This window comes from Lepisosteus oculatus, chromosome 5, assembly GCF_040954835.1.
Source record: "Lepisosteus oculatus isolate fLepOcu1 chromosome 5, fLepOcu1.hap2, whole genome shotgun sequence".
Classification (NCBI taxonomy): domain Eukaryota; kingdom Metazoa; phylum Chordata; class Actinopteri; order Semionotiformes; family Lepisosteidae; genus Lepisosteus; species Lepisosteus oculatus.
In genome coordinates, this window is record NC_090700.1 from 15,693,127 (window position 1) to 15,837,305 (window position 144,179).

Below are 144,179 nucleotides of genomic sequence, written 5' to 3' on the forward strand. Positions count from 1 at the left end.
CTTCAGAAATTCACACAATGTGCACAATGTGTCTCCCCTGAGATTAAAACCCAGGGACCACAAAGCTCAGGCTTTCCATAGCCAAGCATTTATTTTATTCTCCTCTTTCTGTACACACTGATTTGATCAGGGATAGCGGCACTTCTACTTTAGTGCTGCCATCAGTGACAAATGGGAGAATTGCTCTGTAATACCAGAGTTCTAAATAAATATTCTTCTTTTATTCAGGCCAGGACATGAGTCCCTTTCTGAAAGAAGAATGTAGTAAAATAATAGTTTTATTTTTAGCGTGTGACAAAGCATACGGTACTTAAAAAATAAACCTTATTTGGTACAGTAAATAGATAACTTTCTTCAGTACACCCTTGAAGGCCTAGATTCTCAGATTTTTATTCCAAGTCATACCCTTTCGAAGGCTGAAAGATTACACTAATCTAGAGCCAAAGTGGAAAAAAAACAGTGCATTTGTAATATTCCTTTCACTTCTGTGAAGTCAGGGTATTAGATTTCTATAGAAAATGACAGAATGTTACATTGGTGTACATCAAATACAATCCATGCCACCCTCATTGTCTAAATATTGACTAAATAAATGTGTGACATTTATTATATAGGCAAATATCCTTCAGGACGTATTAACACCAAATCCCTATGAGGGTCAAAAAAGTTTCATTTTGTAAAATGTCATCCTTCAGACCTTTCACCTCTGTTATTTACTGCTTGGGAATTAGCATTTATGCTAGGTAGAAATATTCAAAATCAAAACATCCTTTGACAAGGGCCATTCATATTTAATTGGATCGAAGGCCCCAGAGTGCCTTATATCATAAATGGCAGTGAATGCCATTTGCAATATTATCTGTTGGCCTATCTGACAATGCTCTTATTTAAGACATTGCTAATATTAAACAGTTGTGTAGTCTATGGCATTTTTAGGAGAAACTGCATGCTGTAAATCAAGGAACACATGTGATCCATTGCCTTTAAACACATGTGAGTTTCTTAAAGCATTACCCCTTCAGCAGAAAGTGTAGATCTATGCAACAGTGCAATACAAACAATACCACCGCAAAGGCATTGTTTAATCCAACAGGTAATCAGGATATAACTGAAATTCAGATTTTCAAACTCATAATGTCAATTAGATTTAACTACACAAGTACAGTAAATATTAAGAAATTTGGAGAAAAACATTTAGAAAGGCTGTTTTTAAAAACCCCTTTACAGAATTACAATATAAAAGAACAGAATACTAACAGCTAATTGCAAAATCCAATAATGCCAATAAATACATGCTGGTGTTTCATGAAATTTTTTTTCTGCTTTTATTTCTCCAAGTATAACCATCAAAACAATGTAGAATGCACCCTGCTTCTATAAATCCATGCCACCTTAAAACTGAACAGACACAGGAACCTTGATGCTACTCCCCTTACTGAAGGGATATGAGGAGAACCCAGATTCATACAGAACGTCAAAAACAATCTGGCTTGTTGTGTGAGATGTATGTGATGCTTCGGGTTTGTTTGAGCCTTGAGTGGAGCAGGGCTTCAGGCAATTTCATTTCCTTCTGCTTTCCTGACCTCAGATGAATTAGGCCTATTAGCAACAGCCTCATAGGAAACATCTTATTGATTGTTATCCCGAAGCTGCGGTAGAATAAAACACGCCCTCTGTCAGGCTGGTGCATGCATACCAGACATTTCATTAGAGGATTCATTTTCCAAGGTAAATATGCGTCAGGATGCCTGTCAGGGAGATACAGAGCGATGAATTCTCTTGCCTTCCACTTTTGTCCAAATTAATAAAGCTTCTGATGAGATTTATATAACTTAATTTTTTCATCTCGATTAGGTCTGACCACCTGCACCACAACAGATATAATACGATAAAACATCAGATTTATTTAGCTCATATACAGGTAGAATGTTTCATAGCTCATATACTGTAAGTAATGAGATAAAGAAAAACAAACGTGATAAGTTCAAAATGGATTTGTTCAGGGAACGTGGCATTTAGTTGGATTATGAAATAATACAATATCTGTTTGTAATGTGACTTTTTTTTTCGAATGTCCTCATTGATCCGATTTAAGATTAATAATGACAAAATCCCAGGAGCTCATAGACATCGATGATCAAAAGTGAAACTTTTCATTATATCTTTATTGTTGATTAGTCTCCAAGGTCATGGAGCAGAAATAGATTAGAATCATGTTTAAACTGTATAGTTTGTCACAAATAGATACAGTGGTCATTACTTAAGATTTAATCATTTAATAACTGTGACTGTTTTGATATCAGTGTTAGTAGCAGGAGCTAGTGCTTTAGATCTTTGGTCCTGTGTTAAAACCCAACTGGGGACTCCTTGTGTGGAGTTTGCATGTTTTTTTGCGTCTACATTGCTTTTTTCCCCAGCTTCTCCTGTTCCTTGCCACAGTCCAGAGATATGCTAACGAGGCCAATTGCTGTCTCTATGTTTGGGTACCCTGTGTTGGACTGGCTTCTCACCCAAGATGTAGTCCATCCTTGTGGCCAGTGCCTACAGGGTTACAGTCCACCATGACCCTCTAAGGATAAAGCAGGTTCTGGGAATGACATTTTTATTAATTTGTGTAATTAATGTGTAAAACATTTTTGGGTCAAACCATCTTTGTACCACTTTCCTGTTTTACCCTTGGCAACTGTTCAGGTATGAAGTAGTGATAAGTTTTGTTAATTGGTGAGTGTAACCATCTGGAATGCTGGCAGGATGCGACCGTTCAAGAACTTAGTCTGAAAAGAGTAGGGGTGTAACCCCAGCGTCCTGGCCAAATTTTCCATTGGCCCTTACCCATCATGGCCTCCTAATAATCCTCATCTATGAATTGGCTTCATTACTCTGCTCTCCCCCCCCACTGATAGCTGCACATTGGTGGAGGGGAGTCCCCATTACCTGTAAAGTGCTTTCAGGGGAGTGTCCAGATGTTTTTTATTATTCCCAATAATAAAAAGTAAGCACTTTTTATTATTATTATATTGAGTGCGAAGCTTAAAATGGGGAATGAATGAAATGAATGTTGACTGTATACTTGAAAGGTAGTGGCAAAGCAACTTGCAGTACTGCTTTTGCACTCCTAGCCTTGTCTTATGTGGGTTCTGACAGGTCACATTTAGCATAATTTACTATGCCAGTTAGAAATCCTTTAACATTTAAATCAGCACTATCATGGATATCAGATTTGATCACTAGTTAACTCAGAAACAGAATTTTGCGTGAAGCATCAAAGGTTTCTAACCAGAGTTTAGAAACATTACAATCCTTACCAATGCGAAATATTTTAGATCACTTTAAGTGTATTTTTCGTCAACTGTTGATTTTATTGAAAGAGAATAGGGGAGAAAACAGCAAGCAAATGCAATTAGATATACAAGAGCTCATAAATACGGGAAAGGAATCAAAAAAAAATACTATTAACTGTTAACTCAGGCTTGACCAGGAAAGCAGAGCTCAGGTCCCGGGGGAACCCACACCATTTATTCGAGTCATGTGTCCATTTCTGGTTCAATCCCGAGTTTAAGGATAAGTTTCTTTATAAATTTATAAATGCCAATTGTAATTGTAAACCTGCCAATAACATTTTACATCTTTACAGAAACAATCAACATCTTTAAAAAATCCCATAGTTCAGGTGTCACCTGCATTCCAGGGAAAGGATTTCCTGAATAGTTTATCCTATAGAAATTAAGTAAATTATACTTAATTATAAATTATAAGTGAACTTTACATCTGTATTTTTATTTTCAAAAATCATGACAGATCTCTCCAGATACAAACAAAAGCCCAAATCATGACAGGAGACAAACGAATAAATACACATGGCTGAATTCCTAACAGAACCATTGGATTGGGGCTCTGCGTACCGATTCTTGCTGAACAATAATAAAAATCAGTCAGTGTCAGTTCTGCTTTGTGAACTTTGTCCAAATGAAATAGGGAAAGAAGCAAGCGACTTTTTCCACTCTGTGTACTTTTCAATTCCAGGAAAATTAAATACTACCATGCAATATTCTATGCATGCCTCCCTTAACCTTGCTATTTGGCACAAATAAATTAATAAAGGCTTGCTGGAATTTTAAACAGCTCATATCATCTAATAAAATCATTCAGTAAAATGCCTTAGAATACATGCCGTTATTTTAACTCTCATCCTCAGAAGTATGGATATTCATACAATTTTGTGCTGGTGGGCCTTTTTGCAAACCGCTTCCCATAAAACAAATTATTAAATACACATTTATATTTTTAATTTGTTACGTTTTGGTGGGAGCTTCAGTAATAGAGATTGCTATTTTAGGAAATGTTTCTCTAGACTCTCGAGCCTGAGTATTTTTTTCAGTTCTCTGTGCTTCCTCAGGGTCTGCATCTCCTTGTTGTTTTCCATACTGGTCAGATACTTGACCAGTGCCCACTGTCTTGGGGGCACAGTAGCCTTCCAGTTTGTGCATGTTCACCAGCGGGTTAGGTAGGGTTTTATCTGGATGGCTACAACACGTGATAATTTCCCCATAACCACCCTTCACTGACTTACCCTCATTCAGTCTGTGAAGATGGCAATCAAAAAGAATAATAATATAATAATAATAATAAACGTTATTTTATATAGCGCCTTTAAAGGTGGCTTCTCAAAGCGCTTTACAGGATGACAATAACAATAAATAAGAAGACTACAACAATAAATAAGAAAATTTCACAAGACAGGACACAATTATAATTACAACAATAACAATAGAGGAGACCGTGGAAGATGGTATTAAGAAGAGCAGAGGGGTGAAGAATGGAACCAGTTAAGTAAAGGCTTTTCTGAAAAGGAGGGTTTTGAGTCTGGATTTGAAGGAGTTTAGAGAAGGTGACTCTCTAATATCCTTGGGCAAGGAGTTCCAGAGCTTGGGGGCATAGCAGGAGAAGGCCCTGTCGCCCATACAATGTAGACGGGCTTGGGGGACAGTAAGGAGGGCAGAATTTGAAGAGAATCAAGAAATATTAGGGACATGGTACACTAGATGGTAAAAGCAGAATTTAAAACGACCACTTTAGAGTTGTAAAGAAGTGACAATGTATTTTTTCATTATGGAGGAAATTTGTCACTTCAAACCATGACTTGCATGCAGAGAAACAGCTTCTGTGGAAGGCCAGCCAGTATTCATTATACCTTCTACTGGTAGGATGACTTGTAAATGACATACTTTGGCAGACACGGATTGCTGTCTTTGCACTCTCTCATCTGCATTCAGCAAGCACTGCCAAACAAGAAAACCGAATAGGATTCAGTATATCAATAATTCATGTCAGCCACATTCCAGTGCCATATTTTCCCGCCTGAGTAAAAGCCCAACAAGATACAGCACTCACTCATTCATACATAAAGAGAGGAAAAAAATCCCTGGAGTCATAGGCATTTGGTATTCCACAGACCTTCAACACAGCCCCTCATGTGGAAAGAAGCATAACCTTATTCATGAAAAGATGTGGGGCTTGTGTCTGGGGATCACACATTTTAAATACTTCATGAATTAGGAAATTTAAAAACAAATGTCCAGGTTACATTTTACACTGGTTTAATTTTTTAACAAAATCATACATACAGAGACACTGATGCCAACACACCTGAAATAAAAGGGGAAGAAATACAGTGGGGAAACAGATCGATAACATTGCATTTGCTACCAGTGTTCAGTCTATATTATATAGGGTCTGTAAAAGTAACTTCTCAAAGCACATTACAGCAAGAAAAAAAAGATTACATGGAGCAAAATCAAAGTAGAAGAATTAAAAACATGAGTTAAGGATGCAATAGAAGATGCAAGGAGCTATGGTGAGTAACAAGAGAAGGCTCTGTCACCCACAGAATGTAGACTGGCTTGGGGAACAGAGAGGAGACCAAACTTAGACTAAAAAGGCTGCGAGATGGGAAGTAGGAAGATAGGTCTCACAGATATTGAGGTGCCAAGCCATGTACAGTAGAGCCTTATAGACAAGCATGGGGATTTTGAAGTCGACACAAAACCCGATAGGAATCCAATGCAAAGACTCCAGGACAGGAGTAATGTGATCACTTGCACAAGACCTGGTCAGGATTCTGGCTGCCAAATTCTGGGCATACTGAAGTTTGTTCAGATGTGGATTTAGATACCCCATTGAATAGGACGTTGCAGTAACCAGTTCTGGAAGAGAAACGTGTTGCATAGCTTTTCAGCTACAGCTCGAGACAACATAGCACATAGAGTGGCAAAATTTAACACTTTTGTTACTAAAAAGGATCTAACCCGAGAATTATCCTTGTTCATTACTTTGTGTCCCAAACTCTAGTGCTTAATAGGATCTTAGAAGTTTTGTTTGCTAACTGGATAGAGCTGGATAATATATAGCCTTAGTTAACCTGAATTTTACTGATTATATCTATTAAATTTGCTACCCCACAGCCATTGTTTCAGGAGGTTAATGTTTGGCACAGCTGTTTTGGATATTCTCCTGTCACATATTGGTATGCAAAGAACCAAATTAGATCTAGGCAAAGAACTGAGGAATTATTGGCCAGCATTTTTATTATTTTGTATTTAGCATTTTTATATTTTTGTTTTTTTTTTACAGCTTAATTTAAATTTAGCATGGCTATGCAATTATGTTCTCATGCAAATATTAAAATACTTGAACTAGAGGAAATGCAGATTCTATAACTTTTTTGAAGAGAATTTTCACTTTTACTTCGGAGTTTTATAGAGCTTGCTTAGATTGTTTCTTTCATGCAAAGAGAAATACAACAGAACACTACTCTGAAAAAAAGGGGGTATAGTTGAATGGCTTAATTACTTGGGTAGTAACAAATACTCCGTTAGAAAAATAATAAATTGTAAGGCATATAACAAAAAGAAAATTAAGATGATATCCGCTCCTCTATAAGACTGTAAAATTTCTCCACTGCCTAAATGCTTGGTTGTTATGAATGAAATACTGCTCCATCCCTAGCTTCTAGGCATAACTCCAGAATTTCTGCAACACAACGTGTCTAGGAAAATACTGCACTGCAAAAATAAAAACCAACAACAATATATACTCTTTCATTTCAGTGCCCCAGAAAGCATTAAACGTGTCCCTTGAAAAGCCTGTCAAGAGTAAACAGTAGTGTGAAACAAAGAACATTCAATAAAAACACAATGTAGAGAAGATAATCTTAGCGTTCACTTTCAACACTGTTTTTGCAATGTTCTTAATAAAATATTTTATTATGAAGTTTTAACATCTACCCCTTCATAATTGCATTACCTTTTGCCTAACTTTATTATTCCTTTTATGATGTCAGTTCGCTATTCATATATATTTTTTGTTTTACTTGGACTTCTTGGTAGTGCGATGTGTATCTTGTGTCAAATATTTTCCCATTTTGATCTACCGGCCACGGCATTGTCAGATTTATGTTGTCATAGGTTTGTGTTCTGCCTTCACGTAAACGGTTCAAAATGCGATGGATTGAAGTATATTTACCACCGCTTTCCACTGGGCGGCAACATCGCAAAACGTAAGAGCTCAAAATTTCATCCGCAAAGCTCTTGAATGAAGTCGCCTCGTTGTTTGTTAGTGTTTTTATTTCAGGAAGCGTGGCAGAGAAACAACAAGAATCAATGTGCTATAAATATAACTCCATTCGCGAGTTTCGTTTTATTCATTAGTTTTTAAACATATGAACCCTTGTGATGGAAGATAATTATGTCCGTTGAGGGTCTTTTCTGTGTCAGAATTAGTTGGTATATGCTCTAAACCACAAATGGTTGTCTGATTTAGATGGGTATTGAATAATGGTATTTCTCCCTTTACAGTAAAGCTGTAAATTAATGTTTGGACATCGAAATCGTGTAGACAGAAGTGCTATCTTACCGATTTATCGTACGTGTACATCTGTAGCTGTCAACAATACATAGCAATTCGCATTGCCTTGCTAATCAAGGATGACTGAAGAAACAAACGCTCCTACCACGGGTGTGAGCACCGACCCCAGTGTCTCGCTGGCAGTGAGTAAAGATGTGCCTACTTACTTTGTGGGGGACTGCCCCCCAGCTGAGAGCAGGACGACCGTGATCACCCCACAGGAGTCAGAAAGCGTGGTGTACTACGACGGCGGAGACGATCCGGGCGAGGAGAGCGATGTGCTGGACGCCTCGGATCCCAGAGACAGCACCGCCAGCCCCGAGGAGCTCAATGACGAGGAGGGCTTTGGGGACAACGAGAACGTGATGAAGACCTGCATCTACGAGGGCTGCACCGAGACCACCACGCAGAAGGCCAAGCAGAGGAAGCCGTGGATGTGCAAGAAACACCGAAATAAAATGTACAAAGACAAATACAAGAAAAAGAAGAGCGATCAAGCCATGTCTAGCGGGAAGCTAGATGTAGGTACCCCTCGTAGATACCCCACTATTCTTTCTCTTCTCCCATACAGCTTTACTGAATTTCTGCGTTGTTGCAAAAAAGTATTGGATCTCACCGACACACTGTAGCCCATGGGTTGCAGATTGGTTTTCCCAATTGATACGTTAATTTGGATTTTATGCTCCGAATGAAAAGCCGTTTGTTAATTTCACCCACTCCAAGTGTAACCTAGTGGTAATGTTTAAATAGCAATGCGGATTTTAAAACAATCTGTGTGATATCCATACCGAAATAGTTTGTCCAATCTTGTAATTATATAAGGCATTTTACAGTAGCTTAATTTACTTATTTTTTTGCACTTAAACAGGAGAGCGCAGAAGAGAGACCCGTGTCTGCTACGAAACAGCGTTTAGGAGGTTTAGGTGAACGTCCAGCCCGGCCTTCGCTCTTAGAACAAGTCCTTAACCAGAAGAGATTGGTGAGTGCCGTGTGAAAATTTACTTTCACCTCTTTAATGATAAAATGAGATTTGTAATTGCTATCGGTCCCGTAACCAATTTCTGAGTTTCGGGAACTGCCCTCGTTCGTGTGTGTCGCCCGAAATGTGACCAATTGGACCTAAAATAAACACTAATTTAAAAAATATCTAATACTCTTTCCCACCTGTGCCTGTTTATCATAAATTGACTTATTTAATCAGAAATAATGGAGGAAAAGGAAAAGCTGTGTAAAATTCTATGTGCTGATGTTGTTGGAAACCATTTAAGTAGGGTAATTCTGAGACGTGGGACAGACCGCAGAAACAAGTTAAAGAGAAGTCAAGACTGATCGATTAGCATTGGAGATTTAGAGCTCAGCTAGAATTAAAGGTAGCAGAGGCAGAGTCTGGGAACCACTGATTTAGAGATGCAGTTAAATAATGACAAGAATAATTAACTATTAAATTGTGGTCTAGTAGTTCTTTACAAGTGGAGCATAAGGTAGGAAGCGTTTCTGAAACGTTTGGTGTTTTAATGACAATCTATTAATTTAACCACCAACCATACTTAGTACTGTATTCAACTTGATTAAAGAAAGGGGACTGCAGTTCCTTTATCAAGTGTGTAATGGCTGTAGTGGGCATGCTTGCATTTTGAAACAATCACTGCCTCAGAATCAGTATTCAGTGCCGTTCCACTATTCTGATGTCAGCTACAAGAAGGTGCTATAATAGTTTTTTCTGTAATGTATGGAACTTATTTAGCTTTCCCACCCCAGAAAATGTTAACTGAAGCGTAAGTTCATTTACCCTTGAGGAGATGCACATTTGAATTTTTTTTTATCTTTTTCTTTCAGTCCTTACTGAGAAGTCCAGAAGTCATTAGCTTTTTGCAGCAACAGCAGCGATTACTAACCAACCAGACTCGAGCGCAACCACATCAAGACTATTAAGTTGGAAATGGTGAAGAGGGAGGGCGGTCATTTTATTCTTCCTTTTCTTCATGCACGACTGCAAAACCTTGTGGATATTTTTTTTTCCCCTGGAAGCCAATTTTATGCTAGAAATCCTAAATCATTGGACTGGACAGCAGAGGTTGAAATTCCCCAAAACAGACGAACCCTTTTTCCATTAAAAGAAAATTCAAGCAATTTACCCAAGCAGGTGCTCAAACATAGAACCCTGTGTTGAGAAAAGAAAAACAAAATACTGTGGATCACAAAAGCTTGTTACAAAAATGGCAGTCAGAAGAATTTGGCTCCTCTGAAAAAAAGTTAGAGCGTGAACAATCATGTCAAATCAGAACATCAAAACCAGCTTTTAGGAACTGGTTTTCAGATTCCCTTTTTAATGTCATTGAATGCTTAGTTTAGTGTTTAACTATGCAGTGCTACGACAGTATGCTTATGTATCAGTCTGCTACCCAGCAGCCTTTGTTTTAGGAGGTTAATATTTGGCACAGCTATTTTGGAATTTCTCCTGTCACATTTTTAACAAAATACCACTCTGTACTGCAACTGCGTAAATGGGTTTGTGATGTCTACTATTTTATCTGAGGGTTTTCGCCAGTTTCGAATTCTCATTTCCTCCCTCCTCCCAGAAGTGGGAAGGTAAGGTTTGATCGACTTTGTCTCCAATGTTCATCCTCATTAGGTGTCTGTTCTCCCCGTGTCATGATCCAATTGTGAAGCGAGCCGCAATGCTGCCATTTTCCATTACGAGCTGTTGGCAGGCAAAGAGACTACACACAGGCAGACAGCCAATGCAAAATGGGACAATTCTTGCTTTTAATCCCCAATGGTGAGTTTTATCACGGACAAATATGGCACTTCCATTTTTTCACGGATTTTACAGCAGGCAGTATCGGAAATACACTGAAGTTGTAAGCTGTATTATATTATAACTGGAAAATCTGCTAGCAGTTTTCAGCAATTCCAGATTATTCCTAACCAATTTAGCTCAGCAGTGCCTGTGAACATCAAGTAAATTAAAAGGACATTAGAAATACTCTAATCCCTCTGTGTAAGAGCTTAATTTTTTCCCCAAAAAACTGCTTATAAGGTGAAAACTTGAATAACAGAAATCCCCTTTACTTTCCCTTTATAAGCTTCAGTTGTTTCTAGAACTCAAAAATGTTCCCTTAGACACCCAATCTTCCCCTTTACACAACACATTCTCCATTGAATAAAAATAATAAAAAGCCTAGTTAATTATTCGCATAACATGCTTAAAGTCTGTAGCGGATGCATAAACAATAGGTAGGAAAACAATAACTCTTGCTCATTTACAGAATCAGTACCATAGTTACATTGTTAGTCCTTAGCAAAAAGCATAAACCGTACGATGCACTTAGCACACACAAGCCTTTATTATTAAAAAAAAAGTTAAAATGTAAAAAAAGAAATTCCCCATCCCGGATGATGCAAGAAAAGAAGAATCTCAGCAATGCTTTACAAGAGCCCAACTTGGAAGAGTGATAATCCAATTGTTAAATCAAAAACCAGCTAAAATTTGGCATCTCTTTTAAACAAAAACATGGATGGTTGTATAGAGAGGTATGACTTTACTTGGGTATATGTTTAGAAGTTAAAAACGCCAGTATTTAGTCTTAAGCAATGCAGTAAAAGAAATGGTGAACGGGAATGATACTTATACCAGGAATGGTATAAGTAGGTACCCCTTCCTTTTATATTTTAGAGGTAATTGACCTAAGTCTTTTAGAGCAGGCACAGCATTGGCTGTGTTTCTTCATGCAGTTTAAAATGAACTGAAGGCACAAAAAAATAACATTGCGGCTATGTGGGTGCAAACTTTGCAAAACATTGATTTTTGGTTGTCTGCCAAGATCCATTTTGGTCATCATGGCAGGACATGTGAGGAAGATTTCGAAGGGGTTTTGAATTTGGGAGTCAGGATACATCCTTAGTAGACACAAGACCCATATTCTTGTCACAGATTTAATGGCTTGTTTGTCCTAGTACGTCTGTCTAATATGAATTTCATAGGCTGTGAGTCTCTCAACATCAGCTTTATTGTGGGAAGAAAAAAACTATTTCAAGAAGATTTCATAAGTGCCACTGATTTATGTAACTTATCAAATATGTTGCTTGTTTCTACACATTTTCTCTTTTAATTTGTAACTTTCATTTGCACGCAAGACAAAAAAGTGAGCCAAAAAAAGCATGCACTCCAAAGTCTCACCGGTATAATTTTTCTAAAAGATTTAAATAACTGTTTAGTGGTAAAAATTTTTGTAACCTATTTAACAAAACCTGGTTGTATATTCGTTGTGTGGCATTTTAATCTAAGGCACTAAATTATTTAAAAAATATATTGTAATTATTTTAATATATGTACAGTTTGCCCAGTACAAAATGAAGACAATATGGTTGGCTGAGATGACCATAGGTATTTTGTGCAATTGCCTGTTGCTTCTTTGAATTTTCAGGAGATAGAAATAATGTGTTTGTAATGCATGTTTGTATAACATGATATTTTATTCTATGTGTTAAATTATTGTATATCTTGGAAATGTTTGAGTTTTGTGGAGCTTGGTGCTGGATGTTCCACAGCTAATTTACTTCTTTCTCTTCAACCAGTAGGATTGGAAGTTGCTAAAACTCAATTATGAATGAAAATTGCCAAGATGTCTGTTGTGTTTTATTGAATTTGATTTTTTTTTTGTTTTTACTGCAGAGTAAAAAGGTTGTAAAATCATGCTTTTTTCCCTGCATTTGCACTCATTTATACAGCAAGACATTTTTCTTAAGGAGTCAGAGTGAAGTACCCTTGAAGGGTACTGCAGCAGTGCCCCAAATGGGATATGAACATAAACCACTGTGTTATGAGTCTAAAGCTTTATCCACTTCTCCATTGAGAGTTGGTATGAACAGAATTAAGAAAACACATTGCAACACATCTAAAACTCTCTGCATCCATTTGTAACCGTATGTAATTCTCAGTACATTACTAATGTTGTTCATAATGATAGTTTACTTCACACTTGACATGTATAATTTAAAGACAAAAATAGGAACATATGTCAAATATTTTGAGCTCCAAAACAAAATGACCAGTAGCTTTTGACGGTGGACCAGTTCATCCTCTGCAAACTGCAGGGTTTGAAAAGTTTCATTAAGGGTAATGGCCAAGTTTTCTTATATGTTGGATTTTGTATTTTAACACTTTCAGGTAATAACTTAATTTTCTTTTTAATTAGGATAAAAGACACCAAAAAGGTGTTTATTTATATAAAATATATATTTTTCTCAATCAAAGGCTACATGTTCAATACCCCCAAAAATAGGATACTGGTGGTGGACAAAATAAATTGATAATGCACTAAATGCAAATGTTTATTCGAGAATTATACACCCACAAGACACAAACACAAAAACGACTTCTTACAACTAATTGCATAACGAGTTCTCAAATCTCCATCACTGTACTGTCTAATTTCTTTAACTAGATGTTACTCATTATCACTCTAATGCATTCAGAAACTGAACATAAAACTCTAGGTAAATGGTTGTTTCAGAAATCAAACAAATATCATTCTTTGAGGCTGCCCTCAAAACAGATGCTAAATATAGGACACAAACGTCCCCTGTAAGGTTTACAAAAAGGGAACTTAAATAGCGATCAGAATGATCAGAAAATACACCTCCCTTCAGTTTTCAGAAACCTGGTTGATTTTGGTTCATTAAAGGTAAATCCAGAAACAAAGTTAGGCAGTCATCTTCAGCTCAATTAGTCAACCTGCTGCTCTGGTCTTGTCTGTCTTGGAACACACTCTCCCAAGTATGTGAGGTTTCTTTCTAAAGCCTACCTCTAGGTAATGTCTGGTTACTTTCTAGCCTGTCCAGGTTTCTTTAACAGGACAGATGATGAGCTGTACAAACACCAACCCCTATTCTCATCATGGCACTGAAGCCAGGGAAATGGACAATTTTAAAAAAGGCAGTTTCTAAAACATAAAATCCAAAATAGAGGTTTTGTGCTAGATCTGGCACATGACGGTGTGATGTTAAATCTTTTATTATAACTACTCACTGCACCTTGGACAAAATCCATCCATCCATTTTCTAACTGCTTCTTTCAGTGTTGCAGGGAAGCTGGACTCTTATCCAAGCAAGCAATGGACCGAAGGCAGGATACACTCTGGATGTGACGCCAGACCATCACAGGGTAAATACACAAACACACATTCACATTTAGGTGCAATGTTCCCCAAAGCCAACTGACCTACCAGCATGTCTTTGGACTGTGGGAGGAAACCCACACGAACACAGGGAGAACTTACAAACTCCATGCAGGCAGCAGCCCAAGAATTGAACCCAGGGCCCCAGCGTTGTGAGGCAGCAATACTGACCACTGCATCACTATGCTGCCCTTGGAGAACACCTTACATGATTATCTCTGACAGTACTGGTATTCCCTTCCCAGGGAAAAAAAAAACAATTCATTAAACCTCAGTTACCGTCCAATTGGGTCATCCAGCAGGAGCTGCAGTGGTCGGGGAAACAAACTTATCCATCACTACAGAAAGATGAGACTACATCCACAGACATGGATATTGGTCATTTTTTAATGAAAACACTAATATTACATTAAACAGATCAGCCGCCAACTTCAAGAAGCTGGAAACCTCACAGACATGAATTTTTAATAATTTCCAGTTATTTATAGGGGCCTCACAAAGCGAAGATATGGAAACATATTTGCCCTCCAGAGGTTGCATGATTATTAATCTTGACATTTTTCTTTTATACATCCCATCTTTAATCTTAAGAGGTTTACTGGTTATGCTCATCGCCTTATCAACACATTCACAAAAAGAATATTATTCTGTCCGTAATCCATCACACCACAATTCTTTGATGGAAGGCATCCATTAGTTGGCCACAGAATTCCTTTAAATAATATTGAGAATATATAGCTGACAGTGACCTTTTTGTGGTTCTTCATAAGTGCTGTTTATTGTATTAGTTTAGATAATACATTTGATTTTGAAAAACAATTTTCCAAAATAGTTCTCAATGTTATCCAAGTCATACACAACAGTTAGGACAAAGAATAATACTTACGTTGTCTAACAGATTTACTTTAAGTATATCTGCATAGCTGAAGGCAAGACAAACAAATGATGAAGAAGCACAGCAAATATTGCGCTCTGTGATTCAGATTTTCAACATACAGCACAACCTGAATCCCAAAAACATGCTGAAAACAAATAGAGCTGAGAGCTCACTACAGCTAAAAATCTATAACTCTTTTACATTAAGAGAGGATGTAAGACAAATGTCCATACCAGAGTTAACTATTTGACCAAACAACAACAAAAAAGAAGATTAAATTACTGAAGGCCTACTGGATTTAAAGTAGCACTTTATGTAGAACCCATCCTTCAGCCTCTATGTGTGCCTGATTCCATTACAAAAAACATTTTAAAATCTAGGGAATTTATTCTTAAATGTAATACTTAATAAGGCCAGAAAAATGTCTTCTCTTGAGTGCAGAGTCTCCACATGCTGTGATTCAATATGGTGAACAAACATTTTCTACTATTAACCTCTTTCTACCTATTTTCAGGTACTGCTCAGTTCCAAGGCAGGACACAGACTGGATGCATCACAGGCCACTCACAGATATATACAGTCATTGGAGTGTGGGAGGAAATAGCATCTGGCAAAACCCCAAATGGTTACAGAGAGAACATGCAAACTCCACAGAGGAGCTACCACAAGCTAGAATTCAAACACAGGACCCAAGAGCTGTGAGGCAGCCATGGTAACCATAACACCAACCTTTCTAGTAGAACTCAATTTATATATTTATAATAAGGACTTTTTTTGGCATATCAAAAGGCCCATGATAAAATGACTGGTAATCCAATGGGCTGCAATGGTCAAGTTCTATTTTTCCCCCACATGAAGTCTACTAAAACCTAAACTGCACTGCATTGCACAGTCAAATATTTTTTAAATACAAACACATTGCCGTTTCTCAAGAAATACAATTTTTTCTTTTCTAAAACACTGAGATTGTGGCTGGGTTTATTCTAAAATCAGCATTTAAAAAAAACAACAACATAAAAACATTAAAGAAAAGCACAAATACTTAAAAGACTTGGTACCCAAACGTAGATTTCAGAGGTCTTTAGAGTTAGTTACAGATTCCTTGGGCACAATTGTGTAGAATATATTTACAGACAGAGGTACTCGCTGTCGATGACTCGTTAACTATGAAGTGTACGTTTTTGGTGTACCTGCTGAGAGATAAAGTTGATATAGCAGTACTTAATATCCCTCCAACAGTGTGCATAACACTGCTTCTTGTCCGATAACATAATTTACACTTGTTGCATGTAGGGTAGTGGGAGTGTTAGGAGACAGAAGAGATGGGGTTATGAGGTGACCCCATCTGAGTCAGGACCTTATCCAGCCACTGCAGGGGGCCATGCAAGTGAATCTCGATCCAGCAGGGGGTGCTGGTGACATCCTGACGATGGTATTCTGCACCCCAGCCCTGCCGCAGAAAAACAGCGTAATCAGTCAATTGGATTTATATAGATAATCTGGGCAGTGGTATTTTACAGTGAGAGAAACAAGCCTAAGAAATTAGCAGAAAAACTCACATACAACTGGGTAAAACAAAGATTCTTTGTGGCTCTAATTTTGTTTTGTCCTGCAATTTCCCTCAAGGGATCAATAAAGTATCTATTCGTGGCACCCATATAAAACTAAGGCTGAAATTTAATCAAAAACTGTTTTCATGGTAACAACATTCTTGTCCAGCCCATTTGTGTAGTATTTACGTTCTTTGTGTTTGCTAGTTAAATAAAAACTTTTTTTTGGCACATATCATCAAGCTACCATACACAAGACTTGATAAATATGACAGAATATTGTAATGCAACGGGGGCTCAGGCGGGCGCCCTTGCCGCATCAGGTCGGCCCCATCCCGACTGAGGCTCGAACCCGGGACTCCCGCGTCTCTCAGCAGCGACCTAGCCCTGTGAGCTAAGGAGAGATCTCTCCACAGCCCAGTAGCTGTAGTCGTGCTATCACAGGGAAGGGCGGTGACGTCACCTGCACTGGTACGCCGGCTCCTACACAGTACCTGTCGGCCGTAAGCGTTACACTCTCCCCCGCTTAAATCGCCGGCCCGGGCGAAGGGCTATCCCACCCCACTCTGACACCAATGTAACGCAACGGGGGCTCAGGCGGGCGCCCTTGCCGCATTAGGTTGGCCCCATCCCGACTGAGGCTCGAACCCGGGACTCCCGCGTCTCTCTGCAGCAACCCAGCCCAGTGAGCTAAAGAGAGATCTCTCAACAGCCCAGTAGCTGTAGTCCTGCTATCACAGGGAAGGGCAGTGACGTCACCTGCTCTGGTACGCCGGCTCTTACACAGTACCTGTCAGCCGTAAGCATTACAATATGATAAATAAACAGGTACCATCTCTTTTTGACAAGCTGTGGAATTCTTAAATATCAACCTTAGACCAAAACACTGAACTGCAATACAGCAGACATTAAACTTGTCCACTCCTGGACTACATACAGGTGGAGTTTTTTTTTAATCAATGATCTGATTGTTCTGTTGCACATAGATAATTTCTTTACAACATATATAAGATACTAATCCTACTAAAATCCTGCCCCCTTTCAATGTGTTAACTATTAAAGAGGAGCTTTATGGAAAGTAGTGACATTAAGTCCACTATAAGTGACTCATCATCAGAGTTTGAGGGTTTTTCTGCTTTAGTGTAAATGTATAATTGTCTGTCTAGTATTTCATTTTACCAAGATCTACCTGCTTTTGTCTTGATTACTTCCACCATAACTTAGTGAAACGTTCATACAAAAAAATTAACCACACAATAAAGTAAGATGTGGTCAGAAACTGGAAATTGTATGTATGTGAAATCTTGCATAATACATCACCAGCAGGAATTTAAAGTAACTTATTGTTCCATAGCATCATAATCACAGATTTTCAGATTACAGCAAAACGTCTCTGTTATTGATATAAAAGAAAAGGGAAATTTGTGCAATCTCATTTTCTTGCATAATTTGCTCTTGAAAGAAAATAATACAGGGTATTTTTATGGAAATAAATATGCTAATGTACATTCAGTGTAGATGCTTTTGATAATTTCTAGTCTCGTGTTACAATTTGTTGAAATTCCAGATTTCACTAAGATTTGACTGGCATGATTTCCAGGATGCCAGATGTGAGATCTGTAAATTAAAGTTTCGTAAACCAATAGGGTGTCTAATACCTAACACTCACTTGAACAGAGAAACAGCTGGAATGTTGTCGTCATTTATAAGTGTAAAATAGTAACCTAAGAATGCCATTAAACCACTTAATTGCCTTGGCACTTTCACTGGACCCAGTATGAACTAAGGATCAAAAAAACAGAACCCTTAAGGAGCTGTGGTTGTTTAATATCTTTCTGTCATGAAAGAACTACCAGTAATCCTACAGAGCTCGTCCAAGAACAAAGCTGTTCTCAACAGATCTGTACTAACAGAACCAAAGTAACAAAGGAAACAGGATTTTTTTGGATGCAAAAACAGCAAACCAGCATTCCCAAAGTTTGGAGCTTTCTTTTAATTTCCTCCTCACACCTGGCTGTTTGAACCCAATTGCAATATGAGAAAAAAAAACATACACGACTCTGGAATGCGCTTCTAAGTCCTTTTTAGTTTCTTCTACCACACTTTCTTCTCAGTTGAACGATGTAAGAAACACCCACTGGCATTACAGTATGCCCAGATTGAAATGAAGCCCTGCTGTCTGTGCCGGCACAGGCCCTCTGAAGTCCACCCCTTACCTTGACAAAGCTCATCCTGATGGTGCACATCTTGGTCAGCTCGTACACCACTTCGAACCCGTGGTTGACGGACTGAGCCAGCAGCTGGGCGAAGAGCTGGTTGTTGAAGATCTTGAGGCTGCAGCCACTGGGGATCTTGCAGACGGTGGTGGCGTGGAACCCGTGCTGGTAGTTACAGTTGCGGCTCTGTACAAAGATGCTGCTGTCGCTCAGGCACTCCGCGTACACCTCCCCTCCAACGTAATACAGGTGGACACCTTCAGAAGGCAATAGGCACTCTTTAAAATAATTATATTATTGTTTATTTTTAGTAATTGGTCACTTGGGCATTTTAATGGGGCTTACATTGACAAGGGGATGAAATATGCACCAATAACTGCTGCTCCAGACTCAGACCTGAGTTCTACATTTTTTGAATGGATAGGTAACTAACTGCCAGCTAAATATAACCTATGGCACCTCAATGGCAGAGCTAATGTACATATCAACCCTGTATATTCTTGTAAGGTGGGTAACTGTGTCAGCATACGTAGGCTGCAAAGGAACAAGTAATAGGTTTATTCCATGCTGAAAAAAAGAATTTTTTTTCAGCATGGAATAAACCTATTGCCTATTCTTGTAACAAGTCATTTGCCTTCTCTGCAGAACTACTTTGCCTCTCATATTGTGTTTTTGATCATCTATATTATTGTTGATCCCCCATAATCTCCTCTTTTGACTATCCGGGTCCATCAATTGGGATCAAGTTTTCTAAATGCTGCCCCATGTTTATAGCATCTCGAGTGTCCTGTAATGAATACGGATTGAGATAGAAATGCTCATTAGATAAGCCAAACAATTCCTTTATTCTGGTTAGATGATAACACTGTGGTTTAACTGTTTAAATCTCTTAAATGCATGCTTACTTTCAAAAAACATCAACAATTATAGTACAGGTAAAAACTTCACTCTTCACACAGAGCCAAACATAAAGTTGAACTGATCTTTCCAAGCAAACATTTTTATGGGACCGAGTTTGTACTCTTCCAATCTCATTAGAACAGTAAAACGCATTCCAGGTTTCCAAATCATTATAATCAGAAAAATGGTCTTGGTTCTGGTTAAGTGCATTTTAGTATACCACAAGACACATAAATTAGTCATTTTATTTTCGAGAAAAGGACAGGAAACTGAAAAGGGGCAGATGTGTTTCATAAAAATCTTTTTCATCACTTGCCAGCAGTGGACCTTAATGGTATTTCTGTCACTGAAAAATTCAACATGTCTGGATAATTTCAGTACTGGTCTTTTTAATCTTCAATGGGATTCAGTCACAGAGGCAAAAATTGGACTTGGATAGACCCTACAAGCTTCCTGTTTCTGCACCGATCTACAAAGGAAGGGCATTTTATCCATATAATAGTTACATCTCAGCACATGCTTGAAGAAAAGCTCACGAAAGTTAAGATTATATATTGTTTGTGCAGTCACAAGTTTAATTTAATAGTAACAGACAGCACTGAGATGAGCACAGGTTTGGAGTAGGTAGCAATCATATTCTGAGCTTTGTAAGGAGACTGACGCACTATTGGCTGCACTGTGGTAAATTATGTTTAAAGGGATGTACAATATGGACCTTCAGAAGTCCATGCTACCACTAATTAAACACAACAGTAATTCATCACAACGGGACAAAAACAGCATCTAAGAAACAGACCTTTCCCAATGTGTCTTCTTGTGTGTTCTATAGTTGAGTTGCGGTTGACATTAGACAAGAGACCGAGGCAGAAGCGGTTCTTGTTGTTGGATGGGTCGGTGAAGCCATCAATGAGCACGCTTCTAGCTGAGGCATGGAACGTCTCACCCACCCTGTTGTTTAACTCGTAGTACGCAACAGAGCACCAGTATTCGGGCTCTTCGTAACACACGGGGCGTAGATCTGTGGGGACACAGAGGTAGGGGCAGATCAGACCAATGGTTTGTGGTAACAGCCGGTGAGGTGTGACACCAGTAATAAGAGAACAAAAGCAAAAGACATGGTTCAAAAAGCAACCATGTCGATATCTTCTTAGAAATGTAAAATTCAATAGAGTAGTATAGATTATCTGCAAACCTGAACCATTTTAGACACCAATGTTTTTGTGTTTTTAGAACACAAAAACTGGATTGCTCACCTCATCTGAGTATATTAACTCCCAGAGATACCAAAACATGATGGTTTCTTTGAGGTGATGTTTTTAATTTAATCATAACCTCGGGAAAAGAGCTTTGAAGAAGCTATTTTAAGTATTTATTGGTCTGCAAATAAAACCTTATAAACTCCGGATATTAAAAAAGTCTCATTTGCAGAAAGGTTGCATTTTTACACAGATCCGAAAGAAAGTCATTTACAGTGGTATTAAAATGATGGTGAATGATGCCTGCCTGATGATATGTACCATATTGCCAGAAAACCAAGAATAAACAACAATGCAGTAAAATAGATAGATTTCCATAAGCACTACAGCTGGCTCACGTTAAAGATTTGTTACTATGTAATATTATTCATTATATAATATAACTATTTTTCTTATATAATATTACTTAATTTTCTTTGTTAGCGTTGCAACACTGGAGCAAATAATGTGCTTTCAGTAGAAGAAAAATATTCAGTGATTTCCAGGCTTTGCTGAAGGCCGATCACTATTGCACATCACAGCTGTTGCAGATAACCTGCATCAGAACACAAACGTTATAGACGCACCTCTGTGAGGAGCAGACAGAATTAACTTGTTTGGATTTGAGGAGTCCATGGGCTTCACATCCTCATTGGCTGCTGTCTCCGTCATGCTGTAAGGAGGAGGTGGGGTTTCTGCTGCATGAATAAAAGTTTATTGTTAGTTCCCGTTTCCAAAAGGACCAGGATACATTACACAGATGCGTTAAACAGTATCATACTTTTGTCATGTGAGGACCAAAAGGCCAGAAAAGCATGCCAACTGCACAGCTGCAGTGTGGAGACTGTACTTGTTGCTGTGTCTATCTTATAAACACTCTGTGTTTACCAAACTGCAGAGTACATATTTGCTCCTGCTTTTGGTCTGCTCTTGAAAGTTAATACTGTGCTTCTCAACATTTTCCATACACTGTCTTGATTGTTTTACAGGTCATGACTCTTGGTGAAGACTACTGGAGATATGAAACCCGCAATCTATCGCCAGCTGTTCTAAGTCCTCCAGAATTAGTATACCTACCACACAGAAATGCAATCAATGCCATATTTTTCGCCCCCATGAGAAAACAGAAAAAGAACATTACTTCTCTAGCAAAGCTTAGAAGTTTGTAATAAAAGAGTCAAATGATTCTTGGAAACACCCATTCCTGGCTTTGTTACCAGATTTAATTCCTCAAGTTTCTTTTATTGCATTCTTTCTTATGCTGGATAAAGCTCCTCTACGTGATGCAGAGCACAAAAAATCACACTGTGTAGTCCAACCTGCATTCGGCTTTATACAGTTAGAATAAACATCTTTGCTGCAGGTAACTGATTAATGATAATAATACAAAAACAACCAGGCCATCTCACATATTTTGAAGACGGCTGAGTGGGACAATCGCTTCATCTTTTCTTGAGTACTCATACAGTTCAGACAGTACATTCCACTTTCCTGGACATCCAAAAAGCATGCAAGTTCATTCACTATCCTGTGATAGAAATGGTACAAAGTAGAATTGTAATTCTGTAAAACATCTCGTCTTAGACTCACATGGAAAAATAAAAAACTGAAAACTGTGTGTTGGCTTTTTGCTTGCGACATGGTTCAGTAATTCGATACTGGGTTTAATCCAAACCTCAGTACAGGAAGTTAAGATCAAGCCTTAAGAGGTGTTGGAATTTCAAGGCAACTCTCAAAGAAGCAGTAATGACACGGGTCCCGTGTCTTCTATGATTACCTGTGAGTTGGTAGGGGCTGCCTGGTTCTGTGGTGCTGCTTGGAGAGTTGGGGTAGCTGATGGTGCTGGGCGACTGGGAGAAGGAGCTGGTTGGGGATGAGGAGAAAGCATTGCAGGGTAGCTGCTGGAAGGAGTCGGGGTAAGTGGCGTTCTGCGGCATGAGGGGTTCGTTGTGCAGGGAGGCGTTGCGAAACTTGGCCAGCAGGCTGTGCTGAGGGTTGAACTCGCTGTGTCGTGGAACAAGCACTGGAGGCAAGACTGGGAAAGGAACACGTGAGGCGGTCAAATTAGCCCATTTTAACAGCTTCTTTTGTCACAGCATTCAAACAGTCCACTTCAGGCAAGTGTCCAGGTAAAGCACAACTGCTGAACCTGTTTAATTTTAAATAATATTCTGATTGTGAACAATCTTTTCACATTATTTTTTTCTCTTTAACCAACTACTTATTTTGCAGTAACTGTCAGTGGCTGCTAAATTTGTCTTTACATACAGTAAACTGGAATGAGAAGTATGGTCCTACTTTCTTGTGGTGTGAAATTGGCAGGGCTAATTTATATTCACATTCCTATAAATCATAATGATTATTTGCTCTTAAAACAACACCAGAACCCTGAAATGCATTCTCTGCAGGATATTTATTCGGCTCTCTTTATCACAAGCACCCAGCTGATTAATAACATGTGTAGACCTTTTACACATTGTCCAGCCTCCAACCACACAACATTATTAACAATAATTTATTAAGCTGTCATCCTTATCCAAGGTGACATTAAAAATACATTAAAAAAATCTCGAAACACTGCAAAAACCCAAATCTACAAAAGGTATAATACTAATCTCTTCAGGTTTAAAATGTGACACAATACACAGCGTATTGTTTTCTTCTTTACATGTGCACTGAATATTTTATTGTACTTGGCGAGGTTTCAATCAAAATCTGTTACACCCTTTAAGAACATTTTTAAAAATAATAATTAGACGATGCAGTCCACTGACAAAATACTGTGTTCCTACATAGGAATTCACCTGCTTATCTATCCAACAATGAATCTTTCTGGAACGGGCTATTGCCTTTCTGTGGTCTGAACATACCCAAACAGGGCTGAAACGTTTTCATTTCAGATGGGATATCCCAGACATATTTGTACCGTGAAAGCTTTTTCTCAAGAATGTTTCCTGCTTTATAATGAAATAATCTACATGTAATGCACTGTTTGCTGGCACTGTTACTCCTATTGTAATCATAAAGTCACCTGGAACAACAATGAAAGGAACTTTACTACATTGACATGTTCAACCTTGATATTGGTGATAACTGTATTTATAAATGTTGGAAATTAACAAGAAAAAATTGTTATTTATGCATTTACTCAAACAAACAGCTAATTTATTGATGAATTTCTTTAACTTGGTGTCCAATCCTGGTCTGGGAGGGCTGGCGTGTTTTAAGGTTTTCATTCAAACTGCTGGTTACTGACCTATCCTGACCATCTGAACAGCCTCTCTCAGCATTTCAGGTGCTGCTCTAATGATACCTGAAACACCTGCAGACAAACTGACCCTCCGGGACCCAGACTGGATACTCCTGACTCGGGAAAACCAACGATTCTTGCACCAATGCCACTCATAATGCAGCTGACAAAAAAGTGAGTTAGCAGCTACGGAGGGTGGCTGAAGCCCAGAAGGGCATATTAAGGATGGTGTAAAAACAAAGTGAAAAATAAAACACTGAGCTGCCAGTTTTCACTTAGAGATTGGCTCAACAGTTTCCAGAATGACACGATTGTACAAGTCTGAAATGATGTGGCAAAAGCCAGGAATCTGTGGCTAAAATATTCAGATGTCCCCGCAGCCACAGTCAATAAGAAAGATCTGTGGCTAGAAGAAGACCAGTAATATAACATTTTCTTTCTTTCTTTCTCTCTCATTTTTTCTCTTTTTTTTTATGGCTCAATCATAAAACGCTGGTAATTTAAAGTATTTAGAGCACGTTTTTTCCAAAATGGATTATATTTCAAATCCTTTATGACATTTTCTTTCTTTTATACCAACTGCATGAAAGAAACGTCCAATTCAATAAAACGGTTTATGCGACTACTAAAGACAACTGTGGGTCAATAATTGCCTCGGAGGGATAGTTAAACTTCAGAGCCATTCGCAAGCATTTGAGACAATTCACTCCAAATGAAGCCATCAAAGCCTTCTGCCTCCACAGTACTACTTCTGGATAATATCAATGTCCCATTTCGAAATGAACCACCCATACAAACGATCAATAAAGGCAACCATCCAAAAATATCTACCATGACTGCGCCAACTACAGCATTATCTGAAACATTCCAAAATTCAAGCAAGGCACTGCAAGAAATCTGCCACATGGAAAACGAAAGAGAGACCTATTCATCACAGTCTGCAGCTATAAATGAATTTTACAATGAGTCAGTGCTTTAGACTTGGTACAAATGTTAGTCCAATTAAGTTAAACATTTATTAAATTACATAATAACACGGAGGTGGAACAAAAACCACAAACCCCAGGAGACTCTCAAGTCTTGTCTACCCCTGCTCCAGGACATTATGGAAAATTGAGACAGTTACTGGGATGGAGAATTTTTAAGGTTCTGTGATGTAGCCCAGTGTAATGACTGAGCCAGGGAAAAAGCCATTCGGTACCTGGAGTCTCTACCCGTCGGTAGTGGTAAGGGTTGATACAGATGTCCTTTTGCTTGGAGCCGAACGGGAACTCGCAGCACTCCAGGGCCTTCAGTTCGTGGTGGGACTGCAGATCAGGCCACCTCCACACCCTGCAGTAAATGACGTGGGGCAGGCCTTTCCGGTGGGACACCTGCAGCCTGCCGTCCAGTGAGCGGGGGATGGTCACGCACTTGCTGGGCTGGCCGGGGCAGCTCAGGGCCCTCTCCAGCTCCTCCATCGCCCCTTTCTTCTTCTTGAGCTTCTTCACCAGGGAGTCCACCGCTTTCTCTGCCCATTTCTCCTCCTCGTCCCCTTGCTTCCATCCCAGCAGCCGTTTCACGGCAGGGCTGGTGAAGGAGAAGAGGGAGGTGATGGACGTCGTGGAATGCATGGGACAGGGGGAGGATGGGATTGATCCAGGGACTGTGTGGAGGCTGTCTCGATGGCCTGCTCTTGACTGCCACCTCAAGAGAAGACTCAGCGGTATTTGGAGGCTCACCGCTATGTTTAGTCTGTAGCAGCAAAATGAGACTCAATGTTTCGTTTTTCTTAAGCAGTGATATGCCAGGATATTATTTCACACATCTGTGGAGACAGAAAAACGAGTACATTAAGTATAAAATTTTAAAGACTTACTGACATGAAATCAAAGGTTAAATGGAGACATTACATTTTATTAAAGGCTTTTGGAAACTTCTCCAGACGCTTTTTTCAAAACATACCTATGACAAGGATAAAAAAAACAGCAGACCAGTTGTGAATGTTCTCCAAGAAAATTCAAACATTTTAAAAAAATGAGTAGAAAGTTAAGGAATAAAGGTGTCAATGTCCCTTGCTTTACTTCAGAAGCAGGCATAGAAAATTTGAAAGCAGAAAAAAAATTAAAAGAAAGGGGAAGAAACAGTGTAGTTAAGTACCTCATTCACATTTTCAACTACCACCTTCAGAGACGTGTTTTAGAATGCCCATGGCCAAGTAAAATATATACAAGAAATACTTTGTTCCCTGTGCAATCAGTATATTAAATGCAGCTAAAAGACTGTTTCCTGTATAAAGCTATTGAATTAGTGTAATTGTAGTATAATATGGGCAGAGTGAGATATATATATACCGTATGTTTTGCATGTCTAGGACAATTATTTGTTTTTAAGGTGTATTTATTTTTGCTTGAGGGTTATTTGTTTTTTGTTATTTATGGTGATGGCAAGGACAAAGTTCTACCCTTTTGGATTGACAATTAAGTTATATCTTATCTTTTCAAGTTGACACTGAAAACAGATATTGAAATTTCTACTTTGCCATGAAAGAATCCAAGGCTTTGTTAATAAGCATAAGGATCTTAACCCCAGCGCACTCACAAAAATTCCACTTGGAGTTTCTACAACCTGGTCAATTTAAAGTTCCCCCTTAGTTCAACTGAGTTCCAACAATTTCTCTACCTAAGGTGCTATGTAGTTGAAACAAAACAGTTGTTCATCTTTTAGATGGATATTGCACTTCAGTGCTGTGTGATACAGATACCCTCCAATGCGTTAAATACTTGGTACCCCTTGGGATGAAAGGCGCTACATAAATGTATGGAACTATTATAAAATTCTGCACAGTGTACTCCATATGATCTGAGAAGATGGCAATGGAATAAACAATCCCTATGGAGGAATAGAATGTGGTACCCATTTTGCAGCTGTCCCACTAAAGAGCGGATCAGGTAAAGAAATACGAAATTCTGTCACCAGCTAAAGGCAGACCTGATTATACAAGCCTAAGGTGTAATTTAACCAGGACAATTCTGGCACACAAGATCAAGAGTCTTTGGAGCCAGATATAGAAAACTCCTGAAAGAAAACTGGTACTGAGATGACTATCCAGAATCACTCTGATTTAATCAATACTGGGGATTTGGTTTGCAAATTCTGGTCCAAAAGGTGTTTTTTTTGTATTCTTGACTGCCTTCCTTTTCCTACTCAAGTCTCTGGGAACAGATGTAAAAAAAAAAATCTTTAATGAAAGGGAGTATAGTGAGGGCTATCCGGATTCACTATGATTTAATCTGTGGTTTTTCTATTTCAATGGCTTAATAATAACAACCACAGCAATAAAAATGCTTGCCAGTTATAGCTAAAGCACACTATTTACACAGAAACAAACTTAACTGCTAATTTAATACAATCATTTACAAACTGAGCTTTAATGCTAACTCTGCAATAGCATGTTCTAGAGGACACATATCTGCAGACTGAAATTATTGACAGCTGAAAATGAAAAAAAATGCTATATATTTGAAATGACGAAGATTCTGTACATTTGTACACTTGTTTCCTGGAACATACATTATAAAAAGTGACGGTTTCAAGGTTACCAAAGCAGGGACTGTTGGTGTATGGTTTACAGAATTAAGAATCACGGTCAGGAGTAACTAGCTCATTGTAGGTAGGATTTCCAGAGATTACTGGTTTGAGTGCTATTCCAAATTGTCCACATCAGCTTCATTTCCAAGTGTGTACCTGTGCTGGCGCTACTATTTTCAAAGATTAAGGCTAGTGGAAAGATTGGATTACCTCAAAATGCCACCGCCAAGACTTCATTGAGATCATATAAGTACAAGCCTTGAAAAAACACCAGACAAACAACATCTAAAAGACATCTGGAATGCAAATACTAAATAAACATAAAAAAATAAAATGAAACTTAACATGAAAATTTAAACAGGTGTTTAAAACAAGGTTTAAAAAGCGAACGATAGAACGGTAACAGTAATTGAATATAAGTGAATACTTGGGCAATTTCTCGTCTGCCACACTCTCTTCTATAGTGTAGAAAAAACGACTTTGCAATTTGTTGCAGAACATCTAAGCGAACTGCCCAAACCTCTCCAACATTTTAAAATATTTTACAGAGCACTCCTTGATACAGTATTAATGACTGACAGGTAACAAGTTGCATTATCACAAAGCCAGTAATGTCAGTAGTCACATTAAAGTCACCCCGAAAAATCTGAAAAAGCTTGAAACTGTATAGTCTTGCAATATTAGATGCATAAGAACCAAAGCAAGGGAGGACAATAGCAAAATGTAACAAAAAGAAACACAATTTTAAAACATCCACAGTTTGACACGCTATACAAAACTTTCGCGCACGGAATCAAATCTAACCACAATAAAAACAAATGTAGCATAGCGTATACCGTGTAATTCCCAATCATTGCATCCCGTAAACTTGCATATCAATGAAAAAGGAACTAAACACAACCCCCTCCTTCTTTGTTGGCTCTAAATGAAAACAGGCGTTCACTTCAATGCATCAATACTTCGGTTACGTTCTCGTTTTCTCTTTTATGAAACTGGCGTCACTCAGTCTGCTGACTCAGAGACGCTTAATCACCTTGTATTTTATTATCGGGACATCCCCGCAAAACAAACACGCATTTCCTTTAGCAAACCCGAGAGCACACTTTTTTTCAGCACCGTGGACTTAACCTCGAATTGTTTCAGAACACCTGGAATGTCAGGAATCAGGTAGATTCTGTCAATATCCACAATACGCTTACACGCTGCGTACAAGCATTTGTCTCAACACTTAAACTAGATTGTCCTGAAGAAAAAAAAACACCAGAGCAAAATATTTCAATTATAATTCACATGCTCGCATTCCGTCAATAGACTTTTATACACCTGATAGACATTCAGATCCTAGCATCTATGGGTTTCAAGACAAACTATTAGGAAATTTAAGCTGATCCCCGTACTGTTAGTTTTGTTTCTCATTGTTTGAGTGGCATCAAGTTAGAGCCAATACCCCCGTTTAAAAACCAGAGGTTTAATTAGAAAGCAAATTGATGCATTACCGTTTACCTGTGCAATAAGATAAAATACAGAGCAGCGAGCGTGATGCTAGAACACGGGACAATGCACACCATGCTTCGCTTCTTACCTTCTCATCAGCGGACACTTTAATAACAGTTTTGGGTAACCCTCTGCCGCTTGCGCTCTGGAGGTGTGGAGCGCATATTACCAGGAGCAGAAGCAACAGCGCAGCCCCGGCGTCAGTCAGGCTGGAGCCTCAGTGCCTTTGTGCAGAATTCATCCGCAGCGCTGGAACTTTCCCAGGATCACTGAAACGCCGCCGTCCGAGAGGATGAACCAGGAGTCTCTACCAATTACTATTATCTGCTTCTGGAGGGAAGGGAATTCTTAATGTGCGACGCTGTTGTAAACTTTCTTCAACTTTGAATCGCAAAAACCCTCCAAAAACAAAACGACTGGCGCACCTGCTGCACGATGTGCATGCCAGTTATTAAAAAGCAACGAAAGGTCTCCCAGCCCAGCATTGTAATTACTAAAAGAAAGAGACAATCGCTAAATAACAACAAAATGTAACTTTAACCTTTGAACACGATCACAATTCCGGAACACACGTTGATAACCCAACAAATTAGAGTCGGATTCAAGCGGTTTTTAAAATGATGTCCTGTATTTTATGGATTAACTTTAAACTCTTAACAATTTGCAAGTGATCCTTTAATCCTGCCATCGAGACAAGGCAATACCTCATTATCTGACAGCAAAGAAGACACTGGGGTGTCTCACGTCAGGGTACACAGTTCTTAACACAGTTCCTAAAAGTGAGATTTATAATTATTGTTATTTAGGTAGGCTAATATGGGAACCTCTATTTTATGTAAAATCACGTTATTCATTATTATACACGTTAATAAAACTGATGGTGCTTTATTTTTCTATGAGATCAGAATGTTATAAACAATAACTACTTAAATAATGTTTAATTACTTATTACTTGTTTTTTAAATGGTAATTTAACTTGCAATATACCAATTTGACTTTGAGCGCATTTTAGGTAACAAAACCCCCTCAGAATTGCTGAATCTTAACATTTTCATAAAAGGCGACTGCTGTCTGATATCCGTATATCTGACATGAATACTACTTCGGCAAGACATCTTTCGCCAGAACATAAGCGCAATACTTCTTTATTAAAACACTGGGCAGATTTATCGATCTAGATTTGTACGGTCTCTTCATTGCGGATGGATACGTTTCGATTGTAAGTGTTGTGACTAGTCCAGTTAATGACGCAAGCCTGGCTGGCGACAGAAAGTCTAGGAGTTTGACATTTTCACAGTTTACAGCAACTGCAATGCAACGTAACAATACATTAGATGTACAGTGCAGTCATCTCTAACCTCCAGTCACATCGCCCCTTTGTCCAGAAGTATCTGCTTTTAAGCCTGCTGAGTCAAAGATGTCCCCATGCGTTACTGAAAAGGTGGCAAACGTGAGTTTATTAAAATGCGATTGGTTCAAATCAAACTAAGATATCAGAATAAAGCCAAGGGCCGTAAAACCAGAAGACAGCTTATACCTGTTGATCTCCAAGCTTTAGTTGTAGAAGCAAAACGCAAAATCTTTAATGATCTGTCTTCCATAAAATCTGAAATTCTAACTAAAATAGACATAGGATTCTAAGCTAAGCATCGCATAAATCAAACGAATGAAAGGAAGAAAAAAGGGAAAGCAAAGCTGGCCATCAGACACATGGCAAACAGGATATACTCCTGGGGGAGCAACCAAACCCACGAAAACATCCAGATTATGTATTTTTATTTACTGACAAACCACTAAATTGCACAACAAGAAAAAGTAAACTGCAATGAACAAAGGAATCAAACAAGCAACATTACTAACCGTTTTCCTTTCATCGATTCACCAATACTTCATGACCAAGACTCCCCAGTGGGTTTACAAAACCAAAGAGACACAGTCATTCCCTCACAATGCATTTAGTGTATGTCTTGAACATCCATTGTAATTTAGTGTACATTTATATTTTTAGATATTATGTATTGTATATATAATATTGTATGTATAATATAAATTATTCTAGCAACGGTTAACCCCCCCTGTCAATATTTCTTGATCATCAAGGACTTGCTCCTAAATTTGATTAACTTTCAACCTGACATCAACATTTACAGTTCTTATAAAGCTGATAGTGGACACAAATGCAAAAACAAAGCTAATAAGTGTATGGAAAATCTGCCTTATTCTCAGTATTCTAAAGATTTTGTTTCAATGTCTTAATTTACTTTTGAGAACTATGAAATGAAGAGCTCCATGACTTATATTATGCTGCCAACCACTGATCTACAGAAAGCACAATGACAAACAAAACTTTTGCTTGCAGGAAACCCACCTGTTTTCTGTTGGGGAAATGTTGCTCTTTTCTTACAAACCTCCTTTTTTATCCACGGGTGTTGGTGTGGAGATGACCTCCAAAAATAATAACAGAGACCTCTGAATGCAAAAGTGAAACACAAGATACATTTCATGATATAATCCAAAGTAGCTGTGAAATCCAACAGTAGTTCGGGACACTTTAATGCAAACTACAGACAAAAGACATCCTTAACGCATTCCATCCAGATTGCCATCTATCAAACACCACCTTTGTGAATCAGTATCTCATCAGGGATCGGTGCGTGATCATAGAAATTGGAAGTTTCATCCCTGATAGATAACCTATTGTGTTCAAATACGACCACCTGTATCAAACTATTTGTACTTTATTTCTAAATTATCACTGCAGGCTGTGCATCATCTGTTTTTACAAAAAAAGTTATTTTCCATGTATATCTTCTTACTGCACAGGATTAAATAACATAATATTAATAGCAAAGTCTACAGAGGTCTATAGTATGAATTTATTAGGGGAGGTGTCTTATTTAAATCATGAACGATCTCCTTATTTGTGTTATTACTGACAAAATGGACATGTTTTCAGAGGTATATGAGCAGAAAAATGAAATGTTCATACTGATCAGACATCACAATCAACAAAAATACAAGTTAATTTCTATAAATATTACACAGAAATATAACTCCATTACCCAAGCTCATGCAGTGCTCTGATAAATCGATCAGAAAGGACAAAAAAGAGCATAGGAAATGGGTTTTTCACAACACTAATTTAAGTTATATTAACTGATATTTTCAGTCTTTTTTATATAACAGATTAGCAACTTTTAACAAACTTCAATATTTGTTACTTTGAAAGCACTGGGCATTGACCTTCTCCACAGTGTCAATAAAATGAGTCTACTTATCACAACTCCCAAGAATCTCCCAAGAGAAATTGGTTCTCAAGTTTTTATGCCAGCCAGGACTAACTAAAGCATTCAACTTAGTGAAACAACAGTGCCAACATTTTAATAATAATCATTTAACAGCTGTCTTAACACATACACTACTACGAAAAAAGCACTTATTTCATTTTCAGACTTTTTATTTGGTTCAAGTCGTCCAGTGTTTTCAGTCAACAGAAAAAAAGCCATATAACCAAAACCATTCTGAAAACAGCAAGTGGGCTTCACCTGATGCAAATCACTTAAAAGGACCCCCTAATAATTGTATTCATCCATTTATTTATGCATCTCTTTGACAGTATAAAAAAGGTAACAGATATTAAAGAATGATTTGATTAAAACTAGTTTTAATGTTTGTATCAGATGCTTGGAAAAACCAAGTTTCTGCATGTGAATCTCATTTGACTAAGAGTAGCGTTAATCCACTTTTCTTGGGGGCTCCAGCTTCCAGGCACCAGTGATGTATCTCAGTCTGATAAAAATCAGGTCCTTTCCCATTTGCAACCAGCTCCAAAAAGGGACCAGTTTAGATCCTGGAACAAAAATAAAATGAAAATGAATAAGACAGTAAAAGATACAAACTGAAATCTTTAACACATGATGACAGAGACCTAAAGTATAATCAGAAGACCATTAAGTCTTCATAGATTAAACAGCTTCATATGAAGAAATATTAGCTTGGCTAATTACTAAAGGTAATTGAATGGTACTACTCTTCCCTAATCAAGATCCTAAGGTTATAAAACATTGTATCGCAATAACTCTCCTGATTACAAATTGTTTGCCTGAAACCTATAAAACTAAGAATTTTATATTGAAAATTTACAGAAGATTTATAGTCATAACAGACTTAAATAATTGCTTTATTTTAGATACATGAATGCATGATCCAGTGTATTAAATACTTTTTAAAAAACTAATTAAAATGATAAAGTAAAAAAATGTGACTTTGAAGACCTCATCAATGAAGGCCTCATTAATGAAAAAAATAAAGACTCCATTAACAATCTCTTCAGCTTTTACAACAGAACGGTCATGCCCCTTCAGAAACTGAATCCAAGCGGTTCTCCTCATATTTACATATGGAAATGAACATTTTAGCATCCTTTTAATTTTTACCACATGTAACAGAGCCCGACGATATACACATATTAATGGATTTCACTAAACATTAGAAAAGTGTGATTTACTTGACTGGGGTTACATAATAGTATCACACCACCTTCAACATCACCATGATATAACTGCATGCATGATGCTTTACAACCAATTGTGAAAATGATATTAGAAACATGTGATTATTCCTTAAGTCTCATAATGTAAAAGTTTCATGCAAAAACTAAAAGCTACTGTATACCCCAGGTAGAGATAAGTGAAGTGAAAATAACAGAAGACAACCTGTAGGACCTGAGATTGCTTACTGAAAGTAAAGCATTGCTTGCAATTTAAATATGTTTTATTTATGCACATAGAATATGTTTTATTTCAATATGAAGGCTATCTCCAGTTATTTATCATTCATCATCTTTATGAAGGGTATAACAGACTGTTATGTTCACATTTTCTCTTACGCAAGTACCCACCTTCAATTTCTGTCCAATTAACGGCAACTTCTGCTATAGGTATCTTCAAGCACTGGGCTATGTGGAGAAGCTCCACATCAAATGCCCTAAATAAAACATTTATTAAAATGAGTCATTCCATTTATGTATTATTTTGGACAATCCATTTCGGCAGATACAGGGACCCAAAAACATTTTTTTATCTAATAACTGTGGAGTATTTTCTCATGTCTGCAGAAGAGACTTTCAGCTACAATATTTAAACCAGCAGATGAAAACACGACGCAGGACTAATCGAAATCAAATCAACCAATGAACCACACTCTTTTGATGTCAGTGCAGCTTGCTATACATCTTGGGAGTCTTTTTTTAGGCTGAGAAGTTAGAGTTAAGTTCTTCATAGCTACTGTATATTCAAACAGAAGTTGAATTATCCTCCTGTAGAGATGTTATATTATACTCTAAAACTGGAATGCAAAAGATTGAATTAGCGGGGCCACACCACTGTTGGCATTGCCCCTCATATGCTCATTGTCAGCCCTTACAAAGCATGGTCACTATGCAGAAAATGCTATGTGGAACATGAGCCCTTACACATCGGGGCATATTTTCGCAAGGCTGATAAATTAAAACCCTGCTAAGGCTTGGTGGTCAGGTTTTTTCCCCAATGTTCTGACCTTACGTAACACAAAACTCTTCTTGAGATGCCTCTCCTGCTGAGTCAGTACAGACGATCTCTCTCAATGAAACAGTCACACTGCTTTGAAAGCAGCGAGCCAGTTTACTGGCAATACATAAAACATCACTACAGAACTACATCGGCTGTGTAAGACATGGTGTTTCACATCCCAGCTTAATAAGAAACTGGCAGTAATATTGGTCTCTTTTTAATAAATCATCTGTGCTTTGGAAAATACCTGAATTCTTTTATACTTTCAGTGAATATCCGCACTGTGAAATACCTACCAGCGCTCCACATGGAGGCTAGAAAAAGTCCTTAAGGCAGCCTCTCTTGTGAAAAGCTTGAATCCACACTGTGTGTCCCTGATCCCCTTCACACAGAAGAACCAGACCAGGAAGTGGAAACCGTACATCAGGAATGTGCGGAACACAGAACGCTGGCCAAATAGAAGACAAAAGAATCTTTAGAAATAGCGAGACAAGAAGAAAATATTTCTCACAATCAGAAGAATTTATTTTAAAATGTTTAATAAAAAACACCAATATAATAGGATACGTAAAAGAAAAAAAAGGGCGGTGTGGTGGCTCTGTGGCTAAGGATCTGTGCCTGTGGCTGGAAGGTTGCTGGTTCGTATCCCGTGGCCGGCAGAGGAACACTATTCCGTTGGGCCCCTGAGCAAGGCCCTTAACCCCAACTGCTCCAGGGGCACCGTATAAACGGCTGGCCCTGCACTCTGACCCCAAGCTTCTCTCCCTGTCTGTGTGTCTCATGGAGAGCAAGTCGGGGTATGTGAAACGACAAATTCCTAATGCAAGAAATTGTATATGGCCGATACAGTGATCCTATCTTACATCACAGATTAAACACTGACAGCATCATACCACATACCTGTGCAACAGACTCCTTCTCTAAATGAGCTCTAGACCCACAGCAAATTGCCATGTTCTCCTGCAAAACAAAAGCTGAAGGTGAGCTACTTAGGGCTTCCTGTATCATTGCTTTTAAGCAATAAAGCCTTTTGTGCTAACCTGGCATCTCCAAAAAACACTTTGTGTTACATAATACACAGGCAACATGCTACATGAACCTTAAAAAATCAGCACTGTAAAGCTTAAAACACAAAATGCAGCAGTTCCTTTTGCTCTCCTTATAGGCATTTAACGTATGAGGCACAGATGGAATCAATCTGGAATCAATCTATCATTTCAGAAATGTGCTTTGAACCCCAGCGCAAACTCCGGAACACGCATCTACATCACAATTTAGAAATACTCACCAACACCAGGAATTAATATTGTCATAACTACTACTACTACTGACTTATTTAGCACTTTTCTGGACAGTCCAATCAAAGCGCTCTACGGGAGATGAGGACTCCCCTCCACCACCACTGATGTGTAGCACTCACCTGGATTATGCGATCCCAGCCAGAGTGCGACGCCACACATCAGCTATCAGCAACTCATAGATGGGGATTATTGGGATGCTCTGATTTGTAAAGGACAGGGGGAAATTTGGCCATTTAACATCCCATCTCTTTTTGAGAGATGCCCTGGGATTTTTAATGACCAGAGACAGTCAAGACCTAGATTTGATGTCTCATCCAAAAGACTGCACCTTTTCTTTTACAGTATAGTGTCCGTATCACTATACTGGGGGCTAAGGACCCACAAAGATTGCAGGGTGTGTGCTCCTTACTGGCCCAACTAACACCTCTTCCAGCAGCAACATTAGCCTTCCCAGGAGGTCTCCTGTCCAGGTACTGGCCAGGCTCATACCTGCTGAGCTTCAGTGGGTTGTCAGTTGTGACCTGCAGGCTGATATAGCTGCTGGCAATGGAGGCAAAAGAATACTAATGAATTCTATAAGAGTTATTGTAAGCTGTTCTGAATGTTAATATATTGTACAGCTGTTAACCGACTGAAACTCACCGGCTTTGGACTGAGGTCTTTAAGGCTGGCCTCCACTTTCTCAATATCAGCAAACTTCGTGGCCCCATCAGCATCTGCCATCAGGATGAGCTCTCCTCTACAGCTCAGGACACCCTGCCAAACAACGCCATTATCGTAACAGCAGCTGAATCAAGGAGTGTTTTACTCCAGTCTGCTATTCTATCACAAGACACAACAGATCAATGTACGCTTCGCACTATCAATTTATACTCTTCTTACTAAAGCCACGACACATTAACCTGAAAACACAGGAGTGGGAAATCATTCCACAATCAAATAAAAAAATAAAAAAACAGCGATTACTATTACACTTGGGGACAAACAGAAGAAACACAATTGCAATGTTGTTGGTGTTGATTCAAACACAACTGCGGTTGGAAGTCGAAATTCTCATCTCGCACTTTGCTGCCCTGAGCGTGAATGCTTCCCCGGCTGCATATGGCACTGCGCATTATCCGCCATCTCCTCAGCTTCACCCTGGCTCGTAACTTGTAAGTGAGGGGGGATGCAACAGCGCTGATCTCCGAACGAACACTGTCAGTTCCTCACCCAGGCGAGTTAAAGCCCAAGCATGAAGGACGCTATCCCCTCATTGTCACCGAGCCTTGACAACGGCTCGTTTTGACATTACAATCTGACCAAACGAACAAATATGTAGTTAGGAAAGTCTCCTCAATTTGGTTCAGAAGCCTTTTAAAATAAGTATCTAAGAGAGTGTTGTTACGCCCACCGACGAGCTCCAGCACCGCCGCATGAGCTCCACCAATTACCAATGCGCATTCCATACATGCTGGAGACTCATTGGGGCCATCCTCAACGAGATCAGGCCGGGCCTATCAGGCCAATTAGGGAACCTCGCACAGTATTTAAGCCCTGAGGAACCATTCCTCAGGGCTCAGACATTGAGTCACTAACCCTGTTTTGAGTTTGCCTCAGTTTCAGGTTCACAGAAGTATTTCTCAGCGTTTCTTAACCCTCAGTTTCCAGTTCCTCAGTCATCATTGCCACTACTCATCTCTTCATCACCTCAGACCTCGGCCTCTGCTCTGCCTGCTTCAGCTGCGCAGCTCCTGCCTCAGCCGTTTTCTCAGTCTCAGCTCTGTTTGTCCTCTTCAGCGCTGTCATCGAATGAATTCTTGATTGACGCATATCTTGGCTCTAATTTTCGCCGGGCTCGTTTCAACACCTTGTCGGGGCCGACGTAACAAGTGTGAAACTAGACATGGACTCACCATCCGGACTGCTCCACCCTTCCCACGGTTCTTCGTCAGCGTCAGCACTCTCACTTTATCAGCGCCGCATTTCCTCGTGTAATTTAAAGCCACCTCAAAGAGAAAGAAAACCAACTGTGAAATAAGGGTCTACTGTTAAAGCACACACTGACCCATCAAATGACAATCAATATGTTTCCTAATTTATTCTAGCTCTATTTGTACAGAGAAGAATACTGACGGGGGGAAAATATGTTTATGTACATTAAAAAAAAATATTTATATATTTTTATAGCTATTGTATAGCAAATTTATAGCCATTTAAGTTTAATTTAAAAATACATTTGAAGTGGCAGATTAAAACTGAATGCATTACATTTTACAGCAACAGGGACTTGATGTGTACACCACGCACGCAATCCATGCATACAAAAGTATCGTCGGCAAGTCACGCCCACAAAAAGATGTTCCTACCTCGGTGGTTTTATCTTTACTGCCATCATCGACAATTATCACTTCATAAGTAAAGGAACGCTGCCGCTTCTGCAAAAGAAACGTTTGCAGTTGAATTGACAAAGGATGGAGAAGAAAGAAACTGGAATATCAGCGCCACCTAGTGGTTATTTATGTCTAGTGCGCATTCTGTTCTAATGATCTATTTTCTATAACCTAAAGCAGCTGAACCCTCAAGAAGAATCTGTAACTCTAAAAAACTGGGTTATTCCTCCCTGTAGTAGTGAATCAGATTTCGAAGAATATGCTCTCAGGCCAGCTTAACAGCCCATTTTCCTTTATTATATGTTCAGCACAAATGTGTTCTAATATGTGATATAAATATACATGACTCAAAACTTTTTTTAAAACAAAAATAAATCATATTTCACTTTCAACCATTGTTACACAGTATAAGAACATTTGGTGAGTTATAGTCAGAAATTGTCTCAATGATTGAAAATGCATATATACAGTAGACAAGATACCTGTCTGTTTTCCAAATACTCCAAAGCCTCATTCATCATCAAAGGCACTGAAAGGAGAGTGTGACAACACAGTCACTTGTTTTTCAACAGTACGGTTCTGTATAACCGAGAATGCGATAGCTGTGCATCTGACAAACTTTGTAAAAAAAAAACATTTTAAAATTATTTTTTTGTAACAGGTAAGGCAGGTAAAAAGCACTGTGAAACTCCATTTTCTAGCTGTTTCTTGTAATTCAGGGTTGCTGGGGAGCCAGAGCCTATCCCGGCAAGAAACAGGCACAAGGCAGGGTACATCCTGGAATGGATGCCAGTCCCTCGCAGGGCAGACATATACAAACACAGACACTACAAAATTACACCAGAGCCACATTTCCCAGAATTCAATTAACAAACCGGTATGTTTTTGGACTGTGGGAAATAACTGGAGGACATGGCTGAAACCCAAGTGAACATGGAGAGAACCTACAAAACTCCACACAAATAGCACCCCAGGTCTGGAACTGGATCCAGGACCCAATGCTGTGAGGCAGCAAGGTTAACCACTGTGCCAACATGTCACCTGCACTGGTAAAATTATTAATGCAATGCTGTCAAGCTTCTAAATGAATTACATCAAAATTTTTGGCATTGCTTTAAAACAAAGCAGGGTTACTTCATTGCTTCTCAGACTTATTCTGCTGTAAGGAATGTGGAGGGTGAAAATGAAGTTATTTTATATCTCAAACTACAGTGGCTGAGATACAATATATGAAATTTAACAGTGTAAGATGGTTACAGCTCTTTAAAATCTGGCAGACTTAATACTTAATTCTAAATTAAAACAGCTCAGTATCATTTAATTGACTAGAACTGCACCTTTTTCCAAACCATAGATTCAACATGTTTGCATCATTACAAAAGAAAGACAGCAATTAATCTTTAAACCTGGACAAACTACAGACACTGAAGTCTGTGCTGAAGCGTTCTTGAGGAAGAAAACTTACATCTCTGCTCTTCATTGTATGAGGGCACTATCACTGAGAGGTCTTTGGAATGGGGGTCGTGGAGACTTGGAAAAGCTTCTTTTTTCCCTTCATTAGTCAGGAAAGTTTTTTCCTTCTCGTGACGTTTCAGGTCAACAATTTTAGACGCACTAAAATGTGCTACTAATAACACCTGCAGAGGAGGAAGGAACAGTCATTCACCCACTCGTCAACCTTCCCAGTAATGTACAGTAAGAGTTACAAGGGTCATCCCATGACCGTGAAATGCACACAAATGAATACTAACAACACAGGAGAATCCTGTACGTGAAGGGTACATTGTGGGTGGAAACTTATTCTAATAATAATAATAATAAGGGACAAGTAATAGGTTTATTCCGTGCTGAAAAAAAGAAGAAAGAGAACACAACGTTTCGGCAGTGGAGCCTTCTTCAGGTGGCGGTAGAGGAACACACACACACCACACCTGAAGAAGGCTCCACGGCCAAAACGTTGTGTTCTCTTTCTTCTTTTTTTCAGCATGGAATAAACCTATTACTTGTTTCTTTGCAGCCTACGCATTTTGACGCAGCTACCCACCTGAACTACATAATAATAATAATAATAATAATAGTATCACTTTATTAACCCTTTACAATTTCTTGCATTAGGAATTGTCTGTTTGCATACCCCAGCTTGCTCTCCATGAGACACACAGACAGGGAGAGAGCCTGGGGTCAGAGCGCAGGGTCTGCCATTGTAAAGCACCCCTGGAGCAGTTGGGGTTAAGGGCCTTGCTCAGGGGCCCAATGGAGTAGGATTCCTCTGCCGGCTGTGGGATTTGAACCGGCAGCCATCCAGCCACAGGCACAGATCCTTAGCCACAGAGCCACCGCTCCGCCAGATACTACTCACTCAAATTTTCACTTTATTAATTATCTCAAACAACAACTTAAACCAAACACTAGAGAGACTCTAGCGTGGGAAAAGCTATCAATAGTGTCACCAACTCGGTATGCAGTGGAAATAAAGAAAAATCGCTTCCCACTTGTCGTGCGATGTCAATTAAAATAAGTAAATTACAGTTGTAACCTTGGTTTTCCCAAGTAAAGCAAAGCAAAAGTAAAGCAAGATCTCATTTTGAAACTTGCAACTACTGTACTTTGAGGGGGACAAGATGTTCTTATCCCGGCATTATTGAAAATTTGCAACAGCGCTGTTTTGCCTCTAAAAGGCCTTGATCAAGAAAACAAAACAAAGCCCTTGTTTGTTTCAATATTCGAAAAAGTGCTTAATAAATGTGCAACTCATGAAAGTGCACATACCAGTATAATCTGATTGTACATAAAGGGAGGGGTGCCCAACTGAAATGTGAGTTTTGTTATAGCAAGCCCCAAGTAAAAATATTCCATGGCATTTAAATTTAACAACCATTCTACAAAGCAGACTGGAAAGCTTTTGTTTCCCAGCATGTAGCAGAGAGGTGGGCAGTCCTACTCCCAGTGGCTTGGTGTGTCTGCAGGTTCTCTTTCTGATTTCAGCCTAAATCAGCTGAATTTAACAGCTCCTCCCAGATTTTCTTATGTTGGTCCTTCATTGAGATCTAGAAAACTTGCAATTACACAGGTACCCCAGAAATTCCCAATTTAGGGTACAACAATGCCCTGGTACTTGGGATCCCTGAAGAAAATACTGGTGATCAGGAGATTATAAAAAGCGTACTGTGCAATGACATTAGAGCACCTATATTAACATTTAGCCTGTAAAGAACACATTTATCTCACTGCTTTGCATCCAGAGTTACATGAAGTTAAAAAAAACCCATTTACATTAGCGCTAAAACCATGTTAAGTATAAAGCTGCTTGCTCATAGTTTGCAATTGTCCCTGGCACCTCTGTGAGACCAGGAACTGTTGAATGAATGAATCACAAGCAGGTAATTGTGTCACGGATGGCGTTTTATTTTCAGATCCAAGAGTAACACAAATAAGTCCAAATATTCCAAATACGTTAAGGGGAAAGAATACAGAATTAGCCTAAATGTTTTAACAGTTTTAATATTATTCCTTGGAGAAAGATGTGGACAACAATACTTAGACACAACCATTTTAAAACCAATAAAATGTAGTTACTGGTACTGTATAGTTCTTGTAAGTTAAATGCCACTAATGTGCAAGGAGATCAGAAACAGTGGACTGGTTTCAAATTTACTCAAGAATAGTGTGTCTTCGAGGTAACACATCAGCATACAAGTGCTGTAAATAAAAATATAATTTACCGTAAACGTAAATCGCGATAATTCATACGCATTTGTACTGCCCATGATAACATCGACTTAAAATGATATACATGTACATATCAATATCCATGCATACTTACCAAAATTAAACAAATCAGGGCTACAGCAGCAAAAGCTAGAACGATTTCACATAAACAGCAATCCATTTTCCATTCCAGGGCCTACAGAAAGACATGAACCGTATTCCCCCAAAACTAAAAATGCTAGTACATCGAACCAATCAACTATTTTTTTCCCGCAATACCATTTTTTTTACACGTAGCTACAACTGCCCTCACTGACATACACTGACGCGGAAGTGTTTCCCACTTCCCAAGTGTTAAGCACACATCATCATAATCCAAGAGGGCATCGAATACACATGGGTAAGGTAAATACGACTGCGGCCTCTACCGGTTTGGAGCTGGCTCTCATGCTAATACATTTTAAAATTCAAAACGTAAATATCGATCTGTCTCGAACATACTAACATTATACAATTATGAGTACTATAAATTGCAAAACATCAAGATGCGTCCCCCCCCCCCCACATATCACATTTACCTCATTCATCACGCGAATGATATTTTCCTCTTTTCACGTTACGTGCAGCTAATTAAAAAAGGCTTCGTTTTTTTAACCCGTATAAAGTAAAATAAAGCAAAAATATAGAAATTCAAAGTACATAAAACGCGAATCTGTTGCGAGCTAATCTTTGGTATATTCACCCCGCCCACCCGTTTCACGTGGTGCACCACGGAAGCAGCATGGCGGCAGGTTACAAGTAGGTGAATTTAAATTCCCCCATCGTATGAAAAGTTAATTTCAACCACTCAGTGGAGATGAGGAATACCATTGGATTGTTTTCAGGCACCGAACATCGTGATTTCTGATAAGATCGCTGTATTTCCACTGCTGAAACCGGGACTGTAGATAATTTACGTTTGGAACGTTATACGCATATATCGTATTAATTCATAACTAATCCGCGTTGTGAAATTATTTAACCAATTGATAAGTACAGGGAGTCGCTCCATTCGTGTCTTTAACAGGAGTTTTCCATTTATGAACCATTCATTTAATGTGGTCATTCGTAGTGTTCCAAATTCAAATGAACAGCCTGTCTATAATGTAGCATTACTGTATGTTGCTTTAATGCAAGATCGAGCCGCACACGTATGGTACATCGTTTTTACTTTCCCGGCAGATTATTTTTGCGTTGTGAAGTCTTGACAGAAGGGAAAATGTAAGAGAAAATGAGATTTGCTTCTCTTTAAAATGTAACTTCTTTCCTCTTTCAGAACTGCAGACCCTCTGGAGTACCACAGAAGCTTTTTGGTATGTTTTGGTTGTCTAACTGTATTTCGTAGTCTCAACACACAATTTACTACGTGTAGATGTAAGTTACTGTCAGGAGTAAATTGCTTCCTGTATAGGTTCATTCATACCATGACAGTAATGCCAATTTTTTAAAGCCATTATTGAAATACAGAAGTAATGATCAACGCGAATGACAATACATTGTGTACTGGTGAGACCGGAGATCTTCCGGTAAATTAATGCATTCATTTTTAAATGGTCTTAAAAGGGTTCCATGTTTTGAAGGATCACTTTGATAATTAAACATTAGCTTGAGAGACTTGCACTGGAAGTGTAATGATTGCTCACAACTGAGTTAAGCGTCAGGGTTAAGATGAAGAGTTGTCAAATGAAACAGTTTTTCTAGAAGTTCTGCGAATTTAAGTGATTTGGATTGTTCGACCCCATTAGAAAGAGAACTGCAGGCCTGACGGACGAGAGCTTGGTGAATTCCGAACCACCACATTGAACATCGGTGAGCATTCACAGTTCTTGATATACTGTAAGGCTCTGTGCCATTGAAGTTAAACGGCAAATAGTATACAGTCTCTTTGCTTTAAATTAGCATCTCTATTCAGTAACTTCTCAAACACACCAAGGTGTAAAAAAGATTTGAATCCTCTACTCATGCTGATGAGGCATTGTACCAGAATGGTCACTGACTTTAGTTTCATTACTGCTCTAAAGAAGTTGTTTTGTAGATGACTAATGTATCTTAATGCGCTTCGTTAGGTTCTGTTTCAACGGCTGATGGCTCTGCCTTAGTGAAGATAGGGAATACCACCATCATCTGTGGTATTAAAGCGGTAAGGCCAGCCACACTTCTATTACTGTACACCTGTGAGAACAATAACACAGCTGTCCATTAGTGTCCACCAAAATCTCTGTTGTTGCATGTTAGTGTTAAATACAAGTAGAGTGTTATTCTATAATATTCTTAGAGGTACACTGGTTTCCACTATTTTAAACAATGTTCATCAAGCTGACTATTCACTGATTAAAGATCCCTTGACACTTTTTGAAAAAGTATGGGGATTAACCCCAGGTGCACTGTCTAAATTCCCCTCTGGATTTGGCCTTTTTAATAGTTCCTGTTAATGTGATGGGTGAAGTGGTTAATCACTTTTCCCCTTGATCTGCTGTATTGTCAGGCCGCTGGTGCATACTGACTGCCAAGTCACCCAGGCAAGTATTTTAGTAAAGGGAATATTAATTATAGACTATTTCTCTTGGTGTGACAGAGGGATTGGAAAAGGAGAATTTGTAAGTAGGATCCATTTCACCCTGATTTTTGTCCCCACCCCTTTTCTGTTGCAGGAACTTACAGCTCCACCAGTAGATGCACCAAATAAAGGTTACATAGGTAGGGCATATATCAAGAAAATAATTTCTTATGGTGTATGGACATAGAATAACCTTCCTTCTGCAGGTGATGTGGCACAAGTAAATCTTACAGCACGCTTGTTTCGTGTTTGTTTCAGTTCCCAATGTCGATCTGCCGCCCCTCTGTTCCTCTCGGTTTCGCCCTGGTCCTCCAGGAGAACAAGCCCAGGCAGCCAGTCAGTTTATCGCAGATGTCATTGAAAGGTATTCAGCCCCAGAGCAGCATTTATACCAAAGTTACCCCGTCCTTGTTCGGCATAGCAGCAGTCCAGTAGGTTTTCTGGATCACTTTTGAATGAAGAATGTATAATGCCATGGGAAAATGTCCCACTTACCCAGACCACTTGGTTAAATGTGAGTAATTTAGACCCTTAAGAATAAAGAAAACTGAAAGTCAGTCCACAGTTTTATATTTGCTTTAAGTAATCAGAAATAGTTAATTAAGGCTGATCTTTGCCTCTGTAGGATTAGGATGGACCACACCTGATCTATAGAAATCAGCTTGAAGACACAGTCTCTTAAGACTTTTCCAGTTGTCTTGCACTGTTGAACTACTCAAAACTAAACTATTCTCCGTTTCTCAAGTTCTGTTGTCTGATCACACTTTATCTATATAAACATATTTTGGTTTCTTTATAGTTCACAGGTAATACGACGAGAAGACATTTGTATTGAGAAAGGAAAGGTGGGTTTTCTCTTGATCTCCAGCTATTAACAATGTTTTAAAAGTAATTACTTAAGACTTCTTCACACTTTTTTAAACCTCAGCTTATATTTATTATAATTTGCAGTGTATATATTTTTTTCTGTAATGTAATTTGCAGCTTTCTGTATTTTAGCTCTGCTGGGTCCTGTACTGTGACATTATGTGTCTTGACTACGATGGCAATATTCTGGATGCCTGTATTATAGCCCTGATAGCAGCTCTTAAAAATGGTATGTATAACAGTTATTTTAATGAAAAACTTAAGCAGTTTAAATAAGCAGTTATTTAAAATTATTGATGAGAGCATATTTACAAAGCAAAGGAAACAGGGCTAATGTAGTTGCATATAAAATGCTATTACCAAACAATTATAACAGCCCTTTAACACTTCTTCAGATGACAATGTATGCATCTAGCTTGTGTTGGAATTACCTGCTTTATAATATCTTACAACCTTTTGATAGTATTTAAATACAATATAATGCACCTATATTATAAGCTGTTTTTTAAGAAAACAGTTGTAGATTTTTTGGATTAAGGGAATAATTGAAGTACTTAAAAGGATACATAAACTATATTCAAAGTTTTAGAACTTAAACTAATTCTGAATATTTTAATAACTACATTTGTATATGTAATCTGCAAAAATAAATGCTCAGTTTCTTAATTTCTGAATTTGATACCTGTTTTGTCTCCAAGTTCAATTACCAGAAGTCAACATAAACACAGAAACAGAGCTCGCAGAAGTAAATATGAAACAGAAGAAACATTTAAACATTACTAAACACCCAGTTGGATCTTCATTTGCTGTATTTGATGAGTAAGTTACTAAGTCAAGTAGCATAACTTCTTAAGTTTTGTGGGAGATAATAGTTTTACTTTTTTGCATAATTATATGTCCACGTAGTATTCAGTGTGATGAATGACTTAATCAAACATGCACACATGGTGGCACCAGAGTAACTGAAGACTCCTGAACTGAGGCTGATTAATAATGGGAAGTAAATTGGGTTTATGTGGTTATTTAACCAAAGTTGGCAAAAATGAGAAATACTGAGAATAAATCCTTGGGAGTTAATAATGCAACCATTTTGTTGGGAAACTCTTTTACTCATCTATTTATTTTTTAAAAAAGAGTATCTGTTTCTTACCTGAGGTTAAAATTGGTTGCTCAATACTGACTGAAAGATTAGTATCGAATTTAAAAATCAAACTGTTGGTCATATTGCAGACAATAGTTACAGGCATGTTTTCAGTTGGGCAAAATCAGCAGTTAGCTGACTGCCCCCCTCTTCTGGTGTTAGCACCATTATCATTGTAGATCCGACAGCTGAAGAGGAGGAGTTGTCAACAGGCATGATCACAGTCGTTACAGATGAGAATGAAAAGCTCTGTGCAGTCCACAAACCAGGTAAGTACACAATGAAGAAATTACCTCCGTACAGCGCTGTAGGTTTTCAGTACTTTGCGCAGTTATAACTATCAGACACTAGATTTAGTTCACTTGAAAAATCAATACTACCCATTCTTTGATAACTGCACTTGTTACTATCTCCAACATTCCTAATAGCCAGTAATAGGTGACTGTGCAGCTTCATGCTGTCCTGACATTTCATTCACAAATCTCAATCTGGATAGTACAGGTCTTACGTCCCTTCAGGTATTGTTGTGAACTGTAAAGCCTGCTTCCACACAGTTTGCACATAGGTATTAATGAAGTTGCATGTGAAACAATAGCACTTGATGAAATGCCCTGTCGTTCCACATTTATCCCCACCTTTCAAGGCGGAACTGCGTTATCAGGGGAAAAACTTCAAGACTGCATCAGTCGAGCCATAACAAGAAACCGAGAAGTGAGCAAGCTGATTAACGAAGTGATGCAAAGTGCGAAGCTCAAGTAAAGAAATGAATTCATTCTGATTTTTTTTTCTACAAGGTGTATTTTCATGTTAATATTATTTTTTACCACAATAAAACAGCTGGAAAAGAGCTTTTATAAAATTCTGCATAATTGATCAGAAGTGTCTCTGCACTTGTTTATATTACACACTCCAGATGACCACAACACTCACAATAGTAGGCTTAAAAAGATTAACAAAATGTGTGCACATAATGATGTTCTTCCGACGAAGAGGCAGCCACTTCCAAGCCCTATGAGTGAACTAAAAAAAGTCCCTTGAACAAAGTCCCATTTTTATGTTTCAAGAGGAAAAATAGATGCCTTACAGTCCGAGACAAAACGACAACTGTCTTCTTTGTAAAAATGTCACAATTTCATTAATATAAATATCCCTTCAGGGGTTCTTGGCAAATAAATTGAAAGTATTATCCCTTCAGGCCTTTTTCTTGAATGACCTTATTAAAATCATCAATGAAGGAAGTACACGGTGCAGATTATTAAGCCTCGAGGGTAATGTTCTTTCACAGCAAATTGAAGGCTACTAAAAAATCCGTTGTAATCTTCTGACATCATGATGATTTGCTAATACAGATGCGCAACTTCCTGAGATCGTGCTGTACAGCAGTGTCTTTCAAAACCCTTGCATGATTAAAAAAAAAACCCCAAGACGCGTGCAGCAAGGAAAGCGTTATTTTCCTGGCAGGGCCCGTCATGATTTTGGCCGAGTTTGCCCGCTGCGTTTCCTTTTACTTTTTGGTTGGCTGTCTGAATGTTGTTGAAGGTGTGCTGCCTGTGTTGCTGCCGCCATAGCCATTTGTTGGCGCATTTGGTGCTGCAAGAATCGCAACTGAATATGAAGAGAAAAAGAAGAAGAAAAAGGATTGTGTCATGGTGACGTCTGTAGGAGAACAGGCTTCTCGGTGCAGGACAAATCCAAGCATGATTGCAAATGAATGGATTAGTAAGTACGCTCAGGTGAGGCTCATAACAAACAAAGCAGTTAAATAGGTGTGTGGAGAAAAGATATCCGCACTCTCAGACAGTGAACACAGTCAAGCAGCACCAGTGGCACAGAAATCTGCAAAGAGTACCTAAGCGGGGTTTTGAAGTTCCGCTGTGACGAGTATTTTTTCCATTTCTAATGCTTCTTTGCCTGTACTTTTGGGGTGCAGAGATGGCAGTAAGTCAGCAACTTCAACCAGCATTTGCATTATGTTTGGCAGGGGAGGGGAGCTTTTGACCTTTGTTACGGGTTTAATTGCAGCTTAGAAGAGAAAATAAGCTAACATAAACAGAGAGATCATGCATGTAAAAGAAATGGCTTAACATGTTCTGGCAAAAACACAGCTTGATTGTAAATGTACTTGATTCTAAAACGCTAAACAGTGTTTTGTTGTTTTCCCAATGCCAATGATGTAAACCAACTTTGCAACATAACTGATCACTAGTTTCTTCTGAAGCAAATAATTGGATGGGAATTTACTTATGAAATTAAAGGAAAGGGGAAAAGAAGTTGTCAGTATGTTAAGATGTGCCACAAGCACTCCTTGAATGCTGGTTAAAAAAAAAACAACAACAAAGAAACGATGGCATGGCTTGAATGTTAGGGAAATTCAGTGCTCCAATTTGATATCAGCCTTCCTGATGTTTTCCCCAAACATTTTTTTGTCCCAGAACTTTATAAAAACAAAACATGGGTGGCACCTAGTTTTCATTTTGGAACTCTGATTACATTTTTGGCCCCGGGGACTGTCCCTCGCCTGTTTGGAGCCTAGAATTTTATAAGACTGGATGAAATCGATAGCGAAGTTGCTGGATTACTTGTATCTGTTGCTGGTGGTGCTGCTGCTGCTGTAACGCGTGCTGCTGCTGTTTCAAGGCAGAGGAGAGCTGGAGCCTCTGCTGGGGGAGGCTTTGCCCTGGTCTGTTCATGGCAGAGCCCAGCTGAGACAGAACTACGAGTGGGGAAGAGGGTCATGAGGCAGGTAAGGGACACAGCAGGGAGGAACAAGGAGAGTTTTGGGGGGTATCCGGAGCATGGGAGGAGGGGTGGGGGGGGTAACAAATCAAAACACAAGGAGAGTGTTGTAGAAAGGGGGAGGTCAGTAACGTTCACCTACTGTAAATGTTAAAAAAAAAAAATCCACATAACTATTTTTTCTGTTAATATCTAATCACATTAGTAAAGAAAACTATAGAACCATGAAGTGCCAAGACAGGAGATCCCTACGATTCAGCACTGCATGATAAGAAGAAATTTTTTTTTTTCAGTTGGGGTACCACAATGGTTATACCATGTTTTAGGGAGAATACTCAAGTGATAAAGTGCCTCCTGTTTTTTTATGCATTGCTTGACGGTAATTCTTTTTAGCAACTTGTTTCTAGGCTGGATACCACCTGGACACTTGGCACTCCATGGCTGATGTCGGTTTCTCATGAAAAAGAAATGACAATGATTTTACACATGCACGTGATCTAGGATTTGCTGATCTGCGTACTGCCATAAACACACTGAGAAACTATGTGAGGGGGCACGGCGGCTGCTTGGATCAGGGTGTAGTGAGGAAAGGGTAGGGGAAGACCTCAGGTGTCACCGAGTATTCAAGGGATACTGAAAATGGACAATGACACAAGGGCTGTGTAATTTAAGAAGGCAGGTATTTGCAAACGCTCAGCCAGTAGAAGGATAGTGTATTGACTCATACCTGCTGCCTGTGGAGACATGAAGCCACTGACTCCTGCAAGGTTTATGACTGCAGTTTGCTGGCCAGTTAGACCTTGGTCCTGACTAGATGGTCCTTGATCAGTAGCCTGATGGGGGTAAAGAAATTAAATGTACAAATTAGACCTAATCATAAGTGTGGGTATTGCACTTTAAACTTTCTTGATCATTACTTGGAGAGATCCAAGTAGCCAGAAATACGTTGCGCAATGAAGCAACAAGATCTCATTACATCCAAGAATTACTGAGAAGTTGAGATCTTAATTCATTATTTCCAGAAAGAAGCCTCTGAATTGGCTTTGACAAAACAATTAGGTGGCTTCTTCCAGAGTGCCAAACCCTTTTTTTACAGTCTAAGTGTAACAATGTCTTTACATTATTGTTTAAATGATTAATAATATTATAATTCAAATATTATTTTGTTATTATTTTGTCAACTTTGATACTTCTGACATACCTCTTGAACACTTTTTTCAGCACAACAATATTTTTAAGAAAAAACACCAAAACATTGGGAAATTAAAACAAAAATATGACGAAGATCCATAAACTGAAATATTTCCAAGAAAAATATATCATAATTATCCTTTGCATGCCAACCTCTGAGCTAACTTGAGTAAGTGGAAAGATTTTTGAGCTGATTGTGTTTGTATGGTGGAGATATAACAGATTACTTAATGATGCCCTTGTATATCAATCATTGGTAAAAAAAAATGACTACTGTCAGAAACACTTATTTCTATGCTGGATCTATTTCGGTGCTGTTTCATAGAGAGCTCCGCTGCGGTGGAACGCAGCCTTACGAGAGGTTATCTGTGTCTGTGTGTAAAGGAAAGCCCACCTGTTCCCCGGGCTGCTGGGGGCTGGATGTGGCTGACTGGCTGGACTGCTGCTGAGGGGAGAACTGGGAGATCTGCTGCTGCTGCAGGGAATTAAAGATCAGTGGCCCTGCAGGGATCTGGGATTGGAAGAGCAAAAACGTTGAAAATGCAAGACGCACGCGTATCAGTTTCGTATATGTGCGTTTCTTATGGCAACTAAACTTGGAATTTTATACCACATATAAGCCAGGAATTCCAAACAAATAAGTCTGGGATCTTAAGCCAAGCATTTACTGTAGTTTTCTGCTCAGACGTTCACATAAGCTATTCACATTAATTTCCAGATCTCCACTTTAACGTTTTATAATTCTCCTCAAACACAAGAAGCAGAGAGCTCAAACAAATATTTTTTTGCAACAATTACCCAGTATTCTAGGTCCCTGACCTGTAGTAGGAAGAGAAATAGCAATCACCAACTTAATGGTCCCTTAATGGTTTTCTTGTGAAGAACAAAAATATTGAATACAGCCCACCACACGAAACAAGTACACTGTGAGCTGTTTTCAGTCCAGCTTGGAACTGTTGCTGTATTTGAAGTCTCCTCTAACTCTGGTCTAAACTTGTGACAATAGGAGACAGCAAACATATTTCTTAATTAATATATCTTACGATCATCAACATACATAGGAACAAGTAATAGGTTTATTCCATGCTGAAAAGAGAAGAAAGAAAAAACAACGTTTTTTCGTTGTGTTTTCTTTCTTCTCTTTTCAGCATGGAATAAACCTATTACTTGTTCCTGTGCAGCCTACGCATGCTGATGCAGCTACCCACCTGAACTATCATAATACATCAACTCATTAAGTGTTATAAACTTATCAATATGTGTGCAGACCAAACTGCACATCTGCATGAAAAGACATTAACTTTATGGAATAAAAGGAAATTAAATAAAGCAGTAGCAGCCTGTTAGAAAACCTAACTAGTTGTGGTCAACAAGTGGGCATATATTAGCGAGTTCTGAAACAGTAGCACTTGCTCTCTAACCTAAGGTAATTAAGCAATGCTTTGGTTTTGCTGCTTCTTATGTAGTATTACTCCCTGCTGTTCATGTCCATCTGTTTGGTGAAGGTTGCAAAAACTGTTAGAAAAAAAATGAATTCTGCATCTTACCTGGAGAAGATTCAGGGGCCGGAGACCTGTGAAAATTAAATAAAAACCCAGTGGTCACTTATTTGGGAAAAAAAGGTAAATCACAACTGCAAAGCACTTCACCTTTGCTCTAGGCAACTGCACCTCTTTTGCTTCATAGAAAGCAAAAACAAATACAGAGCAAGTTGTGTAATTTATGAATTACACAATGAGTCAGTGTAATCAAAGGCTAATGCTGTCGTTATCTGTATACAGATATACGGATGTACTATTATTGAACATTGAATTGTTTCCACACTTCTGTTGGTCTTCCAGTCTGTGATAGACTGTTCACATTTAATACGGGCATAACTACTACTATACTATAGTAATAGCTATACTAATACTATAATACGTTCATGGCTTCATAGAATTAATATTCCAAGCTTGCTCAGAGTGAAGGCTGAGCTCCATGTCCCATATGTCTCTAGTTCTTTCCTGGGTCCCATCATTGAGTCTTCCTGACTCGCCTGCAGGCTTGCAGGGATGCCAGTGAAGGACATACAAGAACGGCTGCAAATGAAGGGAGGCCATTTGGCCCATGTAGCTTGTTTGGTAGTTAGATTTTAATTGATCCATGGATCTCATCCAGCCTTTCCTGGGTTGACTTTGTCGATGGCCTTGAGGATTTTGTATACTTCAATACAGGTCCCGCACAGTTGTTTGTGTTCAAAGGCTATAAAAAGCTTCAGCTCCTCAATGCTGCTCTTCCGATCGCAGCTAACTCCTTGCTGAAGTACTGGGGACCTTGCGATGTCAAATGACAAATTGCTCTGCAGGCGTTCACACCCGAGAGGCGTGCCTAAACCGCTCAATCTCTTCAGAGCAAGTACAGGAGCAGTCGCTGTTGAACCAAGGCTTAAAACAACCGGTGATTCCAAACCCATGGTATCAGAAGATAAGATTTCACATGGGTCATGATCGCGTCTTCCAGAATAGTCCCACTTGCTCAGCCGAAAGCTTAGGCCACAAGATAACGCTTAACCGTGCAGCAGGGAAGGTCTGCAGAAACGTGGCGCTTACCTGCTTGGGCTGCCGACTGCATGGCAGCTGGCAGAGCTCCTGGTACCAGCCCTCCTGGAGGCAGGATGCCGCTCAGGTTGATGCCAGCAGAAGTAATGGCGCCAGGGCTGCAGCCCAGCATGGAGTTGGAGCCACTCATCAACGTCTGAGGACCACTGTTCTCACACAGCCAGACGGGGTAGCAGAAAAAAAGAACCTGATCAGTGTGCTGTCGGCTGCATATGCAAGCGTGCATTGTGGCACGGAAGGTAAATCTGAGTTATTTGCTGCTTGATTAATCCAGAAGTGCTTAAACATACCAAAGATGTTTACCCGATAAAACACATGTAGCATGCAAAAGAACAAAAATTTACGTTTGTTAACATTTACAAGACTAACTTTGAAATCGATTCCCATGTGATGAAGCATGCAAAGGCTTTTCTGTAACATTGCGAGGGTTATGATGCGTCATAGATTATTGTTTTTTAGTCCTGTTTATACAATTTCACATTTCAGCTTTTGCATCTGTAGGCAATCAAAAAAGCTATACAGATAACAAAAAATATATAGTTTTCAGCCCAATACACTGCCTACCTATGTTAAAAAGTTAGGAATCAATTTTGTTTTATAAACAATGGAAGGCGTTTTATCACGTGACCCTTCCTAAAAAGACTTAGAAGTAAATCAATTTCAAGATGTAAGAGAAAAAGGGGTCAAAACAGATGAATTCCTTTCGGAAGGGCAGAAGAGGAGAAGGAAGATCCTTACCACACCGAGCCGACGACATTAATGAAGTTGAGGCCGGCAGGGTTGGTCATCACTTGAGAGGTGGAGGTGCCGCCCGTAGTTATGGACGTGACCATGGTGGACAGAGGAATGGTCATGACTGGCAAGGCCTGGCTCAGAGCCATCTGCTGCTGGGCAAAGGGGGCGAGCAGGGCTGGCTGGGGTGTCATAGCCGAGTCCTGGGGCGTGGGGGTTGCGGAGGGGGTGACAGTAGGGGTCGAGGTCTGGATGTCTGGAGGGTGTGGAGTAGAGCACGGGGTGTTGGTGGGGGTTGGTGTGGATGGTTTGGGAGTCCCTGATCCTAGAAGTTTAAAATAATATGAATAACAATAAGAATCATCATGCACATAGACTCAGAAAAAAACACTGAGGAGCTGTTGGTACAGTACAGTGGTTGTTTTTTTAGAAAGTTTGTTCGGTAGCTATTGGATTACTGTCACCAGAAGCCGTCACACACAGGAAGGGTGAGTAGTGAAATTTAGACGTCATTCTCGACATGAAGAACTGACCACAATCTCAGAAATAAAGCAGATTTGTCCATGGCAAGAAGGTTGCTATGCACAATTGCTGATATAATTCTTTTTCATGATTTGAAAAGCACTAGCAGTGTTGTTTTTGACATGGCAGAAAGCAGCTATCAGGTCACCTCGCAACATATAGTGGGCTGTGGAACCTCTGGAGCTCGTTAGGACTGTACTGAGGTAAGCGCTCCTGTTTCAAACGTTTCCTGTATCGATCAGGCCCAGAACTGCCTGTGTGGAACTCTGGAGTCAGCGGGTTGTGAACTCACTCTGTGATGAGCCGACTGGAGAGAGGGCTGCGGGGGACAGCAGACTGGCTTGGTTCAGCTCCAGGGAGTGTTTCCGGGACAGAGACTGGGTCTTAGAGGGAGGGGGAGTCGGGGATTTGATGTGCCCGCTTGATGGCTGAGAGATGTAAGGGTTACCTTTGGAAGAGTCAGAAAACACACTTATTTTTCTATCCTCCCTGAAAACAAAGACATTTATCCTTGATTTCTTATTGCTCATAGATCGCACTATATGATTCTAAACATGTTAAATGTTTTACCTGTATTATATAGCTAGGCAGTATACATAAATATATTGTAATATATAAAATATATTTTAATAAATAAAAGCACAATATAACATTTAAAATCCTAGATAACCATTTTCTTAAATATGTTTCAGTTACACATAGACTGTGTGCTTATACTAAGGCAGCAAGAGTGCTTTTTTGTTGCATACGTTGTTTCAAACATTTTGAACTTGCAAAAAAAATGTCCAAAAAATAAAATACAGAACATCATCAACAAAATTTAAATCATTTTCCTAAGATGGTTTAGGCCTCCTAAGACTGCTGTAACTGAATTAGGCAATCATATTTCAAGGCGCAAGTTGACCACACACTGGCTTCTGCAGTCTACAGGAAGTACAGCCTTGGAACTATATGCCAGCAGCCATATCACCTTGCAGCTCACAACTGGCAACCCACTGAAGCTCAGCAGGTGTGAGCCTGGTCAGTACCTGGATAGGAAAAAGGAAAAACTAGGAAAAACTAAGGTTGCTGCTGGAAGAGGTGTTAGTGGGGCCAGCGGGGGGTGCTCACCCTGCAGTCTATGTGGGTCCTAATGTCCCAGTATAGTGAAGGGGATTTAAAAGGCACCGTCCTTCAGATGAGACATAAAACCAAGGTCCTGACTCTCTGTGGTCATTAAAAATCCCAGGGTGGTTCTCGAAAAGAATAGGGGTGTAACCCCGGTGTCCTGGCCCTCTCCATCGGCCCTTATCAACCATGGCCTCCTAATAATCCCCATCTATGAATTGGCTTCATTACTCTGTTCTCTCCTCTCCACTGATAGCTGATGCGTGGTGAGCGTTCTGGCGCACTATGGCTGCCATCCAGGTGGATGCTACACATCCATTGGTGGTGGTGGAGGGGAGTCCCCGTTACCTGTAAAGCGCTTTGAGTGGAGTGTCCAGAAAAGTGCAATATAAGTGTAAGCAATCATTATTAATTATTATTATTACCTATGGTGTTACCTGAGGAGCTGCTGCCTGAACATGACGGCAGTTTGATGGGAGGGGGTCTGTGTTTCACGCCTTTTCCCAACACAGAGGACTGAACCAATGGAGAAATTCCATCAGCCTGCTGTAAAAAACAGACACATCAGCAATAAATTGCTAGAGGCTGTACACCACCTGGAAGGACATTCAAAAATGCAAGTGACAATTACAAAAAAAAACATCTAAGAAAGGAAAAGTAAGACAAAACATAAGAACATACAAGTGAAGGGCAACCACTCAACCTTTCCACCATTCAATTAAGAGAATGCTTACTTACTAATGCTGAATTGCTTTCACTAAATTTGCACCAAATTTTCACTTACTCAGCAAGAATGACTATTCTGGTGTTCTGAATTGGCTACATATACTCTGAACACACTCTCACCTCCATTTCCTTCCCAGGAGAAAGCTGACTTTGGTTTCCAATGCCCACCGAATTATGAGACATCTTCACAGGACACTTGACATCTTTCTCATAAACATCTTTGTACTGGTTAACAAACCTGCAATGAATGTGAATGATTATATACAGCAGGAACATAAAACATGTCTTCATTACATCCAAATTAGATTACTACAATGATCTACTGTTGGATAGTCCAAATAGTGCCCAGTTTGTACTTCCAGAGCCATTGCTAGGATCCTAACTAAAAAATATGACCATATAATCACAGTATTGCCATCTTTACACTGACTCCAAGTAGTATATACAATTTTAAAGGTTTCCTAATTTCCTACTATATAAAGCTCTATAAGTTCTATCCCCCTTGAGTGAACATATAATCACTTAGAAACCTTGGATATACTCTCCAAGTCTCAGGAGCTTAAACTCCACAAAATTCTTAAAACAAACACAGAAGTTACAGTACTCACCTAAAGAGTAACTGAGAAAGAATCTACCATTGCATTTAAAGGCAGCCCCATCACTCTCAGCCTTTATATCAAAGCTAAACTTTTAGTCTTTACTATTCTTGTGTAGTCACATTTTTAACATAACTGATACATTCGGTGGATATGTGATGACAAAGTTGCATGTCTTCTTATTGATCACAATATATCTTCTATTACTCATATTAACACAGCGATCTGCCCCCTATACCTCAGTTCCTTCTTCAACTAATGGCACTGAGCAACCACTCTGACAGATGTGAAACTCTGGATGCAGAATGATGGACCCATTCGATTGTGGTGGTTTACTGGTCACAGCCTAGGACCTCCTCTACAACTAAGATATGTCAACTTTAAAACAGTCGGCAGACGTCCATCGTTGTACTAAATTAAATCATTCCAAGCAAGCTGCCACCAATTCTCATAATGTACTTATACTTGTGAACTCAGTCTTTGGCAATGCATCTCTAAGGACACTACACTAAATAAAAACACACTCAACAAATTCATTTAAAATAATCTTACCTTTCAGCATCTGTTCTTGAGCCAATTAGGAACCTAAGAAGGAAAGAAAAACATGTAAAACAGTTCCAAGTACTGAAAAATAACCTTTGGTTTGATAGATTTTCATTTTACTGTCTGTTGTGAATAAAAAAATACACCCAGTAATTCTTCTCTGGCATCATTTAAATGATAAACTTCACTTCTTTCTTTAAACAGCCTTAGGTTCTGCGTATAACTTGCATCCTTCTAATTTTTTTTTTATTTCAGTACTTTACAAATCTCATCCAAAACGTCCATGAGACATATGGATTATTAAAAATAAATGCAGTATTTCAGGCTTCAGGCACAAGCAGGTAAATGGTATTTTATGGCAGTTCAATTACAAAATCCCTCCAAGTAGTCAGTACATTCTGAAGGTGATGGCCAAGTGTCATGAAACCACACTTCTAAAGTCAAAATATATAGCCAAAGAACAATATATATATATGTATATAGTCAAAGTACAAAGTTAAAAAAAGGTACCAAGTCGGGGAAGGTCAAAGATGTAAAGGTGTCTGTCATCTATTAAGAGTCTGTCTCATTAAATCAATGCAAGCAGAGTTGGTCTTTTTGATAAAAAGCTGACTGACCCTGTAAGGTGTCCAACCTAAAGATATTCTCACGCACGTGTGCACTCGCACACCCTCACACACTTACGGAGGATGACTAAGATGCAGACCACTCCCTTCGTCCTCACTCCTGGAATCCTTGGCTGTTTGAATCTTTCCATATATGAGAGGGTCACCCACAGACTGATAGATAGTGAGTTTTGTCTTCTCAACCTGATTGCTCACTTCACATTCAAAAATGTAATCATCCTTAAGTTCCTGCAAAAAGAAACCACTGCATGAAATCTTTATGTCAAAATATGAAGCCTTCACATATGAATTTATATATATATAGTAGACAGCATACACTTTGTGCTCTGCGATAATTAAGTCAATAATAATACTTATGTACTGCATAATAATACTTACATGTGCTGGCCAGACAGTAGGCTGAGAGTCCTCAAGCTTGATTGATTTCTCCACAACTGCGTATTTCTCCACCTAAAACAAAAAAAAAATCACATACTGGTCCACACTATTGTCCATGAATTCCTCCAGTTTCCTAAAGACATTTTTTTATTAATAATAATATTTAAAATGTACATCATTCTGCCTGACAAGAAAAGAAAATGCAGGAATAGTTAACAGGAGGCCGATATTAGGTATCCAAAAATATTCGCTTATTTTTTGCTTAATTACACCTTTAATCATTTAGTGACATTTTAATATTCAGCACACGGTACAGAAGCAGTTTCTTCTGCCAAAAACGCACTTAATTTAGTCACTGAGTAAGGGATTTTCCACTTATCCTGCACCTCATAAATTTTGTGAAAGTGCCTTTATCTTGATATAGCCATTTAAGGTCACAGTGGGAGCACTGAAAAGGGGTCCAAGGGTTCACACACGAAGAAAGTATAGAAGAATTTTGGTGCCTTGATTGTTCATTGCTAATATAGAAAGACAATCGTGGATGTATGAAGTAAATACTTGACTTAATCCTGACTGAGTAGGTAGACTAGAGCATGGAGGAACTGATAGGACCATCATTTGCAGTCCACCAATTCCTATCAATAAGACTAAAAAACGAAAGCGCTAACAATGAGAGGATAACTGTTGTATAGGCTATACAGGAAATCAGAACCTTAAGGTATTATGAGTAATCCCTAATGACTCGTTATCATTGATTATCCACACAGAACAAACTGTGATTTCAGGCAGGCTGGACTACTAGCTTGCATATGAAAATATAATGAGTGGACAGCCTTACATTTGGCACTTTAACTTCATTTTCATCTTCACACCTTCTCCAGCTGAGTTGTCATTCATTTCGTCTTTATGACAGAACTATGGAAGTTTCTCTGCTTCCTTATCTATCCCTATCCTTATTGTTCATATGTACATTTTGTCTGTAACGTCAGCCTACGTGAAGGGAAAAGTGAAGTCTATCCCAATTAAAACTGTTACTTTTTTTAGCATCCACGCAGAAGCGGGGACTGCCAATGTTGGGGGCAAATCATTTTCAATCTCCCGCTGTCGACGGACCTGAACAATTTGTAGAGAAAGTTTGAACTGTCCAGCTTTGTATCCAAGGTCAGTTTCAATTCAGGATTAATGCTTTTCTGCCCAATACTTGCAGTTGTTAACACTGATGTATCCTGCTGTGTCAGGAGTCTCAAACCTGGTCATGGCGATTCCCAATCCCACTGGTTTTAAAAACCATTGATTCCGGGAATACTGGTTTGAGAATACTGGTCAGTTTTTCGTCAAGCAAACACGTCATTTGATCAAATTAAAGTGTACGGCTCCTGAGGGATAAAGGGTCATTTTGGTTACCAATGATCTTGAAATGACTTAATTTAACAAATCACTTACTTCATTGATCTCAATTGATCTTTAGTACTTGTTAATATAATAATGATCTAACTTGTAGGTCTGGGGGTTCTCTTTATGTTTAAATGAACTTACCTTAAATGTAATAAAATTAAATCAACCTTGTAAGAGGTTAAAGAACAGCCAGGAGCACGGAATTTAAAACTAACAAGACTAGACCAAAATGGAGGACTTACGTCAACATCAGATGGAGCACTCAGCTGGAAGTTGCTCTGTTTCCACATGTCAACACACTGCCAGAGGGAAGACAGGAAAATACACATAAACCCAGGATTACTTAACACGAAACGGCAATATTGTTCTGGGCTGGGAATGTGTCATTTTGAAACTGCTTACGTTTCCAGCTTTGGAGATTTTCAGGTCAATAGGGGGCGCTGGTTTCCTTTCCTTTCTTTTTTGCAAATAATCCAACAGTCTCAGCTGTGGGGGTGTGGGGAAATGGGCCATTTCTTGCTGTCTGTTTAGAGCTGGCCTAGAATATCTCTTAAAACACCTGAAAAAATAAAAAAAAGTAGCTAAATCAGATGTGGTGGTCAAATGTCAGGGGAAGCTTATATTAAGAAGATAGAAACACAGTATTGACAAACACCCGGTCAGATACTTAACATTAATCATCAATTAACAATCAACTAAACTACGTTACTGAAGAAACACATTAGTAACATTACCCTCATTCACTGCTGAAGCACGTACACTGCAAAAAACAAGGCTGCACTATGAGAGATATTGGATAAACTAAACTGTACAGACACTACAACCACTCTCAAAGAATAGCACAAAATTATACAAATTTTTCAGTATGGTAGAAAATGAGTATAATAAATAGCATTTGCAGTACTGGCAATTGCTAGACATATAGCTCAGAAATAAAACCTCTTCATCTCCGCTGTCTTCATTACAGTTGGAATCATTTCAGACAGCATCATAACCAATAACGTTTCTCCTCTCACCGTTTCATAGAGCGGGTGTTCATCTTCTGCTTGTTGTACAGCAGCCGGTTCACTGTACATGTCACAGAGATGGAGGGATCCAAGCACAGGGGCTCTGCAGTGGCCAAAATCAGATGGCTTTCCAATAGGAGCTTGTCATCCTGCAAACAGAGAGCATTGTCAGTCTAGCTTCTGTGCTTTGATAACTATGCTAACTCACAGATGAGTCTGAGTATCAGCACAAAACGAGCAAGACTTCAAAGGATAAAGTCATGCTGTCTACCCAATCAACAGTACAATAATTTTAAATTACCTAGAGGTATTCAGAATAATCCTAAACACAGCCATTTTTATGCTAGTCAATTCTAACATTTTCCCTACTTGAAGTACTATATGGTATGTGTATATTATCAGAGATTTCAATATACTGCAGTCTACTAACCCTTTAATTTTTGGTGATATTATCCTTGAGACTTGTCTGTGACCAACCTGTGATTTGTGACCATAAACTGCAGTAGCCAAGATCTTATAGGAGGAATGCTATATATGGGCAACTTCATCTGTCCATTACGTGCATGGAATAAGAGATATCAGGTACTTCAAGCTGTTTCATGTATAAAAAGAGTTATAGACTTTACATACTGACTGGCATGTGAGTGTGGGCTGGGCAAATTTATACTGTGCATCTTCGTTCAAAACTTTTTCTCACCTGTGTCCATTTGTGGTTATCACTTGTCATGGCGTGGACATCGCAAATCAGTGTCTGAGAAGATAACAGTCAGATCTTGATTTTTTAAATGTAAATAGTAAACATCTTATGAGAGAGAATATACCTAATAATCATAAGATAGTAGATACAATATTCCACAGTTCAATGTATTACTGTGGTTATACAGAGGGGTTACATTGTTGCTGGGAGTGAAATTGTCTAAATAAAATTCACAAAAGTCATGTCTGGAATGTGCTATGGGCATGTTTTAATGGCAGTAATGGGCAGGGGATAAAAACTGACAAAAAGGATTAATGACCAATATTGATAAGGAGTTGCCTCTCTAATCATTCGTTTCTTTTTTAATGATGAAAGAATTTACAAATATAACATATACAGTACAAAGTAAAATATTTTTCAACTTTCACCTTTCATTTCTTATTGTATTATTTTTTAAATATAATTATTTACATTATGCTAGCATGGATGGGATGGTATATGTAGAAATGTAATCAGCAAAAACACAACAAATAACCAACAATCTACACAAAACACGGTTTCATCCTCTTTCACAGAACAAACCCAATCCAGGCTTGCCAGTATTTGCTTAGCAACCTTTCTGCTTGTAACCTAAGAGAAAAGGTGATCTTTTACATTATATAAATCTCCTTCACAACATTGATCCACTGTGCCGGTACTAGGGATCTTCAATAAACCATTTTCTCGTGATAGTTTTCTTACTAGAATTCCTAGCATATATCTGTCCTTTAATTCCAAGAATAAAAAAGAAAATTACCCAAAAACTTTACAGAGAATTCAAATGGTATGTCGAGGTTTACTATATTAGTAAGTGCAAAATGTATGAATTTTCAATATTGTTGTATTTCCGGGCTTGACCAGAATATGTGTGAATGAGTTGCTACTTGTTCTCCACATAACCTCCAACATTGTGAACTGCTTCCTTTTTGTTTTGCTTGAGTTTTAGGACTGATAAAAAACGAGTAATTCTTCCAACAGAAATTTCTCCAAACTTGTGAACTGATGGAACTTTGTTAAAATCTACATATGGTCTTCCACTGTTCTGCAGAAATTGTTTTATCATTTTTAGTCACTTTATTTTAATATATTTTGATGAATCTTTTTTCATATCTTCAATGTTATCATACAATTTTGATATTATTTATTTCTGGTTGCTTTAATGGTACGATCAAGCAATTTATTACCTCACTCTGTATTTGGTTGTTTTACTTAACTATTTACATAGTGCCTAATTTGGAGGTATACGTAGGAGTCTTTTTTTCTAGATTATACTGTTGTGTTATGTTGTTGTGATGAATTTTCAAAGTTTTTTCAGGTGATTCTGTTTCATCAATGTACATATTGCTGTGATCTCTCTCATAGTCCAGATTTTAGAACTGGTATCAGTTTCCAGAAAGGAAATCTGAATCATAAGAAATCCACCTTAATATTTTAATGTCCATCTTGAAGTTATAGGTTATTATTATTTTAATCCAAATTGAATTGGTACTATTACCCAGGGTACAGCTGTTATATATATATAGCTTCTGCCAGTGATCTATCACCCAAAACTAATCATTCATTTCTAAACCTCATTTAATGCTGAATACTAAAGTTACTGCATTAACTACACAAGCCACATCCAATGCACTGCATACACAACAATAACAGATATAGACCACAGGTGGGGACAAGAATCTTGTAATGTGACTGCACAGAAGTCACACTTTTAAAAAGATCATGGATAAAGGTTTTAGAATCATGGATAAAGTCTTCATACAACAGCCTGTGATAATCACTAAACTGAGTTGGAGTATTTTCCATTTAACGATAAATCATCTCCTGAAAAGAAATATTAATTACCTGCATTGTTGGCCGTAGCAAAATATGTCGGCTTTGATAGATTGGCATTTTTGTGTAGCCAGACTGCCGATAATCCCTGATCTCAGCAATGACGCACCCACAGTGGAATATATTAACCTGTTCAAGAATAAAAACTGTGAGCAAAAGATCATGTTACGTGTACAGTCACATAAATATGATGTTACTGACATCATGATGTTTGATAAATCAACCATTGCCAAATTAAATGCAATTTTTATAGATACAACATCAAAATCATGGTCTTTGTTAATTAAAACATTTAAAGTAAAAAAATATATTAACATATGATAAAACTCCAAAGCAACCAACTACAACCGCAGAATAAATGTGGCTCAGCTATCAAAACACAGGGGGTGCCTACCTGTGACTTCTCCAAGAGGTCAACAAGAATTGGGGGCAGCTCCTCTGCATCAAGATACTCCAGTAGTTCCCCTTCTTCATAAGGTAACCTGATGGTTTCTGAATCTGAAACACAAGGGTCCTTTATTCAGTAATTCCTGAGAATCAGGCTCTTGGATTTCACATATCAGCATATCACAGGCATCACATGAATACTTAGTTCCAACTGCAAAAATAACAGACTGATTAACACCTAATCTTCTTCCTGTAACCCACAAGGCTGTTGATTAGAGCATGCATTCGTTCTTTCTAAAAGACTCCATAGCATAGCCTCCAGTTCAAAAATTTAAATTTCTATACCAGTTAGGGAAGGAAGTCCACCTGAAAGTGTGAGTGCACACTGTACATTTTGTGAAAACAGCTTGTACTGAGGTTAGTTCCTTATGGCCTGAATTCTAGTAAACAGTCAGTTTTGCTTTGTTACAGTAAATGCCACATATTAGTTTAACGATGACAAAACCATATGTGAAGCAGGTTTTCAAAGACATACAACAGATTTCTCTTGCTACATAAACCAATACTACAAGCAAGATCTAGCAAGCTACTGCATAGAAAGCTATATCTTATAACATCAAATTTTAAACTGAATTGAAGAGAAGAGGTAAAGAGGACCAAGGAACACTGACTTGAAACTGTTCTTCTAGCAGTAATGAAAATATCCTTACTCTTAGTGGAGTAATCCAGTATACAAATAAATTCTAACTGCATTGAAACAAAACCTCACTTGAAACATTCAAAGGAAAGGCCACTCACAATTCCTAAAAAAATAAGAAACTTAGAAATGATGACTGTCTTGCATGTTTTCTAAGTGGACAGAGAGAAATATAGTTTACCAGAACCATTTTTTCCCCTGAGCATCAATGAATAGCCATCGTTTCCAGGATACAGATTGACAACAAGACAGGACAGAGACTCTTGCATCACCAGCTTTTCCAGTAGATTGACATTTCTCCTCAGCTTCTGCAAAACACAAATACAAATACACCTGTAGAATTAAAAGAAATCTGGAAGACAACTGTCTGTATCGGATGTCATTCTAAACAGAAAATCCAAGGTGCAAACTGTTTCTGCTGCTGAAGCTTTTGGTATTGATCATCAAATATTTACATAAAAGTTACATTTTAAATATAATATACATTAAAATAAATGCTCTTTTTACAAGACGCTCAGATTTACAAGAATGCTCCGACTAAAGGCTAAAATCTGAATATTACCCCATTTGTGCCCTTGAAAATCTGGAATTCTGCTATCAAGTAATTTGGGCGGTGTACTTCTCCTTTTGCCCTATTTACAAACAGGCTGGAATGTCCCACTAACTTACCCAGACAAGCTACAATCCTTTTTAAAGAGTGAAATATAATATGAGCCTTTAGTAGGGTGCAACTAGCAAAACACACAGCTCTTGGCTCTAATTGCTGTCAAAAGGAAATCACTAAATGCTTTTGCCATTTTACTCCAGTATTTAGTTCACTATGGCTATTGACTAAAACAAGGGTTCCTTCAAGTGAAAGTAATGTTTTTCTTTGAGTCATTTTCACAGTAAGGGACTACTATTTTACTAATACAGTGCCAAACCGACTAAATGAAATCAGAAAAGAAAATAAACAGCTCCGTATGGAGTTGTGAAATATATTCCAACATGGACAGTGCATTTTTGTTGAAAGACATTTTTTGTTCAGGATTTCATCTCAGTTATTAACACTTCTCTTACCTTAATTTCTGGCTCTTTTTCACACTCCTCCATGTACAGGTCGTACAGCTTCTGATACAAAGACTTCCTGCGGCAAAATGAAATGCAGTAGGATTTAGGCTCGAACATTTTAAACGTGCACATAGGAACTCTAAGTTGGAATCACACCTCACCTTCCACTTGAGGAGCTTCTCCTTTTGATTGGACGCTGTTGTGCACTTTCCACAATGTACTGCAAAGAAGCACAAATATTTAAAGTAGCGCATGTCACCTGGACTTTCCACTGCTGCTTACAAAATCATGCTGTTGTGTTCTGTTTTGGGGCTAGACTGTTTTCCCACACACAGTGCTAAATGGGATGGATCTTCATAATGAAAAGTCTATAGGGGTGTGAGCTAGAATTAATACAATGCCTCTTAGATGATCCTCAGCAGAAGGTTTATTTATGCAAACAGGCACTTGTCATTTACCACAATTTGGTTTAAAGACTTGTGAAGATGAGCAACACTAGCAATGTTTCTTTACCCATGTTTGCACTGGTTAACACTTAAATTACTTTGTCCTGTTGTTTCAGTTTGGTCTGCCAGAAGTACCCTATTTGTGTTATCACTTAAGTTATTTCTTAAAACCACTGTCTTAAACATGCACACAGGAAAATTATATGACTCTAGAAAAGCTAGTATTCTCCAACATCATCCTAAACTTACTCTCATCACATAATCCGTACAGATTATCATTCAGAGATTTTTTTAACCAATTTTTAGATTCCAATTTCTTACCTCTGCCCTGTCCAATGCATATTCCAAAACTTGTTGCTGAAAAAAAGTTGGGTATTCAAAAAATACAATCTTAGTAGGTTCTAAATTGTTACAGAGCATTCATCACTATGAAATGGTTTGTTCCTTTATTTTATTTAATTTGTTTTGATAAATATCAGACTTCTAGGACTGAATGTTTCATGTTGAAAACAAGCTTCTCCAAAGAAATTAATCCATTACATTCAGAATGGTGAGCACACTGAAAAATGGAGGTATAAAATTTATATAAGATGCAAAAATGTTGCATATTAACTTAAATAATTCCTTTTAACACTTTGTGGTACACTTCATATGATCATCAGCGACAAAAAGTTATTAAGGACAGATGAAAAAACATAAACATCTTTAGATTGAATACAATAAAAAAAGATTAAAGTCTCTCACCATTGTGGCTTCAAAAGAGAATGTGTCTGAATAACAGAAGAGGTGACTAACATGAGTCCAGCTAGTTTATCCCCTTGGGTCTCTTCTTCAACCCCTGTAAAATCAAATAGCGATGATTAATATTCATTACATTCATGCAAATGTACCTTTACTGGTAAACACTGCACAGCATAGAGGTAAATTCTGAAATTACAATAAAATACTAACGACATTTTCATTTCTGACTTCTGTTAAATAAACTACAACCTTACTGAACTGAACTAACCCAGCTGAAATCCTGTTAAAACAGCATCAGTAAACAGAAACGGGGGCAGTGATACTGAAAAGCTTGTTAAAATGTTTTACTACAAAGAATGAGGTAAAGCACAGGGTCCTACAAAATCAGTTTTGCATTGATGTTGTGCTCACACTACTTGAGATATAGCTTTGTCGCACAAGAGCTATGTTAGTTGCTGTTAATTTAGAATAAACAAAAAATGTAAATCATTTTGTATTTTGATTTAGTTATTTTTTTTTACACAGCCACTTCAGAAATTAATTCAGTCTATACTTGTAGTAATTGCACCATACCAAAATGACCAAAATAAATGTGAAAATATTCCATTCTGGGGGCAGCAGTACCAAAAGGTGAATGATAAAATCACAAGAAAAGTATAGTGAAATGTTTCTGCTGTTCTGCCACAGAAATTTAGTGAAAATAACTTTCTTATTTTGTCATGATTTTATTTAGAAATCCAAGATCCTTTTTATGAAACAATGGAGTTGCTTACAGGGAGCATGGGCGACTAGACGTTTCAAAATAATGTACTGATCGGAATTTAATTTTGTTAAAAAGAAGTTAGAAAACAGTAACTGAAAACCTCTGGTCAATTCTCCAGTTTTGCCATTTCTTCACAGTTGATTCATCCAACTGGCTTTAAGTTGATTGATTGTCTTTGACTCCATGTCTGCCAGAGTTGTTGTCTTTCCCAAACTAACAAGTGACACCTCCGTTAGAAGTATTACTTACTCCATGGATCTATGGACCTTGAAGGACTTCCGCAAATACAGTCACCATTGGACACCATTGTGTCTGATCTGCTGTTTTAATCCTCCATCTCCTCACACCCAGCTCTCTTATATCTGCCTCCATATCTTTCAGCCATTTCAATCTCGGCCTCTTTTCCTCCTGGGTGTCGCTCAATAGCTCTTCGGGGGCCTCTACCCTACTCCGTCCTTTGGATGTGCCAAAGCCATTGTAGTTGTCCTGCCTTAATTGTAGCAGCCAGATCTTGGTCCAGGTACAGTCTCCTCAGTTCATTGTTCTTATTCTCCATGTTTTATCTTATCCTTACAGGCCCATATATCTTTCTCAGAACTTTCCTCTCCCAGGTGTTTAGATGGCGTTCGTCAGCTTTAGTTAGGGTCCATGTTTCTGCACCATATGTGACCACAGGTCTAATAAACAGTTTGGTACAGAACCTTCTTGAGTTGGTTATATAATGCCCCATAGCTCTTATTGCCGACTGCCAGTCTGGCACTCGCCTCCCTGCTGATCTTATTGTCTGCTGTGATAATCGCTCCTAAATACTTAACTCATTCACGGCTCGGAAAGAGTGCTGTCCTACTTTTAGATCGATTGGTTGTCTTGGATCTCGAGAAGTCCTCATGTAGTGGATCTTTTTTTCATTCACCAGTAAACCTAGTCCTTTGGCTCCTGCCTCAAATTTGATAAATGCCTTCCGCAAAGCATTAACGCTTCGTGCTATTAGGGCCACATCATCAGCATAGGCAAGATATTGGGAGAGCCTATATATGAATGATAAAAGTCTATACCATACTCATAACACTTCTCTAATATTATCTGTAATGTAAACACCTGGTCCACTGTAGAGCAGTTGCCTCTGAATCCACATTGGTAATCCCCAATGACCTCTTCAGTCCTTGTCGCCAGTCTCCTGGTGATCCCTGTAACTAAGATCTTTTACACTACTGACAACAGGGATATACCTGTGATGTTTTCGCATTTCAGTTTGCTCCACTTCTTATGTATTGGACAGATAAGGGCACATCTCCACTCTTCTGGCATCTTTTCTTCCTCCCAGATTCTTCTAATCAGTGTGTAGATCCTCCTTGTCATTTCTTTCCTCCAGCACACTTAATTAGTTCCCCAGGAATTGTATCCTCCCCTGGCATCTTATTATTCTTTGAAGACTTTATGCTCTCGCATAATCCCTTTTCTTCTTCTGACACAATTTCCAATCTTCTCTTCTTCTTTTCCTATATTCTTCCGTTACAAGTATTACATGATTAAAAGACAACTGACAAAAATTGATTAAGCAAATGCACCATTACACAGTGTGAGGGAATAGGCCCCTGTATCATAAATAAGGCTGGACACACACACTGCACTTTGGCAACATGACTTGCCACATGGACCTAGTTCCTACTACCTGACATTGTTTGGATGATTATTGAGTTTTCCCATTAATAAATAATGCACAATATTACAAATTTACTGCCATTCTATATAGCAGATTTAGTTAATATCTTTAATCCAACCTGCTCAGTTTTTTACGCTGGTTTGGAGAGTGGGAATCTTGGTAAGGGATTCTGGGTAAATGTCCTGCACTCCCTATCATGGTTGTTTATAAATTTACCCAAATTTACCCACGCCAATGTCACAGTCCAAGATGAGCTATTCTTCTAGTCTTTTACACATGAAATAATAGATAATTCTAAATTAGCTCTAAGAAGCGTCTGCAAACCACCAGATTAACTTTTAAACAAGCTATTAAATGATTTTTTACTTCAGTGATGAAAATGCTAAATGGTCAATGTCAGTTCAGAAATATAAATGTGATTTATACATTTAAAAAAATTCATTCTTGCTTTGATCTACACTTGGAAATAACGTGAAATTAAGGAATCTATTAATAATATGGTCACACTGACAAAAAAAATCACAGGTGACACATGTCTGAACAAACATTAGCAAGACTTTAATGTGGAACAGGTGCAATTTTTGGCAGAAAAGGAAATTCAGAAAAACAATGAAAACCCATACACTCAAACAAACTGACTCTTGGACTTAGGTCTGTTCGGACACTAAGGTGCTTGGCTTGGCAGAAGCCTGTTGTTCTGGTTTACATTTCTTCAGCTTATTTATCAGGTTTTTCAAATCGCATATATTTAAAGAGTAACCAAATATTTGAAGCTTCCAGAAATCACAAAGTTTATAATATCTGCCAAATCAGGTGGGGGAAAAGTACACTACCTACCTATTTTGGCCAACTGAGCTTAACTAAATAATAACTTCACTGCTAAATTACACTGTCATGGCAGTAACCTCTCTGTGGTATTGCAAGCTTAGACTTGCAAGCATAGAATGGCAGTAGAGTAGTATCCTCACAATTACTCACAAACAGTTCTATTTTGGGATACCAAAAAAAAGCAATTCAAATGCTCATGGAAACAAACTCACATGTAATATTTTAAAACTATTGTATGTTGAACTTCTTAGATGCTTTGCTGAACTTTAAGTACTTTTTTAAGATCATAAATATTACAGAAAGGACAAAAGATGCCACTCTGAAAAAAATGCAGTTCTATGATGATCCATGCACTATTTATGACGGTGTAGTTTGGACCTACAGTATAGCTGCACCGCAGGAAGCCTGGATAATACTGTTCTAAGATTCGCGGATATCTGGCATTAGGTAAAACGGAAGATTAGAAGAAGCATTTCCTTCTCATAAATTTACATTTTTATACTGGCCTTTTTGGGAGATCATGTCTATCACTTTAAAAAACATGAAAAAGAATACAACATGTCTCAGACTTCTCACGACTATGTGAATCAAAAGCAGACGCTCCGCCTCCTTCGTGACAAAGAGAAGCCCTATTTTGTTAAAAAAGTCATAATTACAGTAATATATTACCAATTAAATAAAAACAATTACATTCACGAAATACTATATTCAGATAGTCTAAGTTCGTAAGATCATGGTTATTGAACCTTCAAAACTTTCAATAGCACTGAAGGCAAAAAACAATATTTCTAACGTTTAAGTATTTATGGAAATATCAATTATCATAATCGATATATATTGCATAATACATGTGAGATTAATAAAATGTATATGCTGATTCCATATGAAATAGTATCAGAAATCAGCAAAATATAATCTTTACTGTATTTCTGGCCATCTAGCAGGTTTTGCAAAGCAGAGACCACCTTCCCCAACCGAAAGTTATAAGTCAGCAGTCAAATCCAAGATGCAGCCAACGAGTTTCAACGAAAATAGCAATTTACCATGTGTGTGCCATGCCGGACTGAGATGCTCAGCACCATCGGCGACAGACAGTAGATTTACAGTAAACTTGATTCAGTATCTGTGCAAAAAGCTCGAGGCAGCCATTTTCTTTCAGTGCAACAACAAAACTGAGCTTCCGGTATGAGGGTACAAGGGGAGGTCTCTACACTGTAGTCTCTTAGTTTTATTGGTTTATTTTTCGTCATAGCGTCGTGAATGCCTTGACCATTTGCTGACAGAGATCTGTTCACATAAAAATGACCAGGGCATGCTTTTTTCGTTACTCTAGTCCTGCAAAGCACAATATTGGCTTATGTTGTTTTTGCACTTTTGTATTTTATTGCTACCAGGAAACAGTAGTGCTATTATAATACTTATGCCATATCTTTTTATTATTTAATTCTGAATAACTGATGTCAAAAAATTAATTTATTTTTGTATCAGGAATTAATTTGATAAATTAAATTCCTAAAAGATACTAAATGAATTATAGAAACAATTTAAGATTGTGTGAAGAAGGATACTAATTTGCTACCTTGAACTGAATTTTCAATATCGCTAATCCTGGATTGGATGTTAAAGAGGCTTGCCGTAAATGCATAAATATGCCTTTAATCGTGCTGGTGTCGAAATACATTTCTGGCGTAAATTTCACGAGACCTAACATAGCAGCTTCATTAATCTGTTGCAAAGTCAAACTAGCCCACCGCTTCGTTTTTCATATCGTTCATCATAAAAAATAGTACAATTTATAATAATCAATGTAACAGGTTTCAGCCGAGAACCAATATTATGTAATGGGCAAGTATCAGGTGTTCTGTTTAACTTTCTCTGTTTTCTGTCCCTCATATCCACATAGACTGATGGCTACGACTGTATGCAAGACAACTCATAGGGGTTTAGTATTTTTTGATGATTAGCAAGCATCATGTTGTCTTGGGTTTCACCTTTGTCTGTCTTTTGTCTTTTTTCTGTCCTCCACTTACAGGTCCATGCACAAGGTTGTCAAACTGCGATTGTGATGGAATAAAAAATTCAAGGTTTCCGCCTTTGTCTTAATTAAATGTTGAGGTCTAGGTAAATAGACAGATGTTTAGGACTGTATTATGCAAAACAATAATGGACGTGTCAAGAGTTTCCCATGCTGTTGAAACAATGTGTTTTTTTCTGAACACATTTTAATTCCATTAATCACAGGTCTTTATGTTACCATTGGATTTCAGTACAAAAATCATACTCAAGTTTCATATGGTTTCATGACCTTGCTTGAGATGTCCTGACAAGTGGGGGTGTTTATGGTTTATACTACATATTAATTGTTTCTAGTCAAGATAGCATTTAATCTTTATTGAGTGTTCACTCAGGAAATTGATCCCTAGGTAAAATAATAAATTCTCATTTTGTTCATTTAAATTGCAACATAATTTTAGCAGTTAATTTAATAATTTAAATATGTTGATGTTATCAAGGTAACTAGATAAATTAGGGTAGGTTTCTCTATACTCAAGGGTGTCCAAATGCTTCTTATTGCTGCCAGTGTCAAAACTATTGTCAGTAATGTCACATACCATGCCAATTAAATAATTCATTAAAACCTAATTCATTGTTGCATATGTGCTGAAGCTGTGCCTCTAATTTGGCTGCCAATTGTCTTCTGGTTCCTTTCAAAGAAAGAGAAAACTTGGACTGGAGAACTAAATTCAAGAACAGAAGGTTTAGTGACCAAGATACTTTCAGTTTTTCAGTCCCAGGAGTATGTTGTAATGGATTTATGCAAATCTACTTTTAATGAAGCCACAAAGCAGGAAAGCTGTCACGAGAAAAGAATTTATTTTATTGTTTCTGAATGCAATTCAAAATTCAATCTTCCTGTAGTCAGCCTAAGAAAAAAGCAGTTTTTATAAGGAAGCAGAATGGTTTACACGAATCCCAAAGAGATTGTTTGTATGGCTGTATCAGCTCAAAACATTCAACGTGCAACCAAGTACCAATGTGATAAGCCTTCTGCATATTCCAAATGCAATAATTCAGATTGTGTGTATAATATTTGCAATATCCCTTATGGTTCTATTTTTCCAATTTTTTCTTAATTAGTGTTCATTAATCAATATAATTAAATGTGTCATTTGCAAAGATTCTTTTGGTTCTCCATTAATTTTCCATCGTCACTGCATTATGAAAAAGATACAACAAGCCTTAATGGTGCAAAACAGCCCAACATTTATTCTGATATAGCTTCCATTCTGCTGATGTTAGAACGTTTTGACCTTCTCCAGAGATCTTGTCTGCTCTGCAACAATAACCAACAGAGACACGCCACCTAATTAATACAGAAGAACCTAAGATAAGCTAATCAGTTTACAGACAAAACTAAGCAGTGGAAGAAAGAAACGATCAATAGAATACAATCAATAAAATGTAAATAATAGGACACAGCTGAAAACAGCTTAAAATATGAAGGAGGACAGGGGTAATATTCACACTGGAGGGCAGCAAGAAGTCACAGCACACTTTAGCGAAGGTTTGAAAGAAATTTTAATTTTGTTTGAAAAAGGCCAAAGAACATACACGAACACACTCAAGTGTTTTAAATAAAGATCTCCATAAATAGTACAATGTTGATTTTTGAAAATGGTTATACCTGTCTTTCAGTTCTGCTGAAATGTCACATACAACACGTCTGTCCCTCTGCTTCAGTGTGCAAGGTGTAAATTTAGAATGAGCACATTCATGTACGTAAATTCTACAATACCATAGAAAATGTCTCCATTTGTGTAAAATATTACTTTTAATGGAGGGTAAAGAAAAATCTAACCAGTAAGCACTGATTGAAATCAGAATTTAAAATGTCTGGTCAAGAAAACATGAGCCAATGATTTAATTTGCTAACAATGGAAATTCTCCTTCTTATATCTCTAGTTATAGAAAGAATTTCCCTCAACTGAATATACTATGAAGTGGATTATAGGATTATATTACTATTGTTGTATATTATTGTGTGTTGATCCGAACAGGAACAAATTAGTCCATGGAAATCCTTATTTTAGGAGATAAATTACAATGAAATGTAGTGAATATCATAAACATATTTAATGAATAAGGCAATTATAAAGTGTTGAGATGTTGATAGGTTTTTGGAGTATTTGTACTTTCTTATAGTGTGATACACTAAGACATATTTCCCTTTGACGTACTACCCAGAATCTGAAAGGAATGACAACACTTGAGCTCAGTGTGAAGTCCTAATGTCCCTTTCTATCAAGTACCAATGTCATCATCATCATTATTATTATTGTTGTTGTTGCTGATGATAATGAAAACAGTGGCTATCAGAAGCATTCACCTTAGACGTCATGTTTTATTGTGTCAGAATATGGAATCTTCATCTAATTTAATATTAATATTTGATTCATGATTTTAATAGACTTTAGTTTCTCAGGCCTAAAGGAAATAGAGAAGGTCTTGTTCAGCACAGATGGTGACACACAGGTTGTGTAGAAAGGTGTTTCACATTCAGAATTCCATGTTCTCTGCATTATTGCCAGAAGAGGGCACTGTGGAGGTTATAATCACTTATCTAAATACTTCTTGATTTTAGGAACTGATTTAGAAGCCTCCTCTAACTGTAAGGTATATAAGGTAATACTTAATATAAAGTATTTGGGGTTTTGTTAGGTCAAATAACATGGAAATACAGGGTTAGTTAAAATATAAGTTATACAGGGTTAGTTGTCAAGAAGTATAAATGCAAATTATTTTACTAAAGATTTTTCTCCTCCACAGATGGTGAAGGATTGGAAGATGATTGTTAGAAACTTTGATATTTATGCTTTCGTTTTAAACCTTTTTTTGTCACAGTAACCCATGTAATTAATTTGTAATAAACTGTCAAAGTTGTCGACAGCATTTTGACTAACTCTGTATACTGAGAACTTATCTTTCCCAGAACAAAATATTTCTGTACTCCCCCCAAGAGCTATAATCTGTCAACAACTGTTTTCATCAACTGTTCTGACATATTGCTATCTTATAAAAGAATGTCACCGTAGACATTATCATCAACTAAAAAGGGGGAAAAAGAATATTTTTTTGTAGGATGGAGTTGTGCTTGCAATACAGCTTTCTGTTTTTTTCTCCATAAACTAACACTTGACAAGGAACAGGTTTAATATTTTTATTTATATAATAATAAATGAATACAAATGTGAATTACAGTTCATGTGTAAGATTTTTGGATTTGAATATACTAGAACATCCTAAACACATGAAACGTTTCACAAATAAAAAAAAATATTACTAAATTTAGGACAGAAATTAATGCCAGACACGATAGTTTTGTAATATTGTAATACTATCACAAGCATAATTTCATAAGCTATTATTTGTCCTGAACAGAATGTGTGATCCCAGTCCTCACAAAGTATGTGCAGTAAACACAATAAACACTTCAATAGTAAATCCAATTCAAGCAGCTCTGGACACAATTTGGTTCTGACAAACAGGAAAGCTCCTAATTTCTTTGCTGTCTCAAAAGCAAGAATGAGTCAAATGTTCCAGAAATTAGATCTCCCCTTCTCAGTCTTTATCATGTTGTCTTGATGCCAAAATTTGGTCTTTGAAGAAGATGTATTAGTGTACGACCCAGTGGCACCTGCAGTCCTCAGAGCACATTTACTTTGGACCTGGTCTCAGATACATGCCTTAAAGGACATGTATAAAAGAAGGTTCAAGGTGTGCCTGTCAAAGGTGGGGTTGATCTGTAGAAATTTATGGGCTCCATGCTAATACCAAGCAGGTGCGTCTTAAATTATCTCCACTGTGACTTCATCGAGCAGGGCGAACTTCCAATAGACTAGAGGGATTTTCCCAGGAAGCCACATGGACAGCTTTTCCCATTTTATTTCCACCTAATAACTGCCAGAACATTTCCAGATAAACATTATTTGTGTCATATTGCTTTTCAAAATGTTTTTTTTTTCTATGTAGTGCTGGAAAAGTATATTAAGGCAATGGGAAGCATAAATATATTTGATAAATTCTGTGGAAAAAGTGAAAATAAAAACATTACCACCAAACAAATTGTAGGGAAATGAATAAGGCGACCAGTGCAATTCTGTTGTAAACATGTTTATTTGACAAACCTGCATTCTCAATACATTTGTCACTTAAAATAGCTGTATTTGCTTTAACAGCAAAATGAGAAGTTCTGTAGGCTTTTTTAACGCATAAAAGTGGAACAATCCCATGATTTGCTTTTGTTATCACTCCACTAACATCTCTTGGGCAATCTGTCATCATAGAAAACAGGTACTGCAGTCATCTTTTCATACACTGAAGAAAAAAAATGTTGAGAGATTTGACAGAACTAGTCTTCACTTTCAGCAGTCGACAAACATTTTTTTGGTATTTATTTCAGTGGGAGATAGGCCATCTGTTATTTTCAAGACTAGGCAAGTTCGGTGAAGAGAGCAGATCAACTATGAACACACTAAACCATTCTTATAAAATGGATATAGAATAATTATAAAATATCGATATCTAAAGGAAATAATATCCATTTCATTTATGACTCACTGTATTTTCTGTTATATGCACTCACTGTGATTTTCTGTTGCTTCTGCTCTAATTGTTAATTTGATGTTTACTGATTCCTCTGTAATAAACCTTGAAGGTTTTTGCTCAATCTGAATAAGAAGGGACTGGAGTGGTATGGATACCAGTCTTGTAATGCTTTGCTGCTACCGTGATATTCATTCAGGCAAAAGATTCAAGCAATGCCTTTTTCCCAGGATACCAATATAATAATAGGCATAATAAATGTTACCAAACCAGCATTACAAGCACAACTGTTCAAATTGTTCATTTACATTTTTACTCAGAATACAATAGTGCTTTCAGACAAGTCCGTTGTATTGTAGTGGTTTGTTGTATTTTAATTTTTCTGTATTAAAATTTAACATCCCCTTTCAAGCTTGTGTATAGAGTGTTGGGAGCCCTTTGTATGAAAGGGAATGCAACATTCATTCATGGAATGTTGCCGAATCTCATTTGGTGCGAAGATGTCCTGATGTAGATGTATCGTGCACATTCCAACACTACAAAACCATTCATGAGCTCTGCCATTTGTCTGCAAGATGCTGTGACTAATGGACACAGGAACGTGAGATGGTGAATGCTGGAATTTGACAGCGGTTGGTTGCATATTGTCTCAACATCTATGCAGGATTCATCCAGCCAATTCTCAAGTTCAAGTTTATTGTCACATGCACCTGTGAACAGTGAAATGCTGACTTGTGTGCTCTCCTCACATGATAAATGACATAACAGATGACATAAAAGATCACATAGCACTGACATAGAAAATCACAAACAAATGGCATCACAATCCTTGGAGACAGGAACATGGTAGCAGCTACAGTATAATTTTAACCAACATTTAGATAGCCGTTGTGTGCAAAATTCAAGTAGTGGCAGTATTTTGAGTTCAGTGCAAAAGCAGAGGAGTGTAAGTGTGGGAGGATCCCCATCTATCAAATCATGTTTGTACAGCTCTTGATATTAATAATTGTACTTGTCCTAGTTTTCCATTTATCATCACATCAAGACTGGACTGGAAATTATATATAGAAATATATATATAATATATTTATATATAGCTATAGAAAATGCTGACCAAGTCAATCAATCACATACCAATCCAAACAAGTCTGGTGATCTATGGTTTGAAGTGCTGTAGGCCTGATCCTGAACAAATTTTAATACATCAAATGACTGGGACGGCAATGTTGGGTTTTTCATGGTTTCAAAATAATGTGGTGATTTCTAAAACAAAAAGAACACAATGAAACTTAACAGCAGGGATTAGCTTAGTGCTCTTTTCTTGTCACGCTCCACAAATATCCCTTCCTGTGTTTAGTACAGGCCAGGGTTTCCTTCCTATGGACTGGAGGCTCCCAGGCCATGGAAGGCCCCTTTCTGAGTCTCTTTCTTCTCTCTCTGGAGACTCTCATAGTACAGGCAGCCTTCACCTAATGGGACGGCAATGTGGGATCACCTAGGGTACCATGGAGGGGGGCATCGCGGTCAAGAGGAAGTGAAAAAACAAATACATTTTGGGTGGGGTAAGAATAGGTGCTCTTGGAAAAAAGTGGCTTCATGTATGGAATAAAAGGGTTGTGTAAAAGAAGCTGGGAAATGTAAAGGTTTTTGAGTGGAAATGCACCATTTCAGAGATATAGTTTGAACATGATGTGACATGGGGTTATGATGTTTCTAATTCTTGAAAAAGGACACTACCCATAGCTCTGGACCCTGACTCTGTGTGGGTCCAAAGCTGTGTGGTGGTGACGGGAGTGCCATTTTGTTCATGATTATATGACACAACATTATCGTATTTAAAAGGCTGTAACTTTAAACCTAGTCTTTACAGAAAGATAAATACCACAGTAAGCTTATCTTCACTTGGAAAAAACTGTGCTACCCAGTAGTTTATTTGGGGTTGCTGACTTGTGTCCAGAAGTGGATCAACCATATGTTGATACAAGCATATTTTATCTTCAGTCTGTTATTTAGAATTAATAAGGAGTTGGACTAATTATCTAACCCTAGCATTTTATTTAGATAGCATTTTATTTTTTACTCTTTTAAAAAAACCCTGTAGAGGGCAATATTGTTTCACTGCAAAAAAAAACTGTCCCCTCTGGGATTAATTTCTCAATTCATATGCTAATCTGTTCAAAGCTTTCCATAATTCAGCAGAAAAGTAATGCTGTGAATAAAGTGAGTGGTGTGGAGATCTTGAACATCTGCAGGTATTTTGACTAGAAAATCTGTGTGTATTCACTAGGAGACAAAAAATCTTTGAGGAACCACAGGTTTTACTTGACAGATGCTGTTCTCCCATCGGGATTCCTAGTTTGCAGACAGGAATCCTGAGGGTATAATCTGGACTCCTGTAAAAATGTTAGCGGGTCCCCTGAGAGTCGTGTCTCCACTCAATTACTTAATCTACCTTGTTTTCTCTGCAGGATAACCTCCGTGGGCCTTATCTCCTGCTGAGGCTTCCTTAGTTCAAACAGGTAAGGTAGCTTTATAGGAATGTTAAAGATTATACTTCAGTAGTAACATATGTAAAGCAATTATCTGTATTTCTGTTAATATTTTATCTTGGATATCTACATTTTCCTATTGCATGAGTGTAGCAAAGTCTCATTATTGTACTTTCTCTAATGTAGAGTAAGCTTTTTTGATTTATTGCCTGTAAGTAATTATCTATTATATAATGACCATTTTGTACTATAAATCACAAATTAATTGCACATACACTGTATTGTATTCTGACTAATTGATATTTGTGCTCCTGTTTGCTTTTCAGCAATTCCTGGACTAAAATAATTTGATCCTGCTCTGCTGCTTATAAGGGGTCCTTCTAATCGGCTGTTTTTGGAAACTGACCATGTGAGGGGTGACTGGACTGTATCACAAAACGTTGCCAGTCACTAATGGCTGTGTGAGAAAGTTTAGATTAGGGCCAGTAGCCCACGCTAGGCTATTGTGCATAAAGTCTGGATTTACAAACTAATCCTGTTGCTCAGCCCATTCACATAGCCCCTTGAATGCTGTGGTATTAATAGAGGATTTTTTTAGAAACTCTGAAGCAATATGACAGTCTGCAACCAGTGAAATGGACAAATGTGGACTAAATGGTTTAACAGACAAGATAAAAAATCAGATGGATGGTGCTCTACAGATTTCATGCAGTTTTCAAAGATACAAAATTTCAAAAGAGAGAGCACACTGAATTACAGGTGCAAGTGAGAAAATATGTCAGAATCACCAAGCCAGAAGAGAATACTGTAGCAGAGGCTATAAATACGCAGCATTATAACCATAACAGAACTGTAAAAATTGAATACATAATTTGTGGGATAAAATGAGATTAATCCTAGAAGATGAAAAATAAATAATAAATGTGCTAAAAGAATATTTTATGCATGTTGTTAGAAAAGAAGATGTCAATGACATGCTTCAGGTTACAAAAGGAGCTCCACCAATTTGAGTAAACTGACATTGAACTATCTCAGTGGCTATAGTGCCTTAAAACTAATAAACCACTGCTGTCTCATGATGGATCCTCATGCCTTGAGGATGCTTAAAGAAAATAGAGATATTATAGACCTTTAACTGGGATATTTCAACTAAGTATGGCAGCTGTATTGAAACTGAAGAACAGCAAATGTAACACTATTAATAAAAAGTGGAATGAACCAGGACACTACAGACCAGTCTTTCTTCAATCATGGGAAAAGCTGTAGAAATGATAGAGATGAACTGAATGATATTTGCAAAGTAATTGTTTTTTTCAAAGGTAGCCAACATGAATTGAGAAAAACAAGCTCTTGTTTCAACTTACCGGAATTATTCAAACGAGTTACAAGGACAGTTGATTGTCATTTTAGGAGCATAGGTTCTAACTGGAACAATGTAAGCAGAGTATAGTTAGCACACAAAAGTCATTTGAAAATGATGCAGTAAGATACAGAGTTAGTGTCAAGGTAAAAATAATTATACTTTACATTTGACAAATTTAATTCACTGATGAGAAGTGCAAAGTGACCCATGCAGGAAGTAGGAACATACACTGCACATATTGCAGGTGTGATTCTGAACTGGAGGAAGCTAGAAATGTAAAGGATTTCGATGTTTATATATTATCTGGTTCATCCTAATTAAGGCAATGCAGGAAAGAAAATTAAACAGGATGCTTGGGGATATCTCTGAATATCTTGAAAAGTATATAATGTGTAGAATAAAAAAAAATCAAGAGAAGATAGGTGTAAAGCTTTATAATGCAAAAGCAATAACTCACTTGTAAACACAAACAAGATAATAGAGCCATTCAAAGAGTTCAGAGAGCAGCATAATGAATCCTGGTCTTTAGAATTGTCATATACAGACAGATTAAAGAAATAAAATCACTTCTATCTAGAACAAAGAAAATTGAGGAGAGATTTGAGCTGAGTATCCCCTAATTCTAGTGGTATAGATATGGTCAACCCAGGAGACTATTTCACACTTAGTAGTGAAAAAACAACATGGTAACGCAACCAGAATCTATACAGGAATTTGCTGAGGATGAAGAAAAGGAACCACTTCTTTACACTAGGGGTTGTGTTGACTTCCTAGCCAGATGATTGAGGTACAGGGGCTGGACTTCCTTGAGAAGCAGCAGGACAATAATCTAGATTCACTGAGTTACTAAACTATCAGATGAGCAAGATGGGCTGAAAGACTGCTTCTGATTTGTATCTTTCCTTATGTTGTTACATTCTGATCTGTACTCATGAAAATTGATACCATGTGGCTGGCATGTGCATTGAAATGAAATAACAGCACATTATTTCTGAACTGTGAGCAGTCCCCGTGGCCCTCATTTCTTCCTCTTCCCAATCCTCAGTGACACAGATGAGCAAAATATATTGAAACAGTGATAATAAGCTCTTTCACAGCTCTTCAGCAGATGGGATTCTTGTGTAATTAATGACAAGGACAGAAAAAAAGCAGCCAGAAGTTCAATAGGATGAGTTCTTTCAATAGCAAGAGCGTGGGTGTCAGGAGCTGAATAATTGAAGCTTGGCTGAAGTTTAACACCATAAAAATAAATACAACAATATATGGTAGAAGCAGCCATTCTGTCTCTTTTGTGTTGTATTTGTTTCAATGACTGCACCTTAGTAAAAGAGCAATAAAGAGCACACTTTTGCCTATGCAGTCTTTCCAGAGCTGGCTTTCCCTGCTCACCCACATTTTTTGATAGTTCCCGGCTATACAATAATACCAGTAGTGTAGTGCACTATCCTGCTATTCATCAGACGAAAAAACTGTTTTTCCACCAAATGGATTCCTTAGGCCTGTATCCCCCCTACATATTTTCCAGCCCAGATACTGTTATTTTATAATTAGTCTTGGAATATGGGTTTAAAAATATGTAAGAAATACCTAAAGTGCATCATAATGAAAGCTTGAGAGGGACATTATGAGACAAGTAAATTGTTTAGGCCCTTTTATGATGTAAGGGAAACATCTGTGTGCCTTGTGCAAATGTGAGCAGATGAAGCCTCTCTGTGACGTGAAGAACACGTAAATATTAAAGAACAGAAAAGAGTAAAAGAGTGAAGTACAAGAGGGACTAATTTACACAGGAACTGTGTTTTTGTAACAGGGCTCAGTGCGCTGGGCGAGTTACAGAAGTGACGTCACCCCGGTTTGAAAACTAGACAGTGAAACTAACTCTGCCAAGGCCGAGGGCTGTGTCTTGGGGTGTGGTGTAGTTATCTGCTGTCTTGGGAGTGGTGCTGTGCCTACTTCAAGTCTGTGCACAATAAGCATCGAATCAAGGCAGCAGAGGGATGTGTGCTTGGCACATATGGAACATTATGGAAGCCTCAGTGGACATTCTTAATTCATCATCTTGAAATCTCACCAGGAGTAGCAATCACTGGTGTTTCTGAGCCATATGAGATGGCTTGTAATCACTGTAAAATTCAGCAACTGTAAGAAATGTAAAGGGGTCACATAAAACCATGGAATTTTTCAAACCTGATCGATTGGGAACCTGTTGTTGAGTCCTTATGATCCCTGCTAAGATAAAATAACTCATTCCTGGTCCTTGATGACTACAGGTCTCAGGGTTGTTTAGGTCTTTTTAAATCTTTAACAGTTGATGACTTGTAATGAAAGCTTAGATTTGGTTTAATTGGACAAGTTTTAGTTACACTGTCCTCAGTTCCTAAGTTAATTACTTAAAGAGACCTAGAACATCTACTGGGCTTAAACCCTCATACAGTGAAGCTTGGGACTGTTGTGTTACTGTCTGATACCTGCATGAGCAAGACGGACCAAACAGTCTGGACATTTGTCTGTGAACTGTCCCTATGCAGGAAACAGTGGTGGTGGAATTAAAATGATACAAGCACTTAAAAAGCTTCAGTCCAGCAGCTTTCATGCATTTACACCCAAAATTGCTTTTCATTTAGCACACAGTATTCGTATTTTAAACAGAACAAACACAAATTTAAAACAAATGTAAGTCAATTGTTATATGAAGTAACATTTTCAGAATCCACCGAGGCTGACATTTTTTTTTCTAAATCTTCTGATGAGACAGGAAAAAAATGTAATGGTTCTCAAGACACTGTATTAGTCATCAATATTTTAAACAGTGTATGTCTCATTTGAATTCATGAGACAGAAATCCCTTAATGTAGAACAGTTCTACGACCTATTTTAGGGGGAAAAAAAACATCTGCAAAGCTTTAAAATGTCATTTAAAAATATTTCAGTATGGTTTGAGAATGATAACAATAAATGCTTCTTGTCTTTGTGTGGATACCTTACCTACTGCAAATTAATGGAAATTGAAGTCCAGGGGGATGGGAGCCTCAGATGTTGCTCACATCCCTTCAACCAACCATAAATATTAGGTTTCTAAAGCACTTATTTGCTATTTCAACTTTTACATCTCTTCCTCTACTCCATCATCACCCTCACAGCTGCTCCTTGGCTCATTCCATCTAATAGGGTGAGGGTGGGGGCTTCTGATAGCTTTGTCCTACTCGAGCTGTCATTCCCTCAGCTAAGAGGATTAGACATAATCAGCTAAGCTAATTCAGTTACTTTTTTCCATCTAAAAGGTCTAAACTACTGAATTCTTTTTTGTCAAAATAAATCTAGCCAAACTAGATTTACAGCTAACCACTACAAATATATAATCTAAACAGCACTTTGTCATTTCGGGCTGTGCGCAACATAATGCAAACTCTATGTGACTTTTCTTCATTTTTTTTTAGTTTAAATTGTTAGTTGCCATTTACAAGTGTTTAGTCTATGCAGATAATTTAAAGCTGAGTGACCTAAGGACATTCATCAGTGTTGCACTGTAAGTCTTTACTGTGAGTCGTGGTGTGATGCTAACATGGTTTCCTGGGTCAGGATGCTCAAGATTTTCTTCACAAGCTTTTAATGGGTTGGGTGTCAAATGTCAGTCTACAGATATACTAGAAGAACTAAAAAAAAACATCCAGTGCAACAACTAATCCAAACTACAGTATACTGTACTATAGTAAATATCCGTAAACAGGTAAGCATATTTTGAAAAGATTCTGTTTTTATTCATGCTGTAGTAATTTATCTAAAGCTGACATACATTACTGCAATAAAATTGAGAAACATTCAGTTATAAATCTGTGGGAGAATCTGTGGGAGATATTTTGTTCATGCTGTAAGACAATTCTATCCAATAACAATACAATTCCGTCTTTCGGGTGAGACGTTAAACCGAGGTCCTGACTCTCAGTGGTCATTAAAGATCCCCAGGCATTTCTCGATAGGAGTAGGGAGTTATCCCAGTGTCCAGGCCAAATTTCCCCCCTCGGTCTTTACTGTGGCCTCCAAATTGTCCCCCTGTATGATTGGCTTGCACTTGCCCTGCGATGGACTGGTGCCCCGTCCAGGCTGTACCCTGCCTTGCGCTCATTGCTTGCTGGGTAGGCCCTGGCTTCCCGCGACACTGTATGGTACAGTATAAAGCGATTTGACAATTGACTTGACATGACATACAATTTAATACCTAAACTGTATGCTAGGCTTGACAAAATGATTGTGAAATAACCAGAAAATAATTGTTGAGGAATGGTGGAAGGAGAACCAGGACTGAATTTGTGAGACAAGACTTGTATTAATATTTCATGTACAGTATGTGTATACTCAATGAGGTTTGTACTACCTTTACAACTACCTCACTCTAAGGAAACGGATGTAGTTAATTATGTAGCGTGTTAAACAGGTCAAAATCTAAAAGAACAGATAAAAAAAGGATGTGTTACTTCCAATACCTTGGAAGGAAACAGACATTTATTTTGGTTAACAGATGTCCCTCCGTCAAAAGTAAATGGTATAGGATTTATAAATGATTTACAACAGTAAATCATAAATAACTAAGGAGATATTTTGAGATCTTTCTGAGTATGTAGTAAGTATGAAGCACTACTCTTGTATTATATATGTAGCTGAAATAGTGTCCAGGAAACTGAGCTTTCAGAATAAAAAAAATAAATAAATATAAATGTATACATGGATTGTAGTTAAGGCTATGTTGCTGTTTAAATTTTCTCATTCTTATTGTTTTTTTTCTATTTAGTAGACAATTAACTTTATTTTACACCAGCCAGGTCAAACCTAGGTCTTTGCTATTAGGGCCAGACGATAATGAAAGGTCTGCATGACACAAATTATGACTTAACATTCCTGGACAGCCCCTCTGCACCAAAAGGGAGCTGTAGCACATGTGCTGGCCACACGCAATAGTCTCCACCACATGTCCAGACACATAGTCCAGTAAGAGAACAAAGCTGACAAGGGACCCTTTTACTTTTACACAATGTAGAGTTTTGGGAAATAAGTGACATGGGTGAACTGTCTCATATAAGCAAATCATGCTTTTGTCTCATACAGAGGGACAGCTGTGGATTTCATATATTGAAAAAGATAATTAACCAAATTGAGTGCAATATATGAGGTGATGCTGTAAATGTTTAAACTGCCAATTTTTTATGGATTTTAAATAGTTTCAGATGTGACTCTGCACTTGTAGAGCACAACACAGTTCTTCCATTTTAGTTGTGACAAGATGCATCCTGACATTGATTGTGCACATCCAAGAGGAAGTTTTCCAAGTCATTTAGCTAAATCTTTAACAAATGGATCGCTCAAGTCCTGGGTCCTAATTTACCACCATGGGCAAACTGCCCACTGATTTACATGGGACCTTTCTTGCCCTTTTTTGCTTGCAGTAGATAATGAGGCATTATGTTATCTTGTCTCTAAAAAGCACTTAGATCAGTGATGCCAGAAGTCTAGTCCTACAGGGTCACAGTTATGGGAAACAAGCAATAATAAGAACATATTCAAGAAAAGCCTTTTATTCCCCTTCACCTTTTTCCCATCAACCCCAAGAAAACATTCCAACTGTAAGACAAAAATAACTACTGTACTTTTAATTGGTCGGAATTACAATTTGTCCAAAGTCAGTAGGCGATGGACTAAAGAGATACTTCCATTTCATTTCCTTATTCCCAATAAGAGTCACAACAGCTTTCAGCCCATCCCATGGCCCCACTGCAGAGTCCACTGCAGAACACACACACACAAGTGGTAAATTAGACTAAGCCAACATGTCATTGGGAGGTGGAGCACATGGTAAAAACTCAGATGGACAAAGCAAGAAAAAACTAACTTTACGCATTGTATCACCATGAAGTATTGTCTAAAACTTTCAGGATCAGTATCTCTTGGGCTGGAGTGCATACATGATATTTATTTGACAATATATTTATAGTAGGATGTGGGTTAGCTGTGATGAATGAAATGATCCGTCTCTTGTTTAATTCCTATATTTATTCTCCTATGGAACAAATAATAGGCTTAATTCCAAGCTGAAAAGAGAAGAAAGAAAACACAACATTTTGGCCGTGAAGCACCTGACACCTGAAGAAAGGTTGTGTTTTCTTTCTTTTCTTTTCAGCATGGAATAAACCTATTACTTGTTTCTTTGCAGCCTGCGCATGCTGACACAGCTACCCACCAGAACTACTTTATTCTCCTATGTCACTTATGTTTCGAATCATCTCTTAAATCCATATTCAAATCTAAACATTTATGAAGTTATGTATCTTGAAATAACTTGATAGTTACAACTTTTAGGTTATATCTCTCTCTTTAGATACAATATGCGTATGCAGTAGTTTATCGGTACTAATCACAAGGACATTGAATTAGAAAGTCATCTGACAACATTTGATTGACATTCACCATTCTAATATGTCTAATCAGCCATTAATGCATTGACTGTTATCTCTGATGCTATCTGTCTTGTCACAGAATTCAGTGTGAGAAAGTGCAGAACATATCTTCTTCAGTAGCTTTACCAGAGTAACTGTACCATTAGATTTACCAGAACCTGAAAGGGAAAATAAAAACTTATACAAGAAGTATCTGAAGTGATGTCAATCTCAATTATTATATTTGCATGTAAATCTGAGTAGAAGTGCAACAAATATTAAAATATTTGAATATAATTGTGAGTTAAACCATTTTATTATAAAATCCCTGGAGCCCTTATGAGAAAAATAAACATCTGTTTAACTTTTCCAGTGAAGACCTCACCCTCATAGGAATCTTTACTGCATAGGCATGCTTGACACATTTGTGCAATGTGCTTCCAAATCGCACTGATCTTGTCCTTATTACAGTTTGTTTAAGACAGGGATCACAGAGCTTTTGATGAAATCTCACACTAAAAGCAGTTACTGTGCCCAAGAATTAGAGAAAGGTTTTAGATTTCTAAATAGTTTTTGATAAATTAATATTCCAATAATAACTGCTATTGAAACCATGTTCATGACAGAATGTTGTTAAAACATAACAATATTTACTGATTCTTATAATAACTGTAGCATGTTAAAATCGTTGCTTTGTTATGTACAGTATGTCTATTAATTAAGGCCAACAGACCATTTAACACAATATTTTCTTTGGCTAGTACCATTTCCATGTTAAAATCATAAATGAAGACAAACTCGGATTTCACTTTTATCACTGTATCCCTCTTCTCGTACCACTATTGCCTTTGTCCATTCTTAAGTCTTAAAGGAATGCTTCAAACCTACTCAGATCTGTATCAATACTGTCTAAATCTCACAAGAATAATGCCCAGCTAATGCCCAGAATTTGGAGAAACAAGTAACTTCTCCAAATTCAAATAGGATTACTAAACTGATAATTATTTTTTGCCACTGTTTTTTTTTTGTTGGGATAATTTGGCATTTTATCTTTCTGAAACCATGCAATAAATGAATATGCCCTTCCTCATGTAATATTATGTTATTGTAATGTTAATGTAATATGTTAATATTGTAATGTTAATATGTAATCTTAATATGTAATCTTAATATGTAATCTTAATATGTAATGTTAAGACATTATGTTCTTTCCTTAACATGATCATACAATAGAATTAAGCAATATTTTATACCATATTATGTGCATATGGGTTTCCATTTATGTCATTTATTTTTTCATTGTGAACTCAGTGTATCTTGCAACAAGAAGTTACTTAATTATCATTTCCCATCAAATTTGCTGTTTCTCTGACCTGGAAAAACTGTAAGAAAGGAATGTGTTTTTATACTTTATCAACACGAAATAATGACCTATACACTAAAGTTGGCTTTGTCTGGAGAAGAAATTTCAAATAGGTTTTATAGACAATTCTTCCAAGTTGATGAAACCATCATATAGGTATGGAGGGAGAGGAAGTATAGTCTTCAAATCAAATTGGGAAAGATGACAAAGCAGGGAAACACATTTTAAAATATTTAGAGGCTGGACAAATACTATTTCTCTTTCTCAAATATATAAAAAAGATATACTTGTAAACAATGAATAATGAGTGTTTATGCATTAAACGGATCTGTAAACCATAAAAGGGATACGTACTAAGAATGATTGTGCCCTTTCAAACCTATTCAAAACAGTAACTAAATGGAATACGAGGCAGGTTATGTTCTTTATGACAAAGGCATATATATAATATAATTGTTTATATATGTTAATAATTGTTTGCTGGCAGCAATGCTTTTACTCCTTGGCACCCTATGTTTAGAGCTTGCATTTTGTTCTCCTGTGGGCTTCCTACCAATTTGATGACAAGGTAGCTGGGCTGATCAGGTCTAAATCATCCCTGTGGTTTTGTGTGTGTGTCCTGGACTTAACTGGAGTCCTGTCCAACATACAGTTTTAACTTGCTGCCTACGTGTCCAATGAACAGCAGCCATTATATGCCAGTTGCTCAGCAGATCAGAAGAACTGGGAGGGAGGGAGGGAATTTAGGGAAGTCAGTTTGCACAAGCCCTCTGTGGAATTTATGAATCTATGAAACCAGCTTCATATGAACAGGGTCATCTTTAATAACCAACCAACCCAGACCCCAAATAATGGCACATTCTACAATACAGCATTTTCTGTCACCAAAAGGGATCATGGCTTTGGAGAGAAGAGTGCCATCTTCTGGTCCACAGACATCACTTACAGCAGCAATCTAGTTTTCCTTAAAGGGTCTCCCATGGCAGTACTGACTTTACATTCTAAAGGTTTTGGTAAAGTCCATCTTTTATGTTAGATTAATTGTTTTTCAATTTCTAGTCATATAGAGCACTGTAAAAATGTCAATAAGAATCTAAAAAGTCTTAGACACCTGAAGCTTTGTACTAAATGTTTTGCATATTTGTCCGGCTGCTATGTGTTTACGTTCTGCTATGTAGTGACTTTCCAGAAAAATGTAGCAAAGTGTCTTGGAAAGGCTTAAGAGGAGAATCCTGAGAAATGTGCATGATTCAGTAGTGTGTCGCAAATATCCAGTGAACTGTCACATAAATGTATCAGCCCTTTCCCTCTGAGTAAACAATACATTAAGAAGGGTCTCCAGAGGTCTTTGACTGTGAAAAAACCGAGCCCACCTTTGCTCCGAGCTATAATTTTATGTGATTGAGATCTGACTTGTCTTCCATTTTCCCTTTCAGAAATTGAAATGAATCTGACCATTAGTTAGGAAATCAAAGTAAATTAACCAAGAAAAAAGCAAGCAAGGAAGCACTTTAAGAAAAAAACAAACAAGTTGTAATCCATAAAATAGAACGAGCCAAATGCATTCTTTCTGCTGTGTCCAAAAATTCACTTACTTCAAGGGCATCACCAGCAAAAATAGGAGCTTCATTTCTCACACTAATGGGATTGAAAGCATTACCCAGCAACCTGCTGCTCTTTCAACTTGGATATTACATTTTTAACTGAGTGAAATCATTGCCTGAGAATCCCAAGCTATTTCATGTCAGGTTTCTCCAGTTCCGCACAACATTCTAATTAAACAGTTATGTTCTGGTATAGTACAGTATGTCTTCAAGCAAAATAAAGTATAAAGTGTATTAATGGTTTTCTATTTTGTTGCTGTTAAGTTAGGTCACAGTCTTTGTCAAAAATACTGCATTGCATGTATCAGTACCTTGTTGGATAGCCAGTTAAAACTAAACTACTACAGAGTCAGGGAAATATCCAATTTACTGGGTGTCTGCTTATAGTTTACAAAGAGGTTGTAAAACAAGACCCTTATACCTGTAACTAGAAGAATCTACTGTATAACTTTTTTTTTAACCACAAAATCTCAAAATGTAGTTTGCATTTTGATCGAGTATATACAGTAGATTTCCTGGTAGTGGAGCAATTAATAGAAATTGTTCCACTATGTAGAACAAGATGAATAATTTTACATAGCTTGTATTTATGGTATAATTTCATGTACTCTGAGCCAAATTCAGATGCTCAGGGTTACACTAGAAGAGTTTAACCACAAATAAGAACTTTAAACAAACATCCAAAAGTACTGAAATACCTGCATCTTGTGTTCACATTATTCTTTTTACACTCTTGTGCTATAGTATCAATAGGTCAAAAATAGTTTGGAATGCTGAAGGAACCCTAGATAACTCTGTGACTCCATAAACGAATATGGAAAATATTATTAATTATTAATGTCTGACACATTTGTCAATTAATATAGCTGGGTATTTTACTGGGAGCAATTGGACAGGAACACCTAGTGCACAACCCACCTGAGATATAAACACACAAAATGAGATATGAACACACAACCTTCTAATAATCGCTGCTTCACACATATTTTCATAACATGAATATGTACCGTGATTTAAGCATGTGTGAAAATGATAATCCCTGGCTTTGATATTCTAAAGTAACTCCAACATACAGACATGATAACACTGAAAGAAAAGCATAGTATTTTGGCAATAGTAGTTAATACAGCATCCCAGTGTGCCCATTGTGTTCTTAACAGAAACCAGCTGTTATGAGATCAAGGCATTCTCTGGTGACGTAAACACAAGATCAGCAAGATACAGTTCCCAAGTTCTTTAGATAACCACGCAGATTAACTCACATATGGATGGCTAGAGATGATGGTTTTGGAAAATCATATTCAACTGAATTCTAATGAGCCTGTTACAAACCACTTACAGTCTTTCATCAGTATCATCAGGGATAACTGAAAGGGCACAATCATCTCATTTTGATAACCAAACACATCATAACTCCCTGATGGCTGCTGATAAATTTTAGGAGCAAACTTCAGATATAAAACAAAATGACTAGTATGTGCAATGCAGTGAGAATTGAGAGCACAAAATCAACTATAAAAATAGAGTGGTTGCAAGCGAACATGATTATGACGGGGAAATACTAGCATCTTACCAAACATCTTACATACTGAGGCTCAGTTCGATGAAAGGTCTCCAACTTCATATTCTCTATTTTATCTGATACATGTGGGGCCAGCACATGTCATGCTGTTTTTGTTGAGATTAAATCCCTTTAAAAGTGCAAAGTCTCTTGAACTCATTTGCTAATCATTAGCATGCGAATTTAAGTTGATAATCACTCCGTAAATATTTAGCCATTGCTAAACAAATGACTTAACATGACATCTGGTAATTATTTTTAAAAAGGGGCAAACTCAATATATCAACAGTTTTTCCTGTCACCAAGCAAGTCCAAAAGCAAAGCACTAACTACATGATGCAAAAAGCAGTTAAATTATTATTGCAAGACATTATTCAATGTTTAAAATCGGCTAACCAGAGGTTTGGGACAGATTATATTTCCATCACATGGCTATCTTGTCTCTCATCCATCCCAACACAAGTTACATCTCCCATAACTGAGAAATGCTTTTTTTTATTTAAACACATTTTGCTTATTATAGAACACAATAACTGCTCCTTTGCGTTTTGTGTGATCCAGAAATCGAGCTTTTAACATCACAGTGGTTATTAATCCCTGTAGAGTCCGAATGCCACATATTAAACAAGTAACTGAAAAGTAAAATGGTAACACACTCATTGTCCAATATATTAGGAATCCCTATTGAATAATGTGTTGAGCCTCTGTAAGGGGCAGGAACAGTTTGAACAGGATATGGCATGTTTTCCTTAAGGTTTTAAAATTTGCAGCCCAATCACATTCCTTTTGCCTAACATGATCACCTTGAACTGAAGTACTGACAAGAATAACGATGAGTGGGATTGTGTCGTATGTTCCACTGGCTTCATGAAATATTGATGGGATTTAGAACTGGGGATTCTTTTGGCCAAGAATGGTGCTAGACCTTTTTGTCATGCTCCTTGAGTCATCAGCGTATTGCCTGCCACTGAGAAATCCTGTTAATTCAACAGGGGATTCCCAATATTTCAAGCGGTATGTGAGTGTGGAATTGTAATTACATTATAGAAACAAGCCTTTTTTTTTTACAATTAAATGAAAAAGAAATACTTTGGGGTATAATTCTTTGTCTAAAAATGTTGTCTGTGGAAAGATTTTTCCTTTTCATGTATTACTGTACATGTGAATCTGTCCCTCATCCCTCATTAATCATCCCCCGTTGAAGCAAAACTGAAGGTGTCTTCGCACAGCCCGTCCATTGGCTTTGATCTAATTTTTCCCCCTCTTGGATTTCTTGATGTTTTCTTAACAGGCATTTTTACACCAAACTCATTTTGAATGTTTAGTCTGCCGTCGTTTTTCACAAATGGTGTTTCCTCCTTGGCTGAAGCATGGCATTCTGAAAGGGTGCCACTGTATATCTCATCTGGACACAGTGCAGTTTGTGTGCCATCTGGCTGCCTGATGTCCAGGTCATTATGGAATAGCACTACTGTATAACAGTGTCTCAACCACAAATGATAACTGGCTTCTTACAGCATTTGTATGCAATGGTCCACCAGCACAAGTGTTGAATGGTTGAAAGAGTTTAATTTGTTTCCTTAAACCCAACTGTGGCCTTAAATGTTTAGCAGCATTGAATCCAGAAAACTCTATACTGGGAGGGAACAATTTAGAATCTATTAAAATACAGCGCAGATGTACAGTAGACAGCGGTAGTGCTTTCCTATCAATATCAATAGATGCTTAAAGCAAACAATTTGTCAATACAAGATAGAAGTTTGAAAGGGAAAACTATCAATTTTGAAAATAAAAAACACGAATGCAAACACCGGAAGTCCTGTTTTTGAGAAACATTTTACTTTTTGTCTTGCAATTTCGTGAAGATTGTGAGCAAAGTCTTGAAACATTTTTTTGGCATTTATAAAATATGTGGAAGACATGAGGAGTTTGAAACTTTGAAAGTATTTTGATTTACCTGAAAAAGATCTTTTCTATTGTTTCTATATATCATATTTTTAAACAGGATTGTAGTGTGAGTGACTGAGGTCGACACCTTGATAAACAAAGAAAGACCTTTTAATGCTCTTTAATATACAGAAGGGCTATTCCCAAACTGAATAGGTAACTCAGACATAAAACAAATGCAGGACAGTCTCTTTAGTTGCAGATCAGTTGTGGTGCGATTACAGTTTACTGCATTTTCTTCAGCAACATAGGCAACTGGATGGTTCTCCCCGATATAACAGCTGTCTCCCTGCCAATTGTCTGATGAAGAAACAGTAGCCCCTACACTATTAAAAAACGTTCATGTAAATTCGGTTTATTCATATGATATAATTAAAGTTTGGGTTGGCTCAACTGCTAAGCGGAGAGGAAAGTGTCTCTCTTAGGCTCTGTTTTTTAATTTGCCCATATCTTGTTTCTGTACATGCTGTTCCCTTTAGTTTTTCTACATACTTGAAGTAATTAAGTTAGACATTTTGTGATTTGTTCTTTCATGGAAAAGGCTTTAATCATAAATTAATAAAATATTCTGTTTCTTCTTTGCTTCATATAAGTTACAGCACATCATGTGGAAAGAATGGAAGGAGAACAAAACTCAATACACTTGTTCATGCTGAATGACAGTGCCTCAGACAAGGTTGAATAAATCAAAAACAACATTATTTCAAGCACTAAGGGGTCTTCCTTTTTGATTAGATGCTGGATTGAATCTATTAATTCAAATAGAATTTGACCTGCATTTTGTGAACTTTGTGAACTTTTCATAGCCTTTGGTTATTTGGTCTTACGGTGCAAATCAGTCACAGACAGCATACTATTATTTTAATTTTGGTTATTAACTTTAATTTAACATACATCATTCTTGGATAAAATATTCCAGAGCTTCATTCACAGTTGTGCTTGAAACAATGGAAAAGAATGGAAAATAACTCAAATGATTCACCATACTGTATACCCCTGAGTCCAGAGCATCAGCCCCATATTCCCTGCTGATGTTTTCAATGCATCATAATGGGAACAAAATACGATGTTCTGTGATGAAGACAGAACCTGGAAAAGTAATTGAAATAGAGATGCAAATTTTATATTAACTTGAACTTAACAATTCAAGGACTTTAAGCTTTCACATATACTGTACGTACAGCTACAGATCCTTCAAAAACAACTATAAAGTATATTATACAGTACTGTATATATACAGTACATTGCCTTGCAGGCTCTTAGGCCATGTTGCAGAGCTAATAGTTTCATGTATTTACAATGCGTTAAATATTCAAAGATTTGAGGCAAATGGAAGGTGGGAGAGCCTTTGATGGTCAAATTAGATTTATTCTTTAATAGGAATTCTCTTACTTTTTCTGCTGTTTCTTGCTGCCTGTAGTAAGTTTAAAGAACGATTGTCTGTATAAGGTAAGAATAGACTTGGCCACGAAAACCTACAGTAGTTAGCTGGGTCCAAAAAGTTTGAAATTGGTTACAATGAAGAGGATGTAATATATTTCTCTGAGGTATTCTTCTTTACTGCATGTCAGCCACAGGGGAAATTAACGTACGTTAAGATGGCAATAACGGACCAAAGACCCCCATTGCGTGGTATTTTGGTCTTTTTCAGGTTTTGTGCAGTGCTTTTGTATGAACATTTAAAACAAAAGAAGAAATAAATATATATCTAATGCTATTTAAGCACTTTTAGTACTATACAGGTACAGTACCAAGCACTGAATATCCAGCTCTATATGCAGGAGCTTGTATGTCTTAAAACAATCAACATCACAGACTACTTTGTAAAGACACGAGTGATTCCATCACTGGTAAGGGAAACTGGTATTATATTGCAAAGAAAATGCTATTCACTCCTTCAATCACTTGCACTGCCTCCTTATTTACTGGCTGCTTAATTATACCAGGATTCATGTCAAGACTTCTGTTCTCCTTCTTCACAATACTCCTCTATGATGCCAGTTCTCCATGTGAGCCTATACCCCTTCCTGCTTTCTCTGTTCCTCCTCCACTGAGCAGCTAAGCATGCCTTCTTTTTACTCCCACCCTCTCTAGTGCTGGCTTATTTTCCTCCCTAAGCCCCACGCAGTTTATCCTCAGGACTAAACCACCCCTTAGCACAACTTCCCAAGACTTAACTGTACAGAACAGGGTAGGTACAAACCAGGGCTACTCAGCCTGCCTCCCTTCCAGTCTGCCGCAGTACTTTAATGCAACATTGCTTTTTTGATCATTCAATAAAGAGCTAATACAATGGGATGTATCAGAAGGAACAGTTCACAACTGAGAAGGCTCAAATTAGGCCATATTTGTAGCTTTTGTTTTACATAGAGAAATAATTATTACTCATTGTATTCATTTTCAGTCATTAGTAAATATAACAATTAAAGTCATGGAATACGTTAAACATTTGTCCAAGGGTGGCACTCTGTATCTGCTTGTAGCAATGTTTATAAAATTATTTTGCCTCCTTGTGGCTGTTCTTAACTTTAACAGTTAAAGAGATGGTTACAAAATCACGAATGGATCATGGGAATTATTAAAGCTTGCATTCACCTCAAATAAAATCTGTTATAATGTCATGGCTGTACGTCCTGCTGTTAAACTCCACAGACGCCCCCTGCAGAATCCATTTCTGGCTTCTGTACATATTTGTGTAGCCATAAATTTTGACTGTGGGTTTCCGGACCATTTTATAATATTATAAATTGAGCTGACTACAACATTTTCAAATGAAGGCTTAAAGGGGATCTACAGTCCCACTTTCTCAGACCGGTTATGAAATCTCAGTAACAAAATAAATTCATTGACATTATAGAAACATTTTACAAATTTTGAATTAAGCACAAAATCGTGAACTTACTTGTAGTAAGTACTTGTGAGCTTGTGTACTTGTGAAATACTGTAAGTCACCATGTTGTCGCAAACTTGCATTTGAGTTCCCACGTATTGTGATATGATGTAGCCCTTCCTGCTCACTTGTCACTGTCATGACTAATGTAATTTGATATATGAGGAAATAAGCACAGGTTGTGCAGCAGACATTTCACCTTAGAAATGTTCCAACCTGATCTGCACGCAGAGTTTGTAAGTAAGTAGTATTTGTCTGTAAAAACTGTCTTAAAATCGAGAGCAATAGTTCTATTGGATTTAAAGAGATGTATTCACAACCATTCTTGTTAACAATGTAATAAGCCCACATCACATCACTGGACGTTTTGTTGTCTCATTCTGAATTGCAGAACATAGCGCCGTGCATACAGTACCTGGAAAAATGGTCTATATTGTAATGTAAATTGGAGGTTTTACATGTAACTGTGTATATTTGACCTTTATTGTGGTTTGAATGTATTCATCAATGTTGGTTCTTTCTAAGCCTGAAATATAGAAACAGAGTGGCAGTTCCCCTTGAAAATTCATCTTTGAAAATGTCTATTTGTACAAGCTGTAATGGGTGGTTAGTAGTTATATACATTTTTGTTTCTTAGAACAAAAATTAGTAGGAAAGAGAATGCTTGAACGTTATCATGCTAGCACAACACATTCCTCATTAGTTTATGCCATGTGTTTTGCATTTACAGCTGTCACGGATGCATTAGCAGAACTCTAGACAGACCCTCCTGTTTATGTTACCTATGAATTCAATCTTCTCATCTTCCTTGTATTTTTAAGATGCGTTCCATTTTTGTTCCGCTCTCCCTTCTAAGTGAATAATCTGAAACATCTTCCAGAACAAGCCAAGCTATATATGTCTGGGCCTCCTACTGAAGTCTTCTGCTCTCCCCCACTGCATTTATACCATGGGACCCATGTTGATTGATGGTGCTCATGTCTGGTTAGTTTTCAATATTTTCTTTGTTGTCTTGCTGGGATATATAGTTTTAAGATCAAGCTCCTTGCACTCAGAGGTAGAAAAATCAACCAGTAGTGTCCACAAAAGAGGGAGATACATAGTAAGTCATCTTTTTAGCTTTATTCCACGTTTATTAATAGCAATTAATTAATAATTACTTACACTTATATAGTGCCTTTCTTGACACTCGTCTCAAAGCGCTCTACAGGTAAGGGGGACTCCCTTCCACCACCACCACCAATGTGCAGCATCCACCTGGATGATGCGATGGTAGCCATAGTGCACCAGAATGCTCACCACACATCAGCTATCATTGGGGAGGAGAACGCCCTGGGATTATTAATCACCACAGAGAGTTAGGACCTCTGTTTAACGTCTCATCTGAAGGATGGCACCTTTTTACAGTATATGTCCTGTCACTATAGTGGGGCATTAGGACCCACATAGACCGCAGAGTGAGTGCAGAGGCCACACTAACACCTCTTCCAGCAGCAACCTTTGTTTTTCCCAGAACGTCTCCCATCCAGGTACTGACCAGACTCACACCTACTTAGCTTCAGTGGGTTGCCAGTTGTGAGTTGCAGGGAGATATGGCTGCTGGCATATTGGCTAATTAGTCACTTAATTCCTAATAATTTCGATTATAGATTATTAAAATCATATTTCACATTATGGCTACATATTTGCATGATCCAACATTGAAGGTGGGAGCATTTTTTGCTTGGCTGTTAGCAGGCTGGTTACCTTAAAAGTTTTTACTTTATTACGTAAAAGACTTTACATCAAGTCAAACTTTATGACTTTAAGAAGTGCCTGGAGGAGATCTCAAAATCATTAACATACTAGCAATCAAACGAGCATAACTATTTGAATGAAACTATTTATTGAAAATAACCCAGGTATCAGGTTTGATTATGTGACTGGATATTTTGCTCCAGACACCCCCAACCCTTTGCATAAAGAAGTAGATTCTGTTCTTGGTTTTCACTTCTGTGCTATGTTTGTGTAGATTTAGGGGAATCTCTGTTTCATAGTAGTAATTCTGTTTCATAGTAAAGGTCACTGAATTTATGGTAGGTGTTTTATAATTTATTTTTTTACCAAGCCACGACCCATTTTCTAATCATTTACACAGTATGTGCCCTGAACGTGGTTGCACTGACAAACTTTACAGGCATGTAAATCTGTAGTAGTAAAACTAATTTGTGAGATACGGTGCTATTTTAGCAGAGTTATATTTCACATAAAAACACTACAGACAATTCTTAGCAGAGTGCCTTGAGCAAAGGATTCAAATTCATGGAATACAGCTGTGACTGATGAAAGAATAAAAAAAGGTATCACAGCAATTCCATTCCTCACTTTTTCCACACCTCGTAAAACCAGCTCCAGGTATGGGCTTGTCCCCAAACAGCATTACAAGGCTAATTTTCCATTAAAGACTGAGCAGTTATCCAGATGGAGGGCAGCTAGTAGATAGCATGAACTAATATTTCATGTCTGCTCTCTGTAAATAGTTAACATCCACCCTGTGAGATCTGAGGTCAGACTTAACATTTTCTACAAGGGATTACTTAGTTTGCCCTGACAGGATAACGTTTAGAAATACAGTGTCATTGAAAGAAGCTGAGTTATTAGAAATACAGTCTTTACAAATCACCGCTTATTAAACTGTTTATATGAAAAGGTCAAGTATGTAAATCATTTGAATTCTTATGCTTCTACTAGACTGTTATTTTTTTCCGAAGAGTTGTTTAACACAACAATCGATCAATGAACTCCAATGTTTCCTAGAGAGATGATCCTAAGGGTCCATTAACATTCCATTGTCCACATTTACATGTAGAGAAATATTAAATAGCTCTTGCAATTTCACATTGCTGGGAGGGTAAATCTGTCTAGAGAGACTTATATTTCCGCTTTGTGTGTATATAAAGTGAATGTTAGCTGCCTCAGGCAGCTGTTATTTATCATAGTCACCTCTGGTGGTTTCTCCTCATCCTGGATTTGGCCATGGTTCCGAACCTCAGACCATAGTGGCAGAGCAGGTGGCTCCTTGACCACAGGGAGGTACCTTGAGAGGTATTTTGAGACACGGCAGACTTCCCTTTTATGGGACAAAATGGGTACCCCAGTCCTGGTTTATTGAGCTAGCTTTTTTCTTCTCTTTTTCCCTGGGCTCTGGCGCAGAAACGCCAGCCTTTTGTGACATGGGACCCGATCAGCAACAGGTATGCCCTGGAGCAAGAAGGTGTGCAGTGATGGGCACTGAGACTAGTCATGCCCGTAGTGCCCACAACTGCTGATTCAGTTGGTCCAGTGTTGAGTGGGATTTCTGCATCACTCCTGTTAGATGGCGCTGCAGCCCAGTTGGTGGTTTGAGGATTGGGAGCTTTCCCACTACTGAACTCCTGCACCCTGCAAAAACAAATCTGGGAATGGGAATGACTTGGGTTTCATTTACAAGCCTTAGTCAGCTGCTCCAGAAGCCCAGCTCCACATTCTGGTCAAAGGGGTCCATTAAAAGGTTTTCTTTTTTTATCCCTGTGGGGTAGTGCTTGTTCAGGTGACTGCCACCACTCCCACCACATGTGGGAGATCCCTGCCTCCGGAAGTCTTTGAACCTTTGGACACAAGTCACTCCATACAGTTATAACCCAAGGTCCATGAGTGCTTGATGGCTTTAATGGAAAGATTTTAACGCTACAAGAAACAAAACGAAGCATAAGAGTTATCTGAAAGTATCTCTGGACTCAACATTATTCAGGAGAGCTACCACATACCCTCTGGTCTACATTCTTACAATCCTGAATTTCCCACTGATGCACTCTTACACACACTAAAGCACCTGCATCATTCACAGGCAAACTACCTCCAAAGGAAGACAGAAAGACGTCTGATACTAAGCAGTGTATATTTATTCCACTTGATTTAGTACAATACAAGTTGTACTGACAATTTTTAAATAAAAACCTGGGCTACATAAACACTATACATGGTGCTTACTGATCTGGTGACAAGTAACTTCTAGTACATAAGTATACATTTTCAAATACTAATTGCATTAGATTTTAAGTTGTTTTAACCTACATTTTCTATAATTTCATCAAGACAGGGCTGATATCACCATATCTAGGTTTATGCCTCTCATCCCTTTTCATAATGAAATGATTGTTATTCAGTTTTCTCCAGCTTGTGTTTTTCATTAGACTATGTTAATTTAATTTTTTGTAGCCTAAACTGACTCAATAATCTCCAACATTCCCAACAAATATGTTTTACCTCATACTGTCTGCAGGGAAAGCTAAAGATGTTTTACAAGGAATTCGTTTCCATATGTCCTGTCTGAACTTGTTCCTTCTAGTGTAGAAAGAAGATATAACCAGAGAGCACAGACCCCTATTGAAGAAACATACACTCAAAGTTTTTTTTGTATGATGGGAGCTCACTTTACCACACACACAAAAGATGATTACAAAATACACAATGAAGTGCTGCATGTGCTCAGTACTATTCAATATGAATAACCAATAAGAAGATGAGTTCCCGAGTGTCTTGAAAAGGTTCTCTACTGGTTGTGAGTTTGAGTCTGTGTCAAGGCACTAGCCAGCTGTGTACTTGGTGCATAAACTGCAGAGCCTGTCTGTGGATGAGGTTGTGGTTAGTTGACCAGCACTCTCAGCAAAACTCCTGCAACCCCCCCGACTCTTGATGTCAGCAAGAGATGCTCTGCTCCTCCAATGCAGGCCAAGACTCTTGTAAGGCACTATTCTTGTTAAAAGGTGAATGGATCGGTGGTTGGACAGATTGGTGGAGTTAGATTGCTCGTCCTCGTTCCATAATAATAATAATAGGAGTGTAACCCTAGTGTCCTGGTCAAATTTCCCATTGGCCCTGACCAATCATGGCCTCCAAATAATCCCCATTTATGAATTGGCTTCATCACTCTGTTCTCCTCCCCACTGATAGCTGATGTGTAGTGAGCGTTCTGGCGCACTATGGCTGCCATCGCGTCATCCAGGTGGATGCTGCACATTGGTGGTGGTGGAGGGAGTCCCCATTACTTGTAAAGCGTTTTGAGTGGAGTGTCCAGAAAAGCACTATATAAGTATAAGCAAATAAATAATAAAATAATAATGAAAAGTAAAGGAGATGCTGCCAACCAAGGTACAAAGAATCATTCGGCAATTACAGACCAGTTGGGTAATAAATGAAAACCAAATAGAAATACGTTTAGAACATGAATGAGATAACTTGCAATCCATAACATTTTCACTTTTAAGCAAGCAAAAAAATAGTTCTTCTTTCTAAATAATATTTCCTTACTTGTTAATATCTTTAATCTAGGAAGATATTTTTGTTTCTTTAGAGTACAATATTTTGATCTTTATTCACAAGAGTACTGGCTGCAGACTCAATCCCTGGGGACTCTTACTATAATTAAGAAATGATTGTTGCGAGTCGAGAGTGTGTCAAGGTTGTTTGTCCCTGCACATGTGAGCTTGACTGGCATGAAGAAGCATAGTTTGAGGCGTATGGATTGTTTATTTGCAGTGCGGAACGATTTCAAAAGATTTTAAGACAGACCTCGGCTTCATGGCCTGACAGAGCTGACAGAGATACAGTACAACCATTGAAAACCCTCAAGGGACACCAAGGTTATTTGATAACTGATTTTTATTTCCCAACAAAAGAAAAGTATTGTGGTCAGAATTATTTTAGATGCTTGAGGAATAGAAGCTTCAGTACATCTGGGGCAAAACACATTTAGTCTTTTTTTATCCGAGTTGTGGCAGAACAGGACGCGACCTGAAGGATTTGATTGCAATCCAAAAATCGTATACATTTCTTCTTTATATCAACCACGCCACGCAGACTATCCTTTGCTATCAAATTATGATTCTCATCACAGCAAATCAACTTTTTTCTTGAAATTTAATATTATATTGTAAGGAATAATTGACCATACCTTCATAATGTGATTTTTTGAGAAACTTAGAAGAAAAATGTCTGTAAAACATAATACTGTAGGTACAACAATATTTAAATATTTTAACACTGAGATAATGTTTTCTTATGGATTTGCATATTTTGACTTTTGACTTCCAATAAACTCGACAGCTCAAGATCAATTTTCAGATATACTGTAGCTGTCATGCTACATTTACAGAAAACTGAGCTCATGAGGCGGCTCTTGGAACTGATGTTACCGATTCCCATCTCACAAGAAGCTTTCAACTCATGAAAAGCTGTCGCTTTTCAAAATGCAGAGCTTTTCAAAACATGGTCAAGGGTACAGCTTTATAGTCAGTGTGGGCTTTTCCTGTCTCTACTTGTTATCAGCAGTCTTGCTCAATGGGGTTTACATATTTGTACATTGCTTTCTCCTTCTTTAAACAAAGAGCAATAACAATAAGATACACATACAATGGCAATAAGTTTGTATTCCACATTTCAGTCAAAGGAAATAAAATGAAGTGTACAGTAGATGGGTATGTTTGGGTCACTCCTAAAATTGCCCTCGCAGAACAGAGTTTTTTCAACAAATAAAGGCTCTCGTCTCATTAACCCTTGAGTTGGGAAGGTATGGAATATATTCTAAAGGTCTTCAAATATTTCAGATATTTAAATGCCAGCTCTCATTCATCTCACTTTCCCTACTGACAACCTTTGGAACATCTTAGACTTCATATGAAGCAACTGTAGATGTAAGTTCAGCTGCATCAACCCCAACTGCCCTAAGAATGTGGTCTTCTAAAACTCATCCCAGGTTAAATATTTCTAGAGATACAAGGCTGTGTCAAACTTCTGTTGTTTTTGTTGGATTTGCACATATTTCTAAGATCATTGTCTTATCTCCCATACATTAATAATCTTGTCACTTTAAGCAGTTATCAGAAGATGGTTTTAAAGAAAGCAATAAAGTCACTAAATTCTTAGACTCTAACAACAAACCCAGGGCTGGTTCAGAGCCATTACCTCTGTGGTTACAACCATGAGTAAGTGTACTGTAAATTGCTCATTGAGATTTTGATTGCCCAGCATTTGTATTTGTGTTTCTTATTCAATAGCAATATCTAAAATTCAATACACCCTCACCCTTTCCACATTAAAATGTAAATTACTTTGTATGCAACTTTTTATAAATCAGGATTTATATATTTAATATTTTTATTTAATATTATATACAGTACACTTAAGTATGTCTGCCCCTGAGTTTCATAAACCTAAACTTCATTTAATGAAGTTTGTCCTCTACTAGTAGTAGACTAAACCTTAAATGCTGTATATGTTTATATATTGTATATACAGGAATGCATCAGATGAGGAATGAATTCTGTATATATCCAGCACATCAATATCCTTTATAGATCAATACAGGTTGAAGATTGATGATAAAGCCTATACAGTATATACATTCCAAACATTAGACACATCACAAATCAACTCTGGGAGTGATAAATGGGGTGTAGCAATGCTTTTCCTCTTGTATGTTGTATATGATTATTATATATCATTATAAATCATGTACATGCAAGATTGGCTGGACAAAATATTTTGTACACATGAGAAATCATGTTTCAGTGCTCTAGAAGGGTATTTATTACACACAGTCATGCACAGTAAAATTAGATAACCCAGTTACATAAAATAGCAAAATCCAAGCAAAAATCTAATGTAAAGTTTCATTAAAATATGAATAAATACTTTTTAAATATTATAAAATGATGATTATTGAGGTGAAGGGGCTTTGAATTACCATTCGATTGCTATAAAAACCTTTGGTTATATTAATATCTATTGTGTTAGCCTTTTACTTTACAAAAATTAAGTATTGCACATCTGACCATTTTCTAACACCTGGAATGCTGACAGGCCCCACCCCAGCCTGTAGATATTCAGAATGTTCAGAATGAATAACAGTTTGGATGTGATCCACTAAAAACACCTTTCATGACTTGAAGCTAAAGACCAAAAGGATAAAAAAGAGGTTTAAATTAGTCACATAACAAACAGCCATGAAACAGCTTGTATTTTACTTATGAGTATTCAGTTGTAGATTAGACTTTTCCATGAAATATCTGTCGCTGTTGTTGCTGTTGTTGTTATTATTATTATTAGTGGTAGTAATAGAAGAACTTTTGCCTACTTTGACTCCTTTTGCTCATGCCGGACTGTTGCACTAGTGATTGTCATAATTCACTAACTAACAATTGCCAGTTCATTTTGTGATTTCCACCTGCTTTTGAATAGCTCACTATTCAAGATGTGTTTTTCCCATCTTGGTACACATACACAAACCCTGTGACCAGAAACACAAAGTACAAACAGTATAGGAAGACTTCTTCAACCCGCCCACCATTGGCCTTCACAAACATCAGAGAGCAGCATTCCTCACCAACTGTGCCAAATGCCTGCAAGTGCCCAGATGGTTGCAGGAGTCAATGTTATTGTGGAGAGCTGAGGGAGCCCTGGCTGACTAATTACACTCTACCTTTGGCTACTTTCAGCCTATTGAGCAGCACCTCTTAGGGAATATTAGTCATAGTCAGACCATGACCATCACCTAGACTTGAATAAGCGATCACAGAATTAACACTACGCTATCTGAGCACCTTTACCAGTTGAGGCACTTGGAAGGCCTTTGTAAATTTCTTTAATGAAATACATACAAACCCAGGGCCAGCTAAACATCCTCAACCTGGACGAGTCCTGTCTAACTTATATTTTTGTTTTAGGGTGATTGATGTATCAAAGCCGCTACTGAAAACAGATGTCTGCCATTGCCTAACATCACAGCTACAGGGGAAGTAGATTTGTCAGAGATTTGTCAACAGTCACATTTTTGTGTGTCTGATGAAGTGGGCGTGGATAATTGGTTTTGCTGCCTGAGAGGCCAAACTGGAGATTTGGAATTAGTGACCTAGCAGATGGGATATCTTGAATAATCAAGTTCATACTGAAAACTAGTCAAAATGTGATTTTGCATATGCTAGTTTTAAGTCTTTTATACTTCAAAGGCAGACTTACCATGAAGGAATTTTCACTTTAGACACACTTCATGCAGTGGAACTGTATTACAAAATCATGGCAGATTTCAGTTCTTGGTTGAATGCACAGTGCACAAAGATCCATTTTATATGATTATCAGTTCCAAGACAATATTTAATTTACCTCTTGGTCCGATTTAATTTTTTGTTGTGATTTAAATCACAAGCTGGGGCCTTTTGTAGAACTACAAATTAGATCAATTTACTTTTACTACATTGTTCATACATGTTTACCAGAATAATTTTGTCTAGCAAAGGAACAAGTAAAGGCTTATTCCGTGCTGAAAAGAGAAGAAATGAAACACAATGGTTTGGCTGTGGAGCCTTCTTCAGGTGTGGCGATACTAGAATAATTTTGTCTAATATCAATATTAGTCACTTTCACTAATGAAAAAGCATTTTTTCATTGCTTTTGATAGTCGCCTATCATGATGAATCCATATATGAGAAATTACAGAGTTTACATTATCTGTCCTTGACTTTTTCCTAAAATAACATTCTACTAAAAAGGTCAATGCATTCAATCCATTATTTTGTTGCTATACACATCAATATAGGATTACAATAGTTATATCATCCCAAGTTGAACACATCAATGGATAATTAAAATGATTATTTCAAATAGCTGTACCACTCCACTGTGCAACTGATTCAATTTACAAAAGATGATTTATTTAATCTTTTATTGTAAAAAAAAATATTAAGTAGAACAAAACAGTAATTTCTCCTAAATGTAAAAATAAAAGGCTGGAAAATAAAAGTTTTGTGTTATTAAGCATAGCAAGGTCAAGTGAAGTATCTCAAAGTTAAACGTTTACTGTTGACTGGTGCTCATAAATTACTGGATATTAGGCTTTTAAATTACATTACTGACATCTTTGGTAAAAAGCAGTTTCAATGCAGTTAAACCACTTATGTCGGATTTGACCATAACTTTTTACAGTTTCTAGTAATTTAATTCAGTCCTACTATCATATCTTGAATTAATTGTTCAAAACAACAATATGTACTGGAGCAGAGATTCAAAAATATTGGACAAATATCATCTTGATACCATTTATTTATCCAATATTTGCTTTTATGAGCTTGGCCCTTCTTCATTTCAGCACAGGAATGTATGAGGAAAAAAAAACTTGAAAGTTTGTACCACGCTCAATCTCTCCCCTCAACCAAATTCAGAATTTGTTTTTCATCTTTTGTCTGAGTCAGCCCTCAAGGGCTTTCAAAACAGTACTTTTCTTTTGCTTTTGTAGTGGCAACCATAGTTCCTCATCCAAAGCTGTGGAATTTGTTTTGTGCTAGAAGACAACAGAGGAGGCAAAACACAATATGTACAGATACAGTATACAGTAATGTTGACATATGGCATGATAGGGCAGTATAGGTTATTTAGTGACAGCCTGCCCAGGATGAGTATAGTTCTTATTCCTCAGAAGGTTAAGACTGGGACTGGGTGGCTGTGTCCCAATGGATACAGGGGGTGGTGGCACTGTGGCTAAGGATCTGCGCCTGTGGCTGGAAGATTGCTGGCAGAGGAATCCTACTCCATTTGACCCCTGAGCAAGGCCCTTAACCCCAGCTGCTCCAGGGGTGCCATATATATAGCTGACCCTGCGCTCTGACCCCAAGGTTCTCTCCCTGTCTGTGTGTCTCATGGAGAGCAAGCTGGGGTATGTGAAAAGACAAATTCTTAATGCAAGAAATTATATACGGCTAATAAAGTTATCTTATCTTATACAGCTGTGGTCCTACCCTTATTCTTACATGGACTCTCATTAACCTTCTGGGCCTGAGCTACATAATGTACAGTACCACTTCCTGACAGTCTGGTCTTCCCACTGTGGGAGAATCAAACACTATCCAGTTTCCTAGGGCATCACATTCTAACAGGTAACAGGCTCAGCACTTTCTGTAAAGAAGGCAACAAAAAATAAATCTGGATAATTTTTGCAAAGCCCCTATAAATCTGATTTTTAATTTGTTATAAAGCTAAAATACATAAATACTAAAACTAATCTCATATTGTGGATCACTGCAATTCCTGACGTACATTCCAAAAACTGATATTCATTTCCGAGTTTACCCATTCCACATAAACTGGTAAGTGGAGCGAACATGACATTATCACTGCAGCATTTTCTGTCTTTGGCTTGAATTTTACACTCTTTTGCTAAACTGCAGCAAATATAAGCATGCTGACTGCCTACTTCCACCCAGTCTCAGAAGTTTCCTGTATTAAACAATGTCTGTGAACATTGACAAGTCAGACCACAGGCTCTCATTCAAAACAGCCAAGAGTGGTTTTCTCTCAGAACACTCCTCCTACAGTAACTCGACAGAAATTACAGAGTGTTCGGGAAAAGGAAAGGAAGTTAATCTCTGCACTGTAGATAATTTTCCTTACCTAATCTAAAGAGGAGAGACTGTGAATATTTAACAGTTGATACACCACCAAATAACCTTGCAAGCAACATACTGTCATTGAGAAAACCATCCACAATTCTGCTAGAAGCTCTGCAGGACTTAATTCCATTTACTGGAAAATTCCGAGCATTCATAAACTCTGTTAAAAAGGAAAATAGGAAAAAATATGTATCTTGAGTAACACTCTTGATTCAAGATTAAACATTTATTTTTCTCTCTTTCTCTCTCTTTGGTTGGTCATTGCAATATGAGCCAAACCAGTCTTGGTTGTATAAAAACAAATGACTGACATTGTGGCTGTAGGCAAACCTGTCTAATGCATTAAGAGACAGATTCTGGGAAAACTGAAATGAGAAGACTTACATCCCATGGTATGTCCTAGTATGTTAAGGACTTTCATGTATAATCATTTACAGTTACAGTAACAGTTACAGTTCTTACTTTGGCTCTACTCTGTAGTAGTGACCTTTTATCCATTTCACATATTTCAAGTATAATTCCCTTCTGTTAATTTTAAGTGGTCTAAGATAATTTAAACTCCAAACTGAAATGCTTCCTAAAATGCCCAAAGGGAGAATTTTCAAATTCCCTGGTGGATTAGGAGAGGGTAACTGCTGTATATAATTTTTTAAAGAAAGTTCACTGTTAACTTGATCCTCAAGAAGAAAACACAAAGCATGACAACATGAAGAGAATCCTTTAGATCCTTAACACAAGCTGCCAGTGTCACTGACCTTCAGTTTACGTAATCTGGCTCAGCTTCAGGAGGTTTCTGTAAAATTGTGGATACACATCTCATTATGAGACATGAGAAACCGAACAGGAAGCTAATAGCTCCTGTGGTAACATTATGAACAATCCATTATGCTCTCAGTTTATAAAGTCTGTTATCATCAGTAGACATGAAAACGTGACCACGTATCAAGTGTTATTTACGAAAGAAAACATAAGTTACTGGGACAATGTTTTTCATGAGCTCTGTACATTTTTACTTGCTGTTGTGTAGTGACCTACCAGGAAGCTTCTTTGAATTTGTATTTTAGTTTTTGCAATTAATATCTAGAGTTAATAACATAAAACAGTGATACACACTCTTTGTGTAGATAAAATTCTAGTAATAATTAAAAAAATAATAATTACTTGATTAAATGCAACAGAAGATATTCATTAAGATAAACAGATACTTTTCCATGATCATTCTGGGTGCCAAATAAATAAATAAAAAAGAGATAAATCATTTCATTTCTGGATGTAAAATACAAATAAAAATACAGGAAGGAAATTGGGAAGACATTATGTAATTAGGCAGCACTACAGCAAGAAGCATCATTGTCTGAATAATTGCCACAGAAAATTAAAAAGTAACCGTCAAAGTCCCCTGGCTGTTTCTTATCTTTGGTCTCACAAATTGGCTCACATTAATTTTCCTTTGCCTTCGTTCTACAGTCACTGTCATTATCTTTATCTTTAAAGGCAACATTAATTATGAATCATTTGAAAGTTGTGTTCATTGTCTTATTTCCACATCCAAACATAAGAGATTGTGAAGCAAAAAGTGTTGTCCTCTGTTGTGTGAAGAATGAGATGGATCTTGGACGCAGACTCACACATTCCAGTCAAGTGCCTTAGTAAGTATATTCTCACTTTAGTGAGAAGCCAGTTTAAAGTGTTGGCTTTGCCAACATGCATGCTGCAGAGAATAAAACCAACATTGACCAAAGATGAAAAACATAACAGAACTGATTTGTGGGAGACATTAAAAGCTGTTAGAATACACCACCAGAGCAAGAGGATCATTAATCATCATCAAGCAGAGAGCATGAGGTATTGTCTCAGTTTTGGTAAGCCAAGAGAGATCACCTGTTAACAATATGAAACATATTTGCTTAGTCTGCATCTGATTTTTTTTAGATCTAGTAGCAAATATAGCTCCCACATCAATAATGGTCACAATAGCCTCATTGATGCTTTGCACAATGCTTTTTATAATATGACTGCATTTATCTATAGTTTGCTTTCAATATGCCTTACAGTACCCCGATTGTCAGTCATCAGAATTGGCATGACATTAACACATTTGGAACAATCTTTGTAGTCAGGTGAAGTCAGTCATAAGCTATCACAGAAACTTGAGCAAATATCAGCTCTTGTTGTCTAGAGGTGGAACAAGATACCACAGAAATGTATTAATACTCTCATTCAAACAAGAGGTTGGGATTGTTCGAGCTGCATTGTTGCTCAAAGTCGCATGCGATGCTCAATTCAGAAAGCGAGCCCTTGCACTTGCCCTAAGAAATCTTGTTGGAACATACTGTATATGTTATATCATCAGCATTTCACATAAGACTAACTGAAAGATAAAGGTTTAATAAAATTTTAAAAACATAAAAAAAAAATAAAATAAAGTAATACTTTCAGTGACTTCTAGTGACATTGTCTCATTCGTACTACAATGGAGTGCTCAATTGCAAAAACAGCACTAAATATAACATAATATATAATGTAAAAATTTAAAGTAACAATGTTAAAGGAGAAAACTATAAAACAGTCTAAATTTACTACTACTACTACTACTACTACTACTACTACTACTACTACTTTTCTGGACACTCCACTCAAAGAGCTTTACAGGTAATGGGCACTCCCCTCCACCACCATCTATGTGCAGTCCCATCTGGATGATGAGACGGCAGCCATAGTGTGCCAGTACACTCAAAACACATCAGTGTTTTCAGTAGGGAGGAGAACAGAGTGATGAAGCCAATTCAAAGATGGGGATTATTAGGAGGCCAAAATTGGTAAAGGCCAATGGGATATTTGGCCAGAATGCCAGGGTACACCCCTACTCTTTTTGAGAAACTTCCTGGGATTTTTGATGACCACAGAGAGTCAGGCACACGGTTTTATGTCTCATCCGAAGGAAGGTGCCTTTATATTTTACAATATAGTGTCCCCATCACTATACTGATGCGTTTTCCCAGGAGGGCTCCCTTCCAGGTACTGACCAGATTCACTCATGCTGGCCCTCAGTGGATTGTCAGCTGTGAGTTGCAGGGTGACATAGCTGTGATACAATAATGTATTAAACCGGAAAATTCGTCGAGGTCGGGTTCGTCGAGGATAGACACAGGAAGTCTGGCTCTTTTTAACTGAGAACACGATGCTTTATTAATTGGACGTGTATTTGGCACAGCAACCACAACAGAGGGAGAGAGGCAAACAGGCTAAAACACACTTGGGTCAATTTGAGTACAGTTACACAGGCCTAATGTGGTAATTGTATACATGTATAAAAGGGGTGAAAAACCAGGGAAACTATTTACATGAGTCTGGGCGATCTCGCGACTGTGTATACCTGTTCCACAATTGGTCAGCTGCCCTGGCCAGTGGCTCTCCTAGTCCTGCCCACTGGCCCTGGCAACTACTACTCCTGTCCTGCCCCTCGCAGTGCACCCCAGCCAGGCGAAGGCACTACAATAATAAATTAAAACAATATACCGCTGATATCTTCTTTTCATGTTTGTTTAAAGGTAATTTTCTTGCTGTCCCTGTTGCCTCTATTTTACTTTAGCTGTACAGTGTGTTTGCCTCACCACAGATCAAGCAGATTTGTGTGGTGTAAAAAGGTAGCGGACCAGTGCATGTTCATACTCCTCATAACCACCAGGGGCACCAATATTCTTTAAATAAAATTTCAATTTATTTAAGCCTGATTTATTTTTTAGCGTGAAATAAATAAAAATAAACAGATGTTACCACAGTAGTGGGAATCTGTCCTTCCTGGTGGTTGATTTTAAATGTGAACCGTATGGTTCAGGATTTAGGTTTGAACCTGTTACCTGAATAAGATTAATATCCTTTTGTTACTTCCATGGCATGTGCTGTGGGTGGCCTGCAGCTGAGTGGAGCTGACATTGTACACACACTTATACTGAACAATATCCCAAAAAATATTCTGAAGCAGTGCGTCCAAATCTCCTCCTACCACTCTCCAAAAAACCTTGGGGATAAATGGAGTCCCTTTATGAGCACCTTGGACAGAAATAACAACTGTCTGGAAGAACAAAAGAGGATTCAGCTTCTTTTGGGAATGCCTTAGAACTTGAGTGTCATCTCCATTGAACATACAGTGAAACAGCAAAACAAGAATGAATGACCATTGATTTATCCTTTGATAGAACAACCTTGGGTTGAAAACTCTTTGAAGAGCAAAGGATTAGGGTAAAAACCATTTTAACAAAATGTAGTCCTGGTCTGATCTTGCCTTCCTCTCTTAAGTGAAAAAGAAAGTAGTTCCCTCAGGGTTAGGTACAATTATTTTAGGTTTAGGTACAGTACATTAAATGTGAAAGACTCTTAGGTGTGGATAGGTTCCATTCTTTTTTTAATAATATGTAGTTGAGACATATGTATTGTACCTTCTCTTATTGTAATGACACAAATACATGACAATAGACATAGTAACTGTTTTAAGAATTCTTTTTTTAAAGGCACATCTATTCTTAAACATTCATGTTCACTTTAAACTTATATTTTTGGTAGGATAAATCCAGCCAAAAAAGGAAAAACATCAGTTACATTCCTAATTTATTTCAAATGGCATCAGACTTTCTTTTTTAAAGTTTTGGGCAATTAATCATCATACAGGACTCAGACCTGGCCTATGTTATGAAGTACTATACTGTAGATAATGTCTAGAATGAGGGCAGCATTTTGACTTGTTCTTTTGCATTCCTCTGAAAGGCAGACCACCAAAGTCTCCATAAAAGGCAAAGGACTTAATACCACTCAGACTGGCACAGACACTAGGAAGTGTTAAAACTTCAGTATTAAAGAAAGGAAGTTAATGAAACAGATGAATCAGCCCTGTTTTATTTTAGTGACCAAGTACGGAATAGTTCTCAGTTAAAAAATCAGACAAATATTACAGTAAGTTAAGTCTGCCAAACAAAATTCCAGTTAAAAAGTTGAAGCAGTTTTAAATGAGCTCACCTTATGCTTCACTAGAAAGTACTGCAGCTCTCACAGGAACAAAAAAGGAAATTAATCAGCTTTCCACATTCAGTTTTGTTTGAGAAAACAGCTGTTTAGCCATTTTATGTTTATCTTAAAACATTTATCTTTTTAAATTTAGTTGCAAACTTTTTTTTTTGACTACTCAATGACGTTTTCATTGTGATAAGATCAGAGCGACATTTCTTTTAATAATGAATGATGCCAGGATTCCCTTAAAAAGCAGGATATCACACTTTTTCCTAAATAAAAAAGATTCTTTCAGTGTTATTTGTTTTACTTTTTCCACCAGGGAAAGAGTTCCTTAATGTGCCTCAGTGCAGAGAACTCAGAGGGTAACAGAAACACACAGTCACACCAGTGCCAGAAACCAATTAGCCTTCCAGTATGTTTTTGGACTGTGGGAGGAAACCGGAGTACACTGAGGAAACCCACGTAAACACAGAGAGAACATGCAAACTCCAAGCTGATAGCACCATAATTCTGGAATTGAATACAGGGCCTAGTACTGCAAGGCAGAAATGCTAACCCTGCTGCCTGTGTATTTCACTTACATCTTCTTATTTACATGTGTATTGTATATTATTTTTTCAGACACCACAAGATACAAGCTTCCTCAGATATTTCTGTTTCTATCCATTTTCATCATTTCTTTCAAATGTGACTCCAGCTAATATCTGGATTTTGTATTGTTGTGCATTGACTTTTTAACTGCTTTATTTATTTGTGGTCTGTTCTTTGTGCAATACAGCTGGCATTCCTGCATAAGTGCACTCTTTGTTTTTTCAAAAGTGTCACACTCTTGTTTGTACCTAGTCTACACTAAAATAGTTAAAATATGTAGCTGCGTCAGCATGCGTAGGCTGCAAAAGAACAAGTAAAGGTTTATTCCATGCTGAAAAGAGAAGAAAAGAAACACATTTTGGCTGTGGAGCCTTCTTCGGGTGTGGAAATGTTTAGGGGTATAGGGTTAGGGAATGTTTTTACAGTCTTCTGTCTTCCTCATTTTAACAATAAGGAAATAAATTCTCTCTATTCTGCTGACCTAAGGTTCGCTGTTCAAATTCTTATGGTTACTTGGGGAAATTACACATTTGAATAACAGTGAAAGACATCATGTGGAGCTTTCTGGGAAGGTTTGTGATCTTCTCTACAAAGAAGGGATGTTTGACCAGTAAAGTATCACACTGAAAAGCAAAAACAGACGCAAATGATAAATGTAAAAGCCTGAATTTTTCATGAAGGTGGAGCGCAGGTGGAAAATGCATTAAATTTGACACTTGAAGTCTACACATCGAAGCTGACCTGACCTAACCCGCTCTGTACAGGGCCCAGCCTAATCTGTAAATGAGTTAGTAATTATCACTCATTTTGTGAGTACCCATTGATTGACAATCTGAAATCTTAAGTTCCTCTGAGACGGCTTACAAGGTTGCTGATGTGAAAGGGAATATACTTATTTTTAATAGTCATAATCTGCAATAACTTAAATAAAAAGGGTCCATGAACCCTGAAGCGTCACAAACTACATGCAGACACGCAAGTGCTCCAGCATTCTAACAAGCAATATTCACCATAAATGCCCACGCGCCAATTAACCCTGCACTCTTTCTTATTTAAAGCCTCACTCTCCTCTTAGACCTCTCTCACTATTGAGGTTTCCTCGCCGAGCTGCTCTTCAACTGCCTTCTCCTGAAGACTACTTTTCTCTCGTCTATCTCTACTGGCTTTTGACTCCTTGCTACCGTACTCAGCCTCGACCTTGCCTCTCATTTTGGATTAGTTTTTTATTTGAAATCCTATCTACCTCCTGATCGGACTTCACCGGAGACTGCTACGTACAGGGTCCTACTAGCTCCAACCTGCTGCTGCGTGACATGAAGTGTCAAATCAAATTAAAATCCAGAATATAAGCACAAAATGTGACTCATACAGTTACAGCTCCTACACAGGAGTTTGCTTGAACATTTTCTGGGGACAGAAAGTGGATTGGTGGAGCATTATTCTCTCTTTACTGTCATTGCACTTTTAATGGTGTGAAAGAGTTATATGTCTTTCCTGCACTTTCCATATGCTTCAGTGCAAAACAGGCAACTGGCTTGTGACTGTAAATGGGTGTGTTTTCCAAAGAAAAGGGATGAAGTTGAGTCCAAAGTGAGTCCATACAATTCCAAATTAGGGGATAAAGGAGGAACATGATTATTAAAGTAATTATAAAAATCCACAATGAAGCTGCAGTTATGTATTTGTTACTAGAAAACTGGGTAGTAATCATTCATTCTTACCCGTGTAGTCTCATTAAGCATTGCATAGAGGAAGTGAAGTTATACAACAAGAAAATTTTAGTAAAAGGTGTATCAGACATGCAAAACATGCATTGAGTGCTATAAATTATGTTTTAATAGGAACACCTAACTCAGTTCAACAATAACATCCTAGCTTTGTGCTAAATAATTACCGCAGTACAAATCTCATACATGTTTTTTTATAATGAAAGCAATGTGTCTTAAGAAAGTTTCCTTCAGGAGGTTGACTAAAAAGCTGGTGTTTCATTAGCATTTCCAGAACGTTTTTGAGTCTTGCTCTTCAAGTCAATTTGAAAACATGGTTTTCTATAGTTCTGTGCATAGCCTGTGTTTGTTCCTCGTGGGTTTAGGGGGAAATCACAATGCTATTTTGTGGCTTAGTTTAAGATGAGAGTAGAAATAGTTCTGTAATATGTTTGAAAGTGGATAAAAATACATTGTAGAATCTAAATATCTGTAGTATATAACTACACTCATCTCTGGTGTTTTATATTAAGTTAAAGACTTAATAAAAAAGTGACATAAAACCATAGTTGCTTCATAATATCTCATTAAACCACAAGGGGGTTTCTTTCCTTCGTCAGAAGACTGAATCAAATATACCATCAACTGCACGTTTTTACCCCTAAAAATAATTTCCAAATGTGACTTTTTTTTTCCATACTGGGTATTGTGCAGTATATTGGATCCAACTCCATCTAACTAGGCATCTCAAGCATAACCTTCCTCAGATTTTCCAAACATGGTTAGTTTGGGGATCAGAATGATAGAGTTTTTATTTAAATGAAATGAAAAAAATATAATATATAATAACAAACATAATAACAATAATCACAAGTGTATGACCACCCTAGATGGCATTATTGCTTCTGCAAGGACCTTCATATCATGTGAAGTCAGAAAACGATCGCCTTTTTCAAAACTAACTTGCATTCGATACAAGTTCGATGCTGGTATTACCCTGCATTACTAGATCTGTTAAGTATTTGTGGCTAAGTTTATAAACTTCTTATAGTCTGAAACTGAAGCTCAAACGGCAATAATTGACTGGACGAAATGAAAGTGTTTTCTTGCTTATCCTTTCTCCTCCGAAAATGGTAGTATAATTAATGGAATTATGTTTGGAATGTTTGTTGTATATTTGTGTTACAGAAGATATGGCATAAGCAAGTCCAGTCTTTGAGATTGAGGGTTCTCTGGTTGTATTCCTCCTCTGATCTTTACTTAACTGAACTAATTATTCAGATAAGGAGTCAGGCAGTTGTTCCTGAGGTCTTTTCCAGTTGCTTGGATTTTAAAATCTTGTAAAACACGAGATTCCTGATATCAAGGAAAGATACAAGTAATAGGTTTATTCCATGCTGAAAAGATAAGAAAGAAAACACAATGTTTCGGTTGTGGAGCCTTCTTCGGGTGTGAAGTAGATATTTTACTTCACTTTGTAATTTAGTTCCCCACTTTCTGAAAGAAATAGAGGCTCTTGGATAGCACACAAAACCTAATGTACAATTCTGGGAGATCAGAAACTGTTGAATGAATTAATACATATAAATATATTATTTTACAAAAGAAACTATCTTACTTTTAAAAAGTATGCGTTTCTCATAGTGATCATAGTGTTTCTGTCCTACTTATTGCTTTCCTCTGAATTCATATCCCACAATGTAATTCTATTTAAAATCTAGCTTCAACAGAGATAAAAAATACAAGAAAGGAAAATTAATAGTATATTATATAAAAATAAAGTTAAACCACAATATTGTGAGCAGTATAGCCTGCATCTATGTATTAGCCATCATAATTTCGATTTGATGAATGCACTAATAGCATTATTGATAAAAGTGATACAAAAACTTCACAGCTAAGCAGTATATACAGTACATATGCTATGGAAATTGCTTTTTTAAAAACTGATTTTGAAAACAGTCCATTCAAGCATTTGTGAGATTGCTAAATCAATTTAAATTCATTTAATAGTACACAAAAAGTGCTCTTTATGGAAAATATATATATTTCAGATTCATTGCAAAGGCATTTTACATGGCTACAAATGTTATGTTCGCCCTTTAAAAAGCAATTGTAAATGTTTAAACATGCCAATCTATCAAAAGAAATTAAAAAATAAATTCTTTATTTATTTTGGTGCATTGTCTAAAAGGACAAAAAAAGAATAATTTTCTCATGTTTTGGAAAAGATTGCACCTCATATTGTTATATTGTAGATCTTTTCCTTGTTCTCCTGCAACTCCCTTGAAGCCAAGTAGCCCCTGCTCTCTTCTTCCTTCAGGCTACGTTTACAGCAGCTGTAGCGGCTGAAATGCAGGAGCAGATGGAAAGAGCTGTCCATTAAAAACTCTGTTTAACCCCCACTAAGGATTTGCAGTGTCAATGAGGACTGTCAGATTTTGTGTTAGCTGTCTTGCTTTTAAACATAAGTGCTCGCTCATGTAGGGTTTCTGAAATATGAATGTAGAAAATACTTGTGTTTTGTTTGAACAGTGCCCTCCATAAGACATTGCATGCAACTGCGTACAGTGATAGTCTTTAATTTTAGAAGTGCTCTAACAAGTTGGTGTCATCATGTGTGTTGTACACACATTTTCTGAAAAGACTGCTATACATGAGAGCCGTGAAATTTTGTCAACGGAGTGTTAACAAATGATTTGGTGATTTTCAATTTCACCATTAGCTTAAATTTATATGCTGAGACTTGTGATGCCACTTATATGTTTTATTGTTTCCAGAGTTTGACAACATGTTGTGAAAATGGTTCCTACTGATGACTTTTGCATGGTTCAAACATTTGAGTCTCCTGCTTTTCAAAGCCAAAAAACATAATTTGTGCTGTCATTTACAAATCAGCAATGTGGGTGGTGTTTCAATATGAAACAAAGTGATTGAGAATATAAAAACACAAATGAGCCAGTCTGTCGTTAATTATGATGATGACTGTTTTTATGTTAGATGAAATGTCTTTTTTTCTATTAAAATTCAAATATCCCTACATAGACATCCAAGAGATGAACATGGTACTGTATATGTTATTAATATAACTAGTTCCTCAAATATACAGTATAGGCGGTCATGTAGGCCAATACTGTCCAGGTTATGGTTGTAAATTGTGATTGTTGAAAGTATCCTTGGAAAAAGATGTAGAATGTACCGCACACTATGTACTATGTAGTGCCTGGCCTCCTCTGAGAACGCAGTCACAATTTTCTACAGATCAGCTTCTCTCACTAGAGAATTCATGTGAAACTACCAAAGCAACTGGGTTTTCCTTTCCTTGACCAGGGCAATATCCCATCGGTGGTGGATACTTTTTGGAAGGAAGGGAAGGGATGCTTCTATTTCTAAAATAGCTATCCATCTATTGAGACATTTTCTAACTACTTCTTCCAATTCAGGATCGTGATAGGTTGCTAGCCTATCCAGGCAAGCAAAGGGCACAAGGTGGGGTACACAGCTGGGGTACACCCTGGATGTGATGGCAATCCATCACAGGGCAAACACAAACACACCTTCACACCAAGGAGCACTGGAGCACCCCGAGGTACTGTAACTCACAAAGCATGAGAACATACAGAATCCAAGCAGATAACACCCCAGGGCTCCAGTGCAGTAAGGTAGCAATGTTAATAACTGCATCACATTAAAAAATAATTACAGTAGTTAGGACTACCAAACCAAACATTAGCTCCTGAAACAATTAGCTCCAATTGGGCAAAGTGCAAGAGACTAAATGAACCAAGACTAGTATTATGACCAATGATATGCTATTGATATTTTGAATGATATTTTAAATCCATTACATACTATACTGCTATCACTTTGTTAACAGCTGGCTGTATCAGAATGCTGCGATGTTGTGGCCTGGAAGAGCCCTGTCTTAAGTTAACATGAGTTAACTTTTCCTGGAAAGTTTGGATAAAAAGAGTGGAAGGCAACTATTTTTTTTTAATTTCTATGCAACATAAAGCAATGTTGAAGAGCATCTTTCTCAAGAGGCTTAAGGGAATGAAGAGAGATTCAATTTGGATTGTTAGTAATTTATCTAATGGGGACACATGTAATGATAACATTGATACAGTGGAAAAACACAACATTCTTGGTTACTTTCCAAAGAGAGTTCCAAAATGGGCACTGACAAATCTAAAAACAATCTAACTTAAAACCTAAACAATTAGCAGCACATTATAGTTCTTATGATTTAGAAATCACTATGCTCTTTTTTTAAAAGTGTATAAATTAAAGAATAATCTATATTCAGATATGAAATGGATTTTATAATCTAAATGAATAGTACAGCATTGGAATTGTAGACATCTTTCCAAGGGTTTGCAATAAAGAGGTGTTTTGGTTTGATTATTCAATTCTTAGTTGTCTGGTTGTGTTTAACACCTACACACCATAGTTTTGCAACAGGTAGCCAGTACAAATGGAATCTCAGGACTTGTAGTGTGATGGAACAGAAGAGTCAACATTGACTCTTGGGTTTCAAAAGATAAATTTAGATAAACTCTTAACCAACTCAGATATCTTTCCAAAAAAGTTTTGACTCCAAAGGCCCTAGGCACAGGGCAATTAGTCACTCTCATTTTTTTCTGTCTTTATATTAGTACCAAAAACAAAATCCTACAATAATTAGTGTCTCCTCAACAACAATACTCCCACAGATATTATTATACAGTAAGCATGGTGCAGTATTGCTCACTACACTCCTAGAGACCAGAATTTTCCCCAGTCTATAGACTTTTTTCCTCAGCTTTGTTGCCTTTGTTGCTGATTTAATTAATGGAATGGATGCATACTACATTACATGCATAGTTGTGTTAATTAGATGAGGCAGAAGTATTCCTTTACTTTGGTGGGATTATTTTCACTGATATCTGATTGAGACAGTATTTTTATTGAATCTGAAAAGGTAATTTTGTCATAAGCGTAAGGTGTCTGGCGGTCTGTCAAATCTAACATTGATGATAGATCACATTACAGGCTAAGCAGACTGAGAAACTCCTAGTGCTGAAATGTAAGGCTTAATGTGACAAGGACTCAAGCACTTTCCAGGGATCTAAAACATGCAAAACACCGGAGCAGTGCTGGGAAGTTTAGCTTCACAGCTGTGCGGAGAAATGAACATCTGTTTTCATCATAATTTTTTCAGGAATGTCAATCATAACAATCTGGAGCTAGTTTTCCCAAATTCCAGCCCATTTTTTCAGAGACTCTAATTATCATTATTTTTGGATTCCATAATATTAATTTATGTAAACATGTGTAGAACTGCTACTAATCTGTCTCTGTGAAATGAAGTGTATCAATTATGAAATATGAACATCTAATTGTGAATTTACAGTAATCATTATCCTTTTTAAATAAAACAAATTCAAGGTGTTACTGGCATGTACCTGGACATCTCCTTGGAAATAATTTTAAAAATCATTGGTGTTTAAAGAAATACAGTTTCTTCTCTAGAAGGTTACCATCTATTTTTCCATCTTTAAAACAAAATATGATTTTTAAACATCCTTTGCATAAAATCTATAAACCTGTACCATATTTTGTATGCCTTGCCTTCAGCTACAGTATGCTGCTGAGAATATTATGACTGAGTTAGAAGCCAATGCCATGAGGAAAACATCTGAAATACACTTCCTGTTCTGACAGCTAAGTATTGGTCAATCCCAAAGGAAATAAGAAATTTAACTTTCTATCTAACATTTCCTGAGAAGTACAAGGTCGTGTGCTATTTAGATTACCAGAAGGGTCTTGAAATGTACATAGCTAAGCCATAAGGGAACAGTAATGTGCAATTTAATTGAGCTTGAGGAAAAATTAAATTCTTCTGGTGCTGCTAATTTACAGTATCTGCTTTTCATTTCTCTGAAAAATCAAAGAACTCCTTCAGAACATAAAAAGCTATGATGTTGTTTTAACAATAAGGAAATGAAAGCTACCAAGCTAATTAATTTATTCATACATTGCTATAGGGATAAGCAATAAGAAAGCTGTCTTACTCATCACTTTTCCACTTTGTACACATTGAGTCAGTTGCCTTTGAAATGTGTGCTGAGTTTCTAAAAGTGGAAACTATTTTAATACAGGAACCTTGTAACTATTGTGACAATGGCTGTAATCTGGGGCAGCATGGTAGTGCAGTGGTTAGCATTGCTGTCTCACACTACAGTAGTTCTGGGTTCAGTTTTAGACCTGGGGTGCTATCTCTTCAGAGTGTGTTTGTTCTCTCTCTTTTTTTTCCGGGTGCTCTGGTTTCCTCCCACAGCCTAAAGACATACTGGTAAGTTAATAGGCTTCTGGGAAGATTGGCTCTAGTGTGTGGGTGTGCATCTGTTTTTCTGCCCTGTACTGGAATGGTGTTCTGTTCAGGTTGTTTCCTGAACCCATGTTTGCAAGGATAGGCTCGGGCTCCCCGACAACACTGAATTGGATGAAGCAGTTAGAAAATGAATGGATGGTGATAATCTGTTTTAATGAATTTCCCGAAAGATAGATCTGGTACATAAATATTCTATTTGTACTTTGACAAATTTTAAGACATCTTATGTCTTGTTGAACAATAGTCACTTACGATTACAAAAATAACTATAGTATTGTGGTAATTCAGCCCTATCCCAGTTCAGCTGAGAAAATGGCAACAAAGACAGGGGTTTATTGTCCTGCTTGGTCACAGAAGCAGGTGGTTTTCACCAAGAGGAGATGAGGAGATAAGTACTGTAGAGAGACATACTGCAGGTGAAGAGAAAGGGGGAGAGCTGTTTCCCCTAGCTTACCATATGTTGAAAAAGGTGAGCACTAAGGGGCCCCCTTTAAATAGGGTACATTGGGGGAGGGCAAGCTGTTGGTCAAGTTCATTGGGCAACGGCATAGGCCATTACTCGTTTTTGTGAATTTCTTTATTTAATAATTTAATAAATCTTCACTTGATAAAAACTGATTCCTAAGAAGTGTTCACAGCCTTGAAGCAAAAGCAGCAGGTATGTGAAATGCCTTTCATGTTGAAACTAAGTGTCTCAAAATTCAAACAATGAATGGTAGTCTCAAAAATTAATCTATCAACAAATTTTGACCGTAAATATGTTAAGACATGTTGAATTTTGTCTTTTGTTGCTCAATCATGTACTCTTACCCTCTTGAAGCCCTGTATCTCCATTCAGTTAAAAACTGGAACAGACAGTTGAGTCCCATACACCATTACTCTCATTACAACCTCAAATGAAATTAATCCAAATGACATTAGATTCTGAGGTAAAAATCTGTTCTTAATTAGATTTCACCCATTTCCCTCAAAGCTCCCACCCTTCAGTTGTAGTTTGTTTTTCTTAATTTATGTAGTTTAGTAAATGATTCAGTTCCTGCTTGCTTTAGACTAATTAATAGGTAATTTTCGTAGATAAACGTTAATACCATTTTGATGACCAGTTTCAGGAACACTGTCTTCTACCTCTGGGACCAGGCTGAATTTATCTACTATTAAAAACTTAAAAATTTAAATGTCCTGGAATTGAATAATTTGAATATTATTTTTGGAATATTTAACTATTTTAGACATTTTTCTCTTTTCTTAACAGGACAGCACTACAATGCTTATGAAGCAATTACTGAGAAATTGTGTACTCATATACACTCATTAAGAAAATGTTAACCATCTCTATTATTATTATTATTAAAAATCCTTTTTTGTGTAGGTAAGGATAGTAATGATAGTAATTTTCTAGAAAATGTTTTTGACAACATTACAGTGTTACATTGCTGAAACTGAAACATTGAAAATATTTATTTAGCATACTTCAGTGCGTATTTTGGACTCAAAAGTAACAGTTTTAAATTAAGATGCAGAAATATGCTTTAGATACATCTGAAAATGTTAACTGGAACACAGTTGGCTGTCGAATTTCAAAGTTCTTGAAAATATGTTTATTTCATATACTGTTTGCTCCTATGTTTAGATCTTCATATTAAAGTTAAATGTCTCCAACTCATTTTGTAATTACTATTCCCCACAGAATCACAAACAATAACTCATACAGACTCAAACATCTCTAGGCTGTACCATGTAACACAGTACCACAAAGATGCAACAAATCACTACAATCAAGCAATACAGGAGTAGCTGTCAGAAACCTTCATTTTGAACAACAATTACCACTGGCAGGTAAATGGGCACAGAATAATACCTAGTAATTTAAAATGTTAAAATATGGGCTCTACAAATTGTGAAAGACATCCAACATCGTATTACAGGATATACTGTACCATTGCAGTATTGTTACAGTATATATCCTGTGAACTTGGTTTTGAAGTTAAGACATAAGATAAACGATCTGAAAATAAACAAATAAGTGTAGCAGTTCTTGGGGTTTCCGCCCTGGCCAATCCTGCGTTACAGAAGTAAATAAAGAAATAAAACATTGGCCTCACTATTGTTCTAATTGAAGTGGAAAATAAAAACACCTTAAAATAAATATAACCTGAAAATTAGTTGATGTACTATAGTGAGCCAAAATTTAGTTTAGGGAGAATTTTTAACCACCTGAAAACCCCCCTTACCTGAAGGAATACCGGGATAATTTTTTTTTCCGGTTTTTGGCAAAAGCATTTCCAGTATCTTTATTGGAAAAATTGATAAACCTCCAGGATTTTTCTACTTTTATTTGTTTGGCGAAAATGAGAAAAAAAATAGGAACTGGACAAAATATATGTTGGGGAAATTGGGCAAAGAACAAAACGTGTCTGTCGGTACATCCTTATTATAATCACTAACATCTTCACAGTGAACATACTGTAACACAACACTATTTAGTGAGATGGTAAGTTAGGAATTTTAGAGTTTTTTTTATTATTTTTTCTTTATTTGAACTAGGTTCAGTGGAATAAAAGCAAAACCTCATTTACAATATGACCCAAAGACCCATTTCCACAGCAGAAGATGTACTGGAGAAAAATGAGTAATGTATCTTGCTCAAGGGTACAAAAGCATCCTAACCATTACACCAAACTGCGGCAGAGATTTCTTTTCGCACCAGTGGAATTTGTTTTAAGACTGAATTTAGGCTTGATATTTAATCAGCATTTCTCTTCCCTAAATATATTTAATAATCTGTGGAACTGCTTGTTAAATATAAAACCATTGTTCCAATGAAGAGCAGTTACCAGAACTGTAGAGGGCTGTGCATCAGAAAACTGCAAACCTGCACTCTTGAACCCAGCTGCAGACTGTAAGGAACAGGAAGAAAAGTCATCCCTGCAGACTCTGGCGAGGTATTTCAGACTGACTCACAATGTGTGAAGGAATATGAATCTGCAGTATTTGTGTAAACCATTCCCCTCTCTCAGATTGCGTCTTCCACCCACCACTCTATTTCAAATCAGTGCTGTCACATCCACGAGGCATCTTGAGAGTATTTATTTCAAAGAGGAAGTGAAACATACAGGGAATTCAATAGTATTTTAATACTTTTAGCATACATATTTTCTATTCCTTTTCATGTCCAAAAATAACGGAGAACATGACTACATTTCTCCCTCCATTTCAATGTGAAACTGCTTTAGATGTTGAGACCTTTATATACATTAAGTTATATTTATAAGAGACATTCATACACACTCATTGTAGCAAGAAAAAATAATAAACAAAGAAAAATAATCTTGGTTTAAATAAATACTAAATACTTTTAAATACTTTGTATCTTCCTCCAAATATAGACAAAAGAGCACAAAGGTGGTGTGAGGTGTCACATACATGTTCAGAATGAGGATTTAAAAGGGCTTTTAGGCAACTGTAATCTTTATTTCTGCGTAGGCAACTAATTTTCATTCTGCGTTTGCAACATGGATTTTTTTTTCCTTTTTAAAAAAAGTGAGGTAAAATGAGGGGGATGGCAAGTATTTTAGAAATACGGCACTGGTCATCTTAACTCTAAGTATACTACTGCTCATATAAAGCAGTACTTTCAACTTAAAAAATAGTTGGACGTTTCCACTGAAATGAAAAAGCATACTGGAACTGTGCACATCTTGGCAGAAAGAAATATATTAATTTAAGAAAGTACCAAGAGAATACATCTTTGGTTCTTCAGAGCCCGTGCATTTAACACAAGTATTTACATGGAATCATTACTTCAGAACTGTTTCTTATTGCTTCACGTCGAATCATCATTTTTTAAATCCAAATTCTGGAAAACTTTCAGCCAGTCTTTCTTCAAAAAGCAGCCGGAGAGAAACCGAGTATTAACTTTAATGTCATGAAATCAATTGATCTGCTTTTCTCATATGCATGTGGATCAGTTTCAACATCTAAGTTTATATCTCCTTATGCATTTGATGACACAGCAGTTCCATCTTGGGAAAAAAAAAACTCTTTCCTTATTTGAAAGGATTTAAGCAATTGCTAAAGAATAATTATACAAAAGAATGTTTTAATGAGCACAATACTTGGTAAGGATTTGTGTAGCATTACATTCTGTGGTAAGGTCAGCAGCAACCAGTGGGGGTGACAAAATTGGACTTGACAAAATAATGGGGTTCCAAAAAGGTACACTCCTGTGATTTGCATTTTTAAATAGCTTTTAATGTATCTGCCAGCTCGTTCGGTCTCTACCCCACCACTTTGCCCCCCTTTGGTGCTGCCACTGCTTAATATATTTGCTGTAACTTACCATGATTAAGGTTACCATAGGAATGGCATTCATTTCTTAGTTCTGTTTATGTGCTAGTTCCAACTTTGATCCTAGATCCCCATTCAACTGCATTTTAAAAATTACAGTTTTTATAAAATGTAGATTCAAACAATGACCCCAGGGATGAGCAGAGTGAGTGTGAGTTCATTGTTCTTTTTCGCCATAAAAATCAAGCTGAGTTGCCTATTCTTCTGTATACACTGTTCTCATTTCCCATGTGCTAAATCTGGGTTATAGCAGTGAACTGATTAAAAACTGGCAATCCCTCTTTTACAAAAAAATATGTGAACATGCCAAAAAAAAACATTCTAGAAATATATTCAAATGCCCTTTTAACCTCTTAGTGGCATTTTTACTTGAGTAGTAATATGCTCTTGAAGTCTGTTATATAGTTATTGATTAATATATTGTAACGCTTATGGCCGACAAGCACTGTGTGTAAGAGCCGGCGTACCAGAGCGGGTGACGTCACCGCCCTTCCCTGTGATAGCAGGACCACAGCTACTGGGCTGTGGAGAGATCTCTCTTTAGCTCACGGGGCTAGGTTGCTGCAGAGAGACACAGAAGTCCCGGGTTCGAGCCCCGGACGGTGCAGGGGCCGACCAGATGCGGCGAGGGCGCCCGCCTGAGCCCCCGTTGCGTTACATTGGTGTCAGAAGTGGAGCGGGATAGCCCTTCGCCGGGGACGGTGATTTAAGTGGGGGAGAGTGTAACGCTTACGGCCGACAAGCAGTGTGTGTAAGAGCTGGCGTACCAGAGCAGGTGACGTCACCGCCCTTCCCTGTGATAGCAGGACCACAGCTACTGGGCTGTGGAGAGATCTCTCTTTAGCTCACGGGGCTAGGTCGCTGCAGAGAGACGCGGAAGTCCCGGGTTCAAGCCTCCAGTCGGGATGGGGCCGACCTGATGCGGCAAGGGCACCCGCCTGAGCCCCCGTTGCGTTACAATATTTTAAAATGGTATCTGAGATGTAATTTCAGAACGTGCTTCTTTACATTTCCCTTTGACTCGCTGACACAATCAGGCAATGCAGCCATAGCTGCAGTTCAATTTTCTTTTCCAACTGGTATCAAGTATCTAAAGTCTTTTAACTACTTACAAATTGACTAGAAGAAAAGACATAAATGAAACTTCAAAATATCACTCAGTGAAAGCTGCAGAAAAATAAATTTTATATTTGCAAAGGGCTTCCCCTCTTATGTCATGTGAGCCAGCCGGATCAACCTGGATTTCTTTTCCTGCCAGAGGTAGTGTGTGAGCATATGTTACGAACATCCATTTGGTTTTCATTTTTCCATTTTCTTGCTAAAATCTCTTGCCAGTGTTCCAACACTCCTCACTCCTCTCTGATGTTTCCAATATGCCATGAAACAAGGATGATTAAAAGGTCTTTTCCCTTGTATTTTAAGACTTTAAGGAAAGGAAACTACTTTGAACAGTGTAGAAACCAAGAAATTCGAGCATGAAATGTTCGTTCGTCCAGCCAAGCTTTATTGTATGCATACAAGGAACCACAATAAGAACCATAATAGTTATAGTACCTATCGTAGCTCAAAGTGGATATGGTCCTACAGAACTTATATATACGTTTCCCCCCCTCTCCTCCTTCCCCCTCTCGTCTTTGATGTACTCAAGGGAAATAGAAACCTTCCTTTGTCATCAGGAGTTTACTGTAAACATTCACCATTTGGGTAAACATTCACCATTTGGGGGTAAGTAAGGGGGGGGGGGGGGGTTGGGAGCCTCTGTGATCAGGCAGGCATGATAGTCACAGTTTAGCATGTAAGTTGCCAGTGTGTCTCATAAAGACTTGGGTTTTTTTTGTATTTTATTAACGTCTTTCCTATTTTAAGTATGACATGCTGCTCAAAGCCTGTTCCATTGGGATTTTTATTTTCTGATCTGCCTCAAGCTCTACTTTGCCTGGCAGGAGAGCTGCTGCTGACTGAAGAAGCAGTGCAGGTCTCTCTGATATAACTGCAAGCACCCAGGAAGTTGCAGAGATTGCCAAGTGTTTGCGAGTGCCCTTGCCAATCAATCTCACCTGTGGTGCTCTACTAGTTGCCTGCTGCTGTTCATAACTCTCATAACAGGCGTGCTAAGTACTACAGTATGTGGTCTCACAGGCACATTTAAAACTAAGAACAGGAGGTCTGTCTATAACCCAAGAGTTGCAGGAGTATGGAACAAACTGCCAAACCATGTTGTTGAAGCTGATATCCTGTCTTGCTGTTCAAGAAATGAATTTACTTACTACCAAACAGGATAGATGGGGTGAATTACGCCCCCTAATTTGTACCCATTCTTATGTTCTTATTCTATTTTGTCATCTTAATCAAAATGTCTGCAACTTTAAAATCACTTTAAAATGTGTCCTTTTAGAATAAAAATATCACCACATCAATTAGGTTACAAAATATTGTAATATCTTTACAGACAATTACACTTATCAAAAATTAATACCAAAAAGGAACCTATATACTGTATATATAAACCTAATGATAAAAGTCATACTGTATAACTATTTACATTGCAAATAATCAGATTTTGCCTTCTGCTTAATGTGATTTTAGAATAGTGACATTCTGTTCATCAAAGCATATACTTCCCTTTGGAAACACTCTGTAAAGACAGGCAATTAGTTTATTATATTTTGAAATGTGGACTAAATAGCATACAAATGAGGTAAAATAATCCATCTTATTTAGCCAAGAAATATGCCACAAAACAGCTTCTCCTTCAGATGTCTTCACTTATACAGTGAGTGAAGAACTACATTCTAGGCCAGCTGGCATCTGACTCAAATAAATACAGAATATTTGTTTTTCCCCCAGTGCTCAGAATGTGCTTTGAAAGGAGCCAGTTTTGCGTCAATGTGTGTAAAACTACTGTGCAAAGAACAATCAACTTTATACCCAAAACACATAGGATAATATAGAGCCCAGAGATTCTAGACATCAGAAACCTGCAAATGACTAAGTCAAACATTTAATTGATCAGTTGCACAGTGGGCCTGAAACAAAGCACTGTGAACAGAATGTGCTCTGTTTCTCTAATTAAAAGATTTCAATTACAGTACATGGAATTTAAGTTGTCACTTCACTGACTGTATACATGATACTTTAGCAGATTGATTCAATGACTGCTGAATAACAGTTTCCTGTAGACACAGTTATAATTTCAGAGCCCAGGCTACTGGCCAAAGTCAAGCAGTGAAAACTGAGAAATTGACATGCCAATAGGTAGATTCTGCACCAGTGGTGCCAGAAAAAGAAATGCATTTTCTTAAAAACCCTGTTGATATGTTGTAGATTAGTCATGGTGTATTGGTTACTGCAGTACGTTCCACTGCAAAGGCATTAAATGTGAACAAAAATCTATAAAACTTCAATCTAACTCAGTGGTGCAGGTTTACAATTCAAGCAATTAACAGTGCTTAGATGGGCTTTGTACTCTGCAAGAGAGAAAAAAAGAAAGTAAGCATGTGGGCACAAATCCACAGCAACTGGACTGTGTTTCTTCTACAGAAATAGTTATAATCCATCATTCTCAATGCACAATACATTTTAAGGCAGAAGTCTTAAGTTATGGGGTTCCTGAAGAATTCCATTCAAGCAGGTTTTATGGGTCACCAATATGTCACAATTCTACTGTGATCAATGAAACAGGTGAAATGTAAGTGTAAGTAATTTAGAGATAATTAAGGACTAAAGTACTCTTCAGCTCTTAAAAACCAGAGTTCCCTGAATTGAATGGATTACTTGACTGATCTTGCCTTTAAAAACAGTGACTATCAGACTAAGTGGATTTGTGCCCTCTAGGAGCAGAGATGGAAACCCCTGTTAAGGTATGCCAAACAAAAATCAATGCACAAAGACAAAACAGATAAATGACATGGATATGTGTGCATATGAGACAATTATTGTGGAAAGGTCTAAGCCATTACAGTTTTCTCAGAAAATCTGAGAATTTCTTTCCTTTTTTAAACAATCTTGTAATAAAAACAATATGATGAATGAAGGCAACATGTTCCCAACAAAGTCCTTTAAAAATAGGCACAAACTTCGAGAACCACTGGTAGCTTTTAAGACTTTTAATTAACTTTTAATGTCTTATTGCATTAAGAAATCTGTGTTTCATTGTTTCATAAGAGAGGTTATAGAAACACTAATCATTGCATTTAAAAAAAATAAATCTAGTTATTAAGCATTGAGAAAGTGTCTGTAAAGAGGAAAAAAAAACATACTATTCAGAGAATATGGAATGAGTTGAAAAGAGAGGGGTGACTGGAAGCCAGTGGTGGCATACAGATAAATCCTAGACAAGTTAAAATTATGACCATGATATGGAAACAACAACAAAATGGATACAACAGAATAAAATGCCAAAAACTGGAAGCCTGGGGTTATTTTAAGGTATTAGTGCTTCATATACAGTAAGAACATACTGGCCAAAAATTGCAAAATGGCAAAATCTACTGCCAAAATATTTGCATGTCTGGCAACATTTAAGCCTCAGTTTTGGAAATGAGGCATCAACACATTGATGATTAGCTGCTCCTTACATGTGTTTTTTTTGTTTTTTAAACAGCAGCTACAAAAGTGCTGTTTTATCATATAAAACACATGCAGTTCCAAAATGCAAATGCAAAACAAAAAACTGTATCTCTACTGATGGTCACTGTAAATTTAATTTTTCATGGTCAGCCAGACAGTCTGAATCCTGTGAAACATATCACGGCATAATTCTCATTTAAAAGCTGTGAAGAATGAAGCCCATTATTAGTCAAATATTACCACCACGCAAAAGAACCAAAACTCCACAGGCTATATATCCTGGAGACAGAAGCTTTGTGCCAAACAGACTAAGTGAGTTTAAGTTATAAATAATGTAGCAAAACTTGGAAAGTTTTTTTGCAAAAAAAGATTGAAAATGTTTTATTTTAAATCTATTTGTGTGGCCATATATTATATGAAATTAGTTTAGATTTCATACTTTTTCAAATAAATCTTAATAACAAGACGGAGTGTTTGACTTTATTTTATCTTCTGTTGCTAAACATGATACACAGTATGGGTCAAAATGAACATGTACTGTAAATGTTTTTAATCATTTTAGTTTGAATTTCCATTCATTTTTAAAGTATAGCCCTCCATTTGCATTTGACATTCATGGAAGACATGGTTTTCATTCAATATGGCCTTTGGCTGTAAATGGGAGAATGAGGACTGGCACCCATACTCTTCCAGCAGGCTCACCCAGAGTGCAGGGTCTCTTCTGGCTTACTGGTGAGTTTTTAGTGTTTGGAAGGACAACGTGTCTCTCACTGAGGACACCGCAAGTCTTGGGGAGAAGTGTGGCAGTCTGAGTTTCAAAGGGATCCAAGGACCATGGCTCATCAATTACCCCTGGCTAAATTGTGTCAAACCAGGGATGTCTACGCTACATTGCTCAACCTGTGCTTGGACCAAGTACCTTATCTCTAGAGACTTTTGTTACATTTTTGTTTTTGTTTCAAGCACAAGGCCAAAAGATTTCAAATGTAGGCTGCGTAAAAACATCTGCCAACTTGAAACAAATAAAGACCCTATTTTGGAGATCTGCTGGATGCTTTGCTCTTCTTTCTAAATCCAAACATATTGGTACAATTATGACTTCATTTTTTAAGTTTCTGGAATGATGAAAGCTGAATGTTCCTTGGAATAATGAAAGTTGAATGTTCCTTGGATTTTCTGCTAGGTAGAAAATAAAATGGTAGTGACACCATAAAAGTCAAGAATGGATGCTGTTTGCACAGCTGTGCAAGGCCAGTATGGTCAAAATACATTTTTCTTCCATGAACCCCTAAGAGCACTGTTTCACAAGCAGAACTTTGCAACTATACAATAAACAAGATACCCCAGAGAGTCTTACATTTTACAGGTTGTATTTACAAATGAGGCAAACTTGTGCCAGGCTTTCCCGAGGGCTTGAAGAGATTTAATCAGAATCAACAGGCACGTACATTTCCTCATCATCTCATGACTATGTGTCTTTGCTGTGAAATTGGCAAACTCATGTGTTAGTAATATGGAAGCAATAATATAACTGTGTATCTGCTTAGATGAAATACATATATGACCCTGAGCTTTTCTACACTTGGTGCAGGGATATGAAACATATGTAGAGCACATTTAAGAAAAAAGGGATTTTCCAGAATCAGTGACCTTTGCTGAAGCCCCTCATCACAAAAGTATTCCCATTTGTTTTATCTGTATGTGTATTTTTTCCAAGCCATTACTGTTATATAACATTGCATGTTTTGTATTCCAGATTTAACTCTAAACTACCATTTTCTCTGGAAATACTTTGGAATTGGATAGCATTTTGAAAATGTCAGAAAAGAGAAGCTTTTAATTTATGCACTACACCATCACCAAGGTGAGATTTTGTCTGTTTTGCATGCTTTGAGAAATACTAATGACATGAATGTTAGTAAAGGAAATTTAATATTGTAAATATGTAATCTTATGTGCTTATAAATAAGAACAAATATTTTAGGCTTGGACATAAAGCCTACATTTGTGCCCCAGTATTTAATTATATAAATACAAACAGTTATGATTAAATGCATTTATATAGACTTTTACAAATAACTAAAGATCTTAAAGCACTTCACTGTGAACAGCTAATTAATATTATAAGTTTACAGTGCACAGTCATCAAGCACCCATATTCATCTCAGCAAAGTACTCTAGTACAGTATAATTCATTATACTAATTCACACAGTAACAGCTTTTAGTTTAAGGGCTCTGTTATAGTATTATCCTTTCTCAAAGTATTCTAGTGAACAAGGGAAAAATTTAGTCATTCTGCCCATACAATAGAATTTATTCCAGCTGATGGCATTAATGAGTTTGATTAAGAATTAAGAACTGGCTGCTGAAAGAGAATTGTTTCCCTGTACGAACTATGAGCAATGTTGCAAAATATTAAAGTAAGGTGCTACCTGTGTCTGAGTTGCAGAGAAAAACACAGAAATTAATTCCACAGAGAATAGCAAAAGGAGAGAAAAAAACGTGGAATTTACCTTTTTCCATTCATCCATTTTCTAACCACTTTATCCAATATTTAGGTTGTAAGGAAACATTTAGTGGCGCATTCTAAAATCTTTGAGCTGTAAGACACAGTAAGTCAAATTTACCTGAAGTTACACTTATGTTGATATTGCGGTATGTTTTGCACTCTAGTTAGTGCCTTCTTTGAATTCACTCATGAAATACACTGATAAATGTGTACTTGCCAGAGAAACTTGGTTGATGATAAACACTGTCAGCAGGACTTCAGAAGGTGGTCCTTGAATTTTTCTCTGCAGTATCACAAGGCATATTCTCCTTTCTTGGTTCTTATTTTCAACAGCTTAGATTGTGATTTGCTGACTGATGAGCACTGTCATGTTGAAAGCATAGGTTATCCTTGTTGACTGAATGGATGTTGCAAGCTCTGTAAACAAGTCAGCCAAACTAATTTTGTTGAAGTTCGTGTTTCAAGAGGAAAAAAGCACAGCCGATTGTCAATTTCTGGGGGACAATGTTCATATAAAAGCAACTACAAATAAAAAAACAAGTATTGCTGATCCAAAGTCTATATTTTTTTTAACAAATCTTTTCAAATTATACTGGTCCTCCTCAAACAATGCAACAATGTGAAATACAAGTTTCAGCAACATTTAACGTTAGATATTATTTAGGACCCTCAGTTATATAGTTCAGTATTTGGAGAACTGGCATTGTAATTGCTACTCAAATATCCATTGATTTGCTGTTATATGGTATGATTTTCCATAGTTAATATTTAATGGATTTGAAAATGAAGTTATACAACTCCCATTAAATTGATTGCATGTTTATTATGTTGATTATAATATAATGAAAGTAAGATAATATTTTGTATACTGAGAATTATGCTTTGTGTTTAATGTTATCAAAGCTTGCAGTTTCTAAAACTATGTTCTAAAGTGAATAACCTCCTTTTTATGTATAGAAAAGTCAGTTTTATGATGTTATACTCTTTGTGTCCCTTTTATTCGTGTTTGCTCTCAATATTTTATGCTGCAGGCCATAAATTGAGGCAAGAATACTTGCACGCATTTCTTTGAAAGCAAAATGAGTAAGCCTAAGCAGTGCACTTACAATATAAACTGTACAATAATAAATGCCTGCTTTCTATATTAAAAGTTCAGACACGCAATCTAGAATATGATCAGAAACATTCTTACAACTTACAAATATAATTGCAAAAAATGACAAATTCTTCTTCTAGCTCATATTGTTATTACTGTATAATGCTTTACAGTTAGAAAAAAAGGAGAGGGGATAGAATTAAACCGATTAAAAACAAGTGTTTTGACTGTGGTAGAAGATGCAAAGAAAAAGATGCAAATACCATGTAACTAAAAGCCTTTTGTAAAAAAATGTTTTGAGTCTGGATTTGAAAGTACTAAGGGAAAGTGATTCTCTGATATCCTTGGGTATAGAACGTGGACTGCCTTGGGAGACAGACAGGAACCAGAGTCAGACAGACGAAGGTCCCAGGTGGGGGGTGGGAAGAAAACAAGTCAGACAGGTACTGAAGTGCTAAACCACATAGAACCTTATAGATGAGCATGAGGATTTTTAATTCAAGTCAAAATCTGATTGGAAGCCAGTGCAAGAACTTCAGTACAAGAGTAATGTGATCGGTTGAACAGGACCTGGTCAGGATTTTGGCTGCCAAATTCTGGACATACTGGATGTTTTTCTAGTTTGTTTTTAGAGATTAAGAGTTAGCCTGCAGTGACATGCCATACTGAATTCTCTCTTTACGATTAAACGGTTGCATATACTGGAATTCAGTCACAAGACATGGCATCAGTATGGAAAGCTATCATAGACATACTCCAGTCTGTTTCACATTAAGGATTTGAGTTAGCAATGTGATTGTGTTCCTTATACATATATTGATCAATTCCTCAATTATCAATTTACAATATACTGATACCTTTTTCTCACTAAGAGACAAAATAATTTCTTTACACCCAGCTACCATGATTTGCATCTTCACCTTTCACTTTAAAACTTAAAACCTGAAAAGTGCACAGGAGTATAAAAGCAAGCTAGAATGTTCTGCCTGACAACCAGGTAATTACAAGTATGTGTGCCGTCTGCTCTCCCTAATTAGTCAGGGTCTGAGAAACACAAGGAAGCTGTAAAACTTTATTGTGAAGTACAAAGAGATGTTTCGGAAGAGTTGCTGTCCTGGAGCCTCCTGTGTTGTTGAATTGTTATCCTTTTGAAGTTGTTGGTTCAATTACTGGTAGACTGTTTGTATCTAAGTTTAAAGTGCAGATGAATAAACATCTGAGAGCATCACGATCAATAAAACCAGATCTCATTTACTTAGCGCTATAATCCTTGCTTCTTTGTGTCAAAGTCATTAGCTAAGTCATTCTCAGCTGAAGTACGATAAATCTTCTGCATCTTTGACACAAAGTGTCAGTACTTTGACATAAAGTGGATACTGCCAACTTTGCAGTACTACATTTTTTGTATTTCAACTGTAATCCTCTGGATAAATAGTATTTTGAGGACACATTGAGAAGTAACTGAGGATAGAACACCCTGTTACAATGTAACTCCATGTTGTGTTTATGTTGGTTAAATGTGTAAGATTTAATAATTGCATGATACTGTGTACCATGTCTCATTCATTATAGCCTGTTTTCACAACGAGGTCACCCCTGTATTTCTATTTGTGTATTAATGGTTTAGAATCCAAAAGCAAGACACTGAGGATGAAATAACTGTCATGTAATGTCATGTACAGTAAATGGTCCATGTCAAGTAAATGGGCTCTTTAACCTTATTACAATAATATATAAAACTTTCACAAAACAAATATCCTGCATTCTATGTACTACTCTGTATAGTGACATTTTACCATGACAAAATGACTACGCAATTATTGAGTAATATCATGGCAACAATTCATTTTCATTGAGTAAATACCAATACTTTTTACACTGATTCAATCTAATTACAGTTACTGAAAAATAACTAAATAACCAGAAGGCACTGTAAAATGACATAGTATCAGTTAGATTGATACTACTAAGAGACAGAACTAGCTTTTTGCAGAAGAACATAGAATAAAAAGAGTGTCTTGACGTATTTAAAATAAATGATTAATCATTGTCTCATCACATACAGCAACAATATAAAATGTGAAACTAAAACTTATTGACAAGGGGTTATTGTCAGAGAGTTTTTTTTTAATTTAAAATGGAGAGCTACCTTTCTTACTGTTACCCCTCGTCTCACACCTTACAGCAAAGTCACGTTATAACAAAAACAGATTACAATGTCTGCTTTTCCTCAGTTCACCAGTAAAAATGGAAAGAGAGAGAGAGGGTGGTGAGAAGAGCCTTTTATTAGCTCTGCCTACGCAGGTGAAAACAGTCACCATGGTTTCTTTTCAGTGCCTCAGGCCCTGCATAACAGACTCAAGGGAAGAGAGCTGCTTCTTTGCAGTGCCACACCTGTGATTGGAGTTGCCACCTGGGCCCTTAATCCCCAGACACTTCGAGTTGAGGCAGAGCATGATTTTAAAGCTGTCCTGAAACTGGAAGAAATCAACATGTAAACTGAGTGCTATACCTTATTAAATTAACATTGTGGATTGATTAGTATATGGGGGCTGAGTGCACATACTTGTCTATATAAAACATATATAAAAACAATAAAGAACCTAAAATATTATTTGAGTTTAATCTATACATCAATTTGAGCCATCCTTATTGAAAAGCTGCCATTTACAGTACATTGCCATCATGCTATTTTCTTAGTTTACACAATCTGCTGAGTAAACAAGTAATCTGCTATGCACATTTTTACAGATTAATAGGATTAGGATACGTTAATCAATACACAGTGTTTTAAAGTGGATAACTGCAAATAACCAAGTGAAATGAGAATAAAAATACTTTTTTTATTTGTATTTTTTAATATTTTCATAGTTATAGAGGCATATTATATTGTTGGGGCCAATGGTGTGATTAAGCAGCAAGTTTAGTAATCAGTTTAGTAAAGGTTAAGTGCTCAGACATTATTAATTTAAAAAATGATTATTTCTCTATACATTAATTTATTACTAAATTACTGAAATTCTACTCAAAACCCTCACAGTACACTTACCGGTTATACATGTATATGGAGTACTAAATCAGCTTACTTCAGATTTGCCGGTTGTTGTTTTATTTAAAACTGAAATTCATACATATTTTGGATGTGAAAAAATATGATGGTCCCCATTGGTAAAATTGTTTGCTGGGACTGTTAGAAATGTACCCCTGGGGTGTCTGCTGGGGATAATAATATTGTTTCTGATGTAAGCAAAAAAAGTAAAACTAAAAAGTCCAAATATAGAGTATGGAATAAATTTCAAGTCAGGCCTGCCAGATTTTAATGATTGAAGTTAGTCACCAAACAATACATCCCTTCATTAAATCTCCACAAGACAGTAAAATTTAGTTAGATGTTATTTTTTCTAAGTGACATGATAACTATTTAAATGAAATTACACAGAAGAGGATATCCTGTCAAAGGCCACATTTGCTACAGTGCTGAATTTTTAAATGAAGAAGTTCTGGTTAATGAAAACGATTTTTGCTGTAACAAAATTGGGATCATAAATGATCATCACTATAAGTCCAGTGATTTATATTAAGCAAGCATTATGGGCATTATTAAAATGAATTATATTAAGGGCTTTGTGTTTTTTTTTATGAAACAGCAATACATTAAAGCACAACTATCAAACTGAAACTAAACAAATACATTATTTTAAAAGTTTTTTAAATCTTCCAATTAAATAGTAAACAATCTGGCATTGGCTGAAGTGTATTTTATTCCGGTGCTTCATAGATATAGTCTATGTGTTAGGAAAAAAAAAATCACTTTGTATCTGAGGACTGGATCTGTGTTACTTTTAATGTACTAACATGCTTACATCATTTTAAGGATGGAGTCCATCTATCTCAGGAAGAAATTCTTAACACAGTTTTTGGGTGGCACAGAGATCCTAATGGGATATGTTAGCAGTCCAAGGACAAACATAGACATGACAGAGAAATGGAACAAATGCAGTTTTTATTAAGATACTGTAATAAGCTAAACCTGGCAAATGGAGGTAGTCATTAATGTGTCTCTTAATAACATTGCAGTTTGAATGAAGAAAGTATATTTAAGAATTAACGACCCACTTCATACAGCGTGTGCGGGTGTCCCAAGGTTCATTTGTTTAAAGCCTGTTGTGGTTTTGTAGTCCTCTAAATCTTGAAAAGCATTGCAAACCTGTTGGGTCACTCAATAAGTCTTTTGACTCCCTAGATTTATATCCCTGTCTGTTCTCTACAAAATTTCAAGGGAATGGGAAACATCCATGATGAAATCCATCAAAAATTGGTTTTAAAAAAATAACACAATGACTGACTCCTGCCACTGAGACTGGTGCTTATAATTCACTGAAATCACTGCAGTCATGAGAGCACTCTACTGCATTCAAATGACAGTGACAGATTACTTTTATCTGCAAAGATAATGGGGGTCCTTTTGGAGATGTTTGAGACCGGTTTTAAAAGCTTGGCAACACCTTTATGCTATTGATGAATCAGTAATCTGTTCAATTAAGAGCACACAGGTCCTTGAGGGCAAAAGTGTACTTAGATTTTAGTCCTGAAAGATCTCTAAATTACTTAATTAACAAATTGTGGGTGTGGCTCACGACGGAATTTGTCCTTATCTCCAAATCCTGTCGGTCTGGGGCTCTCCAAGCTAAAAACACAAATCCTTAGACCACTATTTCAAAGTACTTTTTATGCTAAGACCTCCCCACCATCCCCACTACCTACAATGTCTTGGTTTATTGTGGCGGCTCTGACTTCCTTATACAAAGGAGACTATGAGGGTTAAAGGCAAATGTTCAGTACCCTTTTTTTTGCAAATCCATTTTGTTTGCTTCTTTTGAATTAAAAGGCTTTGTTTCACTGTGATATAGGATACAATATTTTTAAGCAATTTTAAGCATACTTTTGTACATGAATGCTGAGTTTCTGCAATGCAGTTTTTAATAGCTGATGTAGGATTTTATTTTATTATTAAGTTGCCATATTTGCCTTTATGTTTTATGTAAATTTTCCTAGAACTTCTATTATAGAGTGTGCTCCTTATTTCGCATCATTTATGCACAATGTGAAATACTTCTGTCTTTGCGTAGCTTTAGTAATTACAAATGGAATGGTATTTTCTCTTTTTCTCCTAAAACAATCCAGAGAGGGCCAGTAGATCTGCAGACCAGATGGTGCTTTTCATCTGTAGCCCATTTACCTTGATGAGCAGATATTTTCGATCTTTTGGATCTAGAAGTGTTGCCCTAGAGCGTTCTGCAAATGAATGCAAAAGTATTAATGAAAAGTACAGAATGTCCTCTCTGCTGATCAAAGAAATAACCAAATAGAGATATTTCGAAATAGTATTTTTTTTGTAAAATGTCAAGCTCATTCACAAAAAAAAATCAGTGCAGGAATATGGAATTAGAATCAAGAGATGTTTAAGCATATTGAATTAAAATATTTTTTGCAGAGACAATAGAAGACATTTTACAAAAAAATACTCTTTTGAATTATCTTGAATGTTTAAACATCTCTTGATTCTAATTCCATATTTCTGCACTGAATTTTTTTGTGAATGCGCTTTTGGTCTTGGTATTATTTCATTAATTTTTAAGGTGTGCAAATGGTTGTTTCAGGTCAGTAACCATCATGACAACTCAATTCAACACAAAATGCTATTTCAGTTCATGATGGTTTAAGTGACAACGTTGCTTATTTTCAACATTACATTTCAAAAAATATTTTTTTCTGTGAAACATTATAAAAAGATTTTCAGATGATTAAATAAAGTTGAGTTTTAAAAAATTACCTGAATAAAGTCTATGATTCCAGCCAATCTATTTTTTTTAATTGTTAAGATAGGGGCTACTGTACAGTATGCAAGAAAAAAAAGTGAAAATAACATTGAAATACCAAATACCTTAAAGGTTAGGGTTAGGGTTCAGATTTTCTTCAGAGAATTAATGCAACCTTCCACTCATTTGAACGGAAAATATAACTCAGGGCATCAAAGTATGTTTGAAATGATTAAGTAACCTTGCTAAACCAAAGAAAATGTATCAACTATGGTATTATTCCATGTTTTGACAAGTATCCTGTTATTGGATCCTGTTATTGTATGCACAGAGAAGATTTTCCCGAAAACAGATACATACAGTTGTGTGCAAAATTTTAGGCATTCTTGGTTAAATTATTTTTCAACGAATCTTAAATTGAACACAAGGTGACTCAACCTCTATGTGGTACAAACCCAATATTACAATAATGCTAAACTACTATTTATCTGAACATATAATACTGTAAGTGAATGTGGCACCTGTAAAAGTTTTGGCACCCTCCCAGATAATAAAACTTTTTTTGTTGTTGTTTTTCAAGGCCTTAGAACTTTTTGACTCATTAGGCCTTTAATATATTGTGATGAGGACAATTCCAGGGCTGAACAAATACTCTGATCATTTTACGTTCTCTCCTTGTGACTGGTTTTCTGCCTACTTGAAAACACCATGGGTTCTTCTAATCAGCTGTCTGAGAAAAAGATCATTTACTCTTTCAAATCAGGGGAAGCCTATAAAACAGTCTTTGTTGAAGACAAGGCAAGATCTGGAAGACCTAGAAAAGTTTTTGAAAAATGATCAGATCTGCAAAGCAAAACCCACAGATCACTGCAAACGACCTGATGCTGGAGTAGCTGTCCACAGGACTGCAACACAACTTTGCTTGCACAAAAACAACCCTCATGGGAGAGTTGTCGGAAGGAAACCTTTGCTATGACTTGAATGCTTTGCTATGAATCAAAAATTGAACTTTCTGGCCATAGCCTCAGAAGATACAATTGGAAAAAAAAAAGGTACAGTAAATAATTTGATGAAAAGAACACCTTGCTAACTGTTACGAATGGGGGTGAATCTGTTATGATTTGGGGTTGTGTGGCAGCCACTAGCACTGAAGGAAAAATGGATTTGACTTAATATCAACAAATCCTAGAAGCTAGAAACTAATGTCCCAGAATAACTGAAGAAATTGAACTGTGTTTTAAGATTTACAGAAATATGTCATGTTAAGTTTGTAACATACAGAAGCTGCATCAACTTCTTTTCAATTAGAGACTGACATACAATCTGACCAGGAGTGCCTACACTTTAGCACAAGTAACTGTGTAACAATATTACTTTAATTCTATTAATAAGAATTATATTAAAGTAGTGATATTATGGATGATTGCCCACTTAAAATATAGATAGGTATAGATATGTCCTCCTTGCATTAATTTCTATTCTTATTGTTATTTTATGATTATTTTAATATTTGTCTGTCATCTAGGTGTTCTCTAAAGCTTAGTGTTTTGTGTTGACTAATGATCTCTTTAAGCAAGTTAAAACAGAGCTGCAACCTTAATTTTGAAAAGTGAATGATGAGAAAAAGTCAGGAAATTTAGAACTCAATAAGACTTCAGGCAAAACACTCCTTTTTCAGCCTGCTTTATACTCATTAGGTAAGGTTGTTTTTAAAACAAGTGCATTTTCTACTTTACAAAATTGTTAAGATATGGAAAAGTAAAAATAAATCGATCACACAAATTACTCACAATAGGGAATTTTAGAATAATACTGTATACTTTTATATTGTCAAAGAAAAATAATATTAATGACAGTAAATTTGCAGTAAGGCTGAACACTAAAGAGCTAAAATATAAATTAGAGGGCCATAAAAATATAGTAAATTTGATTATTTTCCTCAGTTTCTTTCATACTGTGCATAGAATCACCAAATGTTATACCTTATACAATACTTGCTGCGTGTGGAACAGGCGGTTGTGCATTTTCATGTGTCTACACACTTCTAAGATCCCCATGCCCGCACACAAGGGAGAATGGAGAAGTGCAGCTGTGTAGACAGACCTCTGTCATCCTGCCATCGTTTAACACATCACCTGCAACTGAGCCCAGTACAAGAGGTTTTGTGGTGATAGGTGGTGAGGCACTTCCCTCACAGACAACATCACTTACTGTTGGCTGTAGAAGACTTGGAGTCACTGAGATGAGAGAGCTCCCGCTGACTAGTGCCCAGCCTATTGTGTACTTGAGAATTCATGGCCACTGCTGGATATTTTCAATCTGCACTTGGCCGAGCTCCCATAATTTAAACAAAAATGAATGTACATTATGTAAAGCGTACTGTGTATATTCTGTAATTCATGGACTTGATTAAAAGCTGCGCCATTTTGGTTTGATTGGCATCTAGAAAAAGTCCTTAATCTTGTGTCAGCACAATACCTGTTAGTTTAAAAACCACCAAAAACAGTCCATATTCATTTCTGCAATTATCATACAAAATCTCGGGTGCAAACTTACTTTGGTTAGCGATGACATTTTTGAAGTTTCATGTTCGTTGCTGATGTTTCTAAGAAGAACATTTGGAAAAGGGTTTTCAAATATGGGCCCCCATCTTGGTTTACATATGGCACTAATTGTTGCCACACATTTAATGTCTTCGTTATCCCAGTATACATGCTTAGTGTGAAATCGCTAGGCTTCACGCTCATTTAAGGAATAACATTTTCAATGAAGAATTTCTTCTAACACAGTACCTGTTTTTATTATTGGTATATTTGGGGAACACTGCCTCTGTGTTTGGGTTGTATGTGAGAATGTATTACTTTTTTGCGTTATTTGTAGTCCTCCTCTCATTCTGTGTTCTCTGGCATCAAGCCACAATATGTCGTGTTTACTTTGTGAAGTCAGTATGAGTGGAAGGCCCTCATTTTTGGGCTTTGCTTTGTTGGTATTCTAAGGGATCTGTCCTCAACTGTTTGAGGAATTACTGTATTCCTGTTCAGGTCATATCTTCTTAACCTTTATCTACAGTATTTATTTTCTAGGCATTTTGCTTCAATAACATTAGTAGCAACAGTTATAACTATTTTTATTTTTCTTCATTTAGCCAGTGTACATTTTTTAAATTATATACAGTATATATACTTGAAACAGCAATTTGTCTGTGGCACAGGACTACTTGGGCTTATTTAGACCTCAGTGTAATCCTTTGCACATTGTCATTGGAGAGTAATTTGGCTCTTAAGCTTAGCATGTTGCAGAAGAAGCTGTTTTTTATAGCATCGGAACAGTTGCATAACCTGTTTCCACTGTTCATTATGTTGATTAATGAGGTTTTCTCTTGAGCTCTGATCTTGATTAGAGTCATTTTTTGATACAGGATTAATAGTAAAAACCAAACTGATTGCTATTGTATATTGAATGGAATGCGTTTATACAAGCCATTTGTTTTGTACTCTGATTTACAAAGACAAATAAAATGTCACAAACATTGTAATGAGAGCTGTTAAGCTCAAAGTTTAAAAAAAGTTGAGGAACGAATGTCTTTTACATTTATTATTGCCAGGAGAATATGAATAGACATTCAGATTCAATGCACAGTATTTGCTCAGGGCTTTATACATGAAATCTTTGTCAGTAAGCAAAACCATCCAAAATGCAGAAAGTGCCAATACTGCACACAGGATTTATTGCATGCATGTTTAATTTTATTGGTTGAAGCAATAATAAAAAATAAAAAAGAATCCCCCAGTCTTAATTATTTTAACAAGCATACTGTACAATGCAAATTATGTGATCATTCTTCCAAAAGCTTACAGCAAAATAACATCAAACATGCTACAACACATGTTCAAGTACAAAACTGCAAAAGCACACAGTAGATGTTATACTGTTACTAATATATTTCTTATATGAATCAGGAGAGACAGGAACTTGCAATTGAAGCTTAGAATGAAATAAAGCACTTTTTTCATTATGGCCTGTTTATCTATCATCTGCCATTGTTGTGGTGTAGCAGGCACAAATCACAAACAGTGTTCAAACCACAGGAAATTGATATTTTAGATTTTATATAGGGTCCTCAAAGCTCTTCTATAAAGATGAAGAATATTGTTGTGTAATATTGACAGTGGTGCTGATCACAAGGATCAGGTGACACAAAAGATCTAATATAAGTGAATGGATATTCTAATTCACCTAATGGTAAAAAAAATCTTGTGTCACTCTCTGTTGGTACTATTACACAATTTTCTATATCCGAGTGCAGGCAGGGCAAGTCATTTTGTCATTTAACAGTGTTTGATATAACAATACTATGAAATTTAATGCATGATTTCTAACTTGAAGCTTATTCACATTTCCCCTCCCACATTTTATTTTGAATGGTAAGATTTTAAGGTCCAATTCTCTTTATATG

General features: G+C 37.2%; 5 protein-coding genes across 11 annotated transcripts; 2 read left to right on the forward strand and 3 right to left on the reverse strand.

The window, feature by feature from the left end:
- Positions 1-7,591: 7,591 nt before the first annotated feature.
- Positions 7,592-12,598, forward strand: rfxap (regulatory factor X-associated protein). The gene is made up of 3 exons (XM_006628218.3): positions 7,592-8,423; positions 8,771-8,881; positions 9,739-12,598. Exons 1-3 carry the CDS (start codon positions 7,983-7,985, stop codon positions 9,832-9,834), a joined length of 648 nt encoding a protein of 215 aa, XP_006628281.1. The 5' UTR covers positions 7,592-7,982; the 3' UTR covers positions 9,835-12,598.
- A 1,850-nt stretch (positions 12,599-14,448) lies between these two features.
- On the reverse strand, positions 14,449-29,415 carry smad9 (SMAD family member 9). Of its 3 annotated transcripts, none has more exons than XM_006628180.3 (7): positions 29,262-29,415; positions 25,311-25,916; positions 22,637-22,894; positions 21,447-21,554; positions 20,421-20,642; positions 18,725-18,981; positions 14,449-16,408 (listed from the first exon to the last, which is right to left on the reverse strand). In XM_006628180.3, the coding sequence occupies exons 2-7, from the start codon at positions 25,720-25,722 to the stop codon at positions 16,265-16,267; spliced, it is 1,401 nt and encodes a 466-aa protein (XP_006628243.1). In that variant the 5' UTR covers positions 25,723-25,916; positions 29,262-29,415; the 3' UTR covers positions 14,449-16,264. The 3 variants fall into 3 exon arrangements, with proteins under 3 accessions (XP_006628243.1, XP_006628242.1, XP_015197533.1); XM_006628179.3 differs by having other exon boundaries at positions 21,447-21,557; positions 29,262-29,412; XM_015342047.2 differs by lacking the exon at positions 29,262-29,415 and adding an exon at positions 28,516-28,576 and having other exon boundaries at positions 21,447-21,557.
- Positions 29,416-32,609: 3,194 nt separating this feature from the next.
- alg5 (ALG5 dolichyl-phosphate beta-glucosyltransferase) lies at positions 32,610-42,457 on the reverse strand. Its single transcript, XM_069190173.1, has 10 exons — positions 42,219-42,457; positions 39,861-40,032; positions 38,878-38,924; positions 38,372-38,440; positions 37,919-38,011; positions 36,666-36,779; positions 35,623-35,682; positions 35,019-35,170; positions 34,074-34,159; positions 32,610-33,023 (listed from the first exon to the last, which is right to left on the reverse strand). Exons 1-10 carry the CDS (start codon positions 42,282-42,284, stop codon positions 32,908-32,910), a joined length of 975 nt encoding a protein of 324 aa, XP_069046274.1. The 5' UTR covers positions 42,285-42,457; the 3' UTR covers positions 32,610-32,907.
- Positions 42,458-42,835: 378 nt separating this feature from the next.
- On the forward strand, positions 42,836-47,566 carry exosc8 (exosome component 8). The gene is made up of 11 exons (XM_069190174.1): positions 42,836-42,901; positions 43,419-43,455; positions 43,888-43,951; positions 44,209-44,282; positions 44,794-44,839; positions 44,958-45,063; positions 45,499-45,544; positions 45,699-45,795; positions 46,265-46,385; positions 46,870-46,976; positions 47,351-47,566. Exons 1-11 carry the CDS (start codon positions 42,885-42,887, stop codon positions 47,464-47,466), a joined length of 831 nt encoding a protein of 276 aa, XP_069046275.1. The 5' UTR covers positions 42,836-42,884; the 3' UTR covers positions 47,467-47,566.
- A 10-nt stretch (positions 47,567-47,576) lies between these two features.
- Positions 47,577-71,170, reverse strand: supt20 (SPT20 homolog, SAGA complex component). Of its 5 annotated transcripts, none has more exons than XM_015342029.2 (25): positions 71,048-71,170; positions 66,754-66,847; positions 66,331-66,366; positions 65,725-65,783; positions 65,573-65,639; positions 64,695-64,821; positions 63,824-63,927; positions 63,442-63,558; positions 61,561-61,614; positions 60,873-61,012; positions 60,259-60,415; positions 60,099-60,155; positions 58,462-58,533; positions 58,142-58,311; positions 57,467-57,499; positions 56,439-56,556; positions 56,030-56,138; positions 54,778-54,933; positions 53,970-54,288; positions 53,223-53,377; positions 52,182-52,207; positions 51,029-51,145; positions 50,171-50,276; positions 49,287-49,420; positions 47,577-48,312 (listed from the first exon to the last, which is right to left on the reverse strand). In XM_015342029.2, exons 2-25 carry the CDS (start codon positions 66,754-66,756, stop codon positions 48,175-48,177), a joined length of 2,574 nt encoding a protein of 857 aa, XP_015197515.1. In that variant the 5' UTR covers positions 66,757-66,847; positions 71,048-71,170; the 3' UTR covers positions 47,577-48,174. The 5 variants fall into 5 exon arrangements, with proteins under 5 accessions (XP_015197515.1, XP_015197516.1, XP_015197513.1 ...); XM_015342030.2 differs by having other exon boundaries at positions 51,029-51,109; positions 56,018-56,138; XM_015342027.2 differs by having other exon boundaries at positions 56,018-56,138.
- Between the last annotated feature and the right edge of the window lie 73,009 nt (positions 71,171-144,179).

Coding starts and splice junctions, on each gene's coding strand:
- alg5 (XM_069190173.1), bottom strand. CDS start 42,284: ATGGATTGCTGTTTATGTGAAATCGTTCTAGCTTTTGCTGCTGTAGCC. Junction 40,033..42,218: donor CCCTGATTTGTTTAATTTTG/GTAAGTATGCAT, acceptor CCTCCTCTGCAG/GTGTTATTAGTAGCACATTT. Junction 35,171..35,622: donor AGAAGGAGTCTGTTGCACAG/GTATGTGGTATG, acceptor CTATTTGGCCAG/CGTTCTGTGTTCCGCACATT.
- exosc8 (XM_069190174.1), top strand. Junction 43,456..43,887: donor AGTACCACAGAAGCTTTTTG/GTATGTTTTGGT, acceptor CGACCCCATTAG/AAAGAGAACTGCAGGCCTGA. Junction 46,386..46,869: donor TCATTTGCTGTATTTGATGA/GTAAGTTACTAA, acceptor TTCTGGTGTTAG/CACCATTATCATTGTAGATC.
- smad9 (XM_006628179.3), bottom strand. CDS start 25,722: ATGCATTCCACGACGTCCATCACCTCCCTCTTCTCCTTCACCAGCCCT. Junction 21,558..22,636: donor CAGCCCCTACCAACTCACAG/GTAATCATAGAA, acceptor TTATTCATGCAG/CAGAAACCCCACCTCCTCCT. Junction 18,982..20,420: donor AAGAAGACACATTGGGAAAG/GTCTGTTTCTTA, acceptor TGCCTTCTGAAG/GTGTCCACCTGTATTACGTT.
- supt20 (XM_015342027.2), bottom strand. Junction 58,312..58,461: donor CTACTGTCTGGCCAGCACAT/GTAAGTATTATT, acceptor TTCTTTTTGCAG/GAACTTAAGGATGATTACAT. Junction 52,208..53,222: donor GCAGTCGGCAGCCCAAGCAG/GTAAGCGCCACG, acceptor TAATTTTCACAG/GTCTCCGGCCCCTGAATCTT.
- rfxap (XM_006628218.3), top strand. CDS start 7,983: ATGACTGAAGAAACAAACGCTCCTACCACGGGTGTGAGCACCGACCCC. Junction 8,424..8,770: donor TGTCTAGCGGGAAGCTAGAT/GTAGGTACCCCT, acceptor GCACTTAAACAG/GAGAGCGCAGAAGAGAGACC. Junction 8,882..9,738: donor TCCTTAACCAGAAGAGATTG/GTGAGTGCCGTG, acceptor TTTTTCTTTCAG/TCCTTACTGAGAAGTCCAGA.